At 39.3% G+C, this 144,179-nt stretch overlaps 3 protein-coding genes and 1 long non-coding RNA gene across 4 annotated transcripts; 1 reads left to right on the top strand and 3 right to left on the bottom strand.

Annotated features, from left to right (window-relative positions):
- Positions 1-57,700: 57,700 nt before the first annotated feature.
- Positions 57,701-112,171, bottom strand: LOC142063371 (uncharacterized). The gene is made up of 3 exons (XR_012662743.1): positions 111,645-112,171; positions 110,726-110,829; positions 57,701-59,111 (listed from the first exon to the last, which is right to left on the bottom strand). It is a non-coding gene; the product is annotated as an uncharacterized LOC142063371 (long non-coding RNA).
- Positions 112,172-112,238: 67 nt separating this feature from the next.
- On the top strand, positions 112,239-114,855 carry LOC142063370 (protein EOLA1-like). Its single transcript, XM_075107044.1, has 3 exons — positions 112,239-112,363; positions 112,798-113,081; positions 114,476-114,855. The coding sequence occupies exons 2-3, from the start codon at positions 112,829-112,831 to the stop codon at positions 114,691-114,693; spliced, it is 471 nt and encodes a 156-aa protein (XP_074963145.1). The 5' UTR covers positions 112,239-112,363; positions 112,798-112,828; the 3' UTR covers positions 114,694-114,855.
- A 734-nt stretch (positions 114,856-115,589) lies between these two features.
- LOC142063367 (uncharacterized) lies at positions 115,590-117,461 on the bottom strand. Its single transcript, XM_075107042.1, is given in 3 exon segments — positions 115,590-116,305; positions 116,912-117,236; positions 117,238-117,461. Coding segments are annotated over 3 exon segments (1,209 nt in total). The 3' UTR covers positions 115,590-115,645.
- A 646-nt stretch (positions 117,462-118,107) lies between these two features.
- Positions 118,108-130,290, bottom strand: TMEM185A (transmembrane protein 185A). Its single transcript, XM_075107043.1, has 7 exons — positions 130,148-130,290; positions 127,356-127,532; positions 125,729-125,936; positions 122,947-123,030; positions 121,824-122,000; positions 120,411-120,534; positions 118,108-119,195 (listed from the first exon to the last, which is right to left on the bottom strand). The coding sequence occupies exons 1-7, from the start codon at positions 130,183-130,185 to the stop codon at positions 118,951-118,953; spliced, it is 1,053 nt and encodes a 350-aa protein (XP_074963144.1). The 5' UTR covers positions 130,186-130,290; the 3' UTR covers positions 118,108-118,950.
- Between the last annotated feature and the right edge of the window lie 13,889 nt (positions 130,291-144,179).

Here is a 144,179-nt window from a genome sequence, read left to right as displayed (position 1 = left end):
CCTACGTTTTCAGCTGCTGTGCAAGTGACTGCCTGTCTAATAACAAGATAGGTTATGCAGTACCCTTATTTTATGATCTCCATTTAACCTATGTTTTGCACTGCACACTTGTAGACACATGCTTCAATTAGTGTGAAACAAATGGCATAATTCCAGATCCATTAAACCTCGGAGACCTATATTGTCATGCATACGCAGGATGCATTTACTACTACGTAGGAAGCTGTATCTCTTCACCTCATCCTCTTTTTTAAAAGAAGGCACTTCTGAATAAATGGGATAAATAACCCCCAGGCAGTGTTAGCACAGATACTTAGAAACCACAGCTAAAATAGACCCTCATTTATTTGTGGGCTATCTTAGTGAGGCGAGCAGTTGTAAGTGCAGACAAAACTTGGTCTTACAAGCTGTGACCCAGCTGAACAGTGTGCAAAGCTGCCCACTGCTAGTGTTTGTTAGAAAGAGCTTCCCTCTTCCCACAGGTTTACGTGGCAAGGGAAAGACAGACTTTCCAGACTGATCAATACCAAGCAACACCTAAACCAATCACACACCACAGAAATGCTCTGAAGTTCCTCGGGAAGCTCTTCAGCAGCAGCAGCATAACCTGCACAGCCTCGTCCTGCCAGCCTTCACTCCAGCCTGGCTTTTTGTTGTTGTTTTTGTGTGGGTGGGTTCTTTTTTTTTTTTTAAATATGCTTATTCCACTTCTAATCAGGACTGCAAAATCTCCCCAGAGTACAGTACTCCTCTGCAGCACCCGAGTGCCTACAAACAGGCTCATAATACATATAACACAGACCTCCACAGCAGGACACAGCCTCTTCTGTGCCTGGAAGGAGGCCAACTACCACGTCCTCATCAGGGCTGGGGGGGCAGTTCTGTACCATGCTCTGCTCTAAAAGAGTAATGAATCCACTTCACTAGTTAAAGGCATGCTAGAGACTTCCCCATACAAGCAGCAGCCCCGTATGGTAACTATGCCCACAGAGCATTCTGTTCACTTTGTCCCAGAAAGAGAATAAAGACAGAGAGAAAATTTTCTCCAGTCATGGTGAAATCACTTCTAGGCTGCAGTACATTTGAGAAGAGCAGTTGCAAGGAGCTTAATGGTTGATATTTCGGAGCTGTATCACCCTAACTGCAAGGAGCAAATGTGAGGTCCTCAGGAGCCTCAAGCCACACAAGACTGTACAGCAGAATCCGTCTTTGTCCTACAGCTGGGGTCGGCTGGAGAGCTCTGTCCTGAGGGAAGAGCTGGCTGCTCTCTGTGTTAGGGCTACTTTGCCTAAGCTGATCAGAGAATCCAGCCCTGTATAAAAGAAATGCTGAAGAAGTGTAAAGTTTTCAAACAACTTATTTAAAGTGCACTATAATGCTGACACTTGCCTCCTTAACAAAGTGGCATGTGTTTTAATATTAAAATTTGCTTGGTAAGATGGAGTAAGGAAAAAAAAAACCCAGGAATGCGAAATAAAGTGATATCTATGAGCTGAGCACTGAATTCATCCTGTCTGTTTTCAGTTAAGTGGTAGTTTTACAATTAAAGCCTTTGATTTTCATAAAGCTGTTGCAGCATTTCAGAAGAGCAGAGGAAGAAAAGGTCTGGGGGTGGAAAGTCACAGAAGGAAGCACGATACTTCCCCTTGCAGAAGTCTAACATTCATTTTAGAATTGATTCATTGAACAGAAGCATCTTGCCACAGCAGCCACCCACTTAATGATGACAAAGCATGGACACCTCAGTCATGATGGCACAGTACAGTCAGGCATGACATCTCAGATTAGGTATGGGTGGCTAACGTTACTACCCTGACACCTACACTCGGAGCTTTGCCCACCGTGTTACCATGTGAAAACAAGTCGCTCCAAACCTCAAGGCAAAGAGTATAATAAACTCGTATGTATTCAAACAGGAGATTTACGTTCCCTTATGGATTGTTAGGAAAATGCTTCCTGACACACTGTGAAGTGGCTTATGCAAAAAAAATAAATAAATTGAAATTTCATATCAGATAAGTAAATCAGGACTTTATCATAAATATATAATTTCATTCTTTAAAAACATCCTAAAATTCAATACAATGACTAACATAATTCCAAGGAATTTAAGTAATCTTAAGGAAATTGTTCAGCTTTCCTGTTGCTTTTGAAGGATGCAAGAGGTTAGGTTTATTTAGGACAGAGATGGATGTGTTAAATCATGGCACAGGGTGATCTTAAGGGAGACATTAATGCATTAACTCTAACATGTTTTTATATTACTAAATCTCTCTCCCAAGCCCCCTCCCCCAAGTATGTAAATTGGCAGTAAATGATTGGCATTCACAAATGTGCCTCCAAGCAGGTTAGGGATAATTAGTAAAGCATGTAGACACCCTGTCCTAAGAGCCAATTCTGACAAACCCACAAAATAATGAATCTCTATTAATAGTTAATGATGTATGTCAAGAAGAGCCCAGTCTTTGGTCTCTTCCCCTTTAAGAGTACGTGTTACCCTCTTGTGTTTCAGCTGGTCAAGCTGAATGCCTTCCTCCCCTCGTGCTGGCCTGCTTTGAATCTCAGCCAAGATGAAGTAATTGAAAACTACCAGCCGGAATACTTCAGAAGTCTATCATGGAACAAGATTCAACAAGCCTCCTCTCAGTTTGTAAATATGCTGGAATACAAGTAGTAAAAAGGTTCCAATGTCAAACAAGTTTAAGCATTAGCCGTGTTGTTTTACGAGTGCTACAGTGGTGCTTAATATTTTATATATTAAGCTCTATTAACACTGTTAAGTTACTTCATCCCTGTGTTCCTTGCACTGGTTTGCTCATAGATTTTTAAAGAACAAATTATATATATTTTTTTTTTTAACCATTCAAAGCATTCAGCTTCTGCAGTGATGTGTAGATATATAGTGATAATTTTAAAGTCATATTTAGAGGTCTAGGTTCACAAAACACTGTATTTATAAAACCTACCTTCCTATTCTACACTACAAGTTGACCAAAAAAAAAAAAATCAAAGTAGCTTCAGAAAGAACTTGTGTTTCGTATGTTTTGTTTCTAACACGGTAAATTACCTGTGTTTGGTATGTACATATTTATTAAGGATGACCCACTTTTGAGTTGTTGGAACATATCAAAATACCAAAGTAAAATGTAAACAAAACACCAACCTTCGCCATGTGGAGAGCGACCACGAGTAACAGTGAGAATTCAGATGACATTACATTTTAATGATGAATGTTCTTAAGTCCTCCTGGTTGTTTGCAACATACTGCCTTTTGATGTCCAAACGTTACTGACAGGCCATGTGCTGTTAATTTGACTGAAAAAATTAACCTGCTCCAAAATTCATCACTGTTAATAGCTTAGCCTCTTTATTGTCTACACAATTAATCTTCTTACTAGCAGAAAAGTTGAAACAGTTAACTCTACATACAGTGGGGTGCAATCAGTGGTGTCACCAACTTGAACCAAAACATCTTAACCCAAACTTCTGCAAGGTATTGATCCAGCTCAAAGAGCAGCAGCTTATGTCCCTCCCTAATTTTTTTGAAGCCCAGCCGGCAGAGGATTTGTAATACTTGATTCCTTGTAGCTTACACAGGAATCATGTTTTTTAATTTGATCTCATTGAAAAGGCATAGTTTTAAAAGAGAATTCGGGTGATTTACTGTGGAAGAGCAGTGCAGGGGATGGTGATAAGGAAGAACTTTTAGATTTTAACATGACAGGGTCCCCCTTAGAAGCTTTCACACCCTCTGTTTAAAAAGAATAAGAAGCCTATAAAACCTAAGCAAACGTTTCTGAGTATGGCCCCTACCTTTGTCAGACAAGGTTAGTGAATCCCCATCCTTTATTTGCCTTTCTTTGTTGTCTCTTCAGAGACACATCACTGCAAGTCATCGAACCCTATGGAACCATCAGAGGTAAAGAGCAGCTGAGGGTTTGAAAAGTGCCAGAGCATTAATTAGCTCAGAATTCCTGAATCTCCAATGATCTAATGAAAGTTACTCAATCACAGGATGATGTGAAAAGCCTAATAGTGGCTTTATAGTTAAAGCACAGAAGTGGGAGGCAAGAAGTGCAGGTTCTATTCTTATTGTCAGCACCTGTGTGCAACCTTGAACAAACGATCAGTTTTCATTGCTCATTTTCTCTGTATGTAAAATGGAAATAATTGTGCTCATAGGACTATTCTTAAGCTAACTTCACCACCATCTGAGAAGCACTTTGGGATCTTCAGGTTAGAGAAACCACTGAACTGTAAAATATCATTTAAAATATGTATTTTACTGGATGTGTTTAAAATAAGTATTCCCTGTACCAGTGTAAAGTAGAATTTTGAGTGTGGGATACCAACAGATAATTTCACCGTTACCTTGAAATGTAAAAATATTGTTTGTAAATGATTTTTCAATTCAGCAGATGACTGTAAAGCAGCACTTCAAACAGCTTTGCCTAGAATATCTATTATTAGTAAACAACTACGCTTTACAGGATTATTTTGCAACATTTTGCATTAGGTATACTTGAAGTAGGCTTCTGAAAATAGAGCTTCGAACATGTTAAAAGATAGTGTGTGTGTGTGCATGTATATTTACATTTTATACAAACTTGCATTTCTGTTTTAACAGAAAAGTAATTTCGGCAATGACATTCAATATCTGACTCACTTTTATCCTCAGTAAAGGTGACACACTGCAGAAGAACAAAGCACGGAGACGGTCTGGCTTTGGCTATTTCCTGTTTAGGCGGAAAGAGCTGCTGGAGCTGTGTTTATCCCTAGCATCGCTTCGGCAAACATCAATCCTCTCTAAAGACATCTGTCCAGTTGGTCCTGGGTGTAAACTCTGAAAAGTTTTGGTTTCTGTGACTCCTATCAGTTTTAGAAAGCTTTATGTAAGAAAGAGTAGGTGACTATTTCTTGTATTAGGACTGTTAATAGGACTGGGCGGCCGTCTTAAGATTTTTCCTTTCAAATAGATGCACAGATTTGTCTTCTAAAATCACTTTGCTTAGTCTTCATTCAGTATTGTGCACTACAACTTTTGTGCTCACCACAGTGGTTTTTTCTAGGGCCTTTCTTGCCCACACAAATGGCAAACATTTTGTAAATATTTGTTGAAGGCTTCAAATATAAACTACTTCTCATTACATTATAAAACTGAAATTCAGACTGTTAGCTAGAATAAAAAGGTGTAGTCTGTATGCAGTCATCCGTTCGACTCTGAGCAAACTGGGGCTGAAAGCAGGTCAAAGTCATAAATAAATTCATAGCCTCGGCCTAAGACCAAGCCCCAGTCATTAGCAAGAGCAGAATAACACTTTCTTTCAAACTTGAAGAAAAGAATTATTTGAGTTTAAATTGCTAAAATGAAAGTGTTGCCACAGGAACCCATCTGCACCAATGGGGAGAAAAAACCCACAACAATCGTCAACCACAACAGCATCCTCCTAATCTCACAACTTAATAGAGAGCTGTCTTGAAGTCTGTCCTCTATTGATCTGGTTTCCCCACTCAAAGGGAGACCGAATCGTGCCACAGAGTATCGCAGAAGATACGGCAGCCCCTCCTTAATGAACTAAAAATACCAAAACCACTGCTCAACAGTTTAACTTCACTACTTTTTCAGGAATGTGATTGTCTGTTATTAGTGCTTGGCCCCAAAAGACTCATACTGCTATCAAAAGTGCTAGTAGTAGACAGAGAGATAAATCAACATAAGCAAAAGGTAAATACAAAAGTAAGTAAAGGTCAATTTACTAAGTTAAAAGACAACATTTTTTTCCTCAGTGAAATCAGAGATATAGACAAGTTACATTTTTTCCAAAACTATGCTTTCCAAGTCCTATTACATGACTCTCACATGCACACTTCCACGCAAAATCAAGGAAGTTCAGTATGCTTTAGGATTTCCCTTGTTTCTTTTCTTTTCAAAGAAAGGGAGAGACAAATCACTGCGCAGGGAAGACCTGCAGCACTGCATGCAGGGGCAATAGGTAGCCTATGGTGAACCTTTGTAAGGGTTTTCTCCATTTTTACAGTGGAAAAGCTCCAAAGCCATTTCCCATGCCAGCAAAGATTGAAGAAAGCAGGTGAATTTTTGCCTTCGCAGATGAAGAATGACAAAGCTACCCAAAGATGGGGTAACATCAGGTTAGCATCAATAACAAGAATGCCTTTATCTTGCGCATCAGGAGCAGACAGCATCACACATAAACCTATCATGCTGGGTGACAGCTACCAGCACTCTATTGTAAAAAAACTCTAGAACAAGCTGTTATTTTCAGTCCATGAATAGGACACAACTGCCAACACCACCTATCTTCTGCAAGTTAGGCAGCAATACTCAGCTCTTTACAGCAACCCAGAAATCCCTGGCCATAGAGCCTTTCCATGCCTTCTCTTCTGCAAAAGCTCCCACTGCACATCCCACTCACCTTTCTAGGCAGGAATCCTATTTAATCTGCCAGCTGGGACTAAGACCCTAGCTGATTCCCAGCACCTGTGCCATTCTACAGCCCTGGCCAGCTGTTCTTCCAGGGCTTTAAAGATCAGAAAACTCTGCTATCCTGCTCATCATATAAAAAGAGGATATGCTTTCATCAAAGGAGAATTACCAGCTTTTGTTGTATTTGGTCAAGCAGTATGCTTAGAGAGCACACAACCCAAACCACTGATACGTCACGTACTTTATACCAAGGCAAGCTGAGAGGAGAGAAATGGAAACTGTCAGAAATTACCTGAATCAGGCATACAGTGTTATCTTTATGCAATGTGACTTTGTCTCAGACTGAAATAGGGCACAGCTGAATTTGTAAATAGCCTAGTATTTACCCTTCTGTCCTTGTGTAAATTAAAACATGAACCTTTTGAACGACAATTCTGGTGTCATCTGCAGTCTCTTCTGGAGGCTCCATGTGGAGCCACCTTGGCAGGTGACAGATCTTACCAACTCCCTATTTCAGGTCAATTTCTATCCTGTTATTTTATATCTTCCCTCCCCCTCTTAATTCCCTAGCAAAATGACACCTGCCTTTGGCCAGGTGGACAATAACAAACTGTCTACCCCAACCCACCAATAATACCGTACATATTATACATCAGTTTAGGAATAGCTGAGTTCATCTTTAAAAGCTCGATATCATCATTGATACTAAGACAATACAATAATATAACAAATAAAATCTATAAGGTGAAGGAAAAGTCTAATTAAAAAAAGAATTAGAAGAGGGAATGCTTGGGAAGTATCGAAGTACGACAAGCCCACATGCTCATAAACTCTGCTAATCTGCATGCGTGATGCAAATCCACATGTAAACATGCCTCTACTAACAAGGTGACATTGCTGTTGTAAAAACATTCCATAGTCTGGTATTGGCATTTTTTTACACTTATTTTTTTTCCATGGATACATACCAAAAATATATTTTAAAATTGATGCTTACTTTAAATTGACACTTATTACTAAGGCATATCCAAAGTCAGGCATGGACAGGGCTGCTGAGGAGGAGCAGATAATACTCGATTTAACAGATTTTTGCTATGAAACATGTTGGAGATGAAGTAGCCAGTGATGAGATATGGTGACGTTGAAATAAGGCTGTATCTGCAGAAAAGATTTTCGTAGACACTTATATGAGGTTTCTGCAATACAAGTGAAAGATTTGGTGGTGATTTAAAAATCAAGCTAGATGGCAAATCTTTATATTCTTTGCTACCTTTTAGAAAGCTTTCCTTATAAGTGGAATGCTACATTACTCATTGTGGGTTCAACTGTAACAGAAACTAATCTGGGCATCTGCAGTGTTCACTATTAGCTGCTTTTATGATCTTGTGGATGTTTTTGAGCTGAGCATTAATTACAAAACATCGCAGCATAAATATGTATGTATTTCCTGGAAAACTGTTGCAGTCACGATTACTATTTGTGTTGCTGTCCATGTTCCAGCCATGTTCAAGGTCCCATTTGTACCTGCAGTGGAGAAGGTATGTGTCTCTAGCAGCTCCCCAAAATGTAGTCCAAGCTTCTCTGCTAAACTGTGTTTATTTTATTGTTTTTTGATTTTCCCATGCCACTCATGTCCTTGCTTTGCCACCTGCTGTATCTCATTCAGCATATAATTTATAAAACTCTGGAAGAAGGATGAAGACAACCTTCTTGTTACTGTTCTGTACGACACAAAGACAAAGTGACCCTGAGTAGAGGTAGGAACAAAGCCATAGTATGGTATCAATTATTATATTCCTCATCCTAACTTCAAATTAGATCTAGAAAGAAATCTGACTAATTTGGTAACACTGAGATTCCTGGGTATTTTAAAATGTGCCCATTCGTATTTGCAGCGTAAATAGTCACTGCCAAGAACAAATGGTATCTTGTAGTTAGCAAAACAGGGGGGATCAGAAGGCTGCTGCTCCTATTTAAGTCATTTGGAATTTTGCCACTGCTACAACAGGGCTGAGATTTCATGCTGGGCTCTAAATGTGAATGACCAACTCTGTGCCAGAGAGGAAGCCACGTATCCTTTTTTGTCTTGGTGGGCTCAATTGCAAAAATAGGTGAACCCAAGACCATGCTGCAAAAGTCACACTGCCTCAGAGGTAAGATTTCCTGGAAAAAAATGGGTCTGACTCTCCATTTGCTACACAGCCACTTAACAGTGATGTGTTATGACTGATTTTGGTGCAGATGCAAAAGAGGGCAGAGGAATGGATCTAATGCATTTTTCAAAAAAAAAAAGGACTTCTAAGCTTCCACCCATATACTGCGAGATGCCATGTCTCTGCTGACCATGCTAAACAGACACGTTCTGTTTGCATTTGCCTGTGCCAAACCATGAACACTTTAAGCAATTCTAAACTATATCTTGATAGTTATTTTTCTTTTTCTCATTCATACTCTGACTTATGTATAATTTATAATATTTCTACTGGGAAAGCTTCATAGGCAAGTAAGCTTTCCCTTGTGAGGTTTTGTACATTACCATTTGGAGGCATCTTTTTACTTTTACTATGGTAATATTTCCTACATCGATTTTCAACTTCATCATTACTGGAAATTGTCTAGGTAATAACTTTAAAGATGTTAAAGAGCTGCTGGTATTTCATGGAAAAGCCTGACAAACATTCCATTAAAAATTGTGCTGGTGATAATTCATCAAAAAGCACAGTTCTCTAATTCCTGTCCTTTATTAGAGACTTTGCCACTTGAAGTTATGCACTTAATTTCTAAATATATGATTGGCTCCAGTTCTTCTTGTTTGTATTCTCTCCAGGAGAAGAAACTGAGTTGGACAGAGATAAAGAAACTTCTAACATAACTAGTCATTTATCGTGTTCAACCCAAGATAAAGAGGCCTGAGTTGCAACAATCTTTCAAGCTTTCTTTTTAGCAGGTTCCTGTAAAAAGCTCACATTGAGACTTCCCGCAAATGGAAAAGAAACAGCAGTTTTATTGGTACAAATGCAAGATCATCAGGCCCAGCTCATGTAATGCAATGAGGAAAAATGAGATAGCAAAAATTAGGAGCATAATTTCCACTTCATTGAATAACTTTTTTCAGACATTTTCCACTTGTAGTTACCCTTATTATTTGTTTTCAGTCACCATTCGCATACTAGGTATAAAGTATTCAAGTTTTTATCTCTCTATATTCTTTACCTAGCTATTACGTTCATAGGTACAACAAATTAGCTACACATTCATTCAGTTCTTTTCATTAGCACATGGAGTTTAAACAGAAAGTATTCAGATTACATGGATTAATTAGATGTTTTATTAAAAAAAAGCAGGAAAATGAGTTGCAGAGTATAATATAAAACACAGCAGGCTTTGACTTTCTGCCTGGAAGCTGTTTAAAAAAATAATAATAATTAAGAAGGAAATGAAGAATACACTGTATTCTATGCATAAATCAGAGATATTAAAGGCAAATATTTGCTTTTAGATTATGACGAACTCAGATTTATTAAAAAAAATGGACTTGAGATGTTAATTTAGCTAAATATGAGCTCTAATCAGTCATTCCTCCTGCATCATCTTCCATGGCTATGCATAATAATAGTAGAGGTGTTCATACTGTAACGCAACCTTTCACTGTAAGCTGGAGCCTGAGGATGTTTTCTCCCCTTATCCTTGAATCCCCTTTGCACAGCCCTAAGCCCCATCACACATTTAGAAGGAACAGTTCAAAAACTAGATGGAGTATAATAAATTAATCTGGACTTAGTGGGTGGATAAAAGGTCCAGCAGGAGTTTGTTACAGACCCTGGGGACAAGAAGAGAGAGGAAAATGGAATATTGCACAATGACATTAGTAAGGCAAACAGATAATACTCTGTGCGCACGCCTGTGTGCATGTGTCTGCGTGTGTCTGCAGAGGGGTGGGGGAAGGGCGGCATCAGTATTCTTAGCCTTGAATCATCCTAATGTAATAACGATTGAATACTGCTAGCCTACTTCCAGAGATCCGAGGAAGGAGCGTTTCTACATCTGTCCTAAAATTATCACTCGAAACCAAATCACAGACACAGGAACTCCTGCAGCAAAAAGAAAACAGCATTAGCACGTCCCCACTCCGAACACCCTTAGGAATCTGAAAACATCTTTCTCTGACCAGACCACTCAGACAAGGAAGGTGTGCGCTGTCGGGATGAAGTTATTATGATACAACTTTTTAATAGGAAATGCAAGATTGACTTATTGCCCTACTGAAAAACAGATAAACACATGTGTTAAATACCAGAAACCAAGTTTGTTCTTAAACGTACTCTTAAATATACTACTAGTGCCATTTCAACGCTGAGAGCCAAAGTGGCAGCTGCACTCGGTTCAGCCAGTGTTATCACTTTTCTGAGGCAAGATTAAATGACAGGCAATAAAAACGCTTGTGTTTTGCCCACAAGTGATACGGGTTCTCCCTTTCACACAGGCTTGGCCTTGAGACATGGTATGAACCACCTTCACACAGGACATCGAGGTAAAAGTGTATAATTTTATAAAGGATACATCACAGAATGCAGAGAAGCATACAGCAAAATGGAGTACAAGGAAAAGAGTGAGAAGGTTTGAATGGATTGAGCATTGCATTGTCGAAGCCTACAGACTGACAGGTTTGGGAAAGTAAATTGTGAAGATCCATTTGAACTTTGTACCTAAAATACAGAAGGTATGAATGAAATTTTCCTGTCTTGAATATATGTTCATCAAAACCTGACATGCACTATGCACTTTGAAATTGAAATGAAACAAAACTTTAATGTAACTTTAAATATGCCTAAATACCAGTTGCTCCTCATTCCCTTTTCCACACCTACTGTAAGCAAAAGCTTGCCATAGCTCATGCCGCAGAGTTGGGTCATCACACATTAGATCAAGGAATAGATGTCAGTGCTTCCCATTTTACTTTTTTTCAGCAGGATTCTGGATGACATCTTTAGGTGTACACAAGGAGAGGGAGATGCACATTGGGAGCTTCACCCTCTGCTGCACAGGGGCCTGAGAAAACATAAATTAAAATGCCCTCTGTGACTGCTCGCAATGGGCAGAACCATCCCTCTCTCAGCTCTCCTAGAGCTGTTGAGGAAAATGGGGACTTGAAGGAGAAATCCTGTCAACACAGCTGGAGCTCCTCTTGGACATCACTCATATTTTCCCCACGTCCATTCTCTTCTAGCGCAACTCCACCAACATAGCAGACTTCTGCTTTTTGAAGAGGAGTTTCCAACTATGAGCCTAGCTGTAGTTTGAAAACATCTTTTTTTACATATTCTTTCAAAAAGTACATCTGCAATGAAATCTTTGGCGTGCAAGAATTATGTGTGGTTACTGGCTTAAATTCTTGCTGGATTCCCAATGGTCTATTTTTATCTCATGATCTCAGAGCAATTTGGGATGTTGCACAACATCTAACAGTTCTGATGCAAAGAAATGGTAGCAATACAGTTTTTCAAGTTAAAAATCTAGATCTGATACTTGACTGGCAACATCTGACTGGCTGAAGATTTGTGAAAGAAACAGCTACAGACCAGTAAGGTATGTTACCCAGGAAGGTAAATTAGCAACAGAACAAAACTAACACTTGGATTTAGAAGAGAGCGCTAAAATTAAGGCCAATGTTATCAAGCCTTTAGCCAATATCCTAGATGTCATCCAAAATTTGAAGATATGTAATTAACTGGACAGTGAAGAACATTTCCAGGCCTTGCAAAGAGAGTTCATTTTGAAGTCATAGCATCTTCCCTCATCTGCTGGGGCTGCATCTGAAAATTGCCAGAATGTACTTGGTTCCGAATATCTCTATTCCTGCATAACTCTTATTCACAACACACAAAAAGAACACAAATACCATTTTCTTTTCATTTGTTTGTAAGTATGTTTTAGATAAAGCTATTCTGATAGGTTAAGACTCTCTGTTCAGATTGCACAAGCTATTCGGTGCCAGAGTTATTTAAATCCTGGGAAGAGGTATTACAATAGATAGAAATGATGTATGAATAGTACATAAATGATGACGATGGAAGGGCTGATTTAATAAATGGAAACTTTAAGCTGAAAGCATGAATGAGAGGGCACTGGAGCTACAGTCCCACTGATGCAGAACATGGGGTCATGAAGAACTGAGGAGAAATGCTGTGTGTTACCCTGCCGGGATTTATCCCTGTGCTCTGAAAACTGGACACACTGTTGGGTAAGCTACTAGAGCTGCCAACTTGCAGATGATACCTAAAGCTGACAAGCTAATCATCTGTGGCATTAAAAATCCTGTGGCACTCTTTGTAACAGACAAGGAATTAGCTACGGTGAACTGGCCTAATTTCAGTCCACATTATTACAATCTGCACACCTATGATTCCTTTCCAGTTTCTTCAGGGAAAAAAGAACGTATTTTCCCCCTGTTGTAAACCTTTTCCCTAGAAAATCTTAGATATAGCTGTAGTCATCTTGTGCTTGCGTCTGATATCAAACTGTTAAATTTGCAATGCACTCATTCATTCTAAAACATAAGATTATTACTGCAGCCATCTCAAAGGACTATATAATCCACCCTATATGTTCCAGTAACTAGGCACAAAAGAGTAAACTGGGAATTTGGTTTCTGATTCCTCCCCCTTCTTTTCCCTGCCCATTTCTATGCTTTTGAAACCAAAGTCGTAATGTTGTAGGAACATTTTTTTAGCGGTTTAACAAACATGACATGCTTGCACTTGTTTTGCATTTTAATAGCAATGCAATGGCAATAAGACACCCACAAATACAATGCATGCAATTATATAGGTTTTTAAGTGCTAACTTTTTGTCAGGCATATATATACATATAAAAAAGCCCCTTTCGTTCAAAACCTAAATATTGTCTTTTGTTTTTTCCCTCTTCTCCATTCTGGCCGTCTGACTGTTTGCTTTTCAGGTGGAGTTGACAAGCACACACTACTTTTTCGACTGGAGCCGTCAGGAGCTGTATCTCGGTGGCTGTATCACTGTATCACTGTAGCTTACTCCAGTGGAAACTTTTTAATGGCACCTGAGGAGTGCCTATGGAAGCAGTCACGTTGTTGATCTGACAGTTTTTAATTTTCCTTTTACTTTTTTAGAAACCGTTTCAATATGAGGGATCTGATCCCTAATTTGCATATATATACTACTTCAGAGACAGTTCTGCTTGCTGCATTTGTGTTTTTCCCTTTCTACCTTTTCTTAACTATTTCTGTGCTGTTTTACACTCCAGTACACACACAGAAATGTAACTTGACCATGTACAAGGTGTGTGAATCCACTGGAGTATGCTGTCTTTCCGTATGATGTATCTGGTGCTCATGACCAGCAGACGGGCGTGACAGAACACTGCATCACTCAGTAGTGACCGCTGATAGCATCACTTCTAAGAGCAAGACTGGCCAAGTGTTGCTAATGCATGAAGTTTGGTTCAGGATTTTGAAGTCCCAAAGTACTGCAGTGGTCTGTCTAGGGTTTTTGTTTGACCCATTTTAAATACCTTGTGTCTATTACAGGAGTAGACCTTCATTAACCTGCCCTGAAGTTCTTAAAAATTAAATTAAATCTCACTAGAAAAGATTCAAGTAGTAAAGTGGTAGTTTTAGTTCTAAGGGATATAACTTGCACCATGTTAGTGCTTCTGATTTTGGCCCATCACCCCTCTCTCTCTCGCCAGGCTCAGGGTAATGTTTCATTCTTTTCATTCAGAGGTAAATTGCATGACCGGGAACAAAATTAATTCCAGGGTCTGGCTCAAAGTGCATTATAATACACAATAGGGCTCATATTAACTTTAGTAGAGTACCTACAGTGTTTAGTGGAGTACTAAAGTTAATATAAGCCATAATATTCACATATGTTTTAAGGAAAAGCTTTAATATTGCATACCATACTGACAATATTGAAATGGTCTATGTTTATGCTAAATAGCATAACTTCCTTTTATGTTTCAGATGTTAATATTAATAACTTTACATCATAACATTGTATTTGGCTTCTGCATTAGGTTCAGCTCCACAGCTACCCTGACAAACATTATTAAAGATTTTTTAAAGAGACTATAACTGGAAGTTTTCTGCTACATACCTTTACTGGTGTAGGAAGTATAGGCTTGAGCAACTTACCTTGTATAAGAAACTGCCAAATGACATGAAGTAAAAGAGTAACTCCACAGAAGGATCTAATTCAGTGTACTTACTATGTGCTAGTATTAGTCAGTTATGAGGTTATTAAATCCACTCTAATTATTATCTGAAGCTTTTCATAAACAGCTTTTTACAAAACGGATCTTATCTAAAAATTTAATTTAATGGATGTTTACAGGCTTAAAAAAAGTGATTTTATGATACAAAAGCAGAATTATTTCTTTTTAAAATAAACCCAGTTGGTGCTGTAATTGAGATGAGCATGCTATTTTTTTCACACAATAATCTGATATGGGACTTTCTTTTCTCAAGAGACTTGCTTGATCTGCTCTTTATAGACATTCAGCCTCTGTAAATATGCTTTTGGTTTCTCTATCAGTAATAGTATTAGACCTGAATGCTTTAGTATACAGTATAATGGGATATTAAAGGGCTTTCTGTGTATGTTTTAGACAAGCTAGTCTAATAGAAAGAAATGAACACACATTGAAGGATATTCTTTACAAGTAGACAGTACCATTTATAAGGATTTTCTTCTACCATTTAGTTCTTATATTCTTAGAGAAAATCACATTGTTTTCTTTGCCTTTTTTCCTCTCTGTCATTGTTTGCCTTTTCTTCCTGCTTGTACTTTGCTACCTAACCATCTGACTGTCTGTGTTGCCATGGGAAGGACTGTAATGCCATAAATTCAGAGAAGTTCCTGTATTCCTTTTTTTTCCATTTTATTCTTACACAATCATTAGCATGGATTAGCTCATTTCATAAGGGTGTGCTGGCAGTAGAGCAGGACTGTAAAATATTCTGTTTTGGAAAAGATACAGCAAAACCACTTTACATGTTCACAGAAAGGCACCAACCTACACAGGCCAAAAGCCGATACTTCCCAACCTGTAGATACCTGACTGTTCGAGAACTGAGCCAAATTACAGGCAGTTATCCATCTAGTCTTACAGTAGCTAATGTGAATTCTGGAAATGCTAAAAAATGGAGGAAAAAACCATGTTAAATCACAAAAAAACCTGCTGGATGCCTTAGGAGATTTGTAATACGATACAGAGATTTTAATTTTTAAACCACTGGTTAAATCCACCACAGGCTAGTAGTGAATGAAATTTGCTACCTTCTAAAATCTGTAAACTGTGGTCTATCTAAAAGGAGCCAGTGGTCTCAGCTCAGTTGCTAGTGCCAGCTCTTTCCGTTAGAAAAAAGAGAGCTTCCTTAATCGGTACTAGCATACAGACACTCGCTCAGTGGAAAGGCAATGGACAAAACAGCCGCCAGGACTACCTCCAAGTGCCACAGTGCAAATAACGGACCCGGGTTTGTTCTCTAGACAACTTTTTAAGCCATCAAATAAATGCCTCTGGAAAATGGCCTCCAAAAGTCACATCCACCAAAGTAAAAAGGAATGTACCACTTGAGCATGGCAGAGGCAGAATTACACACTGTAATGTGATCAGACTTCCTCAAGAACACCTAGACAAGTGCCTTTACATATCAGAACAGGGTCCCCTACATGCTGTTAACTGCAAATGCCAGCTGGCATCATCCCTCCATAAGCCCACATTACTGGCATCTACAATTCAGAATCAGGACTGGGGGCTCAGGCTTAGCTCCTCCGGACACAGTTCCAAAGCTCCAACAGAGACAAAAATCAAGTCCCTAGCTGGTAATTTGCAATGAACATAATCTAGCCCTACTTCTGCAGTTGTATTAATCACCCAGCGTTGACATGGGTAAAAACTTATTTTGACCAGTAAACAACAGAAACGTGATTCAGAAGGTGCGGGGAGCAAAGCTTAGAAAGCCAAGCGTAAAGAGTCCCTGTCCTGACTGCAACCACATGTTAATCTCACATTTGGCTGATGGCTGTGTGCTGAGCTGCTCTGTTCAATATTTTGCATGTTGATTGGCTTGTTATTCACTTCTGCCTCTGTTGGAAGCCAGACTAACCTGTGGGGGAAGTGTTGGAAAACAATTACAGTATATTGAAATGGTCACACAAGTACAGCATACTGCAATACTTTACATAATTTATTAGGTGTTACTACATTCACTGGCACTCACATGACAAAGATTTTAACAAGACTGACAAACAGGACAACATCTGCATTCTTGTAAGAACATTTAAGATGAAATCTTACAATTAAACCAACAGCACACTTACTACAGTGCAAACACTGCAATCAAGTGGTCTGCCTTAACTCGCAATATATTATGTTAGCACAGCATGGTTGCCAGAGTAAAACAGAAATGTTCGTTACAGCAGCAATGAATTGCTTACTATTTTTGAAAATTAACATTTAATATACTTTTCCAAACTCTGAATTTTCACGCATCATTTCTTTATTTTTGTCACTGTTGTGCACACAAGGTCAATTAACTGGCAAATATAATTATTTCATAAACATAGCAAGCTGCAGCTATTATAAAGAACAACTTATTTGCATATTTCCTTGTTTCTGAAGAGAACAGCAACATCACGGGTCTGAAAAATTTTTGCAACTGTAATACACTGAGATATTATTTTTAAGTAAATATTCTATTCAAGTATTTTAGTAAATATGCTATTTCTTAGATTAAAATCAGTAAGTAGAGCTGGGCTGCAGATTTCAGAACTTGCTTCATTTGCATCTTGAAAATGGAATGGAACTGAAAGCTTTCAAGCTTTATTGTTCAACTCCGTAATTCTGTTGCTCTTTGTAAATGAAACAGAAAAGAGATGCATGTGAATATATCACACATTGCAGCCTAAATGAGCTTTTCAGATTGTAAATGAATATCATTGTTTGTAGTCACCTTCACAGTATTCCTGAAGTGGAAGCTGTGAGCTGAATTCTGACAGAATTTTGTGTAGGATTTGGGAAAACATGACTCACAAGATTTTAGTACTGGCAGACAAAGACCCCTTTCTGATTCTATTTTTGATTCCCAGGGTCCCTTTAAATAAAGAAGATATTCAAGACTGAGCGACAACAGAGAACAGCTGTAAGGACGATTTCTTTTAAAAGGAGAAATCAAAGGGCAGCACTTCTCCTGTGCACTGTATATGGCAATCTCTTTGTCTGAATATTGAAGAACTGGTTGGTACTAGCATGCTGTGCTGAAACTGCGTGGCTATAGAGGTTTTCCTAGACATATTTCTTGATGACAACTGCATGCTGTTGGATTTGTTTCAGTGACTGTGAATCTGTGAGCCATGCATATTATGTTCCATTTGCCACTTCACAAGAAAAAATATTTAGTGAGTTTACGGCAAGCAGAACACCTCATTTAGGCTGATTGTGGTATATGGGGTGATTTGTAGATTCACGCATGCTGAGCTTCAGGCACACTGGCTTTCAGGCACTTTGAAAAAACTACACTGGGCGCATTTGAGATTTATCCCCCAGCCCCGGTACAATTCATGAGTTGGGGGGCTCCTACTGAGACCTACCAATGGGAGCTGACAGCTGCATACAGTGCACTGGAAGCATTTTAAAGCTGGCTGTAAAGAAAATAGAGCAGTCTACGCCTAGCAGGGAGGAAAATCGATGACTCGGCACTTGGCAGTGGTGACCAGCAGGATGCTTCTCATGAATGCTGAGTCATTGATTTCCCTCCCTGATCAGCAGCAGCTGCTCCATTCACACTGCAGAAAGCCTTCTTGCCACGACCACATGTGTCAGCAGGCTTTACTGTCAGTAAAGCAAGAGGTATTAGCTGACAAGACATCCAATTTATGTATTTTTGGTTTTGATATCTCTACTTACAGTTTCAAAGTTGCTTCTCAGCTAGGGCACCTAAGGGGACATGCATATCAAGGCAGGAGATCCAATAGCACAAGCAGCTTCGCAGGTACCAACAACATTTGTGTGATGGGTGGATGAATGTCGCCCAAGTCTTCAGTTTCTTTTCTCACCAGGATGCATATATTTCATGAACTCAGAGCACAGTCAAGCAAAGAGGTTAAGATACCTACTGAGGAGGTAGGCTTCCAGTCACCACAATGCTTATGGTAGGAAAGCTTACGTGTTTAAAGTTAGACATATGTGTAAATATTCAGACAAAGTGGGCTCTTCTCATGTGCCATGCCTCAATGTATTTTGTGATGTAATATGGTATGGCTGAAGACCAAAGCATAATTGTAGTTTATCATTTTATGAAAATAAAAAGGCAACAGGTTAAACAGGTGAGACTACACTGAATGACTGCAATAAAAGTACAGTCGGAGCAGGTTATTACAAATCTCAGCATTTGATGAGTATGTATATATTTCTCAACATGTTCTATCATTTGTTACATTGTTTATATTACCATAATTATTATTTAATAAGTTAAAATGTTTGTATATCTGTTTGAGCTGTTCTTTGAGGAAGCAGTTCACAGAAGGAGACAAAAGAAGAGAGGGGGCTGTCATGAGATAAAAGCTATTTCCCGGGATTAAAATTGACTGAAATTCACTATTTATAGTCAGGCACTTCACTGCTAGTAGCAGTGCTGAGCTTCTTCGTTTCAGGTTCCATTCATTGCAGAATATGCATGACTGCCTCTAAAACACAGAAAAAGTCATAGGTCAGGCTTCTGTGCTTGAACTGGTATTTCAGCAAAACCTCGCGTGGCCAGCCACAAAAACCATTTTCCCTCAACTCTGCGGGTGCTTGTCCTTCGAAAAAGAGCCTCTTCGCCACAGCGACCGGCCTGGATTCAGGAGAGCCCATAACTGGTGAACTGCATTTTCCTAGTGAGTTCAGCTGCAGATTGGAAATTCTTCTTTTATAGTTGGGTCCCCTCTTTCAGCAGGCACAAGTCCACTTCAATTCATTTGCTTTTTTAAGTGACCTCATCTTCTGGCTTCAAGTGAGTCCTTGTTAGAGCTGCATCAAACTCACTGGTTTTGGTTTACATAAATTTGAAAAGTGTACATCAGCTACAGCATCCACTCAGCTTGTAGCATTTGTGAGTTTATGAACTCTGAAATTTAAGATCGTTGCCAGCATCTTTCCTTTGCCTTATCTCCCTAAATTTCTAAAAGCCCTCCTCTGTTCTGCTATGACTAGGGGCAGCTGAGCGGGCTCCTCCTCATACTAGCAGTTGCATTAGCACAAAAGCTTTCAAGGATAACTGCTGCTCCTTGGGGAGCCCCAGGAATAGGAGCAGGCAAGAGTGCTCTCGTTCTTTTATTCCTTTGCACATCTGGAGTCTGAAGTATCTTAGGCTGTGCTAAAAATCTGCTAACTTAAGAAACAAGTCTTTGAAATCAGATTGTCAGCTATATTGCAGTTAATGAGCCATGTAACTTCTTAAATCATACACATATCACTTTCTTTAAAATTGTTGACCACGGGGATAAAGAATACAAAACAGAAATAGCAAATGAACTCAAAAGTATAACGTGATCCTGTCTCATGTCTGAGTTTCTTTGGTATGATCCACATGGACAGAAATGAATCTCACACATCAACAGTTGCAACTGGTGCAAGTAGCAGGGTTCTTGAAATTCTCTATTTAATCTGCTGATGATTTTAGTAAAATACTAACTTTGCAAACTGAAGGCCAGATCCTGCTACTGACTGATGGCAAGGTGGCATGTAGTAGAATAGACAGCAAATGAAAAATAAAAAATATGACAGATCCTACATTATTTCATTACTGACTGAAAGCTAAGGAACACTGTACTCAGGATAGAATTCAGAGAGAATAGCATACTTAGTGTGTAAAATATTTTAAACTCCTATAAAATTGATCAGAGGGGGATGTGCTACTCATAAATAATGGATTTTCAATACAAGTAATGCACATTTGGACACACAGTCCAAGTTTTGGGTAACAAGAAGTTTCATTAAAGAGACGTTCCAATGAACAAGATCCTGCTGTGTTTAGATCATATCTACCTAATAAAATTAAAGATTTAGTCATAATTAATATAGATCCAGACATTTACCTAATTAAAATGAACTGGGTAGAAAGAATTGATTATACATTTCCTTATGAATGAAAATAAACATACAAATTAGTGTTCTTCAAAAGATAATGTATAACTCTAATGCTTTGATGATAGAAATCTCACATTATTTTTAATGTAAGATCGCTACTGATTAGAAAAAATGTATATGATTACAATTAGTAAGTCAGATTGTCTAAATCAGCACATGGGGTGATGGAGCTATGACAACTTACAATATCTGAGAATCTGCTCCTTATCTTCAACCAACGAGGAGTACAGAATCAGCATTTGTAAGGAGGAACGCTTCCTTAGAGCCACTATCAAACAAAATCTTTTTCAGATGGAAAATGAAAACAAGTGACAACACTGCAAAGACTGTCACCATAACCGATACTCAGTATATATAAAAGAAGAAAATTTATCTGAAAATAATAAATTAAAAAAAAAAGCTTTCAATAATGATATGAAATTCTCAGAAGGGGTTTAAAACTTGTGAGCTTTGAAATCAGATAAAATCCTTGAAAACAGGCTTTATTTCAAGACTGTCAATATTTTTTAAGGCATCTTATACTAGGAATGTTACAAAGCTGTCTCTTTCTTGGTGTCCTGTGTGGTGAGGGAAAGCCTGGCTGTGATGTAACTTTTCCAGCACTCAGGCTTTAATAGACAAGATACTGAAGGATGCTGTGTATTTAGCAAAAGGACCTGAAGTATCATGGATATGGCTGTATGGTAAAAAAAGAAACAAAGCAGGAGTTCAGTGTTTTTCAAACCTTACTAAAGGCTTTTTTGAATCTGGGGGTGAAGACTGAGGTACTTAATTCCCAACAGTACGTGTGATAACTTTCCATCTGGCAATGGTCAATTTCCAAATTTAGAAAAGGACAAATTAGTTTACAAAATTTCTGTCCTCCCAATTGATCTGGAATGGCAAACATGAGAAAACTTGATGCACAAGATCTCTGAAAAGTAAATATTATGTCTATTGCTGTACCTTTGCTAAAGTACCTGTTTTGTAAGGAGAAGCAGCAGAACAGAGAATGGAAAAATACATACGTACATAGTGAGCATACCAGGCTGTCCCTAAACGGAATAACATTTAGAGTTGTCGTATTGTATTGTGTGTAACCTTTCTGTTATACCCCTGAAAATAAAACCAGAGTATTCAAGAACAGCACCATATAGGCTGCTTTTTGGACACAGAAGACATCCTTAAAATATATTCCACTAGCTCTCAAATGTTCAGAGAAACAGCTGTTCAATTTTATGTCATATCACTACACCATTCTTATTGCAAAAGATAGAGACCTTGCATAATCAACATATTTTCCTAGCGTGTCCTCCTATTGCTCCCATTCTCACACTGCTAACGTAACTGCTATATTAGCAGCACTTCTGTTTTACCAAATATGCCAAAGATTATTTTCTAGAACAGACTTTCAGTCTCAGCTTCATGAAAACTGCTGGCCAGAGCTGTCAGGCTCCTCTTTACTGAAGACATGATTTTACTTTTAACTAAAGATATCTGGTCAATATTTATTAAAGCTTGTAGATTGGTTTGATGGTATGGGGCTAGAAATTTAGCTGATGTAGAACTGCTATGGCTATAACATATTCAGCAGATATAAGCTGGATTAACATCAGTACAAAATACGTCCCTAAAAACTACAACATAGCAAGACACTAAGTAGGTATGCATCTTTTTAAAACTGATTTGAACCTGAAATCTTCATTTGCCCTAGATGTAACCTGGGAAAATTCTGGCCTTTAAGCAAGGGTATTTGAAGCTAATATCCTAGTGATGATAAGAACTGAATTCAGCTCAGTATGCATTCACTAGATATGTTTCATCCTCTAGAAACACCTCTCCCCATCCAGCACAACAACTATGTAGGACAGACAGTATTCAGTACTATTTCATTTTCTCTCGCTTTTTAAAGCCTTCTTCTCAAGCATTTCTTTTCTCTATATGCATGTGCATGTGCATGTTTCTACCCCTCCTCTCTCATTTATCTTCTCTGTAGGGCACCGAAAGTGCTTTTCAGGTGGGAGGGCAGCAGTGTAAAATTGACTACCATTCTAGTCAATTTGCTTCAGCAGCCATTCCATGTGTAAAGCACTTTATACAGAAGGAAGCTTTTTAGACCTTAAGACCAAAAAATCTATTCTTTTACAGCCATGAGGTCCCTGTAAAATCAGAGAGGTTTCAAGAACTCATGCGAGGATAGAATTTGGCATGGAACCCACTGAAAAAAAGCCTATTAAGATCTTGCAATCTGTTCCCCTTGTTTTTCTTATTAGCACGAGAGACTCTCTCAGGAGGAAAATAATTTGTTCTAGAGAAGAACGCCTTTACCTAAGAACTTCAAAGAGGTTGTACACAGAAGCACTGGAGCACTTTTCACTGCCTCCTACTGTCTGAAACCAAGTTGTAGTGTTATTTTAAAACCAAAGACAGCCTAGGGAAATAAAATTATCTGGCTGCATCCAGCTAATGTGTCTCATGCTTGACAGACTTGGTATACTGTCCAATAATAAGTCCCATCCCTTTCAGTCTTCCGGAGTTTACTGTTTTTCTCTGACCTTACTTAACTTACGCTTAACCCTTTATTTAACAGGTGCTGTACCTTTAAATCTTTAAGGATGTCTGAGAGCAGGAAGTAATTTTTACTTAATTTGTTGAAGACTGGTGTTGAGGACAAACATACTCATTCTTGTTGCCGTTAATCTAGAATGAAGGTCATTCTCACTGAAAACATGTGGTTGCTGCTTGCACATGCAGCCAAGACAACATTAAACTGGTCGGATATTCAGTGTGATAAATAAGACTTTTTAAGACACACAATCTCACTGGATAGTTGCTCACAAAGGCTTCAAGGCCATCATTTAAAAGAAAAAAATTCAGGACAATGGAAGACTCAATTAATTTACAATTAATTTCTAATATCGTCAGAGAGGGTACCTGGCTTCCAGTTGCCTCCTGTTCATATACCAGTAAGAAATACTTCACAGAACCACAGAACGGCAGGGGCTGAAAGGGAGCTCTGGAGATCACCCCGTCCCACCCCCTGCTTGAGCAGGCACCCCCAGAGCAGGGGCACAGGGCCGCGTCCAGGCGGGGTGCAAATGTCTCCAGGGAAGGGACTCCACAGCCTCTCTGGGCAGCCTGTGCCCCTGCTCTGGCACCCGCACAGGGAAGGGGTTTTTCCTTATATTCAGGTGGAACTTCCCGTGTTCCAACCTGTGCCCATTGACCCTTGGCCTGTCATTGGACACCACTGAAGAGCCTGGCCCCATTCCCTTGACACCCACCTTTTAGATATTTATAAGCATTGATAAGAACCCCCTCAGCCTTCTCTTCTCCAGGCTGAACAAACCAGGGTGTCTCAGCCTTTCCTCATAAGGGAGATGCTCCAGTCCCCTGATCATACTTACAAATTTTCCTTGTTGCTTTCAACAGTCCTTTTCATAAATTTGTTAGACTCTTATAACAGATTTTAGACCTCACAAGCCCCTAGACTTGGAAGAGTTTTTTAGATAGGATTTTTTTTCATTAAGGATAAAAGACCCAACACACATGCTGAATTTGGACACCATAAAACCCACCCACACATACACAAATTTTTGTTTTGTTTTTATTGGAAGGAGGGAACTAAAAAGTCATTTTGGGATTACCCATCTCTTTGACTATGCAGCTTGTTAGGATCCCAGAAAATAGCTGTCTGGGATGCCCAGTGAGGCAACTAGTCAGGAAACCAAAATGCAGCCAATTGCTAAGTCAATCACATAATCACTAAGTAACGCTTAAAGGAGGTGAGCTGTAGAGCTGTGTAGTATGTCATTCAAGTGGGAAGTCACCCTGCGCCTAGATAACCCAGAAAGTCGGCCAAATAAAGAGTAGGCCATCCTACTCAGGAATACGGATCAGGCTTTAGGAGGCTATGAGAGTGTGACTGAAAGCTACCAGTCAGGGCCAGCCCAGGGATGAGAAGAGAAATGAGTGTACTGGAGAGATTCCTAAAGCCTCTAGTAACAGATCAGAAAATATTACAAAACAGGAAGGAAGGAACTTCAAGAAGAAATCTTATGCCTACCCCAAGATGTCCTGAACTATATCCTTCTCATTCCAGACAGGCCTTTTTTCCAACCTCAACTGAACAAAAAAAGGTAAAGGTTCTACAGTAATTTGTGTTTAACTATATTGTCATAAAAAGCTTTTGCCTAATGCCTAGACAAACTTTTTGTGTTGCACTTAAATCACTTACTCTCTGTCCTGTCCACAAGGTTATTCCCTTTGGCTTTGCATCAGCTTTTTACATATTTGAAGACTGCTATCATGTTTCTTCTCAGTCTTTTTTTCTCTAGTCTAAACAGCCCCTAACCTTGTAATCTTTTCTCATAGGTTGCTATATTGCCCTGTTCTGGCCCACGAGACTTAAACCTGAACTTAGCTTAGACCTTTCCATGACTGTAAAACAGAAGAAATACTTTATGCATTTTTGCAGACTATGCTCCTGTTTGTACAACAAAAAATTACTTTTCCCTGCCTTTTCTTTTACACTAGTATGGCATTGCCCATTCATGTTCAAGCTGCAGTCAGCTACATTTAGCTCCTTTCCTGCAAGACTGTAAATTAGTCAGCTGTTTCTCACATAGTTGATTCTGTAAATGGTTCTTCTAGTCCAAGAACAGAAACTGGACTTGTCTTTAATTGCATCCTGGTTTTTTTCATACCATCTTTCTAATTTGTCAAGATCCCTTGGAATTCTAATTATGTTCTCTTCCATATCTGGAGCCTTCAAAGCTTTGGCATCTGCAAGTTCTTTATCCTATCACTGAAGTCACTAATGAAAATATTTCACACTATCTGGCTCAGGACAGATCCCTGTGGAACCACATTTGATATATGCTTCCCTATTTTCAGTAAACCGTTGATAACTATTCTTTGACTTTGGTTTTCCAGCTCATTTTGCTAACATGCCGTAGTAGATCTGCTTCTAGATCCTGTTTTTTCCAGCTTGTTTAAAACAATGTTACATGAAACAATAATGTTTTAAAGCATTTCTAAAGGTAAGATCTATAGCTTCAAGAGATATGGAATAGAAACACTGTTTCTAGACTTCTAGTACCTTCATGCCTTCAAAGAGCATCTTGGGTGTCATCCCTTCACCTGCCCTGACTTTCTCCCAGGGTAAAGAAAGCACATCCAAGGAAAAAACCACTGAGCTGATACTGAAATTCATGGAGTTTGGAGTGGTATGAAGTATGGAGATCAACAAGTTATAGATCTATGCTGTCTCTTGAGTTTATTCCTTCACACCCTGGAAAAAACTCCCTTTAACTAAAGATTGCTGTTCCCACCTTATAATTGTGGAGGGATTCTGCAAGTATGTGGAACAAGAATTATTACCTCCCAACCGGTTCATCCAATCTAGCCAGTTCCATCAGTTTTAACTCCTTCACCTCCACCAGTGTTTCAGAAAGGGAGTATCCAGACCCATACCTTGTGTACTAGCTTGGCCCAGTTTGGTGATCAAAGGGAGGAATGTTGGCCTGAATTTCCCCAGTTATATGCATTACATTAGGCCCTTATCATTACTTTGATGTCAGTTTTTGTGGTTTAATTATATACTAAGAAGTATTCTTAGGAAAGCCAGGAAGATCTGTCCTTATGACTCAACCATCCACTTTTTGGCCAGCTGACTGTACGTTTAATTAACATCCTAGGCATCAGTTCTGCAGTCCTACCCCAGGCAAATCTCCCATCAAAGTGAATGGGAGTTACCATCTGTGCAGGGCTGAACACAGAGTCAATAGTACAGCACTACAAGTTTGGGCAAACAGTCAATCGTTATGAATTTTTTAGCAATGCTGTTAAAGTGTTCTTAGATTAAAATATTCCTTTTAAAGAGATCAGTTCTCTCCTTAACTACTGTATTTGAGTCATTTGTAAGCAGGCTATTGGTGAAAACATTAAGAGAGGTCATCTTCACTCTACCTTTTAATTTGTATTCCTTCCTCTGTGCGGGGAGATTTGAGCATGCTACAGGAATCTGATAGATGCAGTGTATATGTATCACATCAACTGCACAGACAAAGGGTACTCCTTTGACATAGATAATTGTGTGTTAAAAACTCCAGGTTGAAAGATACATTCTGGTCAATGCCTAGAGGCAGCAAATGTGAGGTTTTTTTTAATGTTTGGCAGCAGGCTAACATGTCACCCATTGAAATCAATGATAAGTCTGCCCGTAATTAAAAAAAAATTAGGCTATTCTCAATACTTTTGAAACACTGTCCTAAAGTTTCAAATTCTGCTACCAGATAACCTTACGCAGAAACAGGTACTATAAAATCAATGTAGTGATGGCTCACAACCATTTGGAACCTTTACAACACTGATTTTAAAAGAAAGTAGAGCAATACCAATAAATCCATGACACTATTAAAGATTCTGAACAAGCTCAGTGGGATTTAAGGGAGCTGAATCCCACGCTAACCTCTGCCTTTCCTAAGTCAACCTGATTTTGTTGTTACCAAGGATGCAGCTTCCGCAACGGTGCTGGATCCCTTCTTAAATTCTCCTCACCTCAACACAACGTCATCCCACAAAGACTCGTAGCCTTCCCACACCAGCCACAGTCTGCTTCACTTCTGAGTTGTCTTGGAGACAAGGAGGTGCCTCGCTGGCTGAGAGGAACAGAGTAGCAGCATAGCTTGCTTCAAGTACCCAGTCACCCGATGGCTGGAGCAGAAAGGCTGCAACAGCAGGTAGCACTAATGGTACAGGGGAACATAATGGGTTGAATACCAGAGAACAGGATACAAGACTACTATTGCAGCATCGGGGCAGCACGATAATGCTGTGTATTCAGCATGTCACCCATTACTAATGCACGCGTAGGTATAAGAATTGTTCGATGTGTTTAAGAAGCCAGTGAAATCAGACTGCACACCCTGCCCTACTCAGAAACGTAATTTGGATTGTCAGAATTTGTCATGCTTTGCCTAAGAAGGCAATAAGCTTCCTTTAGTCCTGAACCACAGGGGCCACAAGAAGTAGCAGTAAACTGCTTCTCTGATTCAGGAGAGAATAAAAACTACAGAAAAGGAAAGCAGTGATGGACCAAAAAAAAACTTGCACTGGAAACATACAAAATTTGTATCTAGCATGCCTCGCAGAAAAACTGCTCTTAGGCAGAAATAAAAGACACTGGTTTATTTTCTGGAACAACAGACATAACAGATTTTTTCATACTGAAATGATCAAAGAATAAATGCAATTTTTAGTTTAAAGTTTTCTCTGTATTCTGTTTAATTGGGGGGGGAGGTGGGTGGTGGTGGGGGAGAACTCAAGAATCTGGTTATCTTTAAAGAAGGTTTTCAACCTAATACTTTCAGCAGTGAACTGTGCTGGGTAGAAATCTATCTTGTACTTGTCACATCTATATTAAATTATCTACTTTTTTCATTTTACAAGGGAAGACGTGAGCAGAACATTACTCAGCTGTCAGGATACAGGACTGTGCTGCTGAGCAGAGTACAAGTGAATATATTCTACAAAGCTGCAGATCTAGCACAAAGGTACCAGAGGAGGGATTTGTGTCACCAGTTTTACCTACTGTGCGTCCTGGAAGGTGGTTTTCAGTAGGCTTTGTTTTGACTGCTTTTTGCTGTGATGACACTTAAACCTGATCAATGGCCCTTTCTTCTGCAAAAATAGCATCTCCTGACTACAACATTACAGATAAGGACTGGAAAAACATTTTTAGCTTTCAACAAATACAAACTGACCCATGCAGGGACACTATGCTGACCTGTGCAGATGGTCCTTACCTTACTACCCAAAGGGTAGTAAAGAACAATCCTTGCAACTCAGTTTTTAGTACATTTTGCAGGTATTCTGGCTGCAAACCTTAACACATAGTAGGTTATAAAAGCATTAAGACACATCCTGAGAACGTTATAGATACCATATTCATTCTTCCCTAGAGTATAGGTGATAAAACAGAAAGAAGCCCTCAGAATTTCCTGATAGTTCTCCACTTCTATCTTGCAAGCTGACCTGTGAGTCTTAGACCTTCTTGTCATCAGTTTTCCCACTTATAGGAGTAAAATGTAAAAGAAAATCTTATATTCCTTGTATGGATAATTTTAAACCTTAGAGTGGTATCAAACTTCCAGGGTTCAAAAAATGCCAGAAAGCTAGGCTTGAGTGACTGACCTGCAACCACAGTGCGTAGGCGGGGAGTATGCTTGGGGATGGCTAAAAGTTGGATTATAGAAAAACAAATGCCAAAAACCAAGATAGTTCCTGTGCCTACCACTTCCTTCCAAAATATTTGCATGTCAGCAGTGCTTCTTACTGCGTTTCCCTGACTGTCAGGGTAGTAACCTGTACCTCTATGTACAACAAGAAGTTGAATGAGGGCTTTTCTACATGAGAAAGTTATTGAACAATAAAAATAGGATGTCATATTACAGTGCATCAGCAACTTTGCAATGTGTGCATGTACTCAGTATACTGGGAGATAACCTCCCCTTATGTCCACTACTCACTGAGAATATCAGAATGGCGTGATAATACTATTCAGCTAGTGCTCTCTACATTTGTAGCCTAGTATATCATACAGTTTGTCATACAGAAAAATCCCAGGACACAAACAGAAGAATAAAAGAGGCAAAAAAGTAAATTTTTTTCCACTAAATAAGCAAGCAATCACACAGGAAAAGTATAAAATATCAACCCTAAGAAAATTTACAGAAAAATACAGGCAACCCAACTCTTAAATATTCCTAACTTCCACCCTGGTGAGTCACTGTGCACAAAGAGCTGGACGTTAGTTGTTTGCCAAGAACACGTTTCATCTAGAATCTGCAGACTCTGACACCAAAGGTGCAAGAATTGCACACAATGCACTTCCCCAGTTCATTTTCAACAGGGGAAAGCACCAAATCAGATGCCAAAATGAGCGCAATCCAGTGTCATCAGAAAGCACTGAACTTAGACTATGTCATTGTCTGCCTTGTCCGCTCAGTTTCGTTTCCCCTCTCACAGAATCCTTTCAGCAGTTGCACTTCATGTGGCATTTGGTTACACAGAAGCCTGCTTGTCTCTTGTTTGATCTTGTTGGTTTACCTTAGTCATGTTATACTCACTAAATCTATTTTCCAGCTATGGACAAGCGCTTCCATTAGTTTTTCTTTCCAGCACCCTAAGCATCTTACACGCTGGCCACAGAAATGCTGCTATTTTCTACTTTCCATTTTTTCATTTGACAGAAACATATACACAGGTTTATGAGTAATTTGAGTTTTAAAGTTCACCAAGCTTTTGCAATTCCTTACTGATACGCTGAATACAGGGGAACATAACATTTTTTGCTTATTTGAACTACTTTTGAGGAGTGAAAAGACAATCTGACAATATGAACACAACTACGCAATTCATCTCTGCTAGAGGTAAGTTGCAGCAAAATACCTTGAGAAGGGAAAAACCTTGAGAAGGCTCTTCTTAGCCAGATGTTCTTGGGAGGAAAAAACAAAGGTTCATCTTAGCATCAAGTTAACTGCCAGTCAGAAGGGTCCATCCTGATACCCGCTGCCTTGAGCCTGTTGGTCTGAGGATGCTGCCGAACCCCCCTGTGAATGTGATGACTTCTCCTCGTCTGGAATGACACTAACATTCTGTGAACATGTGCCCCTGGACACCTCTAGCTTTCACCTGTGACAGTGGCATATCTCATGGATGCCTGCCTTGCAACATTTCTCATTTAGCTGTATTCCAAAATGGAAGAGCAGTATTTCCCCTTAAAACAAAGACAGAGTGACTTACAAGAACTTACCAGAAGTCTGTTTGATAAAAAGCACATTCTTTTATACTGCTGAACATCCTGCACTACCAATAAATTCATAATGAGAATAAAAGGTGCTCAGCTCAGAAAAGAAAGGATAGGTCCTAGTACTTCTTATAAATATAGATGCATATTTCACAAAAATCATTTATAAGTTAGACCTAGTATCTCTTTGCACCTTCTGTAGTAGCATACTGGAAACAATGAATAGGATGTAATTGGTCCTTGTGCCATACTAGGGACCTCCATGACGAACAGCTACACTCACTGACTGTGTGACGGCTAAACTTCTAGTAATCAGTACTCCAATGACAGCCTCATCTTTACTTCAGAGTATATTTCCATACATTAGGGTATTTCAAAGTACCTTTGAGAGCCACGTAGCAAGATCTCACTCAGACACTGACTTTGACTTTTGTGGCAGCAGGAGCTGGACTCCAAGGCACTGCACAGCTTGCAGAAGCAGAGCACTTTTTTGACTTTTCTCTGAAACTTATGAATCCAGATCTTTCTAGTCCCTTACATCACAGCTTGGCAGAGCCACTGGAAAGCAAGAATGCTATGGATCATCTTCATTATTAGCCTTTTGCTCAAGATGGTTTTCTTACTATTTGATTTTTTTTCTTCCCATGTTTTTCTTTAGCTTTAGCAGCTCCGTATCAGCCGCTAGAATATGGACTGCCAGAACCCGCTCTGGCTTCATGAAGCATTTCACTAAAGCTCTGTAGGCTCATGTGACACTAATCCCCCCATGCACATACAGTGCATGTATCTGTCTTGACATCTACCCTAAAATTTCCCAGAGCTTGCCTTCAAGACTTCAAGAGAGATTTCTTTACAGTTCATGTGCCTTTTCACTATTATTTTCAAACAGTGTGATACGTGAAAGAAAATGCCCTGCCCTCAGACAGGCAGAGACAAGCAACAAAAAAACAGGGCGCCATTTTATGAATTAAGAGAAAAATGGAAAAAAAAATGGAGATAGCATTGTTAACCAGAGCATTTGACAAAACACAGTAATCTCCCTAGAAAACCCCAGACACTGATTCTTAAAAGTCACCTTTCAGTAAATACAACTCACACATGTAACTATTAAAATTAATAATAAAAATTAGATAACATGATACAGCTGAACTAAAAGTGACATGACTTACTCCTTCTATTCTGTCATACTGACATTTTTTGCTTGTGGTTTTATATCCCAGTGTTATTTTTTTAGGTCACTTAAGTTGTTTTGGAAAAGGACTGTATTTTCACTCATTTAAATGTCATACATGCCTACTTACTTACCTAATATATAATGGGAAGAGTTCTGATAATTCAGGAAATCCAGTAACATACTGTTTATGAACTCTACCTGAAGTTGAGGAGGGACCAAGAAAAACACTGAAAAGGACAAGTTTTGTATGAGAAGAAAAGAATTTTTTAATCTGTAAAACTCCTGACATTGAAAGATGCTGACTGAAAGGTCAGAGAGACATTCCATGTTTGAAGGAGAGGGCCTTAACTAAAGAGGTATTTGAAGAGAAGGAACTCACAAATCCTGGCAGGACACATACCCAGATCCTAAAGAACAACCGTAAGCACTGAGGAGAGGCACAGAAAATGTCAAGGGAGAGCTTACTGTTCTATCTGAATATGTCCATTTTTTTTGTGCTAAAGCAGAGGGTTTGTGCTTAAAATCCCTCTGCAAAATGTGTTGTTTTCATTGTTTATGTTTGTGACTGTACAGCTGAAAGTAGTCCACCAGATGGAAGGTAGGAAAAAGAGATCATTAACCTTATTAAGTGCCCTGGCAGGCTAATACCAGTCCTGGAAATTAAGGGAAGGGGAGCTGAAAGACCCTTCTCTTAAGTAATGGTGTCAGAAAATCTGTGTCTGTCAGAAGTATGCCAAAGATAGCGTCTGTAGCCTGGCCCGTGACTTTGGAGAAGTTCAGAAGCATGCAGTCAGTGTGTCTGTAGATCCAGTTACAACCTAGTAAATGCTGAACTTCAGGAATATTACCAGAGCTGTGAAACAGTCCTCGCCAGTAGCGTTGCTTGTGTACTTACATACAAAACTACTGCCTGGGTATGGAACAGCACTTTGAAACAAGTGCTTGGAGTCTCCAAAAAGACCTGATTAACTTGAGCGGCTCCACCGTCCAGCAATAACAAATCATTCATGAAGTTCAAACCCCACAGAAAAGTATGGATCTGGGTGTTCACAAACACTTTGGATGTCTAGGAAGTTTAAACTGTAATCTAAATTAACTGAGTTCACACCATGAGTCACACAATTATTTCATAATATATAATCATCAGGCATCCATCCCACTTGCTTAACAAAATGTATAAATTTTCTAGTGCAGGAAGAAAACTGAGTAAAAATGTTAATGTTTGGACACTAGTGTAACACCAAGAAGCCATTGCACTTCTCCATATTACTGCACAGCTCCTCTACCTGAACAGCACTGTTTGTATTTCTCTGGGCCAGCCTCCACATACGGAGCTCTTCGCCAAAAACACGGCTGTTCTGGATGCTCACTGTCATATCCTTCAGCTACAAACTCAGCCAAATTCAGCCCCAAAACTTCATAAACAGAGTTACATTATTAGGTAATGCTTGTGCACAGCACTGTTGGTATCGAGATGTTTGATATTGAAATCTCACATATGCCCTTCATTCTAAAATAATTAGCGATTGTAATTTTGTCCCAGGCTGTGCACTGTCTACTCAGACACCACACAGAACCCATGACTGTGCCATCTGCAAATACGTTTGAACAAGGAATTTTTGAGCACCTGCCAGAAAGCTGAATATCAGCAGAAAAATATATTTACTCAAAGAGAATGAAAATTTGCATGGCAGCAAAAATAAACCCAACATCACCATCACCATTACGATAGTGAAGTGGTATTGTAAGTGTGTGTTGATTGTTTGCTAACTCTGACACTAAATAAGAAACGGCTGCTTATGTGTGAGCAGGATACAGTCTCCTGTATCTTTTAGAAGAAAAGGATCTTCTAAAATACCAAGTCAAACTGCTAGGAAATGCATCTGTCCATCTTTATTTTTCAGGTGAGAAAGATAAGTGTTTTTGATAATCTAAAACCAATGCCCAAACATTACCAGGCTTTTTCCTGGAAGTTCCTGAGAAAAAGCTATATTCCCCTTTGAGCTTCATTTATCACCATCTGTAATTGTTTCGCAGGTTTTAACCATTCATATGTATCTGCAACAGTACTGACTGGAGAATGTCTCCTATATAGGCTTTATTTATTTTTTCCAGAGGAGGGAGATGGAGGCCTGAAGCCATGATTTTGTCTTCATTCTGTGTGCAACATATCTCAAGGACAGAGCACTGGACTGTAAACAAAAGGGACAGCTGTAAGGTCATGAACATTCCTGGAAGCCTATTATACACAAATACAATGTGGAAAGAATATGGAAATTGGACAGAGCTTTAGCAATATTCATTTTATGCAGAGTTTTACATGTTCCTAAGAACCCAAGCTATTTCAGATTCTATTAGGTCTTTTGTGTTGTATCATTTAATGTATTACAAAGCAGCTTTAGCTAACAGGAAAGGTGGGAGAGAAGTACAAATCTCATGGCACTGCATAATACAACCTTCTTGAGTCAAAACGGTTTTGTCTTTATTAGGACAAAAAAATAACCCTGTATAAAAATAGGAGTTTCAGTGCTAAGTATAAAGCACCACACAGAGACAACCAAGGAGGTATGAATGGGAAAGTGAGAAGAAATGCTACCTATGTGTTTTGTAGGGTATTTTAGTCCTACAATCTTCCATTCAGTTTCTAGGCTGATCCTTTTCTGCTCATTCTTTAAATAAAAAAATAAATACATAAATCAGTATGCATAACCCTGAATTAGCAAAGTGTCATAACTCCAGGAAAGGACAGAAATCCTTTGCAGTATACTGGCTTTTTTTTTTGTTTTTCCCCACAGGATAATATTTACAAGACATTTTTTTCCCTGCATATTGTGCTTACACAGACTTTTTGGTGCTGCTCCAATAGAAAAATGTCTGCATGTGCAGTTCTAAAAAGCTTTTCAGCGATGTAAATGATTAAAGATGCAGGGACTCAAAACCATATAGATGCAGTGAAAAGCAAAATCCCTGCTGGCCGCTGTACATGACTGGGTTATGCATTGCTTTCTCCTTATCTTCATTAAAGTTTGCACAGGAAAATCATTATCTGTGGTCCCTCTTCTGTATCAAATGCTCAGCCATAGCCTATGTCCACACCACTGCCTCCTCATGCAACAGGCTAGTATGGTGACTAACATAAAATTAAATGGATACTTCAAAATTCTTCAGCTTTTGGATTATCACATGTGGGTTTTGGCACTGCAATTGCATGAACAAAATACATAATCCTTACCCATTATTTTACTGGATACTATGTGCCAAGAATGACACAATGTCAAGTAAAAAAAAAAAAAAAATCTCTCACCTGCTCCTAATAACTCCCCCCTCCCAGCTAATCCTTTTTTGCCTGAGAGAAGGGATAGGCCTCACAGCAAGCTCCGAAGGTCAACAATCTTGAATTCCACTGGAGCAGCAAGGGCAGCAAATTCCACAATTAAGAACTAATAAAGGAATGTCAGAGTCCCAAGTGATTTCAGTGGTTGTGGTGGAGGTTCCACTCAAAGCTGTCAGCCCTGCTCATTAAAAATCAACACCTCAAATTACCCCTACAAACAAACTGGAGACCAATGCTTCTTATAGACAGAAGTATAATATCCCTGAAGATTGAGCTAATATTTCTTTGTTGCTGCAGCATCAAGTCTGTATGACAAGCATATGCCAAAGTGCCAAGAACCTCCAAAGAGAGCACCTCTTCTGTTCTGGTTCCTCCACAACTAACAACTGGCATAAGGAATACAATATTGTTTCTGTAAGAGCTGAACAGTGAGAAGTGACCCGGGGTAGCCTTCGACAGACGGAAAATCAAGAGCGGAAAATGCATTTCTCACTGAAGCACACCACTTTTTTCCTTTGATATCATTATAATAAAATCTTTTCTATTCTAAGGAGATCTCCTGAAGGAATCCAGACATCACAGGCAGAGGCTAAGTATTTTATTGCCACTTTCTCCTTTAGCATCTGCTCAATCCAATGAACCTATTCTACTCTACCTGCTCTGCATCATTCCCAATAAAATGCGATCAGTAGGCAAATGGGAGAGCAAAGGGACGAAGTAGCGTAGATGGTCTGAGTGCCAACAGCTATCACCCCTGCCAGGCAGGTTTGCGTGCCATTAGGAGAAAGAAATACAAAGTGCTCTATTTATATGCTCTTGTTTGTATTAAAGTAAAAGCTCCAGGGAGTAACTTAAAATCAAAGTCTGACAGGGCACAGTGAATCTGGACAGTTATTAGCAGTTATAAGACTGCTGGGGAAGGAGAGGTGCAGAGCAAAAGGAGGAGAGGAAGGAGTAGAAGACACGGATCCAGAAATAAAGTTGAGCAGTGCAGTTTAAATCCACCTCATCCCTTCAGCTTGTTCCAGCAGATATTGGCAAACAGCTACGAAGAATACAGCTGACTTTGGCACCACCACAGGGGTAGCATTTTAGCCAAGTTTAGTTATTTTAGATTTTTTCAGAACTCTATTGAGATGCAAACATGCTTTAAGTCTGTCAGAGACATGCGGTTTATTTTTCCTTTTTTTTTTTTTTTAATTGTGCAAACACATTTAATAAAGCCAAGATAAATAAGCATTCTCCTCCATCCTTTTTGGAAGTCTCTGCTAATATACCAAAGTGCTGAGGCAATCTGAGTGGATCTACTTGCAGAAAGGTTCCTGTTTTATTTGCTGTCCATGTTAAGAGTCCAGTGCCACGGAGGACTTGGCAAGCCTAGAGTGTTCAGTATTTACCATGAGGAATTGGCTTTTTATTCCTTCCCAGGACACAATGTTGATGCAGAGCGTGAGCCCCTCTCCTCTCCGATTCAGTACTAAAACAATGCCTCAGGATGACATTAACAGGCACTGCTGTGGCATATGAGATCTTTCAATATTTATTCTGATCATATTCCTGGCAGTAACAATGTAGTTAATAAATTCACCTGAAGTCTCCACTAGAATTTTTCATTTCCCATTTTAAGCTGTTTCAAAGTGCTCCTGTGCACTTTGTAATAGTTGCTGTCTTTCGTCACAAATGCAATTTCATTTTAACAGTGGAAGAGTCTGGTCCCTGTAGATCCCAGAAATACTGTATGCTACATATTAATCAAAGTCTGAAAATCTACTCAAGATCATAAATGAAAGTAATTTAAAACTTTAAAATATAAATATATGCATATTTGTCTTTAAAAAGAGCTTGAACATGTTGGCAAGCAATTGATCTTAGAATTCACACTGTTTTCTTGTTGGGTCAATAGAAAAGGATTTTCTCTGCTGATATTTGAAACAGACTGCTGCTAAATCCTATGCAAAATCTGGAATGCATTATGCCTACATGTGCTTACATTTTTATGTAACACAATGATAGCTAATTACACAACACTGGTTATTTATTTATGACTGCATGACTTTGACGCTCCCGATGCCTATGAGATTCCAAAATTAAGTTTGTTTTTTCTATACACGGAAGACATTCAACATGAGCACCTGCTTGTTAGTGTAGGCACCTGACAGCAGGGAACTGGACCACCTCAACTCATTTCATATAAGGAATATGGCAGGTCTTACTTTGTGTCATACTCCATGTTATTATAAAAATTAAAAGCAGAGGCTAAAATCCTCTGGTGTTATAACTGTGGTACATCCACTTGCTTCAGTAGTGCAATGCTCATTTACACCAGCTGAAGAACTGGACACATTTTAAAATTTCTAACGAAAATTTACTTAAGTTTTCAGCATTGGGATCATTGAATGCCTCGTCATTGTGTGGGCTGTATGTGGAACAAAAGGGTTTTCTTTAATATATGCTGAAAATGGAAACTATCATTAGTGATGATGTTCTGACTGCGAGGCATCTTCCAGTGACAACTTTTACAGAGAGAAGTGAAGAGATCTGGACTAATGTTGAACACAGGGCTTTTTTTAAGCACAGGTGCCATACAGAAATCCAATGACTGTTACTCAATGTTCTACTTGCACCTCAAAGAAACACATATCAAAGACAGATGCTCATCTGATGTTTTCTTATTGCAGTATTTATTATCAAAAAGTGCTTAGGGACTTAAGCACAGGTATAGGTGGGTATACGTATTTGTATGACATTTACAGATATATGTATCCGGATCACTTCACCCAAGACTAAACTAAAATCATCCTTGAAACTGAACAAAACAAGTTAAACCTTTCAAAGTAAAATTTCACCGAGGTTTTAGTAACTGAGGAATACTACAGCTAATTTAAATTGCAGCTTGGCAAAAGGTAATTATCCTTGAGGAAACACTTCCTCTAAAAGCAGTCACTTTCTTAAAAATAATTTTGTTCTGTAATATTCTCTAAAATACATGTACCTACAAATATAAAAAAGACTGTTTAGTAAGAACTTCATGTGCTCTGTTCTGATTCTTAATTTATATTGCAAATGGATAAAAGCTCAGAACAAAAATAATGTAAACATGAAAGGGTTACTGTCAATTTAAAGAACAGACTACCAAAAAACTTCTAGCAGTTCTTATTAATCTTATATTTTACCTACTTCTTCCATTTGTTTTATGTCTTTGTGAATTTGAGTACACTCGATATTCCATTTGTACAGGTCTTTCACGTCACCAAGCAAAAGACAAAATGTTATTAAAAATGGATTTAAAACCACAGAAAGATCAGTAGATTTAACAGCAGCTGCAAAACAACTTACTGTTAAACTCTTACTAAACTAAACTTCAAATAACTTAGGCCCCACTTAGGTAAGTGCAGATTTATTGGAAAGGTATGTAATAATGTGAAAATATTCAAAAAACCTATTCCACACACACGTCTCAAAAGAAGTTCTGTGGAAAAGACAACATTTGTCTGTTGTGGCAGTTTTTCTCTCTGTTCCTATTTAGACGTTTCTCACAGAGGTGCAGCAAAATGACACCTAATGAATAAGAATCCACATTATTTCCAGCAGTGCCCATGTGATCAGCCCTCCTATAGCTGAAATGGGGTGGTTTCCCAGCCAGGATTTGACTTTCACATAAAAATATCAACTCAGATATATTCTGGTCACATGCTGATCTGGGCCTGTCTATACCTTCTCTTTGTTAACCAGGTACACAAAGCTACTCTCTAACAAATATGATTTTTAACTACAGGCCATTGTACTGGTTACCTTTGAATCTAAATACAGGTTTCTTCAGCAAATCTTCTATATCTATCAGCAGGAATAAAATGCACGCATGCTTCACATGACTTTCCACTCACTTTCAATTTAATAAAAATAGAATCCCTAAGTGTTTGAATGTACAGTTCCCACTTTGTTTCTAAATTTGGGACATTACTTTAAATTATTGTTGGAAGCATCTCTCGCTAAAGGAGATTAGAAGGAAAAAGGACAATGTCTAACTGTAAAGTCGTGATTGTGGAGGAGTTTTCTTTTACTCGGTGTTCTGCAAAAAGCTGTTTTGTGTCACTGCAGAATGCCATGATTTGTTGCGTGTTACTGCAAGGTGAAAGAAAACCTCATCATCTGATCACCACTGTATCTTTACAAGCCCTGAAGATAAAGTATGGAAAATCTATAACTGCAATGTTATGTCTGTTGCTGCTGCACTCTTTATTAATCAATCAATGCCTCTCAACAAAGCTCTTTCAGCCTCCTCCTATAGCAGTTAGACCTATAATCAGCTCTACAAAAACAGTTCAGAGATGCATCCTTTGTGCTTCTATGGAATTTACATGTACTAAAAAAATCACTCAGCCTGCTATTCATAATGTCACGTAGCAGGGAATACACCGTATCAGTGTGCTATAATCGCAGGCATTATTTAAATAGGCTAAAATGTTTTTTTACATTCTAGAGTAAATTTTACTATTAAGACCAAATGGATTAGATCATTGTTTCCCTATTTGCCTCATAAGTAAAACACAATTATTAAATAACTGGCTGACCTTCCTGTGCATGTATGGTAGGACGAGTGTTCTGTAACATACATGACTGTTCTAACAATTTGTAAACAGTTGTACCTGGTATACAGACGCCTTCTGGATGATTTTTAATAATGAAAGAGAACTTTCTGTATTTTCTGAAATTGAACAACAGTCATCAGTGGAGCAAAAAGCATTTCCTGCTGCATCAATACAAGCTTCAGCTGCTGCCATTATCATGCCATTTCAGACACTATGCTCTCTCATGACACATATTGATTTACTCGCCTTTCCTTTACCACAGTTCTCAAGGGGACTGTCTCACCTGCATTTAGCCCAGTCATTTTCACCCCCTACTCTTGTAATAAAATATTCAGATTTGGAAGAGTTAGCATTGTAGCTAGCGGCTGCACATAGGATTTTACTTCACTCTTTTGTAGGTGAATAGTCTAGAGGGCAAGGAGCCTTCATTTCACCAGCCTGACCACCTTTTGCATCTAATGCAGCACCTATATAGGAGGGTCAGCAGATCCGCGGTCATCAGAACTCTGGGTCAGCTGCACAAAGGCTCTCAAAGAAAGTCATCTGTTAAGTACTCAAGCGAAGATTTATTTAGAAAGCCTTCCATGGGAGGCCAGTGAGGTGGATACAAAGGATAAGAGCACTGGTGAGGAGGTCAAGTCTCAGGTGCTCTACTTCCTTTCAGGGCAGGAGCAAGGCTTACAGATAGCTGGGCTGCACAGCACTCTAGAAAAGACATAGGTTTCTACCTGGGTTGCAGATAAGTTGATTGACTCTTGCAGAAATGTTAGGAACTTATGAAGTTTTACTGTTAGTTAATAACACATCTTACACTTTTATAAGCATTTCTGAAGATGTCAGCATGGTAAGAGAGATTATTTCTTTCCCATAAACAACTCAATCAAACTTGTGCCTGCTAGAGAAGATGACAGTACCTCAATTACTAAGAGATGTTAATGCATTACAAGAGATGTGTATTTTACACAAACCAAACTATAATACGGAAGTATGCTAGGGTCACAACATGCATTATGATCTCTGCAGACAGCTGTTGGTTAGGCATTTTGATAACAAAAATAACACACAGAACTCGCCTAAACTGTAGATCCCTCTTTGCATAAATATCTGGTTCCCACCAATTTCTACTTTCAACTCCTTAGAACAAACCTTGATGAAATAAAAAGCAAAAAAGTGATGGTAGTAGAGAGAGTTTTTCCCTCTGTATTTTCGCATCACACCTGTCGTGACAGTATCTGAGAACATGAATTTGTCTGGTCAGGGGATGATACTCAGGGATTGACTTTCCCTTTGAGAATTTCATGGTGGAACATACTGTTATCCAGAATATGGATTCTTAGCAACCCTCATTGGCTACAAATGGAATTATACACTTTCATTTTGATTTTTCCATCATGACAGTAATGCCTTTAACTAGCTTAGTTCAAATCCATGTATTCTATGAACTGATAGTAAAAGCATGATTCACAAAGCAAAATCTATTCCTCTAGACACTTCACTTTCTTGCATCACTTATTAGCAGATACAATGCCAACTAAAAATTTCACCCTCTTAATTCCAGCTTCCAAATGCCATCTATCATCATTTTGATCTTCAGTGATACAGACTATTTGGAGGCATACCCCACAGGACATTCAACCTAAGGAGAATGGTCAGAAATTCAGAAAGTGGGCAAACAGGGACAACATTCTCTCTAAATCATTGCTGAACTTCCCTTCATTTCTGTAAGGTCTTAATCTCAGTTCTGATCTGAACAGACTAGAATTTTGTGGAAATCTGAATCTAACTCTCTATTTCACAGTTCAGGTCCATATTTAGTGATACAAATACAATACCTGAGTTTGGATTCCATTTCATCTATATATCCATGTCATCTTCACAATACATATTGGGCTGTATAAAGGGAAGTGTGGCAACAAGACTCTCCCTGAGGGTGACCTATATTGGATGTAACATGCTCCTTATACTTGCGTTCAGCAGCATGGCATCAAACACACAGCTGTATTAGCAAACCTCATTGGACGAGTCTGGAAACCACAACAGATGCTGGCAATCACAGAGACAGTGTTGAAGTGCAGCCTCACATATTATCCTCACCCTCTGTACTGTTATGTTGAATTCTGATGTGACTGACCTTTAACAAGCTTCTTTGGATAGAAACAGTCAGATCTTTTCTGTTTGTCTGCGATGAAATAGATAGGTCTTGATGCTTGTACAGTATTTTAACAAAGATATCTTTAACTACATTGATCCAATTTTGTTGGGACCTTTGTTAATTTAGAGCTAATAAGTTGGTAGCAGCTTAAACTACTCACTTTTGGAAAAGGTAAGAAACTGTTCAGGTAAATAAAATACATCAATCCATTGAAATATGTCCATGGCCCTTCTGTCTCCTGCCAGGCACAAGCAGAACTTCCTCTGCCTAGGAGAAGGTTCTCAAACACCGGCAAGATCAGTTCTCTATATGTGCAAAACATCTCCCCGCAAAATAAGGTGGCAGAATTAAATGAAGATCAGCTCTCTCGGTAATGTGACTAACAAAACACACACAGCCTTTACTGCAGAAAATAAATAGAATGTGCTGCAGACCTCTGAAGTCTGTGTTGGATATGATCGCTCAGAAGTTAGCCAGGAATTTTAGATGAAAACTTTCTATAATCATCTTCTGCAAAGTAACAGAACATTTTGCACGTCGATACAGCAATCAGGCTGATTTGACAACAAATCTGAATATGGCACCAGAAATGCGCCCCTTCACTGCTTTTATTTACTTACCGATTTGAAACTGAGATACATTTCTGCAGGTATTTATATGACATCTACAGCTGCAGAGAGAGCTGACTGGCTTGTTAGTTTCTACTAACAGTTAACCAAACTGCTTAGCACTTTCTTTTTGACTTGATGTGTTTAAGAATGGCTAACATCCTTCCTTTCTTCTTTTTCCAGCCTCCTCTAACTCCCCATTTCTTCTTCACACCCTCCCCAACCCTCACCTTTTCTTTCTCTCAGGAGCAAACACTAACAGAATTTATATTCAGCAGCTTGTCACATGACAGACATCTATTTTTCATTTGTCAGACTGGCCAAAATTGAAGTGAAAGTGTATTAGTATGGCAATCAACTAATGCAGATTCTCTGGTTCAAATCTTCATCAAAGATGGGTGCCATAAACATACTTGAAAGTTATTTAATTAGAAATAGCCAGGCTTAGATAACAGGGGACAAAATTTCTGCATGTCTGTTAAGGATATCTTTTTAAAAATTATAACAAGGCACAGGATGGGCACAACTACAAGCACATTGAAAAATCAATAGCCATATAACAATGCATCCCTTTTTGAACAAATCTATCTGTAAAAAGAAAACAGAAAGTGGCTAATCCTCTATCCCCCGATAAATAGCTAAAAATTTACACATGCTGCCAGTTCGAATAGGACCTACCATGTTTAATATAGTCTGGGTAATATTTTTTCCTAGATAAATCAATGACAGGCAGCCATTCCCAAGGTGAAAATATACATTAAGAGGGAAATACTCCAGGCCAAACAACCTTTTACTTATTTAAGTAGTAGTAATAGTAGTAGTAGTAGTAGTAGTGGCTTTCCCTTGCTTGCAATGAACGTAGGTGGATTGTATCTCTAATGAAACACCAGTATGCAATGTAATAGTGTTAAAGAAACCAAATTACACTCCTCCCTGTTTGATAACACAATACTTACTTTTCTGTTATTGATTCTTCCACATAAGTGGCTTGTATAGAGCATAACATGCTGTTTAGATTATGTTCCACAATGCTTGAGACAGAGCAAACCCAGTAAGCAGAAGGTTCCCAGCTGCATAAACAATCACACCCTGCTTACTGCCTGATATGATATAAGAATGAAACAGCTGTATTAGCCTTGGCAGAGAATTATTTCAGACACAACTGCACCTGATTTATACAAGGGTATCCGTGAACATAAAGCTAGACATGAATTTCTAGAAGCTGAGATGGTCAGACTCACTTTATCTACTGCTGCTGCTATGTGAAACCAAAGGAACGGATGGTAAACAGCAGCAGCCTGGGACTGGATGAATTTGCCCAGTATCATACAGTACAGGAACTTCATTTAAGAGAAGGTAGCTATTCTTTCCCTTCTACCAAAGTCAAGGAGTGCAGTAAAGCCTCTTCTCAGTGATGAAGAGTTCAGAAGGGATTTTCATATTTTAAGATACACAAAGCACAAACATAATGACTTCAGTTCTAGTTAGACTGAACCAGATTTGGGTGGACAAGTTCTGAGAACCTACAGCCCTTTAAGGATCCTGCCCTCTCCATATTCTACTATACCAGTTCCTTGCAACTCCCCTCCAGCCTTTCCGTTTTCTGTCCCCTCAGCTGTACAATCATCTCTAAGTGACACAGCACTCTAATTTCAGAAACGGCCAATAAAACCATGAAGCCAAACTTTCTACCACATCTATCCATCTCTTCAGGTTTTATGAATGCTGGCTTTCAGAGCTGACAGTTCTCTTTGATATTACTAATATCTCCAGAAGCACAGGGAAACAAGTGATTAGATTCAGAAAACTTTCCCTACATAACAAGGCATTTAAGAACACTCTTCTAAAGAAGACAAGTAGTGGTATTTACTCTTATGAGACTATATACTAAAGCTCAAATGACATAAAGCAGTTTACAGGTTGTAATTTTTGTGACCTCTGTAAAGGCTGTAAAAGCAACAGAGTTAGGGATCTTTTAAAATTTTAAACAATCTATAAAGAGAAGTGTTTCAAAGCTTGAAGATTCTAGCAACACAAAGGGATTCCAATTCCACTGCATGCTGCCTGCATGCACAAAACATGTTCATATGTCTGAAAATAGAACAGTTAATATTGGAGGGGGGGGAGAGAAGAATTTTAAAAAGGGATTTTAATCCCTGTATTTGGAAGGCTAAGATAAATTTCACAAATGAATTAACCATAAAAAATCACCATGGAGTGGGTGAAGCATTTGGAAGTATTAGCTGCTCCCAGAGAGAGTACACCAAACTCAGTGGATCAGTAAACCTGTCCCACAAGGCAACTTCTTTGTTCCCTTACACAAAGCACATTTAAGCGCATTTTTATGCAGGATTCGGTTCTGGTATTTTGAAAGTGGTAAACTGTGTGTAACATCTCAAATGCCATCCTGAGAGCAGGAGTCCTGTTCCCACACTGGGCTCCCAGTTGCCATGTGATCTTGGGTAGGTCACCCAATCCTGCAGTCACTCGGTTTACCAGCCTGCAATATGGGTATAATAATATTTGTCTGTGTGAATCAGATATTTTAAGACTGAGCATTTGCAGCATGGTTTGAGAGTCTCATATTAAAAGTGTTACATAAATCCAAAGGATTTAATGCTTAGGAAGATGAAACGTGAAGAATTCTCTTCAGTTTTTTTACACTATTGACAAGAACAGCATTAAAAACCCATTTCGTCAAAGTTGAACATATATTTAGAAAAAAACTGCTTTTGAGGTAAAGTTTCTAATTCCTTGTTGATTATATGTTTTTATCAAGTTTGATTAATTTGCAAGAACAGGACAGCAATTGAAATGAAATTATAAACCAGAAGTCAGAGTATATTGTAGATGTGTACAAAACCCACCAGTTTACAAGCTGCAAAAGCTTCCATTCAAAAAGGAAGGCAACCTGCCACACACTGCAAAGGCAATCCATTTTTACAAAATGCATGCCTTTGTGAATCATAAGCAGACTTTCTACAAAACTGTCTCTCTTTTCCTCCTGATTCCCTGCAGACGTGTGCAATTTTCGCTGCCTGTCAGTTTATCAAAAAGACCAGAGCATCAAATTTCAGCTCTGGATTGTCAGGTCTGATCCCTATTTCCTTCCAAATTCCAAAATACTGACACATTGATTGGAGTTCATAGCGTCAGACAACAGCACTTAAGAGACATTTTTGCTAAAATATAGCTTCTGATCTATCTTTTATGTTTTCATTTTTTCCTTTTGCAGTCTCAAGAGTATTGATCTGGGACTCATTTATAGATGATTTTCACAAAGTAGAAGGCAATTCGCTCAAACAAAACAGTTCTTTTGTATAACCTTTTAAAAGGGGGCCCATCAAAGGGGATTGATCTAGCTTATTTAGTTTGCTGAGACATCCCCCTAGCACTTCCATGAATCGCCTGTATCCTTAAGTCCCCAAATGCTAGCAAGAAAGATCTAAAACAAGCGCTCATGGCTACACAGAGTGCTCAGTGTATTGCAAAGTTTTGGCATGTTAGCATCCTGTAAAAGTTGTGACTCCATAGCAACAAACATTTTTATATACACACACACTCTCTGATAATACTATTATCTGTAAAACATCTTTAGTAAATACATTATCACAGCAGATATTCTCTATCAGCTATTTCCCGAGAATGTCATCAATACAGTGTTTTGATTCTGACAAAGACTCCTCTCTAAATTATAAATCTCTGAGCTACCCAAATAGCCATCCTGTCTCCTCAACAATCGTCCTTTTTCACTGGAGACTGAGAGACTGTGTTGGAAACTGCAGACGCATGTATTTCAGAAGTAGTGGCAGCACTTGGGGTACTGCACGAGTTCCACTAATTGCATAACAATGGATTTTGAAGCACTTTAATTCATGTGTACATTGTAATTTAATGTAAATGGTTAATTTGATTCTCCCTCAAGTGTGGAAGTCAGAGAATGCCACAACGTTTCTCCAATTACACTCTAAATAAGCTCACTTCGATTCCAAAAGTGTAAGGTGGTGGGTTTTTTTACCTAACTCCCACTGCCTCCCCAGTATATTTAGCAATGAGTGTAGACTGTGTGTGTTTAGCTGTGATGCAGAGTGGAAGATTTGTTGCTACCTTGCCCTTCAGGGAACACACTTTTTAAAAAACCTTTCATATTTAAAGCAAGGACCCCTTAAGGGTAACTTTTCAATATATAAATATACACTTGAGTGTTTTTTAAAAATGTGTGTGTACATGTATATATGCACATACGCAAATGTTTTGATAGAATAATCACCTACTCTTGGATGGCCACTAAGGGAGCAGAAAATGAAATGTCTGTTCCACCATACTCCCAACTAGGCTTCTTCCTTTCAGATACAAAATTCTCAAGGCTACTTTCAAACCATGATCACACATGGGAGATAGATGGACAGGGTAAACACTGCCTGTACTAACTGGATGAAACCTTCTGAAGTTTCTCAATAAAATTTGAAAGGACTGAGGAGTAAGAGTAAATGGGAAATCTAAGTTGTTTGAGTTGGGATCAGAGGTAATGAATAAGAAATTCTTAGAACTTCCAAAGAAATAATAGCTAAAATAATATCAAATAGATCAGCTAAATTCCTGATGTTAAAGCAAAAATTAATTTACCTAAACCTCTGTACAAGCTACCCACCCCTGTTCAAGAAAGCTGTATGAAAGCTACTTGAGTTTGATCATGTTCACTCTTAAACATTCTCATATCTGAGCAGTGATATGACAAGCCTTTGTACTATCCTTACAGTTTATTCTCTATTTGTATTAACTTCAGAGACCTTCAGAACACGTATGTTACCTTTAAAAGGATACTAGAAAGACATTCAGGGTGGGAGGGGGGCGGGGAGAAAACAACAATACGTCTGTTCTAACTGGTAAAACCCTGTATTTCCAAAAGCAGAAATGCCTTCTTCAACCAATGAACTAAGAATGAAGAAAGATATTCTATATGCAACCCCAACACATCACACAGCTACGGGAAAAGATATACAATTAACTGAGGAGAAGCTTAAGAAGTTATTGTGCTGGCAACACCTAGAGTTTGCAGGACCCAGGACTGCGTGCATGGTGCACTGCAGCTAGAAGCACAAATTTCCTTCTGCAGGAATTGACCTGTATTTACAGAAGGAGTTGAAGCTCCCATTTGCCCATCTTACTGAAGGGGGTGCCTGGTTTTAGGCTTTCATATGACACGGATTATATCCAGAACAGTCATGTACATAACAAGGAAACCATGAAAAGTTGATATCTAACTACAAGCATATATGAAACCTTTCTTTTTAATGCACTGTATTTGTATATTGTATATACTAGCTAAAATGAAAGAGCTGTTTTTCATTTTTAGGCATGAGGAAAGTTGTAAAAGCTATCATGGATGGAACAAGTCCCTTTTGCTTTTTCCTATGCTCTTTGTTTTAAAAGATCTAAAATATTTTGCTTCTATTTGAATATGGAATAGAAGGACAAACAGATGAGCAACAATACAGAATGTGTTGTGATGTTGTCCCTTTGTTACAGAACCCTATTTTTATGCAAGTAAATCAGCACTTTCCCAAAAAGGTAAGAATATGTTTGGCTAAATGAAAGATTGGTTATGAAGTTTTCAACGTTATTACTTTTGATCCAATAGCACCTGAATCCCAAGCCAAGATCAGGGTAGAAGCCTGGTTTCTGAGTTGTTTACGGTTTAGTTAATTAATACCAAAAGAAAACCAAGGCATAGAGAAGCTGAGTGACTTGCTAAGGGTCATAAAGTAGCTCAACAGCAGAGGCAATAAAAGAGCCCTGGTTGACTTTCAGCCCATTTCCCTTCCCACTGTGCTTTTTACACTGCAACACACAGGGCCAAATTTCCTTCACTCAGGTGAAAATACAAACTGGTAGAAACTACACTGAATCCTTTTTACTGGAATTAATTGGCCATAGTATTTCATTTGTGAGAGGATTCCATCATTTATCTTTCACAGAACAAACCAGAATTTGTAGCTACCCACACCACAAAAAAATCCAAATTAAAAAAAAAAAGTCTCTGAAGATCTAAAACATTTCCAATGGCTTAAAAAAAACAAACCCAGGAGCAGAAGGCTACCCTTCACAGTTTCTTAATACTTGATGTCAGTTCTTCTAGAATCAGAACCTATTACTGCTAAGTTTTGAGACAGCAGGTATGTAGAAGCTATGAAAATTCTCAGACTATGAATACCCCAAAATGCAGAAGGATCTTCTGTCAGCGTGGATGCACAAACATGGGATGGGATGCGAGATCTTTACAAAGGCATAAACCAGCTGGGTTTGAGCTGGTCAAGAAGTCAGATACTTTTACTTTTGGGAGATGGATCAACACATCATTTAAATATTGTGCAGAAACAAAAAACATTAAGTAAAAGCATGTCCTGAACATCCCGGGAATCACCATGGTAAGACTGAGCTTCATCAGTTATCATGAATTTCTGTCTATGTCCAGGCCTTCTATGCTATCTATAAAGCACTTACACAGCAAAGTGTTGGACTTGGTATCAGCTGGCAGACCCTTTTTTTTCTGTCTTTGCTCCAGTGCAGAGAAGATGCATTTCAGATCTGTTTCCAGCCAGGCATTGGTAAGGCTGCACAGCTTCAATCAGATTACAATTTTGCCTATACAACTCTAAGTAAAGCAGGACCAAACACACCTGTAACACAAGTTTCTATACTATTAGAAAAGAGACTTGCTATCAGAGGAGCAGTCAGTAATGCTATGTCAGCTGTCCATCTAAACCAATCATCATTTGGCAGTAATGCCTTACTGAAAATGGCCAGTGAGCTGGGGAAGTGGGCACAATGCCATTCAAACAGATGGGCAGGGGTCTTAGGCAGCCAAGAGACCCAGTATGTGTGTCAAGTGAGGGTACTTAGGGCAGGATTCCCAGCTGGGAATATCCACATGGCTATCCAGTCTAAGCTTACACTTTGACAAAGAAACGTGCCGTTCCTAATCCAGCTCAGGGTTGGATTAAGTGGGAAGGAAAAAGAACAGCTCCCATCACCACTTTGGGCTCGGGATGGCTGGGTGGCTGGAACAGAGGAAGGCCTGTTTCTGCATTTTCTTGTCTTTTGCTGCAATGCCCGCATGGAAAACTATGTTCTGACCAGGTACAATAGGAAATACAGGGGCCCATGTCTTCGACTGAGGAAGAGCTTTACTTATTCTTTTTAGTATACGGACACATAAGTAATATTACTCTTACCAACCCCCATACTTAACGAAGTAAACATCTGAAGTGTCAGTAACTGTCTCTCTTTTTCTGCCATAACTTTGGTTGTGCAATATTGGGAATAACTGCTATGCAAAATGTACTCCAGACATTCCACAGACAACATTAGGTTATCTGATCCCTGCATGGAATTCACATGAGATGCTGCAAGGGAGAGGTGTGGAACAAAATCTCCATTGATGTAAAAGCTTAAATTACATCAGAAGTGAACATTTTGGGTCCAATTCTACCTTGTTTTAAGCTTTAAGTAAATCATAATACAATCAATAGGACCACAGAGGGGTAAGCAAGGGCTGAATGTGTACCTTTAGTAACTGAAGTGGAGAAGTGATTAATTAGATTTAATTTGGTGTCAGCGCAAAAGAATACCATAAACAACCAGATAGTTATCATTTCACACACAATGCAAAAATCCATAATCAGGACTAGTTATACTTAGATGATAATATTTAGTACTTCTAGGTCATTCAGGACCATGGATTTTAAATTATTTCTATTATACTTCTAAGAGGCAAGAAGTATTACCACCATGCTACATATAAAGAACCAACACCACAAGCAGCTTTAAGGACTTGCTTACTTTGGATTAAACAAGTGGCAATGGTTACGGAATTACAAGGAAGTTTCTGGTTCCTAATTTTGTGGCCAAACCACTAGACCTTAACTAAGCGTTTAGGGCCAGAAGAAATAATTTTATGATTTCTAGGATTGTAGCCAATGTCATTTATGCTATAAAGAAAAGGCAGTCATCATGGAAGTTTAAAAACTACAGGATTTGATTCACAATTGCATTTAGCACAAGGTTGAGAACAAGGGGGTCTGGGTAAGAGAGGTTGGATGCTGCAGAGAGGGGTAGGAAGCAGAACAGAAAAAGTGACGGCGCATCATCTGCAGACCTCTGCAGTCTTTTAGGTTCATGGAACACACAGCTTTGCAACTAAGGTCGTTGTGAAAAGATTTGAGCTTCAATGCAAGTATCTGAAATACCTTTAATATTTATTATATTCATGAGACAATGTTATATTTTGTGTTCTTCTATTCTATAAGGGGTTAGAAAAATATCCTAATCATGTTCTCACCAGTGTGTAAATAATCACATTTGTGTGGATTTCCCCAAGATTTCTCTGAGCTTTAGTTGCATGCTCTTAAAAAAGCAGTATACATTTCAGTAACAAATGATATTCCACTCTTAAATTACTAAAAACCATCCTAAATTTGACATGATGACCTTTCACTTACATCTCCTTCAAACAGAAAAAATAGAAAGAAACTTGGTGTTACTTAATGAAAAAGTTGTGGTGTGGGAATCCTCAGACCTATTAGAAGTGAAACTCCACAATCAGGCTGTATTTTAGCTGCAATCTTTTTTGTGAACAAGACCGTTAGTCCAGTACAGCTAAAGCTAGACTTCTGTACCTTTGCTCTTGTATTTTGATAGCCTACACATTCACATCATGATGATTAGTTACCATTTTCAATGATATGCCAAAGGAATATTCTCTACTTTTAGCGTACCTGAACTTTTTCATCAGTGCCAGTCACTCTGCAGAACCAATCTTCAGACAAAATATTATGCCAGGAGAAGTAACAGAATACCAGCATTTAACACAAGGACAGTCTCTTCCTCTTTAAACATGGATTGATGAGCTGGGGAATACAGAATGCTTTTGGATTTGCCTGTCTGTAAGTGGTTCTGCATAGAGAACATAACAATATAATCTTTGTGAAGCTCCCAAAAATGAGAAAAGCATGTTGTGCTGTATCTCATTTCTATGTAAAATTAATGAAAATAAAGCAACGCACTTCCCATGCATAATGAATAACCGTGCCAAACTGTATCAACTTTTTCAGACTTTTCCTCTAGAGGGCTTTTAAATGAGGTCAACAGCAAACATATCTTTACATTTGATCTGAGAGCGAGCAGCACAGAGTAACAGAGCTTGTCCATGCAAAGTGCAGTAACAAGCTCTTCTTGATTTTGATGATGAAAAACAGAATACTAAATACTATCCTTGTATTTGTACCAGATATGGATTTCACAGATTTGGTTACAGAGGGAAGACAGGGCTGTGAGTAGAGATACACAGTCTCCATTAACAATGCTGAAAAGATCAATGCTAGCTAAGCACAAGAATGACAACCCCATATGTCAGATTCAGTAGGACCAACAGCATGTGCCTCCTGAGGGAGAATATTATTCCATAGAGGGGTTTCAAAGAATCAGGTAAAATGCTCACATTCTACCTTAGAAGCTGATAATTAACATCCCATCTTAACAGAAAGCAGCACCAGCATGGCCACAATAAGAAAAAAGCAGCTAACATTTTAGGGCTCTATTAAGTGACACTACCATGACAGCTCATGTTCTGCCTTCCTGGCTGGAAGCAGACCAGATCAGCACAGCTCAACTGAATATTGTGTACTTTTTCCTGGTCCATGCAAAGACACTGTTTATTGGCTATGACAGACCACACTCTGGAGGTACAATAATATACAGCAAATGCATTGCATAACTCAGAGCTTGTTCTTCCTGTGCTTAAAACAAATTAATTACTGTTTTTGTTACTTTTATAAATGCGCCTTTATTATAGAACAGAAACAAACTCCATTAAAGAAATTATTGGTAGCATTCTGGAGCTCTCTGTTAGCCCTGGCATCTCCTGCTTGACTTCTCACTGACTCTGCTAATTCCTCTTTATGTCCAGCTGCCTTACATTGGTATGTCCCAGGGAAGTAATACACAGAGGACTATCAGCGGCTCTTTCCAGACAGTCCTACAATCTGTTTTCCCTGTATTGCCTTGCACTCGTAACTGACAGACTGGCCTGGCTGTTTCATAACCTCCATTTAAGACATACTGTGGGATCTTTTCTACCAAGAGGCTGCAATGTAGCTGACGTACACCTAGTCCACTAGCTGCAGGTTTGCTCTGCGTGGGTAAGTTTAGAACAGGTTGCAATTCACATCCAGGAAGCAAGATAAAGTGGGAGCAGACAAGCCTTGAGTCACTAGGCTTATCAGCCCCCTCTCCTGGAAGGATGCTCTCTTTGGTCACGAAGTATGATCTTGCACTGCCACTTGGGAGAGGGCAATTTTTGTCTTGGGAGTCTTATATAAGATTTTGTTGCAGATGTTTTATTAACAGAACTAACCTAATTAAGAATCAGTCTTCTATACCAGTGAGGCTAGAATTAAAAGATAACATCCTTACTTACAATTTTCCTGATTATAGGTCTATTTTTTATTTGTTTTAATATTCTACGAATTGTAGCACTACAATTTAAATTATTCTGAAATAAATTTTCAGCAAAACTTACAATATCCAATTTCAATGGAAATCATACTGTGCTGAGCACTGTAAAATATATTCTAAGTCCTTTGTCCTGGAGATCTTGCATCTATATAGATTTTGTTTTTTAAATAAAACGTAGGACATAATGACTGACAGAGTGGTCTTATAGTCAGTCTCATAGAAAATGTCAAGAATCAAATCCACATCTCCAAAGTGTTACTCTAATATTTTAAAAACAAGGTAATTACTTTTACAAATATATTTAAACTTCTTTTTTTTTAATTTAAAATGCTTCCCTTTTCAAAACTTCTCTGCTTCTAGAACTTTCTAACTCTGTAGTTGGGATGATTTTACATTTAACTGGCAATTAACCATGACTTTTCCTCACTCCATTTATAAAGTTAAAAGTAAAAATTCTACACTTATTCTCAAATAAGTTCATTGTTTCTTTTTGACTTCTAAGAAGAGACATTGTTGGAGTGTTTCTCCGCAGACGCTCTTCCATGACCCATAGGACAAATCAAACTAGGAATCAGGATTATAGAGCTGGGCCACCAAAATTTTGAAGATATCTTGATTACAAACAAAGATATTGCTGTTTGCCCCTTAACAAGTACTTATAAATCATAAATCACTTCACAGTAATGTCTTACCAAAGATTAGTCTCCACTTAAAATGGTAATAAAAAGAAAGAGCCACCATTCTTCCCCTGTAATGCTGAATCCTGGAATGGGAACCTCACAGATCTTGTCAAACTTCTTTTTTTTGCATTTGCTCGCATAATTTAAGACTTGCTGGGGAAAAAGTGTTTGCTGTGTTTGAAACTCAGGCACTTATTAAAATTATGAGCAAAACCTAATAAATACAAACATAAAAGAAAGCTTCTTTCTTAATCCGAGCTCTTCTCACACTGCGTCTATTCAGCCAGACTATCCACAGCCACAACAGTGGGAACACAAAATTTTTATGTTGCTATTCAGAGTGAACATTCAAAATGGGTGTTTCTACTTCCACTTTATCATTGAATTGAGAAATTGGAATGTATTTAAGTTGTTGGTTGATACATAACTTGTTAAATACGTTTATTTGTATAGTAAATTTTAATGTATTGAGGCCTGTCATTAAAAGCAAACCAAATCAACAGAACAATTACTGTTTAGGAATGTGAACTCCAATGCCATACCCGCCCCAGTCCTGATATCCTTCTCATCTGTATGTCAGCATTTCTCCCCATAATCAGTTCATATAGTTGATTTTGTCATTTTCTTTATACATGTTGTTTAAGACAAAAGTTAGTAAGTAGTGATACTTCAGCGATCCATCTGCACAAATAGTTGCACTAAACAGGCAGAAAGGGATCTGGAAGGAAAACGACATCCTAAAATTCCTGGAGAAGAAGCTGCAACTATGCAAATTGTTCACAATCTCAGCAGTCTGGGTGGAATATAGGGAATTTGGGTTAAGCCCCCAAAGTGAGCAGGACCTACTGGGAAGGTGGAATGGCTAGGCTAAGTGATCACTAATTCGGGCTCTCTAAGGTAACGTACATTATAGTAATTAAAGTTTAGATTCCCTTGCTGTTCTATTTACGAACTCTATTAACCTATGACCTTTCTCTGAAGTTTACACCCATTTTCAGGGTTTTTTTCCTAAGCAAAAAAAGAAAGCAGTTCCTGTGCAAGTTATTTCTCATAATAATTAATTGTATTTAGAGCCTGAGAGGTACATACATACTTCAAGACAAACTGGCTGTAGTGCTGTGCTATGTAATTATACTAGAGATCTGTCTTTGTGATCCTTCAGCTAAGCCACTGCTAATATCCTTGGTTTTGTTTGTATTGATTTTGCTTTAAGTGCAGCCTGCCATATGTTTTCCATTTAGTTGAATATAAAATGATGGGTAAAATTCTGCTACCAATTATACTGATGCAAACAAAGAACATGCTTTGGCCCTACCTTCATAAATGGCTTTTATTAACTCAATTTTAATAAGCAAGTGCAATAACTTTTATACTATTCATAGGCACATTATAAAGGCAAGCAGAAAAAAAATGTCTGGAGCTCTCTGTTGTAGCTGATACAATGTGATATCTGCTTGTCTGAACATATATTAACACATATCCTTACGTACCCTAGTCAGTGAGTCACAAACAAGAAGTTCATTCTGACCCACAGCTGAATGACTCTGGAATAAACGTCATTGTCTCTTACTGTGTCTCAATATTTGTATCGCACACTGTATAGCATGTTATGATTCAGAGAGTGCTGCTTTTGGAGGACAGATCTTTAAAGCTGAGAGCAATCGTTCATATCCAGGATGCTCATCATGTGTAATACAATGGCTTAAGAACATAAAGTAGCATAAGTAGCACACTCAGTAGTGCGGGGAAAAAAATATTCCCAAAGAAAGAGAAGTGAGTTAATCTGAGAGCTTTCTGCTTTGGAGAGCTGAAAATGGGCAAGACGGATGCTAATTTCTGGAGAAAGGGGCAGGTGCTAGGCTACAGAAAGAGCACACTCCTTTTCACAACAGGGGGAAACATTGCATAGAGAGAATTAATGAGTATGTTGGGCACCAGGGAATAAAATAGCATCATAAACTTCAGTAAACAACAAAGCTCCAGAGTTGGTCTTAATTTGTAATAGACCAGGCCTCAGGAGTCTATTGCTCTTCCGTGGGACTAGCCCTTGAGAGACAGCTGCTTTGCATCAGGCATTGATACAGCTGCATCTAGAGATTAATACCTTTATACATATAATTGACATGAAGAGCAGAGAGATATGTGCACATCCATGGAGACACTGCCTTTCTGCTGTGAGATGTATGACAGAATACCTTATACTTGGCTCCAGAATTATATTAATGAGCTTATCTCATGGATTTTATTCAGAAATAACTTATTACAAGATCTTTCTATAAATTAAAGATTTAAGATAAATGCTAACTATCCTTCAAGTTAATATTCCCCTGAGAACCTGAAGATGCTTTTTTGAATTTGCATCGCTAAAAATAAACATCATGTTAATTTGTATCATTGATACAAAGACATGACCATCTGCCATCCTCAAGACACCTACATGAGATCGGTGCTTTTCTAACTAAGCTTGGATATGATATATTCATATCACTTTTAATGTCACATGGAAAAGACATTAGCAGCTGAGCCACCAGAATTTGAGACAAAAGTAGCATGCACCTATTCCTTTAATAAATTAGAAATGTTCTCGTCCAAATTGCAAGTAAATTCAGAGTTAGTGCATTAGCTATGTTAACCAGATTGATAATTTGTTGTGCTGTTAGTCCCATCCTACCAATAATATTTTAAAGGATGTAACATAAATCATAAGCAGAGATACATTTTCAAAAAAAAACCTGAGTTATTTGAATTCCACCAAAATTACTGTCCTTAGTCAATCTGAATCCAGTTTCTGATCCACAATTGCTCACCAATATATAAATAAATGTAATGATGGCTGAGAGCATCTTATTTAAATGCTGATTAAATAGTAACCACTCCCAATAATTTCCCAGGATGTAGATGCCATTGCTTGGGATCAAGATTATTATCTTGATATGACCAAGATAACAGAGATCTATAAATCATGATCTCTAGACCTACAGATCATGATTTAAGATTATGATCAGTGAAAGAGCAAAAGTTTGTTTAATTAAAGTTATTTCAAATTATGATTAAAGCACTTCTATTTTCACTAATGTGGATACATCATATGCCATAATATATGTGGTCATCTATCTGCTGTTCTATTCTGTTAAAGGGTTTGTTTTCACAGAGGACAAATTTCTTAGGAGCGAGTGATGCTCTGGAAAGACAGAGATAAGATGCACATCCTGAGGTAAGAAGTCGAAGTGATCTTATGTGAAATCCGAAGCAGCAGCCTCTCTGAAGAGGAACACTTACACTGTGTGTTCACAGGTAGGGGGGAGAAAATGTGTTTCTGATAAACTCAGCAACAAGCAGTATCCTAGGCTAACCCTGCCTCTTGACTAAAGCACAAGGCATTGCTGTTAACCAAATAAAAAACATCTCCAAATATGATTTGAAACAACACAGAACTCCCAGTTTTCAAATAACTCTTGCTATTTTTCTCTCACAAAGTCATGACAAAATTCATTGGACTAAGAAAACCACTCCTGCATAAGCTTTAAACTTGCATCTTAGTCTTAGGTACATTCCAGCAAAACCTAGAATGATACAAAACATGATTTCTAGTTTTTCAGGGTTTTGTTTAAACAAACAAACTGATTTCATATTTTGCTGAAGTTTATAAAAAATATGCTAATATTCTCCATATTTCATATGGAGAAACAATTCTGACTTGCAAGAAATTACATTTTATAATGTTGGGTAAGCTATTTGACTTTTGATTAGAAAACAGAAGTTTGCAAAACCATTAGGTTAAAAACCTAACCTTTAAATTATGCAAATAGCTTAGTTAACCTGTTTGCCAAACAACTACATTGGTAATAATTTTGACATTTCACCTAAGAAAAGAAGAAAACTAGATTTGTTTTTTTTCTCTGACCAAAGACATAGTCCACAGAAGAATTTCCTTTCCCGGCCCAGGAGACGTTAACATGCTACTAGTCTCCAGCAGTGACAAATCTCAGTGGCAGCACCTATGTACAGTGATGGCAGAGCTACGTCTCTACCTATTGCCTCTCCTTTTTTTCTCACCTAGGAGCCGTAACTCATATAATACCTATGTATGTATAGTATGTATATATTGTATAAGTGTATAGCATATAGTATGCATGCATTGTCAAGAAATAAAATAGCTAAACTGCCAAAGCTTTTCCTAAAAGCATTTCTGTTAAAGTGTCTCCCCTTCACAGGCTGTTATGTCTTTTTTTTTTTTTTTTTTATTAATACCATGAAAATCCTCCAACACTTGGGGCTGTAGTTTACAAGTAGCCATACTTTCAGCGAGAGCAGCATAAGCCATGTCCCAATGACAGTACTGATTGAGGCTACGGAAACATTTACTCCATAGATTCTGCTGTATTCTAAAATGATTCCAGCATTTGAATCCATTCTTAAAGATGTTTCAGAAATGTGTATAAATCATATCAGTCCCCTTGGGCAGCAGGAAACCTATCTTTTTTCTCTGCTTGATTTCAGACTGTGCATACTGTGTAGTATCATTATTAGATATCAAGAACAAGTGTGATTTTCTTCCTTGGTGTGAAAAGAACATACAATCACTTAGTCTCCAAACCTGTAATAGAGGCTAGTGCAGGAACCTTTCTGTTAGGGTAGCTTAAAATCTATAATTTTCATTCATTCCCTGCTGGTGTTGTTATTTCTTATCTCCTCTCTGCTCCCCCAGTAACATATGAGAGGGTATTAAGGAAAATAAATAAATAAGTCAATGGATGGATGAATGGAGCATTCCTCACTTTAAAAACATATTAACTAAAACCCAGAACTAAACCTCCTAGCCCCCAGTACTCCAGGGACCACTTGCTAACATCCAGTACAACATGATTTTTCAGCATACTCGAAATGAGAAGTATTTACAGTAACTATACTGTACCTCTGACCAATGTTTTACAGATGACCATTCTGTCATAAAGACTACAGACAGCCTAGCAAATTCACCGTGTCCTCTGTTTCTTCATTTGTAGTCTTGTTACATACAAGAAAAATAATTTTATAAAATGCCAGCTTAAATTCATTTTGATGTTTAGCACCACTTTTTTAGCAGAGCTACAGCTCAATTTGGAACACTTTAAGGAGAAATCTTGCCTTGAATACCATGTATGAAAACTTTTCCTCCCCGTTTACCTACTCTCCTGAGAGAACAGTTCAGGTGTTTTTATGTTCAAAAATAAAACTTTTAGCTGTGTGAACAGAAGTGTTTGTTGATATCAAAACAGTTAATGAACCAGTGAGCAGTTACCAATAACATGCCCATTAAAATCTGAACTACTACCTGAATCTGAGGACATTATTAACCGCATTGGTTCTAGGATGTTTCCCAACTGACCAAACCCACATGTGCAGTTTTCACCCAGATCTGCAGAGTACTGTGTGTGGCATCTGACCCTATCCACTTCAGAGTGATCTAGACAGTGAAGGATAATCACACAACATAACTATAAAATGTTTCATTTTGCATTCAAATGAAAGCCTGAGAGATGTGCCAGTACAATCTTTTTCTATAATTTTACTTACCGGTCTGCCCTTGAAAGTGTCTCAAAATCACTTAGTGCAGTAAGATCTTGAAATCTGAAGACAAGTGCCCCATTTCTCTATAGCTAATTAGTCCACACGTCCTGCAATGCAAAAATAGAATTGACTCTGTGTGTAAAACTATCTGGGGGGAGCCAGTGCATTTGCATGCTAATACAAGGAACTGTTTGTAAAGATAGACCCCTCTGTTATAAATGGGATATCAAAAAGGTGCCAATTATGAAGAAGGGGTGTACTGCATTATAGACCAACTGCCTTGTGCAGCTAATTGCTCTACACGCTGTACAATCCAAAAATATAATTGACCCTGTCTGTAAAGCTATTTTTGGGAACAAGAAATCATTAGCATGCCAAAACCAAGTGCCAGTTACAAAGCGGGGAGTATGACCACTGTGACCATCTGCCTCCTAGATGAGTGATACACACTTTCGGGGTGGGGGGAGAAAACAAACAACCCAAACCCCCCCAAATCCCCTCTTTCTTACTGCTGTCCAAGATAAAAATAGGGCTCATGGGATTTTATGTATAGGGCATTTGCAGTACTCAGTAGAAGAGGAATATCTTTCAAAGGAGTCTTCTGTTCAGATTGAAATCCTGCGTCAAGTATCACTGTCAATTGGAGTACTGTGTCTTTGTATACTGTTTGGGTTTATATACTGGTCTGGGTTTCTCTTCTAGGGGTGGTTCCTTATTTCCACCTGGGGAATGGGTTCCACACAAACACATGCAGAAGGTCCTTTAGTCAGGCAAAATGCTAACTTTTTCCATTGCTAAGCAATAAACATTAGTGAATTAAAGCCGTAGGGTAACGGCTGGCTGTGTGTACTCAAGAATACCAACAATGGGACAGATGCCACAGCTTATATGTCCCCAGCCCACCGTGAATAATCAGCTGTACCACAGAAATACCCAAGATTTTTTTATTATGTTTGTGTCTTCAGCATGCGTTTTATAAAGTGGTTCAAAACCACCTGCATTTTTCATGTGTATAGCACCTAGGATATTTCCATAATAGAGAAATATTGATGTTTATACTAATCGTCTTCGTCCAAATTTCTTCTGCATTGAGACATTACTGAGAAAAAGCTCATTCTTCACAACTTTATTACCCTTGGAGAAAACTGCAGAGAAGTTTCCATTAGGTTGTACCATTTTAAGCAGCCCCTGCTTAAAAGCAGCAACAAATGCTTCTGCTTACTTTCCCAGTACCGTATATTCTGGTGGTAAAATAATCCAAACGTGTTTTTATAAACGAGCACTGTCAATAGCCACTAAAAGACAACTGAATTATAAATGGAAATTAATTGGATCATGCACTCTTTCAAAGATTCAGATAAGGCCTGGTAAGAACATGACTCTTCTCCTGTATATCTTGTAATAGAGCAGGTAAGTGGAAGAAAGTTTATGAAGTGTGCACCATTTCTTCTCTGGCTTCAGGGATTTCCCAACACTCATTGCTCATGTGAAATAAATTCTACAGTCTGCATTAGGGAATTGTGACTCTTCGGCTTTGATTCACAGGCTTCAATCTGTGTTGGGTGCATGCCAGTAAGATCTTTGGTGAAAAGCAATTGAATAAACTTATTGTAAAAGGGTTTACATGTGTATACGGAGGTAAGTTCCTATCTGTAAATATTATTTCACTAAACCCAAACATCTGTCCGACTGTGGAGTATAAGTAATTTTGTTCCATCACATTCTGCCTGGTCATATTTATTTTCTCTTTGTAACAAATTTTTTACATACATGCACTCCACTGTTAATACAGTTTAACTATCTTCTTCTAGAATGTCTATAACAGCACAATTTACTCATTCTTTAGTAAGTCTACACTTTAAATATACAATGGATTAATTTAATTTCATAGTATTTCAGAAGGGGTATGTATCTCCGTGCTGTTCTTGGAATGTTTCCTTGAATTTCTTGCCTAGCTAAATGGAAGCTGATGGACTGAGTCAGCAGGAAAAAGGAGAAAAAAAAAAAGAAAAAGAAAACAAAATGCAGTCAGCAAAGATTTTCTTCAAAGAATGTTTACAACCTAAAAAAAATAAAATTAATGATTAACAAACAAAGGGTCAGAGAAGATATCTTCTGGCTACCAATCTGGACAGCGGAGCTTTCTTTGCTGTCACTATCTCCACTCTCTCCAACATCCGTATATATACCTCCTTGATTCCTCATATCAGGAGAAACAGCAGATGAAGCTGAAGTTTGCCCTTAAATTATATTACAATAATTAATTATATTGCAATAATCAAATAATCATCCTTATTTACCAGGATAATTGTCTAGACACCCCACCATTAATAAAATAAAGCAGGATTTTAGAAATGACAAAAATGTGACTGCCGTCAGAACTTCATGGTAATTTTTTTTTTTTCTTCCGAAATTCACTTTCCTTCCAAGTCTGTTGGGAAGCACTGGAATATAACACTCGCCTAAATGCTTTTCTGCCTTGTATATTTTTTTTTACAGCCAATAAAAGTAAGTGCAACTCCCAGTCATTTCTGTTCATAACTTTATCATGTAAGTACACAACTGCAGCAGTAAAGACAACTTTGTTTGCACTACCACACCTGACACAGAAGCTGTAAGCACTGAGAACAATGAATACGATCTTTTCAACCTGAAGACTAAATGGATGTAGTGACGTAATGCAACACTATCTATCTCTTGTGGTTGTTAAGACATGCTGCTTTTATTTCTTTCTTTTCTGGTAATAGTAGAAACATCTTGACAAAATATCTGGGAAAATCCAGCATCTGAAGTAGCCGAATAAATGTGAGGTTCCTGATAATGTAAGCATTATTCATCTGAAAACCAGGCGGATTCCTCGTTAGCAGTTACTACTTTCAGTTTGAGAGATCACTGAAAAGAGGAAGTGGCTGGAGTGGAATATAAAGAACTTTGCTGCTTTTACTTCAATAAGGTATTTTTGTGTTTCCTCTAATTGCAACAGTATCTGTATCTGATACATCTCCACAGTCAGTATTTGCTGTTGTCATCAAGTTTCAGCTTCAAGAGTTCATAAATATTATCAGAGTTCACATCTCATGAAGACATCACATTCACGAAAATTATTTGCTCTGATACAAAACTCACCTTAAAATTCAGTCACCTTCCTAACAAGCATTCTAGCCAGTTTTAAAATTTTGGTTACTGGGTTCTGAAACACAACTACTATTTTATAGTCCCAGTTAAAAAAAAAATCTGCAGGAACTGTAACATTTTTAATAAAGTTTCAAATTCAAAAAAGTAAATGTTTATACTAAGCAATTCTACTTCAGACTGAAAAGCTGATGTGCTCACACTGGTCATAACAATCTATCAACATTGAAGTGCATTCTCAAATCACCTTAAACAGTGCCAAACAAACTAGCATAGATTGCAATATGTAAAACATTTGAGCAATTTAAGAATAATAATAGAAGAATAATAACTGACCAAAAAAAATCCTTTTTTTCTTCCCTTTAACTCACTGCCCCACTAAGATGCCCCATTATTTGACTTTAACATGCAATTAAGACTGTTAAAATTCTCTTCAGTGTTTCTGCAGCATCTACTTCACTGATTGGTGTCAGTTGAGGTAAAATTTTAGTCTTTATTTTGTAGGATTTTGCAGTGACTAGCAGATGCTTAGCTATTTTCTCAAGCAAGCTGAGTCTAAGCAGTGAAGACAACCATATCACAAACAAATGTTTGTTAGAATAATCATGTAATATGAGTATTCGATGCACCTCCTCATTCTGCATTTCTAAGATCTTGCAGGCTAAAAGGAGGACAAGAACTTTGTGATATAATCCTCCTCTTTTGCTCTTACATGGGGAATCATAGAATGATTTGGGTCGGAAGGGACCTTAAAGACCATCTACTTGCAACCCCCCTGTCACAGGCAGGGACACCTTCCACTAGACCAGGTTGCTCAAAGCCCCAACCAACCTGGCCTTGAACACTTCCAGGGCATCCACAACTTCACTGGGCAACCCATTCCAGTGCTCACCACCCTCACGGTGAAGATTTTAATCCTTATAGCTCATCTAAATCTACTCTCTTTCAGTTTAAAGCCATTACATCTTGTCCCATCACCACATGCCCTTGTAAAAAGTCCCTCTCCAGCTTTCTTTTAAACTCCCTTTAAGTACTGAAAGGCTGCAATAAAGTGTCCCCGCAGCCTTCTCTTCTCCAGGCTGAACAACCCCAACTCTCTCAGCCTTTCTTCATAGGAGAGGTGATCCAACCCTCAGATCATCTTTGTGGGCCTCCTCTGAACTCGCTCCAACAGGTCCATGTCCTTCTGTTGGGGGGCCCAGAGCTGAACGCAGTGCCCCAGGTGGGGTCTCACCTGAGCGGAGTAGAGGGGGAGAATCACTTCCCTCAACCTTCTGGTCACGGTTCTTTTGATGTGGCCCAGGATAGGGTTGGCCTTCTGCGCTGCAAGTGAACATTGCCAGATCATGTTGAGCTTTTGATGCAGTTGCATCAAAAGGGCATCACCAGCAGAGATAAAGAAGTCATTATCCCACTCTATTCAGTGCTTGTGAGGACAAGAGAAGGGCCACCAAGATGATCAGAGGACTGGGAAGCTGCCATACGAGGATAGGCTGGGAGAACCGGGTTTGTTCAGCCTTGAGAAAAGGAGGCTCAGAGGGGATCTCATCACCAGGTACTAGTACTTAAGGGCAGCTACAAAGAAGACGGAGACTCCCTGTTTACAAGGAGTCACATGGAGAGGACAAGGGGAAATGGACACAAGTTGCTCCTGGGGAGATTCCGATTGGACACGAGAGGGAAATTTTTCACAGTGAGGACAGTCACCATTGGAATAATCTCCCCAGGGCAGGGGTTGACTCGGCCACGTTGGACACTTTTAAGAGTCGTCTGGACAGGGTGCAGGGCCATCTTGTCTAGACTGTGCTCTTCCTAGAGAGGTTGGACTAGATGATCCCTGAGGTCCCTTCCAACCTGTGATTCTGTGTGATTCTGTGATTCTCATCCACCAACACCCCCAAGTCCTTCTCCTGAGCACTGCTCTCAATACGTTCTCTGCCCAGCCTGTATTTGTGCTTGGGATTGCCCCAACCCATGTGCAGGCCCTTGCACTTGGCCTTGTTGAACTTCACAATGTTCACACAGCCCCACCTCTCAAGCCTGTCAAGGTCCCTCTGGATGGCATCCCTTCCCTCCAGCATGTTGACCACACCACACACCTTGGTGTTGTCAGCAAACTTGCTGAGGGTTCACTCAATCCCAGTGTCCATGTCACCAACAAAGATGTTAAAGAGTGCCGGCCCCAATACCAACCCCTGAGGAACCCCAGTCATCACCAGTCATCACTTGGACATCGAGCCACTGACTGCAACTCTTTGAGTGTGACCATCCAGCCAACTCCTTACTCACTGAGTGATCCATCCATCAAATCCATGTCTCTCCAATTTAGAGACAAAGATGTCGTGCATGACAGTGTCAAATGCTTTGCACAAGTCCAGGTATGTAATTTGTTACAGCTGTAGAGGGATAAAATCATGATCCACTGTAATAATTAAATGCAATTAGACCACTTGAACTGGCCTATGGAAACAGGCCCCTCAAATTCATAAAGACTTCTATTTAAACAAGTATCTTAAGTTTCAAAGGCTAAAAGAACAAATATTTAAGTAGATGATCAAGCATTATGCACCCTAACAATTCACTGTCTATAACACAGGCTGCCTAGCCATAAAGTAAAGTCAAAGTGTGAGTTGTGCTGTTAGAAAGCCTTTTTGTTAGTGCAATTCAGTTTGTCACCAGTATTTTGTGGTTACATAACATAATAAAAGTCAAAATTTTGAAAAAGGCTGTCACAACTCTCAGCAGTTTCCGGCAGCTTTGGCTGAGACAAAGAAATAGCCCAACCTGCCAACCTCAGAGAGGCATCCATAACCCAGTGAAAACTCCCCCCTGGAGTTCTGCTGACGCAGTTTAGTCCTGACCTCCAGTATCCCCACTGTTCAGCTACTGAACCTCTCCTGAGCAGAACCTGTCAGTTATGGAAAACTGGGCCAGACTCTGGCTTGGTTTTGTAATTTGGACAAATGTCTTCTTGGAATCAAATTGAGTGGACCAGGCTCATTTCACCTGTCCTAATCTGTTTCTGAAGCAAGGTCTCCAGAGGTGGAAGATTATTAATTAATATACTAATTCCAAAACTTGACCTATTCCTTCCTTCCTTTTTCTTTTGCTTCGCATTTTTTAAGATCTATTTATGCTCATTTATCTGAGGAATTTTGTTTTTTAAAACATTTGGTAGCCAAACAGGAAAAAAATAATTGAGATTGGTCTAACAAAGTCTCTATTATCTTAGATTTTTAAAGGAAATAAAGCCTAACAATGGTACCTTGAATTTATTCTCTGCATCACTGGATATGAAATATCAAGACAGAAAAGATAGCGGCAACTGTCTCTCATACAGTCTCAATGCAGGTCTAAAGAAGATGCAAACAAAACTCAAATAAGTTTATGATAGCTAATTAAAAAATCTGTGATATGTAGGTTACCATTTTGTTAGAGGAAGCACTAATACCTGTATTCTGGATTAACCTGAAAGCCCATGAAACCTTTCCCTAGTTCCTTTGCATTACTCAGCAGTGTTACTATTCAAGGCTTCTTAGCAGGAGCTCCTGCTGAACGGTGTGGTGACAGGGTTTGCTTTCATAATCAATTATGAATTCCACTGAAAAAGGCAATCCAATTATTCCCCAGCTCCCAACTCTGCCAAGCACAAGCACTTATGAGGCCACACATTCAGCCAGGTAAGGAAACTGATCCAGCTTAACACTGACCTAGTAAAGAAAATACTTAGTCCTCATTTGGGTGACCACATGGCCACATGCCAATGGAAATAGCAGGGAAGAATCTTCCTTCAAGAACAAGGACTTACATTGTCTTAACATCATCACTAAAATTCACCTATGGCTTATTTTCAATTTTCACTTCTCAGAATACAGCCCCCATTTTTATATAGATTGCATTGCTTGTTCCTAACTATCCAGATTTATAACTCTGCATTTGTCTGTACTAACTAAAATGAATAGGTAGATCTGTTTGCATGGGCTGAGGTCACATTGGCTGAGTAACCCAAACTCCTCTTCAAGGGTGCCCTGACCAGGTCACGACCTGCCACCCTGACAATTTTTATGTCACCCTTAGATACTAGCAATGATTTTATATCTATCATTCACATGTGAAAATGCAGGGAGTCAGGCCTCCTACCATTCCCACAGGAACATGGTAAAAACACTCCCATTTAAATGATGATGCCCCATTAACAACTACTTTTTTGATATCTTTCAGTTAACTAGCATTTAATCCTTTTAAGATGGGCTTTGCTGATACCGTAGAGTGTTAGTTTTTTATCAGAATATCACACAGTAGTAAGTCAAATGCCATACAAAAGCTTAAGTATATTACATCTACATACACAATAAAGCCCAATTTTTTATCACCAGTTTTACAGCCTGAGCTTCCAAAGCTGCTAAATTCTTTTCTATTTTTTAACGTGCCATGTCTAAGTTTTCAACCTTGAACAGTAACTGAAAAAATGGAAATTAAATAATTTACCAGTTTCAGATTCTAACCAGTAAATTGCTGTGAATTTGTAACTGCACTATCATTTTCATTGTACTACATTGGCCATTTAGGTGAATGATAACCCAGGAGACAGCACCATGCAGGGCTAGCAAACAAGTAAATCATTTAGATTGCACACTGCTTTCAACTGAAAAAGGGGCAGTAAATCTGTCCTGCCATTGCCTTCTCTTTTGTTGAATTTTCAGGATGGTGCAGTCTTTTCATTGAAACAAATAAAAAAATTCTACAGATTTAATTTATCGTCTGGGTTTTGCGCATAATGACTAAGGCTGACCAATACAAGTCAATGCGCTAGAAGAATAGGTTTAGTCATTTAAGATCGTGCCAGATATACAGCTAGTTTTAAGCATATGAAGAGAATATTCCAGTTACAGCATGGCACCATCTAATGGATTTGGCTTTAACTGCAAGAATTCTAAATGTACGGCTCTAAGTGGTGGCAGTACAAGCTGTCCTTACATAATTATTTTGCTCACCTGCCTCACTATGCATCAGAGAAAAAAAAAAATAGAGGAAATCATGTAAGTTCAAAATATAAATCTAGACTGGCAGCTTACACAGGAGTAGCAACTACAACCTATTTTCAAACCATGGCTGAATATTTTAGTTCCAATGTAAGTACTTTAATACAAACAAAATTTGGGTATACAAGCAGTGCAGTGTTGTCTACACACAAAAGTAACAGAATGCTGTATTTTCAGAGCTTATAACTTACTTTTGGCTTATTTTTGCCAGGAAAAAGTATGCCTTTATTTTCCTTTATTTTGCACAGTGTAACTTTACAATTTTTTGAAACGTACATTCAGAAAGACAGAACTTTGTACAATTCACTGGCAACTTCTTTTTTGATTTTGTTTGTCAGCAAGTTAGAGGTAGATAATAGATAATCAAGACTCTTGGCTTTCATTCCCATCTGCTGGTGACCTACTGTATCATGTTAAGCAGATCACTAGTTTGCCTGCATGAAAATTGTTTTCATTACAAGTATGGAAATACTAATATTAACATTCCTTGTAAGGATGCCAAAGATTTATTAAACTTTCAAGTATATTAAGAACAAAAACCATGCATTTTCATAAGAAAAATTATTGTTATAGAAATTTCCCAGTAAGAGATGCACTGGCCAGCATTAATGCACAGAATAGCCACAACATTGGCAGAAATCTTCATTTGAATATTAAGTGTAGTTTAAGAACACATGATTGTCATTTAGATGTTAACAAAATCCAAGCTGTATGTAAGAGGCTTAAAAGTGAAAGGCTCCATAACTTTACCATTCCATCAATTCCAGTCAACACAGTTAAAACATAGTTTAAACCTAAGAAAAGTGTGATTGAACACAGGAACAGGTTGCCCAGACAGGCTGTGTAGTCTCCACTCTTGGAGGTATTCAAAACCCAACTAGACACAGCCCTGGGCATCCTGCTGTAGCTGCCCTTGCTCTGAGCAGGGTTGGACTGGCTGTTCTCCAGAGATGCCTGCCCACCTCAGCCACCCTGTGGTTCTGTGATTTCCTCAGATGTTTATTGTTGCCGTTGAAACAAAACCCAAAACCTCAACACAGAATTACATTGTGTTCATCTCCAAATCTCGTGCTTATCTTCTAAACCTCCTAAGATTTAGAAAAGTTCCCTCTCTTGTAAATATTTAGCATAATATCTGAGGCTAGCCAGGGAGAGAACTACTGGAAAGACTTAATATCAAATCTAGAACTAACCCAATGGCTCCAGAGACAAACTAAACATAATGAAAGTGTGTCAAATGACTACAGTGGAATTTGGTCACAGCTGGAATAATCCATATTACACAGATTCTTTTCATCTATGAAAATAACTGCATTAAAAAAAACAGCAAAAATTTAAAGGCAGACCTATAAAGTAATTCAACTGTTCTCATAATCTGAAAATACATTTTTACAAAAGTTCTAAGAAATGAGAGAACAATTTTTGAAAAGAGTGAATAAAAGTACAAAATCATGTGATAGAGAAATAGACCTGACTCATACACACACCCCAGACCACCTCTTTTTTATCCTTTAGGGAGATACATTTTTCCTCCATACGGTCTTTCCCATCTTCCACTCATACAAATAATCAGTTATTCTTATGATTACTGCTGGCTTGGAGGCTATCCAGATCACTAATGCAAAAGCATCTGCTGACTCAGCTATAATTTGGTTGTCCCCTTTTATGATTACAGTGTGAATCTCTGGAAGTGCAGCTGGTTCTGAATCGTGTTTAAGAAGCAGGGTGCGTATGAATACATATGCTTTGGCAAAGACTGAAGCACCATGATAACGCACTTCTATTAGATCCCTCTTGTAAAACTGGATCCCGAATACAGTTCTGAGGCCTGCGCTTCAGGGGTGCAATAACACATTTGTCCAACTCACAGAAAACTGAGACATGAACAGGGAGCCGCTGCTGCTCCTGTCCAACACTTCGAACAGTTACGATCACAGCTGCTTCGACAGTAGTGTAGTGAATACCACAACCTGCACAGAAAAGAAGCCCCAAACCTAACAAAGCAAATAGCCTGAAATATACTGTTATTAATTGTAACAGTAGATACATTATTCAAACATAAAACATTTTTTAAAAACAAAAACTCATTTAGTGTACTAGAAGTACCTGTCTGTGGAAAAAACAAACATAAAATAATTAAATAATCACAGAATCATATATTATAACTTTGCATTTATATAATATATTTAGAGGTCTGTTCCAACTACAGGTTCTTCAATTGGAATACAAAAGCCCCCTAGCAAAATTTAAATCTAAATGTAGACATAGTTCTTGTTTACAAGGATAGCTGTAAAAGCAAGAAACAGAAACAACAGCCTGAGGCATTGACAAGTTCTTTCCAGCTGGAAACCGCATGCACATAAAGTAAGCTACTTTACAAGGTAAGCAGAGTGATATATTTACCATCGGTTGTACAAACATGCAACCAAAGACGACTATAGGATATATATTTGGGAAATAAGTGAAAAGACAGTTGAAAAAACATAAATTGACAGTTCAGGCTGAAGAACATCACAAAGAATAAAGAGCAGCAGTTTAAGGATCACAGTCAAACAAAGGAATACAAGACAAAGACTAGGCCGCAGTAAGATATTTGGAGAAAAAAATAATGCTATTTAACTGTGTAAAGAAGCATAGTCTAGTTAAAGCACAGAAGAAACAGTAGGCACAAAGCCTACTGAGAGAAGTTGCCTTTCAGTAGTTTTTATGCTTACAGTTTAATACAGCCCCAAAAATTTATCTTGCCATATATTTTAAAATATTCCAATCAATTTTTCCCATCATTGCCTTTGATAATTTAATTTATGTTCCTACCCTTTCTGTAAAAAATAAACAAATATAGGTAAAATAGCAAAGAATTACATATTTTTCAAGCTGTGATCATGCAGAGATTCCGCTGTGTCTGACAACTGTTCAAAAACCTCAGAGCTTCTATACAGTTAATATAGTATCAGTCCTACATAAGCAGAGATGGAGCACAAGAAAGTGCTGCCTTTCTGGGTTTTAACTTCACTCCCCTATGCCCTATGGCTTTGTTCAATAGAGGTAAATCATTGTGAGAAACTTAATTGTTCCTTTTTAAACTAACCTCCCACAGCTCAGAATATTTTTTTTTCCTCTGTGAAAACAGCTGGATCGTGGCCACTTACTGTACCCTGCTTTTTAACCTTCTGTCTCCACAGAACATCACGGTGCTGCAAGTCATGCACAGCTTCCCGGTGGAGTACCACGGGTGGTTCACCACTGCAGACTTGCTACACGCCACAGCTTAGGCACACCAACAGTGCGTAAAAAAGCATATTGTGCTTGTGATTGAGATGCTGCCTTTTACTCCTTCTGAGATTAGGAACATTAATATCCACAAGAAAAAGATCTACTGTTGGAAGTTTATCTCCCTTTTTAGCTGTCTCTCCACAAAATGTTAAGTACATGTTCCTCGGTTCTTTCCAAGTCTGCAGGAGAAAAACCGTCTCAACTTCCTCTCTACCCATCTACCTGATATCAGTACGCTTAGCCTTTACATACCTTTTCTTCCTGATACACAGATATGTAACGTGATAAAAAATGGTGCTATTTAACAAGTCGATAGGTGGCTGTTAGAGAAAAGGAAACTAAGCAACTGAAGGTGTTATTACTACACAGTTGCATTATAGGGATATCCTGAAGCTACAAAAAGGTGTTATGGTAGAAATATGGACTAAAACCTGTGAGACTAGCAACACCCTCTGTTTGTGTTTCTCCAGATCTGAATTTCATTCTCTGTACTACATAATCCCCAAATAGTCTATAATTGCCAGCTTTTATTTCTGTGATCCTGTATGGCAGAGAAAGAGGGGGACGTAATGCAGATTGCAAAAATAGGGCACAACGGAGGAACAGCATAAAAACAGTAGTGGGAGAAAGGAAGCAGTCGCAAAAGAATTTCAGCTCTCTTTGCTCATCTTAGAGAATCACAGAATCACAGAATCACAGGTTGGAAGGGACCTCAGGGATCAACCTCTCTAGGCAGAGCACAGTCTAGACAAGATGGCCCTGCACCCTGTCCAGACGACTCTTAAAAGTGTCTAACGTGGCCGAGTCAACCCCTGCCCTGGGGAGATTATTCCAATGGTGACTGTCCTCACTGTGAAAAATTTCCCTCTCGTGTCCAATCGGAATCTCCCCAGGAGCAACTTGTGTCCATCCCCCCTTGTCCTCTCCATGTGACTCCTTGTAAACAGGGAGTCTCCGTCTTCTTTGTAGCTGCCCTTAAGTACTGGTACCTGGTGATGAGATCCCCTCTGAGCCTCCTTTTCTCAAGGCTGAACAAAACCAGTTCTCCCTGCCTAAAAAAGGATGATGGTAAATGACCTCCCAGTCCCTAACAAAAATGCTTGAATAGTAATTCTTTGCATTAGAAGGAAGGACACAATTCTACTGAAGTCATGCAAGAAAAACAAGGCTGATGATAAACTTGTTTTCAGAATGCTTAGGATTAGTGTACACGTAATGAGAGTAAGTGCATAAATAGGTAAGTTTATTTTTTGTATGAGAGGAAGTAATAGTGTTTGGCAATGGACATCTGGCTAGCATTAAAATAAAGGGAAAAGATTCACCATCTCTGTCCACATAAGAGAAAACAGAATTCAGATTCAGACCCAGTGGCATTATAGATTGCCTCCTGTTCACTGGAAATATTTGTAGAGATGTATCCCTTATGCTGACTTTGAAATGTGCCTTTAATGAAATTCTTCCTTTTCCTTTAATCCATCCATCAAGCTTGACAGCAAAGAACAGACCTTTCAACAAATAGCACACTTTCCTTTCTGCATAAATTAGGCTCATCTGACTGGACGATCTTCATCCAGGGGTTGAATAACCTGGTTTTGTAAATATTATCCACTCCACTCTTTCAATTATAATCTCTGCTCTTCCCAGTTCTTTAAAAACATGTCACATCCTATTGAAGTGTTAAGTATAGAGACAGAAAAATGCAAATTGCTGTTCACATTGAAAGGAAATCACAGTTTAGAGGGGTATTAGAAGTACACAATTTTGAGTACCTATTTGCTGGTCCCTCCTGACCTGCTAACTGTCTTTATAATAACCGATTCAGTTTGTTCTGTGTCCCAGGTCACCAGTCATGAAAATGACCAAAACAGTATGTTCTTCACAAGCGTAGCGATACCTACGCAAATGAAGAAAGTCCTTGTTTCAACGAGCTTATTCTGAGACTTAATGTGTGGAAAACATTTTTATTGCTTAGTTCAGTAGCTAAGTGAAAAGCTATTTTGTTTTATTTAACAACAACAATAATCTCTGTGGGCAGATACATAAGCAGAAAAATTGTTTCTCTCACGATCTAACTTCACTTTGGTAGTGTGAGAAAAACATCATGCCTTTTAATCAAGCCTGGTTAGCACTCCTTGGTCAGGAAAACAATCAGTGATCAAATTTTTTCATGGAGCTCCTTGGAACTATAGAGTTTTCCAGACTTAGTTTCCCCTGGTGCCACCAAGCCATGCTCTGGAATAAGGCAGAGATGTGAAAACACTTTGTTCTTGCTCTTGTCACAGCTTTAAGCCAGTTGTTCTGGCAAGTCAGACAAGGCCAATTCTCTGTGTGTCACTGAAGTGCTTCAATACTTATCTAATCAATCAATACCATGGCATCCTCCTGAGGTTCCAGGAGCAATGAGGACTGCACATATCTGTACAGACAGAGAATGTCTCATTCAAAGGACACAGGTTTGCTACTACCCAGCACTCTTGCTTCCAACACAGATAACCCTCCTAAATTCATATAATCCTAGCTCGACAGCTTACCCTGAAACCAGTATATCTCCTCGAGATCCATACAGCCTCCTGGATTCATCAGATGCCCATAAGCATGGAAGAGCCAGGAGAGGGGTCCACAGCTAGGCATTAGAAAACAGTGACAAGCTGAGATAATTAAAAACAGCCTACTGCAGGCAGTTCCTGCTTGACCATACTGTCCTCAAGAGTAATGACAGGAGCAGTAGCAGCAACACTTCTGACTAAGCTCTGCAAAACTCTTTTTGTATAGCATATTACTTCAAAGATCCTGGTGTGCTGTTAGCAGTTTGTGCAGCACAATTCAGAAACTCAACACTATTTTACTGCTTGCACATATATCCTCTGCTACTGACTGTCCCAAGTAACTGCAGTGACACACAACCATTCTCAGAAAAAACATCAGTCATAATTTGTTGCTTGACTGTTTTTTTTTTTCTCAGCAGAGTACTTCCACAGATTTCCTCCTAACAAGATCCTCTAATAAAGAGTCTCTCTCCCTTTTAATTTTTGGCCTTCAGTATTTTATACATACAAATACTACATTATATTCTGTGGCTTTAAAATTAATCATTTGACCACTTAAGCAAGGAAAAATACTTTTTTCCCATTCATATATAAAGATGTCATTCTAATGAATGTCTGTGCAGATCTGATAATCCTCCTAGAACAGAAAACACATCATATCTACACAGTGAGAACAAAAACAGTTTCTCAGCAGCTGTTATCTGGTGTTTTCCCTCTTGCTATATTTTGCATTACAGTAACCCCACTACTGATACTGTATGCTTTCTCTAGAGTACTGTTGGTGTTACCTTGACTGACTTGTCTTTTTTTCTATATGCTCTCTCCCCACAACGCTGTCCAGATCCCCTCCTTCTTCCTGGTCGCATGATAATGATGTTGTATAAGTAATTCTGTCCCTCTGCATTCAATATATTCTCCAGCTTACATTTGGCTGTGCTGTTTATCTTTCTATCGTATAGACTGAATATCTTACATTATAAAAGGTAACTCAGTCTAAGTACTTTAGATATGATTCTCTGCATTTTTGCACTGATGATTTACCCCAAGACTGCTAGACTAAAGATCAGTTCAGCCTATGCACGCACTACCAACTGAAAATCTTTTCTCTCTTTCTAGGAAACAAAGGATCAGAACAACATTAAGGTTCTGACACTGTTCTTCAACAAACGTGACTGTATCCGTTAGCATCAAATGTAGATGAATGGTTTGAAATCGATGCTGAACTGGAAGTATATATTATATACCAGCTTTAAGTTCTATGAACCAGTCAAGCATTTTCAGTTATTAGTCTCTTTACAGCAGAACTGACTTGTAGTTCAACTGCTTTGGATAGTCAGAGGCGCATACACATGCCAATCTCCTAGCTTTTTATTCCAGATGTGTGGCCTTGCAGGGGAGTAAGCAGATATTGTCAGATGCCAGCACAGCCAGGCTTTACAGTAAGTGTTCACAGCTCAAGCACTCTTTCTTCAGTCTATCTGTTTGACTTAGACTAGGCTAATTTAAGTGGATTCAACATGATTTATAACTACAATGAATAAAACACAGCTGAAATACTTGCAGAAACTATCAAAGCTCAGCTGCCTATGAACAAAAAACAAAATAAGGCACTAAGTGTATTCACTGCTTATCAACTTCAAGTTCTTAAGACTCATTTCTAGTGTCTAATTTTCAGACAGTTGATATAATTTTCAAGGAAGAGATTAGATGGAATGAAATAGTTTTAGAGTAGTTTTACATTGCATATCTAGGAAGAGTGTACAAAGTTTGGTCTTAAAGTCTCATTAATGAAACAAAAGTCATGGGAGAAGGGCTGACGTAAATACTTGTAACAAATCCCCTGTGACTATTAGCTGAAATAAAGCATTTTATAAGAGGGAAAAAAAATAGAGTACAAATGCTGGGAAGATCATACTGCTAGACCTTTTTTCAGTAGTGTCCCACGGCATGCTAGACACTCTTAACAAAACAGAGTTACTGTATTTTAGTTTAATTTCTACAGTGCCTAGCAGAATTCTGAAGACAGTGTAATAATCAGCACACGGGATGGTAATCCATTTTTGCTGAGCAGCCCAGAGCGCCCCTGAACAGGCAGCTCCTTCACCCTGCATTTTAATTACTCAGGAATGTACGAAGAAGGGGTAATCCTCTATGTAATACATATATATATATATGTAATTTGTATACATTACAATGGTGTCCACTTAAGATGATTCTGCACTTCTTCACCTCTAAATTTCCCACTGACTCTTCTCTGGCATTATCAGCAAAGCTGAAGGGGCAGATAAAGCAGGGAGAGGAGCATAAAGAAGGCCCTACCATTAATTCAGATATAAGAAAAAGTCAGTTATGGCACTTTAAACAGTTCTTAAAATTCATGAAAACTTTGCGAATGCGAAGTTTCACTCCTACACAGTCTTCTCTGAATTACACTTCAGTGGGATTTCTTCCGTGATCAGCAGCCCTAACAACCTGGCACTACAAAAAGGTTCTTCTCTACTTGTGCTGGGGTGATTACGTAGATGCCTGACAGACTGCGTATGGATGGCTGTATGTATGTAATACTGGAAAGGGGCAGGAGATTATTAATCTATTTTCCATAACCTTTTTGTCCTTTTGCTCGCAATGGGACGATTTTGCAGTGGCATAATGCAGGGTTTGTACACCCCGTTATGAGTCTGGAAGGAGATAATGGGCTGTTGGGTGCCTAATCAGCCTCGCCCAGAGGCGAAAAACAGACTTCAAAGGAGGAACAAAAGAGGAAGAGCCCTGATTAATTAGCGCTTAGCTAAACGAGGAGCAGAGTTGGGGGAAGACACAAGGATAGCTGCTCCCTGACAGAGTCCCTCGGTAGAGAGGTAGGCCTGGCAAAAGATGTTCACTTCTTTGGCTGCCAATGTCCAGCTTAAACTTGCCTGAGTCATGGCAGCATGGACATTTTACATATATTAGTCATTCACAGAAAAGCACAAAGAATCTGCTGTCAGTGCAACCCAGAAGCAAAACAAAAATGCAACTGTTCTGTATGTTTAGGTCTAACTTTACATACACCAAAAAAAATAAGGGTTGCACATACCTTAAGCAGAGAGTTACATCCTTTCACTCTCAGGTGTCTGAGGGCTGGGTGGAGCAGTGGAATGACCAGGAGGGAAAGGAGGCAGAGGTGCAGGTTGCTGTGCGCTGGGGGAAGCTACTGAGGGCATAGTCCCAGGTATGGTCAGTGCCTGGCAAGCTTTAGAGAACAGTGACAATTCAGGAGGCATTTATATAAATTAACTGTAAGTTGCAAAGGGCTTTTAAACATTAACTTTCTACATCTTTTGTGCTTTTTATTATAAAAGGCATGAAAACATCTGGTTTTGTCATGATAGGTGTTTTTAGGTTTTTTCCTTTCTTACTTTTTACCTAAGAAATACCAGAAACTAAATCTGGTCTTCAGTGACTTGCTGGTGAGAGCTGGACAGTTATGGAGAAGAGGACGATGTTCTAAGACAAATATGTGTTCATAATAAGCTCATAAATAAATACTTAATAAAAGACAGACAAACAAAACCTGAATTTCTCCTACAGAATTCACACTTCTCAGAATTAAGAACCACACAAATATCTCATCTGACTCTTCACAGGTTATCATCGTATTATTCAAAACAATAAACTTAGGAAAAAAATATGAGTAATTAAAAAGATAACCAAGATAAGTTTTAATGGTTATAGAGAAATATACCCACATCTTAATCTTAACTGTCTTTAGCAGAAAGAGATTATGAGAAAACATTGTTCCAGAACAAACTTGTAATAAACAATTTTGCTATCAAAACAGCTAGGTATTTTCTGCTTAAATGTTTTATGTGTATATGTGTATAAATGCATATATTTAAATAAAAATATTTTGTCCTCTTTTTGTTACAGCCAATTCTAATTGTTCTTTCTCAATTTAATTTTTCTCTCTCCAACTGCATCTCCAATCAAGACTGGGATAACTAGGTGTGCTGATATTAACAGAATACACCATTTGGGTATAGAGACCTCCAGCATGAATATTTTCTCCTAGAAACCTTTTAATTTCTTGTTTGCATCTTGCTGTGCTGGAAACAGAGTAGATTGATTTCTCATAATACCCAGGAGAATACAAGGCATTGACGGCTGAGGAAAGGGACACAGAAGCTTTGGAGACATTAAAATAACAGAAACAAGAGCTTAAGAACAGCATCTATACAGACTGCTTCACATCCTGTATTACGAAATCTACTCACGTCTAGAGGATACCACTTTGTTTTCAAAGACCAAATGAAGTGCACAGTCAGATTTATTATATGCTTCAAAAAAAGAGAGATATGGCTTCTGAATAAGGAATCCATGCTCAAATGCACAGCAAAACAAATGTACAATTCTCCTATTTCACATTCTTCATACTGAGTATCGTAGACGGCACAAGCGTTTGTATGCAGGTTAATTCACAGATGGGAAAATAAAACTTAGGTTAATAACAGAAATCTATAAAGCTCAAGTCCTTAGAACAGAGGCTGTAAAAGCAAGCAGAATTAAGAGTGGCTGTTCACCACAGGGTAACTGAGGAAAAAAATGCTAAGGATGGATAAACTGTGGTGACAGTGTCAGTTCTTTATATTAAGCCTAACCAAGTAGTGCATAAGCAAAATATTATAAAGAAATTAAGAAAGTGGTAGACAAATAAGTGTATAAAATGGAAGCATTAACTGCTATCTCTCCTAATATTTACTATAAGCTTTCGACAATCAAGGACCTTCTGTAGAAATACTCAACTCTTGGGTTTTAAACCACAATGAATTAAATCTAATTTAGAAACATCTGGTCTTTGTGTTAGAAAACCCAGAAAGTAAGTAGAAAAGCATCATGATCTAAAGTTCAGCATGCAGACTGCCATTAAAACATAGCCTAAAAGTGGAAAAGGCAACCTATTATTCTATATTAGCTTCAGCTGTTTCAAAATGATGGGTTATCTTTATGTTAAAATATTAACCAGTATTAACTTTTCACTTTATTCATTGCTTATATTAAATATGTTGCAAAGCAAAAATAGTGACAGTACAAAAAATAAAGGTGTCCATTTAACTTCTGAAAGTCTTGCTAATGTTTTACTTTTCAATGTTTTAGCTTTACATGCAATGTAATGTAAAGCTAAAATCTCTGAATTTAAGAACATCTTTGTTTTGCCACTTAAATGAAATGAATACAACATCCATAAGATTATTACACGTGGTTTCACTAAAAACTAGTACTTTGCTCTCCTAACTATGTATTAAGAGGAAATCTACTTTCTTTCACATATATTATCACTCCTCCACAACTTGATATAGGGCTAATAAACTAAGGACCTATACTTTATTGAAAAAAAATCATTCAGGATCCCTTAAAAGTTCTGTAAAACTAGGAATATTAAATGAAGTACCCAGCACAGTTGGCAACTATGGTCATAATAATTCACATATCTAAAATCTCAACACACTTTCAATTTGATAAAGCACCGGTTCCCAAAATCCTGTTCCAACGAACCGCTGTCAGCACAGAAGATTTAGTGAAGGCCACTATGCACACTACATACTGTCGTTTTAATTGGAAGCAGATCATCTTCAGGCTGCTCCTCATCACCAGAAGCGCAGGCCTATGTGCATCCCAATTCCTGTTCTGCAGTATTTCTACCACTGACATCAGAAAACCTTAAACAATTTGGAAATTTAGCTTTTTTTATTCAACTGGAATTATCATTAACAGTGAAAATTTTGGTTGCTGTCCTGGAGAAGTCCTGCTTGCATTTGTGTTCCTTGAAATGAACATCCACACACATATACACAAAGTCAATAAATATATAGACAGAAAGAAAAGCAAAAATACACACAAAACACCAGTACTGCCAAACCCCATTAAGAAGATATACAACTCCCATCTGGTTAAAAAATTCAGATCAATGTGAAATTTCTTTTACCAACTTTTTAGATGCATGTTACTTCAGACTACAAATACTATACCATATATATACACATATATTGTATAAATGGTACGTAGTATAACATGTACACTGTGTTCAGTATACAAATATTATAAGACTGTTGGAAAATTGCCTTTTGTTACAAACATATTTAAGTGCATTTAGAACATCTATTCAAATACTAGACATGCTAGATCCATAGTCTGCCTAACCATCATGAATAACTATTAAAATGCAACAAGAAATAAAACTCCTTATTGGAAAGGATCCTTATCATGCAGTTCATTTGATGCTGTGGCCCACTGATAAATAACAAAAAGTACAGTAACTCTAATAGAACCCACCAGAAAATCTGCTATTTCACAGCTTTCAAGCCCAGATCCTGCCTTTGAAAATCTGTGATAACAATCATTGCAATGTGCCCTTAAAAAGTAAAAATCCAGTCTCCAGTTCAGAGCTAGGGAATCTTCAGCCATATCACAGCTCAAGTGTCCCCTCTCTCATACATATGACTGCTGCCTAGGGAAACAAAATCTTTCCGGTATCAAGTTCAAAATACTCAGAAGATTTAGTCCGATAGCTCACCAAGTTACATTTCACTAGAAGTTAGAGAGAACAAAAGGAACAAAAGGCATCACTGGCCCCCTTTGCTGTTTGAGTATAATCTTACATTACTAAATGCAACTGAGGAACAAATTGGCAGCCCCACAACTTTTTTCAGAGGAAATTATTATTCAGCTATTTCTTTTGGTTGCTTTCTCCACACAATGAGTAATTCTTTAGGCTTCTCTGGGTTGAAGTTCAGTCAATTAGCTCTCCTCCAAATCTCGTTATAATTCAGAGAACTGTTAATCTGTTAGTCAGGTTGCCTAATATGAAGACATAGATGTGAACAACAGTTTACTGGGGATGTTGTAACACCTAACCCTTGATTTCTCTTGTTACTAACCTATGCATACAGAAAGGGAGGTGTGGTAAAGGTCGTTTTATGATACCCATACTGCAACTTCTGAGAACAGGGAAGTAACTGTTCAGTAGAGCTCCGTATGATTTCTCAGAAAAAAAGAAGACAGCCGCTCCAAAACGATTTTCCCTCCGGTTTCGAAGGAACAGCAGTGCTACAGGCAGGTGACAGCACTAAGGCAGTGCAAGGGGAATAGCACATGCTCAGTCTACAGGAATTGACTACTGTGATCTGGTTAGTGCAGCGTCTACATCACCTACAAACTGACTGGGATGAAAGAAATATGAAGACTCCAGGTATTGGCGTCTACTCACAAAATCATAACATTACTCCCATGCGTGCCACTTCCCGGAGACAATAATCACATAAATCCTCCTTTACCAACCAGCAGGGAAACCCTACGGGATTCTACGGTCACCCATGCAAAGCAGCTCATGCAGGTGTCTGTCACAGCTTCCCTCCACTGATGATCACATATTTCATTTTCGCTTTTACTCCATAGCAAATCTTCATGCAGTATCTTCAACATAGTCCTCAGACTCTAGCAAGCATGCTCCACCTGCTTTACAAACTTCAATAGCCTTTTGTGACCTTACTTCCCTATTACCCTATGCTTACCAGAAAGTCAAGGAAATTAATTGAAATACAACTTTCCAAGTGACAAAAATGAGGAAGGCAATTAATTCTTTGTCACTGTAATTACTGCTGGAGCCGGGGTGAACACAAATAAAATGAAAATGGGCTGTTGAGGGACGTCATACATAATATAACGACTTCAATAGTTGTCCAAAGTGCAAAAGATGACAACAGTTTACTACTGTAAGAAAGTACGTGGTCTGAAGGCATGCACATTGGCTCTACCGCTTGGGCAAAAAGATTTGTGTGTGCGTGTGTCGGTCTCTCAACTTCTACTGCTGCAAAACTAACGGCACTTGTAAGTTTATTTCACAGAGGTTCCTGAGGATTTAGTGGTAAGTGAGATTATTAGACAACACTAGTACAGACACTAGATGCATCATTGTATGAAAGTTAATATTTACTTAAGAAGCACTGTGTGGTACACTCAGATCATTAAGCAAAGATGTGAAATATTGCTATAATACTTCCTCATTATATGCCAGAAGCTATCTCCTCTTTAAAGTAATCCATATTTCCCAAGCATAACTGTAATTCTTAATTATTAAATGACTTAGCACACCTGCCCTTTAAGCATAAAATACCTTCTTTACAAAGCATGTGCCTCTTTTGTGATTTCAAGGAAACCATAAATGTGGAAGAGTGTGAAGTTCAACAGTCAGCAAACAGTCAAAAAGTTTTCTGATGATGAATAACCACCTTTGAAGTGGTCTACCTCAATACTGTTATTTCTGGAATCTCAAGGATGAACTCTGCAAGCAGCCAGACTACATACACATTTCTATTCAGTGGCAATAGAAGTCAGCTAATTTGGTACCAAGTACGACAGGATATTATTGTTTATGTACAGTCTTTATCTCATAGTCAAGGGAAAAACCGCCAAATTCCACAAGTTATTTCCTTATTATATGGAATTTTAGAAATAGAGGGAGGCACAGTGTTAGTGTGCAGGTCTCTAATTTTTTTCCATTGAAATAAAAATGTCATTCTTGGAAAATACACTTTACTACTGAATGTATTCATGAGCCTTTGCATTTGGTCTTAATTTGATGACAAAGGCATTAAATGGATGTCACATTATAGTGAATGCAGTTTTGACAATTGGTTCATTCATACATTGTAGTAAGAAAAAGTCCTTGTATTAAAATGACTTAAAATTTTCAAAGAATCACCTCAAAAGGTGATTAATTTACATGTTAGCATAAAAAAAAAATCCTGTCACATTCATTTTAAGTTTTTTTTCCTTTAAAAGTAACCAAAATACATTTGCACATTGCAACACTTTTGGGTGCCCCCTGCAAAATCACAGTGCATAAATTACAAAGCAAGCTTTTTCACAGTAAACACACAGCTCTGCTCAAATTATAATGATATCCTCTTAATTCCTAAGGCAGAGCAGAGCTGAATGCATCTTTAAAACGTTCAATGGCTTTTGCTTTTTTTTTTTTTTAAACCGTACTGCAGCACTATGAGCTTAAATTTCTACCCTTGCATTGCTCCAGGCAGTGGATGTCTGAACATACATGCTTTTACCCTGTGAATATAGGCAAGAGGATTTTTCCTGCCCACCCCCACATAAACCAAGACCTGTTTTCCAGTCTTCAAAATAATGGCATTTGTAGTTTTGTTCTAACTGTAGTTACACAAGAACCTGTGAGATATCAAACAGGCTAACGAAACCTGACTGCTCTAAGAGGGACTGGCTGAGAGCTCAGCATTCATTTGCTAAATAAACATTTGAAGTTGTTATCTACTGCAAATGCTTTCACTTGGGTTCCCATAGTAGCTTTCTTGTTATAACACTAATATTTCAAGTAATACCATAATGCATTGTATGTTAACTGAGTCATAGTATTTGACTGCCACAGCTATATTAATCATAGAATCATAGAATGTCCTGAGTTGGAAGGGACCCACAAGGATCATCGGGTCCAACTCCTGCACCTGCACAGGACAACCCCAAACAACCTCAGACAACCATGTGTCTGAGGGCGATGTCCAAGTGCTTCCTGAATATCGCCAGGCTTGGTGCGGTGATGCCTCCCTGGGGAGCCCGTTCCACTGCTCCACCGCCCTCGGGGTGAGGAACCTGTTCCTAATATCCAACCTGAACCTCCTCTGGCACGTCTTCCTGCCATTCCCAGCTCTCCAGATCTCTCTGCAGAGCCTCTCTGCCCTTGAGAGTGTCAACAGCTCCTCCCAATCTTGTTAATTAATACTAATTGCTGAAAGTTATAGGCATGGCACATATAAGCCTTTATAGATCTGATAGAAAAATATAGGAAGAATTCAATACCTGAATAAAATTTCCTAATAGTTGTTTTAATTTCCTACCATACAGTCTAACTAGAAACTGATGATTATCAGTAAGAAATATCTTTCAACCCTTATTACAGTATATAACTACCTTTCTCTGAAAATTGAGGTGGATTATAAAATAGTAACATAAATTTATATGAGAAAAATACACATTAAAAATAAAGTGATCTGGAAAAAAAAAGGTGTTGATTATACCCACATTCATTGTTTTTTAAATTAATCAGTCCTGTTACAAGTGTCTGAAGGGTAATGCCATAGAGCAGTAGGCACCAAATTAATTCTTCTTTCAAATGCTTTGAGCTGGAGTTATGTTTTTGCAGCCTATGGTCATCAAAACGGCTTTGAGTATTAAGCTTGATTTGAGTGAAATGATCTGTCATTGCTTTTCAAATCAATGTATTAATAATTTGTGATATTTATAATACATATATTCCTGTATTACTTCTGGAACAGATTCTTAGAAATGCCCACTTGCTTAATAGTATTTAAACTGGCATACAGCACTCCTTTCCTATGCTGTAGCCACCCATGATACAGCATGCATGCAAATTCAAAATGCTTTTAGTTATTGTTATTTATGTCTTTATTTTGTATTTTTAATTTTGCCAGGCAAGACACCTTTTCTCCAACATATGAAGTTGTTTGATCATGAAGACTAAAGAGCAAAATATGACCTAGGAATAAATACCCTAATACGATAAGTAATGTATCACAGGTCTGCCTCACCCTTCATTAAAGAAAAATAGAAACCTATGTAACGAGGAGGTATTATTATTGTGTTCATAACTTGCAATTACAGCCCCTGAAGTAAGGTAAGATTGGATTTTTGCATTCGAGCCAAAGCACAATTCAAAGGTAAGACTGTCCTGCATCTGTAAGATCTATGGCTCACCTCTATCAGAAAACATTAACATTCCTCATACCTGCTCTACGTGCTGTATTTATATGGCAGTCAGCTCCCAAATAGATGGCACCATTAAGATTAAAATAGTTGCTTGTAACAGTATGCAAAGAAAAGGGAATTTTCCTATCTACACATACAACTTTGAGGCCATGCTATGAGAAGTATCTCTCAATTAAATAACACTATTTCCACAACCCCACCCCCCCAAAAAAACCCCAAAAGGTTGCAAACCTTGTATGTGATTTTTATTATGCTTAGGGGAATGGATGAAAAATTACAAACACTGCCAAACGCGTAACTAGAAAAACCACCTTGAAGTGGGTGGGGGAGTTTAGATCTTGGCAGCTGCTGTGTAATCAAAAGCTTTTACAAAAGCTAAAGTAAATTAAGTCTTGTTCCAGAGGCTTGCTGATTCTGGGAGTTATTTCCCTGCCGATGTTATAAGGTGTTCAGCTTTTCAGGCAGCATTCACTGGGGTAGTTGTCCAGAACAAGTGCACTGTATGTCCCCTGAACAGGAATAATTCACAACAGCACAAGTTTTTGAAACAATGCAGAATCCATGCTTTTGAAAGCATGAAATGTAGCTAAGAACTGAAACTCTGGCTATCTGTGGATTCTGTTTGATAATTTCTTTAAACTTAAGACCTGTTAACCAAAGAAATCAGTAGGGTCTAGAAAGCTGACTTCCACAGCTGGCATGTATATTCGGTGCATCTTCACTGATATTTGAAACAGCAAGCCACAGGCATTGAACTGAATCTTAATATAATTTTACATTAAATTAATTTTGTCAACTGCATTTTGATTAAGATATTGTTGATGTCTAAGGAAAAAAATAAGGTAAAAAACTTGCTAGAAAGAAAACCAGGATTAAATTATGTCTTGTGAGGCATGGTTCAGAACACGTGATCGAAGACGTACCAAGTGGCGACTGTAATGCTCTACATACCATTATTGGTTTCTTTCATGTCAATAAGGAGCAAAAGTTGAACTTTCATTTAAACTTCTGTCTCTCAAATATCATTCCTCGCTTTTGAGAAACTACAGCTCCAAGATGGTGTCCTCACTCTCAGGCAATATAATAATGAGGAGCTACTTCTTTAGACATACCGGCACCTGACTGGACTGGAAAAAGCCCCTGACACTCCTAATAGCTTTAGCACATGCTCATGGCAAGAGTAAGGTTTCATGGTAGAATGGGATTTTGAAGTCTTCTGTTTTCAACCCATAGTTGAATAGAACTACAGAATCTGCAAGTCACCTGCACCAGGGCAATGGACAGAACTTGGACAGAACACCTGGATGCACCAGCCTGTGAAGAATTGCTAAGCATCATGCAGTTTCAAGCTTCTTGTTTCTGCTTTGAGATTATAGCCAGACAGTACAAACAAATAATTTGAGCACAATCAAGAACAACTGCTTTTTAAAAAAAACAGAGAATGAATCCTTTCCTGAATAATGGATTATAATTTTGTATTTATAAATCCTATGTTTAATTTTCAGTTGAGGTTCATATTCAGTCACATACCAACATGCCTTCAAACCAAGTTTAAAAAAATTTTATTTTTAAATACGATATGAAATGCATAACAACTCCCAAGGAGAATTTCACAATATAAGTGGAACACCCACATAACTTCTTTCTTTCCATGTAAACAGAGACCTATGATTAAAGTCTGAGCTCCCATGGTTTTGATGCACACAAGTATGCATTACACACACTGTCTCAGCAGGCACTCATTATGCAGTCACAGCAAAGAAAAAGTAAATGCCTCACTGAACAAGGAGGAAGGAGGAGATTTTTCACTAGTTCTGTTGAAAGGCAACAACAACTTAGAGAAAAGAGGGATTATTGCATACTGCTTTTGTTATCTCTGATTTGGGATAAAATTATTTACTGATAATAAATAGCTGAAACAGTACTTCAGCTAAAAATTGTTTCTGGAAGCTATAAGCCTCAAGAATTCCTTACCATTCAAAGAGTAACTACACAAGTATATAAGATTAACTAGGTAATGTAAAACCTGAGTAAATTATTAATTCAAGTTAAGCCAGAAATAACAACCTGCGCTTTAATATTTTGGGAGTAAATGATATATGTTCAATTACTCCAGACACACAGTCGCTGAAAGCTAGAATTAATCCAGGAGACATGGTCTAGTTCTTTATAGTATTTTTGTTCTACGGAGGATGTAAATTAACCCATTGGTTTCAGATACCATGAACAGTACAGATTATGTCAATATGCACACTTAGAAGGTTCCTTTTACATTATGCCCTCCATTTTTTCTCCAAAACTCACTGCATACATTACCTTTAAGACATTGCCCCAGTCATGTAGAATAATACAGGCTATATGCATCATGTATACTGCTGCATCCAACCTCAAAGTAACTGTGTTTGCCTCATTCACCTTATTATAGGAGACGTGGAAAACTCTACTCAGTATGCCAACAGCTATCAAGATACCCAAGCTAAACACAGCTCTTGTGCGGTCATGGGTATCCCATAAGCTTCTGCTTGCATTATCCCATTATCTGAACACCAGTTTGGGAAAGACAGAAATAAATGTGGCTGGATTCCACTACAACTTAATTCATTTGATTCTCCAAACTATAAAATTCTGAACATCAGATATTCCATTGTCTACAGTGTAGTGAGCCCAGTCTGAATGAGAAACAGTTGTTTCCATCTCAGGACAATCAAGATTTCATTTACTTTCCCACTTTAATAATTTCCACCCTCCCTCCAAAAGCACAGATTAAGCTAACCTCCTTGTAGAATACCTAACAGTACATTAGATAGATTAGCAATAGATTAGGACATTCGCCCTACGTGAGAAAAAAATTCAAGCCCCTAATTCAAATACTGTATCAATCACTTATAAACCAAACATAATTTCCAGCAGTGCAAATTTGGAAATTTGCTGCCAGAGCAGACAAAGAGGAGACAGCCACAGCACCCACTTAGGTCACATCACAGGAATGAACCCGGAGTTTCTGCACTACTCCTATGCAACTAACTCTTCTTGGGCACGTTCTCCAGTCCTGTAAATAAACAAATATTGACTAGTTTCTGCTGAAGGTTTTCAGAAAACATTACTCCCTTTTATAATGCCATTCCGTCCAGCACTTCAACTTAGTGGATTTCCTACTCCAAATATATTTTGAAGATGCATGTTCAAAGAGTTGTACCTCTCTGAAAGGTATAACCACAAGTCTCATTCTTGACAAAAATACCTCTAACCAGCCTACAAGGAGTTCTGGCTTCAAGAAATCTGGCCAGTAAAATAATTCCTGATCAACACAACTAGACTTATTTAGCAGTTTGGGGGCTTGCATCATTTGAAAGCAGGACAATTACTAAGACTATAAAAAAGGACTCATTATTTTGCAAAGAATTGAGATAAAAAGAAAACCAACATTTGATATCTTCAGGGAAGTATTTTTAAAAAGACATTTTAGTGACTTACTATGGTAAGGACTGTACATCCCACTTTGGTATCTACATGTGGTCCCTATTGATATAAATGAATGTTGTTTATCTATACCTGAGGGAAGAATTTATTTTTAAGAATGCAAATACAGATTACATATTTAAATTAATGAGCATGTAAAGTATGTCAAGGACAAATTCTACAAAATTTTTTTTACTAATTTTAATGCTATCTGTAGCTATTTTCATGCATTTTTAAATTAGTCTGTAAGGCATTTTGAAGGTTAAAGAACAATGAACTTTGAGAACATGACCATGAAGTTCAATGTGAAGAACAACATAAATCATATGCTGGAAGGCTGGCATTTCAGTTTTGCCAGAGGCAAGGCAAAAAGCATAAAACCAACTGTGTTAAAGGGAAACTTGTTACGTTAAAAGTAAAGGTAAGAAAGAAATAGTATGACTAAAGATGAGACTGAAAATTACACATTTATCGTAGTTGTTTTCTGCAACGTCTCTCCTATTCAAGCTTTAAGGAGTCAAAGACAAAGGGTGCGGTGACTGTGTAAATTAAAGAAGCATTTACCAATAAGGCAAACAACTGTAAACTTTGGAGGGGTGTTCTGAAAGTATGTATCTGGAAGAGCAATTGCTGCCCAGCACACCAGGAATGTCCTCTACACTTATTATTATACACTGATTATTCCATAAATTCTTCCACTTCCATCTTAACACTACTAGAGCCTCATGAGTGGGACTAAGACAAGGATTTCCCCAGAAAAACAGCAGTTGGAATTGTACTACTGGGTCATTGAGCCAGATTCTGTTATGAAACTCCAACTATTACGTTTTAGACTAGAATATGGCCAGGCTTCAGCCCATCCATGTGAAAGAGGCCCTATATTCAGCGTCCAGCCAGTCTGATACCATAGGTGCCAAAACTTACGCAAAGTGTGTACTCTAAACATGGGCAGTGAGTCAAGCATTTAAATAACTTCACTATCCGTTTTAGGATAACATTTTTAATAGATGCAGCTAGTTAGAAAACATCTGGCATCTCTCTTTCCTCTCTAGCCTCTTCTTCCTTGTGGTGGTTGAAATTTTACCACTTTGTTGCTAACAGTATTTGCATAGCCACTGTCGAACATAAGGTCTAAGGCAAAAAATAAAAAACCCCACCCATCAGAACTATAGGCATTTTGCTGACTGTGTTGATGGCTTTAGTTTTCTGTTGAATAGCAAACCCAAGTCTTCCTCTTATTAACAAGATACTCGCAGAATTATTTCCAGCTACCACGGATCCCTCTTGCTAAATGCACTCCTTTCCTCACCTTTACCTTTTCTAGTGCAGTAGTAATTGTGCTACAATTGGGGAACACCTTGAGTTGGAAAGAACCTTTGGAGGCCATTTAATCTGAACACCCTGCTCCAAATGGGGCTACGCTGGGCTGCTCAGGGCCTGTCCAGGCAAGCTTTGAATAACTCAAAGAGCAGAGAATCCACAATCTCTCTGGACAACATGTTCCAGAGCTGGAGTTCCCTGTTGTGAAGTTTTGGGTTCTTTCCATCAAGTTGAATAAGAACCTTCCTTGTTGCAACCTGTGATGTTTGGTTCTTTTCTGTTCTCGTCGTTAACAACCAGAACTATTTTTCACCTTCTTTGATTCTTCCATGTGTTAAAGGTCAATGAAGAGTTCATGATTTACAGCCCCTAGTGGATAAAACTCCATCCACCCTCCTGGAAACATACTTGAGCAGCTGTATCTAGTGCAAGAATACTGTTATAAAACACAGATGAAAAGTACATATGCTTAAATTAGATAAAAACATCAGATCAACTGTTGAAATGTACTGCATGTTAAAACTGTAGTGTGCTTCACGTGCTTGCAGGAAGTTTTGCCACAACCTAGCAAACTACAACATGCACATAGTCTTAAGCACTTGAGTAGTTCCACTGATCTTCAAAGGGATTATTCACATACTTAAGTTAAGCACTTCATTAAATGTTTTGATGGATCACAGTCACAGTCTAGGTCACAGTTTCAGTATAAACTTGGGCCACATCTGTTTAACAGCATAACGTCAGAAGATATTTTTTCAGGCTGCACAGCAACTACAATTGTGTACATGTATAAAAACAAGGAATATTCTTCAAAACAGGGATTTGCTCTACTAGTTCTTTGGCATTATGGACATGTAACATATATGTATTTTTAATCACATTGTAACTGTAGTAATTTGATTTTGATATGTATATAGATATACAAAAGAAATTTAGCTAGCACTGGACTAAATACTGTAGAGCTTTCTCATTTAGACTATTTGCAAGAATAAATCAAGGAAGACTTGGCTTATTGTTTGCAAACATATTCAGTACCTACTGTAGACAGACACCACAAATACTGAATATTCTAAAGCAAATCTATCCTAGCCCTGTAATGAAATTTTAAATTTCTAAGCAGCGAAAGACCGTCAAATGGAAAGAACATAATAAAATTATTAGTTTGTTGCAAGGTGATTAAATTTACATAAAGATGGTGGCTTTGATTAAATGTTATAGGAGAGGGAAGAATCCTGTAAAATACAGAATCCCCTAAGTCTCACATCTGACTTTGTCAGTTTTATACTTCATGCTTACAGATTCAGCTATAGTAGTAGTAAAACCTGGGTTCTTTAATCACTGAAAATATCGAATAGCTGTGAATCAAATATATTCGGCTTCTGAGTGTGTACCTCAAGCTTAATTCTGAAAATTAAATTTAGGAAAAAAATGTAAGTAAAACCAGTAGCTTTAGAAGTGCATTTTTTATCTATTTTGTATGTGGCTTGCTCAGATAACATCATCAACATCAAAACTATCAACAGACAGAATTCCTAGAACAGATTTCTTCCATGGTCTACATATTCTTCATTAAAATGGTGTAGGCTTTCTCATGAAACATGTTTCTCAAAGAATTTCAGCTTAGAAATTGCAGAAGAACTTGGAAGTCCTGAATTTAAGTGAGTAAAAAGAAGGGAGTGGAACACAATATAAGAAACATACACCAATAATCTGTGGGTTATATAATACTATGAAATCAAGGCAATAGCAGTTTCTATCTCACAGTACTAAACATATTTTTGTTCAAGCAAGTGTGCAGTTTACCTGCAATAAACTTGTCCTATTTCATGAAACAGTTCGCAAGTACTCACCTTGGAAATATGAGACAATGCAGTTTCAAATATGCACAGTTATTTTTAAACTTCACAAATTAAAACATTATTAAAATAAGGAATCTGAAAATCTTGTTTTGATTAAAAATAGCAAAAACTTCTGTATTATTTCACTCAAGTAGGAGAAAAACACTTAAAAGAATTTAAGTGCCTTAAAAAGTACTAGTAAAACCCATTCTTACCACTTTGAAGTGAAACTGGAAGAGAAGGGAATGCAGCATCAGCATTTTATCAGCTGAGTCCAGGTTGCTTTATTCACTGTGAAAGTACTAATTTCACTGCCATATTTGAAGAACAGCGCTTTACTATATGTATTTTTACAAATATGTAGCCTAAGTACCATCAAGTGCCTTGCATAGATTCCCACCAAACTAAGAGCCCTGATAATGCTCTGCAGGTTTTGCAGAGTAACATCAGATCCATTCATCTGCCCTAAGACATCCTACTGGTCAGCTTCCGACAGTCAAAATTTACAGCTAGTCATTTACAGAGATCAAAGGTAGCTGCATCATGCCAAAAGCGCTGCATTTTCACAATAAGGAAAACCTCTTACCAGAAGTTGTGTCTGGTATATAAATGATCTACTAAAAGTGCCTTATTAGTCAGTTATAAGCACTTGCCTACTTGTAATTCAGTAGCTACTTCAGGTAATTTATTAAGACAATACCTAATAGGTTCAGTTTCTCTTTTCACTGAAACATCTATACTTAAAATTTTGAATTGAAATGCTAAGACTTACCAACTCATGATCTGCACATCACAATGAAAGAGGTGGTTTGAAATGATTTTATTAAAACACATTTTACAAGATAGCCTGTTTTGACTTGTGAGATAGCTAACCTAAAAAGGGGGGTTTGCGTTTCCAAAGGATGTAAACCAAAATCTTTTTCATTCTTTGATGCCGTCACAAACCATGAGCGTAAAGAAAATGCCAGCAAAATACTATAATTAAACAAACATGAGCAAGTAAATCTCAACAGCGACTTGTAGAAAACCAACAGTATTTCCTTGTTGCTGCAGTTACAGCTTCTGGCAAGGCCACAATTCATCAGCTGAAGGCCCCTCCACAGAAGTCTCAGACAACAAATCTATTAAAACACTGTACCTTGTTTTCATACACTCGGAGGAGAATGAGAGCAGTACCAGTCACTTTTTCCTTTTTTCCCTTACAGACACCAACCGCGTTGGAAGCACCAGTCAGGGTTAGACCACATGTTGGTTCCACAACTGCCACCAATAAATACTTGCTTCTAAATCCCCTGATATTAACTTGCTGGTATGAGCAGCTCCACATCTTCAACTGGGGGCCATATGTGCAGGATGTGTTAATACTAAAAAAAAACCTAGTCTGTTGAACCAGCAAGTTTTGATTACTATTACAGCTGGATTTTTATGTGCTAATTAGTTTCACAAATTCAACATTTGCACATTTCAACAGATTCCTACATAGAGCAAACAACAAAAGTCACAGACAGAACAATCACTTTTGGTTTTCTTGGCTTCTTACTGCTGGACTCCTCACAATCTCTTTTTCTTGTTTTCAGATCAGTCTATTGCCTTTGAACAGATTGTTTTTAATAATTTGGTAAATAATTTTAACAATTTGATACACTTTACAAAGCATTTGCTACACACAATTATATTGGTAGATGCCTACACACATCTCTGCTTAATGAGTTGCATATACTCCAGGCCAAACCCTTGATGGCATCTGAAGGGTGTGCCACTTGAGGCAGCCAGCTCAGACAGACCCACTGTGCCTGACTAGGAGGCAGCTCTCTCCTAGGTATGTTACTCTCACATCTCAGTTTCAAAGGTGGGACTTTTTAAGCGGGCTAGACACAAGGCAGGAGCACAGAACCCTATAGCTTTGCTTGCTCGTAAGCACACCTAACTAGCAAATCCTGCTGAAAGAAAAAAAAAAACCACAAACCTTATGTGACTAAGGCCCTGCACTAGGAATAAGGACCATAAGACCTATTTTCCAAAGTCCCATGCATTCATACCTCCTTTGAGATAAAAGGCAGGTACAGGTCATCATCATTTCTGGGATAAAGCCACTTGCCTTCTAGTGCCCTCTCCCCCCCGCCCCATCTGTATATTAGGATAGGACATCTCAAACAAATAGGAGTATTGAAAATATGTTCATTACTGCTTATACAACAGTTTCATAATTAGGTGTTGGAGGATATTTAGGGACTGTGAAGACATCATTATAATTTTTTAGTTAGATCTAATTTCTATTATCTTCTTGTGGTTAGCCACCAGGTTCTAGCCCCAAAACTGTTCTGCTGAGCACTGCTATCTACTATTTTGCTCTGTGTTTTAAATTAATCCACTTCAGCTCAGGTCTAGACTGCCACCATCAGCATTGCTACATATCCCATTAGGCAGCTACAGCAATGATTTATTATTTAATGACAGCAACATGGCAGAAGTGCTGGCGTTATGTTTCTTAATATCTATTAAGAGTTCAATAAAACAATCTGCTGAAGGTCTTTTTGTTTCTCTGATGTACAAAGATATTTTCTACAGATAATACAGCAGATCACACAGTAGTAAGTATGAATCTCAGTAGGAAACTTGTACGCTTTATTTAAAATCTGTCAACATTTTTTATGTATCTCCAAAGAAACTATTCATTGCACTTTCCTCCCCACAAACCCTCCAAATTAAATATGCTTAATACAGAAAATACATTCTAAAAGACTTAGAATGGAAAAAAATGCAAGTGTTAATAAAGTCAGAAAAACGTGAAGCTTTTCATACATCTCACTACATCTTCTGTCACTGTGCATAAAATAGTGCACTAAGCTTAAGGACGTATTTCCAGTGAAGGTACATAAATATTTGCATATCTGTTTGCATTCTGTATGCAGCTCATATACCTGTAAACGGGCCTGGGACGCCTCTACACTCAGTACATAGATTCATAGTTTGCAGCAGCATAAAACATATTATTCAGGTACTACAGACATCATACTCCAATCTAGAAACCACAGAACTAGCCATGAGGAAACACATTTATATCATCCAGGCAGTAACCATAGAAGATGAAATTATCATTCAGCAGTAGGGAAATTCGTGATCACAGAACTTAGGACTTCACAGGAGTAAGACCTACGCTCTTGAACTCATTGCCAGACGGATTAAAGCTGACTGTCACCTTTACTACTTCTAGAACAAAATGCAAGAAAAACAAGAAAGCCAGTTAAAATAAAAAACTTAAGCTCCAAATTCTACCCTTTTTAGGTCCAGCTATAATTTTCATGCATCCCAGTCAGCCATATGAAAAGAACCCACAACAATCCCAGGAATGAGACTTTTTGTTTGAATATTCATCAGATGTTTGTTATCATAGCGTCTGTGCTTTCTCTTTAAAGGAACATCTTTTTACTTACAGACACATCTTCAAAACGAAGGGAAATTTCCAGATACAAGTGACTTGCAGTATAGTGCTGCTACTGTGTTTTGTGACTTGCAGAGTTGCTAGTTTTGTGTACCTCAATTTTCCCATCTGTAAAATACCAATAAAAGATATTCTGCTCAGATAGCAGAAGTGTTATTTTGTGAATAACCTGTAATTTAGAATCCTCAAATTCAGAATTCTAAACACAGCTTGAGCTCTTGGACAAGGACTGCAATCTAAATAAGAGTGCTAGAATATTCTTATTTTTAGCAATGACCAGTGAATCCACAAACATGACAGTTACCATGCAAGTTTTGTTCAGAAAATAAGAGCAAAGATTCCCCTTCAGGTATGGGAGCTTCATTAAAGGCTACCAGCAGTTTGTTAGGGAATCATGCTCAACACAAACACAGTTATATCAACTGTTTTAATTTACTAAACAAATCCTCAAGATTTGTAGTGAATTAACCATCATATTTCTTTCTTCTTTGGCTATTCTAAGAATTCTTAAAGCATAGTAGTAATGTGTTTCTCATTGATTATCTATTCTGACTTCCCTATGCATTAGCTCATGTATCTTTCAAGAAGGGTATATTTTACAAATTAAAGTGTACTGTGACAGATGAAACTTGTTGGAAACTGGGAGATTCTCCCTCTCATACAGGCAAGATGCTGTTGACCCCCAGAATCTTGCTTATGTGCAAGGCAGGAGCTTCCAGCTCTGACTGAGATCAGCTCCTCAGTGGGAGCTGGTAGCAACTGCTTCGCACAGATGCCTCTTCTCAAGATGCCACAGCTCCTGGCTCTAAACTCTTGGCCCTCTGCCAGCTCCGCTCCATGCCACTCACAAGGCACCTGCTTACACATCATCTTTCATACCTGTGCAGTAGGTTGTTAATCCCTGCTTTAGTGCTTCACAGTGTAAATTGTATTTTAAATTTAATTTCCTTGTGACAAAGCAAATATGATTGAATCTAAAGATAAGCCTAAATCTCTGGTGCACTTGCTCTTTTACTCTAGGATTTAGCCACCCAGATTGATCAGACCATCACAGCTCCCTCTCCTGCAACCTTCTCTTCTTTTTCAATATAATACCTTTAATTTAGTGAAGAACCATCCAGAAGAAAACACTTCTTTCACTTCTTTCTCTTCCTATTCCTAATGTGTCCCAGTAACCACAATGAATTTTTGTAATTTTTTTTCCCTTGAGGTACCTACAGCTCTATCGGCAACACACAAATGATTTCTAGAACTCTGACAACCAGGAATTTTCAGGTAAGAGATCATGGATAAAGCACAAGGTGCCAACAGCTAAGCCAATTTTCTTTACTTGATCATCACTTTCAGCAGTAACATCCAATTTGTCACTAAACAAATAAACTACCCATGCATTGAGTTCTACAGTGACTGAAGTGATGGCCCTAATCCAGAAACAGGGGGGCCCTTGAACTGCAGTATTTTTTCCAGTTGAAAACCTTATTTACATACTTTTTTTAATTATTGCTTTGCACTTTGCTTGACTTCAACCCCATAAGGAATAGCTCAGTGTAGTAGCTGGTCCATGAGTTGTTTAGCTTAATACACTGATTTGGGGTATTTCTATCTCTTTCAAATATATACATATAATAAATGAGAAGACTTGAGAATGATGATTGGGTGGGACAAAAATATTTGAAATGTGCTCAATCTTTCTTTTTTTGCCTTAATTTGCACTTACTTTCAGAGAGAGCATAGTATATCAGGTTCTTTAAAAAAAGCATCCATCGTTGTACAGTATAGTGGATTCATGATGTAAAATGCAACTGAACAGTTCACACTAAAGCTGACTCAGATGGCTTAGACATACTGAGAACAGTATTTTACAAACAGTTTTACAGACTGTGAAACAAACACATGTAGATATACATGAGATGTGCTTTTAAAACCTTCTGTTGGCAGCTTTCTTCTAATGGCCATCAGGTTTCTCACTCTTTCCATTTTCAGTAACAACCCTTTAATTATCCAAGGCCAGTTATGTTGTGCCAAACAGTTATCCAGATGAGTATGAACGCAAAATGACAACTTTGCACGGAGATTATAACATGGAAGTTGCAAACACAAGGAATAATAAGTATTCAAATTGCTGAAAATTATAGCTTCTAACTTAGATTTGTTAAGACAGTCAGTCACAAAATATATAGCAATCTTAAGATTTCTTAAGGGTTTTTTTTATTTCTTTAGAAATGGGTCAAAATATTTCAAGATTTCTTCAGAGCTGTCATAGACAGAAAGATAAACAGCACACAGACTGATCACTAGATAGAACCTTCCATCTTTGGCTTACAGAACAAGTTCAATTCAGGTTGCTAAAATCACATCCTTGACTGAAATAAAATTTGCAAAATGCATTTAAGAAAACCCAAACTTTACATACACTGTATTTTTCATGCTTGCTCTATTTCATGTTGGTAAATATATATAAAGACAAGGTAAAGGCCCTTGATAGGAATGGAAAAGCTGGGATTTCCTAGAAGAGAAGATATTTATCAAGATGGATGTCTCTGTGACAAAAATTTTAAAAGAGCACCTCAACAAGGTTTCTTCACCAAGCTGAAGATCAAATCTTATTCTGAAGTCACGTTGACATCATTGACTCATACTATTGTGCAGAGTAAGTACAGCCTAAAGCCAAATATGCCAATGGCATTAAACAGGTGAAGAAACGGTGCATGTCAAAGGCAACGAGCAAAATTAAGATAGAAAGAAATTGTGTTTAGAAGTGTTGTATTGGGAGCTCAAAACAGAAAAAATGATGACTTAAAAAATTCAATAGTTTCCTTTTAAGAAGTACCAAGTCTTGTGGTAAAGTTAGATGGTTCTTGGAATGCAATCCATAATTTTTACTAACAGCCTGCTGCAAAGAATCACAATAAACCTTTGTTGAACTCTTCTAAGATACGTTTGTAAAATGTACATCAACTCTGAATTTGTCTAGATCATAATTCATTGTACTGACTCGATTTCTAAATATACTATCAAAGTATATTGTCTAAAAAGGTACAGAATTCTTATCTTTACAATATGTCTTGACTGTAGCAGTCTAGTCTCTTAGGAGAGTATCTTTGAAAAAAAAGGCAAAGGACATTACAGTTCCCACATTAAAACAACATAAACATCAACATTTTCATAGAAGCAGCAGTAGGTAATTGTTAGATGTACCGTAATGTTGTTTGAAGAGGATCTTTCAGAGGCCCACTTTGCTCACTTATCTGGTTGTATAAGGCATTATGCACTCCTTGGAAGCAAGTTAGCTATATAAATGAGAGAATCAAGCTCTGTAACCCTACTTTTTTTTTTTCTTAATTTATAACCATACAAAGAATTCTACATAAGTCGTGGTTTTTATTCTGAATGTTCTGAAAAACTATTACAATTTCTGGCTAGGATTAATGGATAGAAACTCTTAAAACAAATTGTGACATTCTGACAGCAAATCAGAAGCTCAGGCAATGCTTTATAGTGCACTAATAACTATCTCACAATAGAAAATAGAGATCAGATCAAACCGTTGTAATAATTGCCTTTCAACAATGTCAAAAAGACAGCTATGAAAAATGAACATTTGCACCCAAAAAGAATGAATGTAAGGTTAAAAAACTGAACCAGAACTCAGTATCTCTAGACCTATTTAATACTTTTGAATAGATTTCCTGTGTGACCTTGGTTAGATGATTTTATCTGTTGCTGTTTCATTTCTCTATGTCAGTTTTGGGCAGAAACTGTTGTCTTGGTGTGTGTCTGAAATTTTAAAAACTGATTAGAAACTTTAAGTCACACATTCAGTTGAAATTAATAGGAGTTTTCTGAGGAAAAAAATAAATCAGCTTGGAATATGCTTAGAAAAACAAAAATACACAAGCCCAAGATTTTCTGCATTATATCAGACAACTGGATAACTGCATTAGCACAGCATGGTGTCCAATCTAGCGTGGCTACTTGGCTTGCATCCAGCCAATTCAGAGAGCAGACCAAGGAGCCTAGGTGTAGTATTGCCAGCCACTCACATAGTTCCGAAAATCTCTGTATGCACTGCTATTACAAAGGGCATCTGCTGAAATTTTTGATTCCTAGGCACCTCTAACAAAAATTACCGACACATACAAATATAAGTAAATAGCTGTTATTTGCTCTATCTCGGCTACATAACATAGTTTTGCAAATATTTTCCAAAGTTATGGGTTTTAATTATTAAATTCTTCCTCACTGAAACCAGGGTCTGTGCACTGTTATGAATCCATATCAAATCAAGTCATCTTGATGGATCACATGCAGTACTCTGACTCTTAAGTGCAAGAACAGAAGTAACACAGAAAGTCTGGGAAGATAACAGTAGGGTTAACAGTAGGTACAATAGAAGTTATTTATTGAATAAGTAAACTTGTTCCTTTTTCATCTAAGCTTTTTTCTTGACGTTTACTTGTCAAATGCCAGCCTTTGGAACACCACACAGGAATGATAGAATGACTTGGAATTTTTTTATAAATCATGGATGGTCCATTCCCACAGCTACTATCACCGACACAAGTTTATGAAACCTGCAATGATTTGATCTTGCAATCATTGCATCCTTAATAGTTATCACTAGCTTTCTTGGCCACTTGACAATTCGATGTGTGCAAAAGCACGCATGTGGCATTGTGTGTGTTTGTGTGTGTGTGCGTGTGCGCACACACCTTCTGAGTAGAGTATCACCACTGAAATGGCTACTTCCGATCCTGTACTTAAACACACTCCAAATATTTCTGACTCGCTATTCCTGAGGAAGGCCTACAGAATTCCTGAAAGATGAGATGCAGTGAAACTATCAGTCTCTACCCTGATCTTCCCTTGGGCAGATGGAGTCTTAAGGTAAAAAAAAAAAAACAGGTTCTCAGAGATCTTGTGGTTAGGAGACATTGAGGACAAAGCTTCAAATGTAAAAGTAATGGCAAAATTTAAAGATGAAACAAAGAAAATCTATATAAAGTAGCTGCTATCAGTTAAAATGGGAAGGCAATACTCTCCAACTATCCCAATATACAGTAATAGAAAAAGAAAACAGGAAGTAGAATAAAAGAAATATTTTTTAATACTCACATGAGCTTAAATATATCATTACTTCTCTTCTTATATAAGAACCATCTTTGCTGAGCCTGCTGTGGAAGCTATTCCCAAAAAATGGATAACCAGAGCAGGAAAGCCAATAAGGAGCAGTATATGTCACATGCTATAGAAGGAGACTGTAATGGTGCTTCAATTATTAATAATTTAGTTTAGCATTCAGTTTTTAACATTTCATGAGGATTCATTGTCACATCATCCAACAAGGATGGAAGATGCAAAGCAAGAAGATTAAATGCAAAACTAAATAGAAGGAGGAGAGAAACAGAAAACAACAATTTTTTTAATTGTTCCAGGCTTATTTAGTCGCTACACTCAATGCATTTTAGTTTCACTCTTTATGGATCACTTAGCTGAACTTGTAACTATAAGAGAGAGCACTTTAAGACGACAGTCCCAGGACATATTTGGAAACCGCTTTTTGAGTTATACAGATTGTGGATTATACAAACCACTACATTTTCATATGTGCAGACACTTTTTAATGAAAGATACCTTTCCAGCTTACATCTGTTTTTATGTGTGTACATATATAAATAGATAAACACACAAGGGGCACATACATCTTTTGTTAAAGGCAACAGGCCATACACGTATACATACTGTGCCAAAGTACAACCCTGAATGTTTTGTTCTGTTGACTGAAAGTGGACTCATTGCATGTACTAACACACACCACCAAGTACAGCAGGGTATCACATGGAAGTTAATGATCCCTTGCCTGCATAAGATCAATTATTTCTTACGTTTCTGCAGGAAATTTCCTTACGCACAGCTTGTTCTTTTAGGAGTGTATGAGAACTTGAGTAGGGACGCTTTTGATACTGCAGAATAGAGTGGTAACTAAAATTCATTAAGCGAGTCTGCACAGCTTGTGAAGGCAAAACACAGTACTCCATTTTACCTCATTTACTGTGACGTAGAAGAGCTAAACAGTATCGACTAGATCAAAATTCATACAAACTAGACTCTCTGCCTGCCAAATAAACATCAATCTGTTTATAAGTACTATATCACTTAGTTTTAACACCACTTTGTGTAGTTAAGTCTAGACAAAGTCTAGTCCTAGTGAATATAAAGCTATATTTCAGTGGTTCCTCTATGTAGATAATTTTGAAAATGCTAATATATAAAATTGTTTTGTAAAGCTAGCTCTCTAGATGCTGCATATTTACCAAGAAGATCATCTTTTGATCTTGAGCTTTGGGTTCTTTTGACATGATGCACCAACAGAAATAAGTGGAACCACTTATTTATGTGAATAAACTACACAGTAGTCAGCCATTAGCTTTCATAACTCTACGTATCATTTTCAGACAAACACAACCATGATAGAGAAGACATATTTTAATAAAGATGTTAAGACTCAGTCAGATGAAGAACTGAAGAATCAGTCTAGCCTAGAGAAAAAGAAATGTGTATTATCCTACAGCAGTGAGGTAAAAAACCAAAATTCCCAATGATTTAAAAAAAAAAAGCAAAAGTAAGGGCTTATTATTTAACAAGCTGAAGATTATTTATTAATAATTTTCCTGGCATACAATAATGTTTTAAAACATATAGCTACATTCATAAGCGGTACAGTTAAAAAGTATAATAATGAATCAATGGTTTGTTGTTGTTATAGATCAGCTAAACATTGTGGTGCTGCAGAATTACAGTTTGGAGTGAGGAAGTATCCACCGAGAAAACACACCAGTACTCAGCAGCTATTTGTTTATTCTCTTGTTCCTGAAGCTGCATAGGAAATTACTACCTGTCTGTGGTAACTGGCAATTACAAGCAAAATAAAATTAACTAAAGTAAATGTTACCTTACTAAAATGGAAGTAGACATTTAACAAAACAAATAGAACACGACTACAGCATGCAAGTTCCTAAGAATGTTCAGTTTCCTTAAGCAGAACATGTAGTATAGGTGGCAATTTTTCTGGAAGCTGTGATATCTGGTACAATCCTTATAAACAGCAATAGAATATGTAATAGATAAAATACAAGTAAATACTGTAGTGGCTTCACAGCCCTGCTCTTTCACATCAACATGATTCCATAGCTCCTGATGTTAAAAACTCTTGTGGCTTTAGCTTTTAAGTACTGGGCATAGAAATAATTTACATGTGGGAATTTAAAGCTGCAAAACATTGTTACACTGCACTTGCCCTGTGCCATTTTCACAGGCTCTAACAACACTGTCTTCAATGCTGCTAAAATTGATATATCAGACTTCAAGTAGGTTTAAATGTTTATATCTAGAACTCCTGTTTTCAGGCCCTGCACAGATTTAACTGCATTTAGTTTTAACTTTCATAATTTCTGTGCACACTTTAAACTCAAGTATGCCAGATGTTTAAATGCCGCAAAGGACTGTTATTACTTATTTAGTTATATAGATCCATTCCTCGTGTATGCAGATGCCTAACAAGCAAGTAGAAAAAAGACACCATCCAGACGGGGTAAAACCTCCTCCTGATGAGACTCGTAGTGAAAGACTGGCCGATTCTGAGTTCTAGATATGACCGACTGACTCATTTCTCAAACTTCTGTCTGCATTCTCAGCAGTGAACTTATAAATTTAAAATGTTCAGATTTTCACCGGCTAAACTTATGTAACCATGTTTTAAAATGTTGGCTTTCCTTCTAACTGTTTGCAAAAGGAATCAAAATATTTAAGGGAACTATACTGTAAAATGTTGGTTGTTATATAAAGGTAAAAACACACAACTATTTGCAAAACCCCCCAAACAAAGTGATAAAAGAAGAAAATTCTAGCAAAACCTACTATTCATACAGCATTGAAAAGGGAGCATGCACAGATTAATCACAAAGTTTAAATTTAAGTATAAACATAAACTTATTCCTATAAAATATCAAACTGAATAAACTTAGGTTGAAAAAAACCACAACCCTAACAGTCATAAGAAACACCAACTTTGAGAAATGACATGATAATGTAACAAAATGAAAACAATAAGAAATGAAAAAAAGGAAGCAGAGATACTGAACTTACTACTACTGCAGCACCTCAGTTTACACTATATAGAAACCCTATTGGACTAACATCACAGGGCACTACAGGCGCTGGGGTTCTGGACACCCTCAAGTTACTACCAAAGCTTGAAATCTCTACTAGAAAAAAACCACCTTGACCAGCCTGTTCCAGATTTATAATTTCTGCCACACAGCCCTGACTTCCTCTTTCTTTACAAATAAATGTACTCCTAATCTTGCATACTGTTACTTCTGTCATTAATATCTGACCAGCAACTAGACAAAAAAGTTGGCAGTCCATGGGAACGACACTATACAAGCATATATTAAACATAGAACATTTGTACCAGACCAGTCAATCTAAAAGATTATCTTCTGATTTTAGGACTTTCTTCAAATCCACGAACTGGAACCACAATAAGTATTTGGAAAGAAATGATGTCTCATAGTAATGCATTTCTGATCAACAGAATACTGATCCATAGCACCAAGTGACACAATTTTGCTCCAGAACAATACTGTCCTTCCAGATATGAATTTCAACTCACAAGATCAATGCTGTATTAAAATAGAAGAAAGTAACTTGGTAAGACTTTGTTTTGCTAAGCAATCATATAAATCAGATATGTTTGAGAAAGCCTCTTAGATGAACAGTAAAGCAATATGCTCTTAGAAACAGAACTAGAATTTGCTACTAAACAAGCATTTTCTCTCCTTCTCTTGACAGCATTCTCTGTCTTTTGACAAAAGGAGCCTGGGTACAACAAAGAGCCAACACTATTTCACTGCTATAAAGTTGGACTGTTACTTTTTCAAACATGTAACTCGACAATGAGGACCTATTAAAAATGCCAAAAGTCTGCACACACGTGTGTGTAAATAGACCTTAAACTACACATTGCTTATGGGACATCATCAGTTTGGTACTCTCAGATACAGGCTGCATTTGTATTGGTGTTTCAGTTCAGATCAGGGACTTCTGAAGCAAATGATTGTAAGATGTGAAACAGGCCCCAGGGATCAGATCAGAGCTAGTCTGATTCACTGAAATACAAATCCTGAGAATACCAGGTTCTCAGCACCAGCTCTGCACCCTGGCAAATTCTAATGCAGACACAAAAAATCAGTCTAACAAACTAAGAAAACCAGGAAGAAAATATGTGGAAAACCAGTGTTCTAGAGTTTTGCTTATAGCACTTCAAATCTTCAGCTGACAGCAGACAGATACTGGGCAGATACTGCAATCAAGAACATTCATTTCACCAACAATGACAGACCTAGGAGCAGTACAATTCATAATTATTTCATTATTTGCTGCTTACTGTAAGTTCTAAGTCATATTTTTATATGGCAAAAATAATCTGCCTACATGATGTTCTCTATGTTCAGTTAGGCTGTGATAAGTCTCCAAGACAAGTGTTCTAGGACACAGTTCTGATCTCACTACGATAACTGCATTAACTCCAACAAAAACTGGGTTTATTCTAAAAAGCATTAAAAAACAGAATCATGCTACAAATAGAGGACTGCAAAACTTCTCATATACCAACTTTTCATTAGACACCATCATACACAGAAACAATAATCCCATCACCCTTTTTATTATGTGAAAATTCTTAAATAAACTGTAGGACTGGGCAGCAGATATCATGTTGCTTTTCAGTTTAAGCTCTGCTGTCAATAAAACACTAACTGCAAAAGATTCACAACTCCTCTTTATCTAAAGCATCTGCTCATAGTTTGCTGTCAGATTATTTCAGAAGACATTAGGCTTCTTCCACCTGTAACAAAACTATGGGCTAGTACCAGCTTTTATCTTTTACCCTCATCATCGAATCTCTGTTGCTCTCTATCCCAAGGAAGAACTGGTATGCTTTCTGTCGCTGAGTAGGAAGACAAAACACATATCCAATGACCATACAGTGTAGTCCTCCCACAAAAGTTAATTGTGCGGCTTTTCAGACCATTAGATTAAATTCTTTTTGCTTAATCTTAGCATGCTTGAGAAGCTGGACTTTCATTTACCCACACGTATTTGTACTTAGGGGCAAAACAAACAATGCATGAGGCACAGCAGAATTGGTAATACAGGCAGTAAAGCAGGACAAGGATTGGAGCTAGGACTAGGAAACAGATCTAAATGAAGCATGTAGTAACATGAAGCGCTATACAGACAGCAGTAGTTCTTTGCCATCCAAAAAAGCACAAGTGTGCCACAGTCCATTGCACTGCACAAAAGTGTCAGTGTCCTCCCTCCCTTTAATGCAAAGGAATTCAATTATCTACATGAGATACCTCCAAGTTGATTTTCAAGTAAATAGTAGTTCATCCTACTAAAATAATTTATTGTCCATGTTCTAATCATTACTATTTCTAACCCAGTATGGAAACAACGTTGTCTCTGAGAAACAGCACAAGTAGTTAAAAGAAGGACGACCAAGAAGTGTTTGAAAACGTGTCTGCATCACTCAGCAGACACGTCTGTAGCCGTTACTTGCTCTGAAGCCTACAGGAGCTGTTCTGTAGGTCATGGTGCCACCTAGGGGAAAGCTGGAAAAGACTAAGAAACATAGGTACTGAGAAGACAGCAACATGAAATAAGAAAAAGTCTTAAAATTTGATCCAGCTCACCTAACTATAAGAAATTAAGTATGCATATTCTCTTATTTAGGAGCTCAGCTGTATGTTGAGCTCTGTTTTTGTGATAGGATATAAGGTATTTTATAGAGTTTATTTACAATGAAGGCAATAAGCACCTTCGAATCAAAACTACGTTGATAATTAAGATACGTTCAGATTTTGGACAAAATTAGCCTATATTTTATTTTAATTTCTGCTTGCTGTTGTATTAGAAATTAGGTTCATTTGACATCTTCCTTAATGATTAAAACAAAATATGAAGTACTGCAGTGTACATTTAGATTAACACTGTAGAAATTTACAGTATACTTCTTTATCTTTGAAAGTATGCCTAAGCAAAGGTAACACTTCATGTAAGTAGACGTGCATGGTGAAAATAGACTGTATTTGTAAATGGGGACAACAGGGAAGTAGAAATCAAGGCACCCGACAATTGAGTGAGCATTTAACTCCAACATATATGAAAAATTCCTGAAAACAAAAGAAAATGCAGACAAAGTATAAGATGGTGTACTTTAAAATATGACCTAAAAATTCAGTACATACATATAAGAAAAAAACATATAAAAACAACAACTGCAAACAGACAAAATGGTTATTACTGCAGTGAAACCCACAAAACTCACTAAAGTAATAGACACACATGTGCTCATTAGAAAGAGCAAGTCAGAAGTTAACTATCTATTTTAAAATCTCATGTAGAATGCTAAAAACAGTTTAAACCATCGCCCAGCAAACCAATCAGTTCTAGATTTGACTTTTATACATTTTTCTAATCTTCATGATCATAAACATGTACATCAAGTCCATATGGGCATCTACACGCACATCTGTTTTATAAGTTTCCATTTTATCACAAATATTTTTACACAGTAAGAACAGAAAAACAACCTGTATCAGCTAGAAGCAACATCTTTCCTAAATTCTTGGTAATCCGAAGTATAGTACTACCTACGTAGTATCTTAGAGTAAGTAACACTTATTAATACAGTAGCATAGTACTACCACATAATCCTAAATTAAGAACATCCTTCCCAGTAATATAACAACACATTTATTGGTGTCTTCTCTAACACAGCCTATATTGACACCAATATTCCAAAACAAAACCAACCAAACAAAACCCACCCAAACAAAAGAAAACAAACCCTCCCACCAAAAAACCCCAACCAAAAAAGCCAAGAAGAAACAGCACTGGATTGACCCCTGAGATGCAGAGGCACTTCTCTCAGGGAAGACAGTGTTTGCTAGTTTGAATTCAGAGAGGAAAACTGCATTTTCCATTTTCATTAGTGCTTATCAATAGCCAAAAAGTAATGTTTTAGTTACAAAAGAACATACAGGGTCAGTTTGAAAATGCATTTGTTCTGCAAGTGAATTCTTTTTCTTTTGAGATTAATTCGAAATGGTTAGGCAATTCATTTTCTCCTCTTTCTTTAAGTGTCTCCTGATGAGACAGAATCAAAAGGTATTTAAAAGAACTCATTAAAGAATTCCTAACCATTGTAAGTGTCATACAAGGTAGATGTTACTAAGGGAACAAAGGATGTCATTCAGATTTTAGCTGCCGCGGGTAGTGCAAACTTTCCATCTATTAGAAATAGCTCTAAATGATCTTGCAAAACTTAGAGTACCAGCCTGCACCTGAAAACAGATTAAAAACTGAAATAATTATAAAGCTGGATGGACCGCATCAATCAGATGAAGTAAGGATACCTACCCCCTTTATAGCGGAGTGCAGATTCTTTAAATAAAAAAAATAAATCAGCATTTTAGAGGGCATGAACCCTGGTCATGGACCCATGGCCGCACAAAGGTGTTCATCAGTCTTACCTTTAAAAATGTTTTATGCAGCCACATACTGCATTCAGAGTTGCCTGTGGATTGGACATAATAATCAGCAGGGAAGGAGAGCTCATTACTACAAGCTCTCCTTCCCCTGCAGATTACCTCAGCATGAAGCCGCATATCTCAACCAAAAAAAGATTGCTACGGAGAGCTACACAAGATGTTTCTAAATAAGCTAGCTTGGTGTTCAGCCTTTAGTTACAACCTTCTTTTAACCTTCAGAAAAGCAGGAGGACCAGGATGGTCTCTGAATATTAGCAACCTTAAAGTTTAGAAATAAATCACTAAGCAGATAAAACTCACCAGCAGACCTGGCCTGTCTCATAGTCACACAACAGATGCCCAGTTCAACTACATGGAAGATTCAGCAGCAAGACCTGATGTAAAAGGGACAAGGCAGGACATTGCATATGCTGTGGGGGAGTGGGAGGTTTAGGGGTGTCTAGCACATTGTATAGTACTGATAAGAACCTTTTATGCAAAGAAAAAAAACATGCACAGAGTGGTACCTTACCCTCATATTTGGCTGCTTTAAATAACGCAGAAAAATAAGCATAGCTGCAGGAGGCAAAGACATTTGTCTGTCAGAAATCTTTGGACCCCACTTACATAAGAACTCCAAAGCATGCCATCAGTGTCTGGAAAACTTTTTAATCAGAATATAATATTCTGGAGAGAAACAATGTTTGCATCCCTGTCCCAGACAAGTAAGAAACTCAGGCAGCTGTGGCAACTTTTGCAGACTAAGGGTACCATGAAGTCAGAGACTGGAATGCAACACAAGTATCGCTGAAATAACATCGCAAGTACACAGAGCCTCATCTAGGTATAACGTATGTCCCATTTTTTTCTGAGATAAATTGTCATCCAGTCAAAAAGCCAAGTAATTTGCAATGAAATGGCTGAAAAGACTCATCTGCAACAGACGCCTAGGAGTTCAACGCCCATGTTAATAAGATCCCTGTTGGTACTTTGCATCACATCTAGTCTGTCTGTCTCAGTATGTGTGAACTGCTGGCTCTTTCTCCCACTGCATACCCTGCAAAGCTATATAAGCAACGTGCACAGCTTCAAGTGCATCCTCAGTAGGAATGTGACTGAGCACGTGTTGGTATGTATATACTCCAAAGTTAATGTCTCCAGTAGCCAGAGGAAGATATGAAAAGAGTTTTTGAAGTTTCCACTTAGGCTGCAACTATGTGACTAGAAGCTGTTTTAAATGTTAATTTGTCTGACCCCAGAAATGGATGCTGCTTAAATCTCCCTCTCACAATTCATCTTCGTTCCCATACCACCCAAAGCATTTTCTAAAAAGATGTGCATGCAGGTATTTTCTGAAGCCACTTATTCTGTCTGTATTCAAGTGTTTGAAGTTAGAAGACGCTCAACTGTATTTGTTCTGTACAAAAGAAATGATGCTTTTTAATTTGATTTATGGAGCTAATTCTAAATCAAGGCTTTCCTACATCACAGCAACACACTTGACACTACTTCCATTAATATTGATAAATAAAGGGCAAAGTTTTCCGTTAATTTTTTTCCTGTACAGAAACTATGCTATGGACAAGAAGTTACATTAATTAGATCAGAAAAACTTCCAGTATATTAGCTACTGCATACCACTATACAGTTACTACAACATACCGTTACAAAAGGCAGTAGGTCTGACTGCAGATACTACAGGCTAATGGTCACACTCTAACCTTATGCTTTCGTGTTGGGAATTTAAAAAGAACAGTGCATATGTTCTTATATAAGATCTGTCATATACACACGATCTGTTATGAAAACACACTGAAACCTGCATAAGAGAAAATTTAGCATATATGCATTTTATTCTTGAATTGCACTCTGAAATACAACCGCATTTTTACATCCAAGGTATCCACACTGAGAAACCTCATTAAACTCTCCTATAAGTAACCAACAAACTATGACTACCAATTATTTATAATACCAAAACTATTGACAAGGATAGGAATGTCAGTGATATGTTACAAACCAGAAATGTACTCTACTCATGGCTGGGGGGCTGGGGGTGTGGTGTGTGAGGTGTGTGTACAAGAAGAAGAAGGAACCATAGATTCACATTTTCAGAGAACTGTTCAGAAGACACAGTGTTGCAACAAGTCCAGAAATAAGAGAATCTAAAGACACTGGAGATATGCTTACTAAAACACTTAAGACAGGCATCAGTTCTCACAATATAAACAAAGAAATATAGAACACATGGTAAAATATAAGTATTTTAGTTCATCCAAAAATTAGAATTTTTTTATTTGGGTATAAGAATAATACGAAGCTGGTTTTTCAGCACGTACTGAGGCTTCATAAACTACAATATTAGAATGAGAGACAGAGTAAAATTAAGGAAAAGGGGGCAAAATGTAGAAGATTGGTTTTTAAGATGGAATTGCTGCCGAAAGAATACCGAGTCACATCCTCACACTTCACACTGTTTGATGTTCTAAAATGCAGGAAAATGCAATGGATGTTCATATGTCAACATATCCCAGCTCCTTGTGAATGTTCATTATCAAATTGTGACCACTCGATACAAACAGTTGTATTGTATTGTACTGTATTGTATTTCACTGGTTATTAACAGCTGAAATTTCAGTTTTGACCTCCGATATCCTGGAACATACTGCACCGTATCTTTACCCACTTCTGAAATGAACTGTATCTGATCAAGTACCTTGACCCGATTTTGACCCAAGATATCCCAGCACCTATTGCTGTGTACTGAATCATGTAAAATCAGCTACTAAGCAAAATTGGTAAGAAACACAGCAATGCTTGCCTATCTAGATGAGATCAGACTGAGTCCTTATAAATTATGTACTATGCATTGTTTTAGCTCCATAGAAAGCAGTTACATATTCTGTAATTGGAATCATGCACTCTTTATTTGATCAAAATTAAAATTAGCGACACCATAAGGAAAGCTAATTTAGAGACACTGAAATGAAGTATACTTTACAGAAATATAGACCAAACTTGTAGAATTTCCTGTTGTTGAGATTATCATCATGTGAGGCACTGTGCCAAGATTAGATAATTTGGGATTGGTGTTAGCATGTGAAAGCCACAGTGCCCAAAAAACAATTATGTGCATCTATGATGTCAAGCATAAACTGATCATCTGCTAAGATAGGAATGAATGTTATTTTTCATATTCACTGTTGTAAACTTCAAAACATTATCTTGTATCCTGAGGAAACCTACTGAAGTCAGTTTACCACTCATCACACAAAAGGCTGAACACACACACACACACACACACAAAATTTGACAATTTCAGGCCCTTATTTATAACAGTGCTGCTATAAATTGTTTTTAAGTCTTCCAGTAAACGTCACAATATATCAGAAAAGGTTTCTACAAACCAAGTAAGCTAGTTTTCTGACAGGAGATTTTCAATATAATATTTATTCACCTTTGGTAGTAGCACACAAGTCTTGTGCTATTTACATTTTATTTAGAACTGTTAGACTTACAATTTTAAGTGCCTTGGAGATTTTTCCTTAAATCAAGAAAAAAAAAATGTATTTCATGTGATGAAACACAATACAAATCCTGCTATAAGTTATATGAGTGTAAAACACAGCTAACACTTACTTACACAATACGAAAAAATTTTGGCCAAATTTTTCCCAAAATAAGTAACCCTCACATAAACTGTAATCATGCAGTAGAAAAATACCAGAAGCAAATACCAAAAAACACATGAAAGCTCATTACATACTTGCAACTCTAAACAGATTCAACAGGTTCTTCAACTAACTGTGCACATCTAGTAAGATGGAAATAACTTAAAGCCAAAGAACATTTAAAATAATAACCCTGTAAAAGCTACCTTAGATTCACCTCATCTATTAATTTATCTTGTTATTATGACATTCCATAAGGACTGGAATGACTCTGGAACATTTTGAACAAGATATTGGAAATATCCAGGGGAAAAAAGGGTAATGAGAACAGTAAGAATTTCAGAAAATGGTAATAAGAAAAAATGGTTCTCAACAGTTAAAGTCTACGAGCTATGAAATACTTTACACAACATTCACTGAAGGCGTATTTGACATGTACACCAAAACCAGCTATCATAACAGCTATCTGAAGCGCTTATCATCAGAAAAGGATCATCTAACCACACTGCCCAGTGCAGTTACAGAACACTAAGGTTACAGGCAAAGTTTTACCAATAAACACCTGTTATTCACAAAGTCATAGACCTGGACACAAAAAATCTCTTTAATCTTACCTTTCGCTGTATGAAGTTCCTCTGCCTTTCTTAAGCAAAGGAAGAGCCCATCTCTCTTTCAGTGGAATTCTGCAGATCACTTTTCTCTTTCCACCTCTGAGTTTCTGTAATTGTTAAAATAATTTTGAGAATTCTCATAGTTTAATATAAGGCGGTTCAATATAGCATAGGAGAAATTCCAAGTCACTGAAAACAGTATTCAAAATCAGGATTTGATGTTGGTGATCGCCCTCTTTTCCCTTTGTAAATATTAATTTTTTCTTTTCCATCTCTCACAGTTTTCTTGTTCTCTTGCATCTCCCTCCTTATTTCTACTGCAAACTCATTCCTTTTTGCGAATGTTCTCTCCTCCCTGTTTTCTTTCTCTATGATGCTGCACACATGGAAAAACTCCCCAAATACTTCTCATATTTATAACCCTCAACTGATAGATGTGGCTGTACAGGAAAGATGACTCTCCTGTGTATTTGGATACAGATGCAGCTACCTTTTTTATCTTCTCTACCTGCAGAAATTCAGGCAGGATCTCAACTGTTCAACTTGCTGCATCAATGGCCATTTTCACAGCCTCCCACTATTCAGCATAAGGGTTTGCCTTAATAAGGTCACTTTATTTGTCTATGTTGGAAATGAACTCTGTTAAAACACGTGTGTGCACCGACATAAAGTAGATATTGGTTATCCCACTAAAATTGAACAAAACCAGTGGGACCATACATCTATCTCAGCCGTCTTCTTTTCCAAATTAGCCCTCACTGAGAGGTCCCTGATTTTTATTGTGTTCACTAGGCCTTCAGGAGCTGCTCCCAGTTGGCAGCGATGCCTGCCAAGGGACCACAGGAGACTAGCACAGATAAAGCCTGTTGTCAAACAGTAACCGTGTTGTTCAAAGCGTCCGCATTAGAAAGGCAAGACGTACATTTCAGATGGCAACAGTATACAAATGAGATTCTCCTCAGGGAGTAGGGTTGACTGGAAACACTTCAGGAAATTCTGTCCGAAACGAGCCACTGGCCAAAGCAGGCAGGCAGGTGAGACGCCACCGAGTTTTCATGTGCCAAATGGCTTTTAGTCACTTCAGAGGCGCGAGGCCCTCGGCACAGCCCCCAGCCGCGGGCACAAGCGGGGAAGGACGTTCCCGAGAGCTTCTGCTGCCACTTTGCTCCCGGGGCCCTTCGGCGGTGAGCGCCGGCGGAAAGCTCCTCGCCAGAGCCCAGGAGCCAGGCGCTCCCTCGGCAGGCGCTCCTGCGGCGCAGCCAGGGGACGCCCCGGCTCCCTTCTCCCCTCAGCAACCACCAAAACACGCTCCAGGCTCCTCGGGTAAGCCTTCGCCAGGCTTTAACCTCCACCCTCACTTCCTCGAGGGAAGCTGCGGGGCAGAGAACCGCACTTTCGGCGGGAACGCGTCCCGCCGCCTGGCGCACGCGACACCGCCCACAAGCAACCAAGCAAGGCCGCCGCCACCGCCCCTTCCTTTTCTGCCTCCCCTTCCTCCGCCTTCTCCTCCCCGCCGCCAGCCTACCGCCCCGCCCCGCCGCTCCCCGCCACCCACCTTCCCCCCCGCGGCCCCGAGTGGGGCAGCGGCGCGGCCCGCGGTCCCGGCGAGCGGCGGGCAGGGCGCGGAGCCGGCGGCGCCAGGTAGGAGGCGGCCGCGGAGGATCGCGTCCCTCGGAGCCGGCTCCGCGCTACGCGCTGAGGAGCGGGCTCTTCAGCCCCGTGCGGCCCGGGAGCGCGGCCGGGGCGGGCGGCGCCGCGGCGGCACCCCGTTACCTCCCGCCCGCGGCGGCAGTGCCTCCGGCCGCGGGATGCCGGCCCGCCGGGGCAGCGGCCCCCGGAGCCCGGGGTGGCCGCTGGCGGCGCTAAGGCGGCTGCTCCGGGCGGCCCCTGCCCGCGGCGCGGCGGGCGCAGACCGGGCCTCGCGGGGCGCAGCCTCCGCGCCCCGGGGGGGCAGGGCGCGCTGGCCTCGGCGCGGCCTCCGCGGCTGCGGGGCAGCTGCGCCGGCGACGCCGCCAGGCTGTCACGGTCACAGCCACGCTGTAACGGCTAACCTCGGGGTGTCTGTTTGCTCCTAGGAAATAAACGGGTTCTGATGCAAGGAAAACGATGAAATTCGCTTGCCTTTCCTTCCGACAGCCCTATGCGGGATTAGTTTTAAACAAAGTCAAAACGGTAGAGACTCGCTGGCGTCCTTTCCTAGCAGGCTACAAGAACTGCACCATTGCTATTCATATAGCTGTTAAGGACTGGCAAGATGAAACGTGGAGAGCAATTCTTTTGGATAGGTTTGGTATGACACCAGAACAAGTGCAAGATTTGTTGGATAAAGGGGAAAAATTTGGCAGAGGAGTTATTGCAGGTAAGCAACCTTGGATTATATTTTCCAAGCAAGCTTTCAATCTGTTAACTTGCTTCAGCCCAATATGCACACTTACGCTCCGCATAGTGTTGCGCTAACACTTATTTTGAAGGAGTGGTGCCCAAGTTGTGGCTGGTGGGCTATTTTGATGCCTTATCACTGTAAGCTGAGGGAAGCTGTAAATAAAATCCGTTCTTTTTCATTGTGTTAGAAATGTGACATACCTTTTACCTTTAGGATAAAGAATTTTAGTCAGGCCTCAGTTTTTAAAATACACTCACTCCACTAAAAGCTTTAGGCTACAACTTTAAAGTCTTTTCAAGAGATAACATTGATTTGTGCTGACTCGTCATGCAGTAAGATAGTATAACATGGGTTACATGTTTTGTTGCATGATAATGCATGTCAGTTCCACGCTTTTTGCATTTTAAGCTTAGGAACTCATGCTGAAACCATTTTTACAGTAACTGTAGTCAATCAAGTCATGACATTGCAGTGCTTTGCATGTCATGTTAGAGTATTACATAAATAAATCCTACTTCCATTCTACAAATGCTCCATTGCTGTCATTATTTGGGCAGGGAAGTTTGTTTCTGTAACACAAAATTAAGATGGAGCGGTGTTAAGATGGTGTGCTGAAATACAGTGTATGTTGCTGCGCTGTATACTTAGAGTTTTAACCAGCACTCGTTTTGCACTGTTTTCTTGGAGGTATCTTTTGTTACACCATCTGTCTTGCATTCTTATTTGAATACTTTTAGCTCTCCCTGCACAAGAAATTACTATTATCACATAGACCAAAAAATTGTTCTGGTTCTACAGTGCTGAAAATTGTTAGGTACTGTCCAATACATAGGTTTGTAACCTTGACATAAATTGCACACTAAATTGTGGAGTAGGTATCAAAGCTTCTTTGATCTTTAACATTTTTAATCACTATGCACTAAGAAATTCCCTTTTGTGATATTAAAAGGGTTCCAGGGACCAGGAATTTCCATATAGTTCAATGATTTTAAAGCGTTAATAAAATAGTGTCCTGATAGGAGCAGAGAGAGTTTTATTCACAATGAAGATGTTTCAAAGCCAAATGCAGTGCTGGAGTTTTGGTAGCAGCTGTATCTCCCTAGATGCAGGCTTCTTTTAACAGAATTCTCTATCACTGAGTTGCGAATGTTAGAACTGCATGCTTCCCCTGTTCTTCACCAGCCTAAGTTCAGTCACACAGGCCATCTTCTGCAGCAATCGACAGTGGTCTGAGGTGTGCGTGCTTCATGCTGTGTCTTCTGGTAATAAATGAGCTGGTTTGTATCTCCTCTGGGCGGTTTAATTATGGAAACCATTTCTCTAGGAGATTAAGTAGACAACTAATTTCATATTTTAATTTTATAAAACAGGCTTAATTGACATTGGAGAGACATCACTCTATCCAGAAAACTTGCCTCCTGAAAACACGCTGGAGCTGGAAAACAAAGCTGTCCTCAGTAATCTAGAACAGAAATATTTGACTGTTGTTTCAAATCCAAGATGGCTCCTGGAACCGATCCCTGCCAGAGGGAGACAAGGTGTGTGGCAGGTGGACATCCCTGAGGAACTGATCCCTTCAGAAGCATAGGTGTTGGCCCTCGCTATTATGCAAACTTAGAATTCGCAAGTCAGCATCTTGAATACCAGTGAGCTGTTCAAGATTCCCTTCCAGAACTAATTGTTTGAAACAGCAACTACATTTGAAGTACTCCTTTGAGGCAAAATAAACAAGATGTAATTTTTATCACCATCACTGGAAATTATAAACAGTTTCCTAGATTTTTTCCTACATAAATGACTTTGGTTTTTTTGAGGTATTATGTGCCAATTTAAAACATGAGCAAATACAACCATAGAGCACAATGCATGCACTTACATGAGGAAGAGTTTGTAGGCCCCTTCAGAAAAATAGCACTTGAAAGCAGGCTGCTACCATCAGTAATACAGTATCTGTCTCCCAGCCCACCCCTGACCTTGCATGTGTGGGGTCATTGAGAAAGAAATCATCTGAGGTAAGGCCAGTGCTAGGGGCTTCTCAAATGGAGGCAGAGGTTTGCTGGGTGAGGTTTCTGCGCACAGTGCCTATTACGTGCTGTAAGCATAAAACTTGGAGCAAGGATCAGCTTTTCCTCATTCGCAGACCAGGTACATTGGATGTGCATGTGACAGGAGCAGTCTGCAGCTCTGTGACCTGACAGCCTCTGGAGAAAGGCCTTTATTGCCCAGAACGTGCTTGTGCAAAACAAAGTAGAGCAAGTACTACACTATTTCTTTCTCTGATTTAAGATTAAAAAATACTAGTAAGCTTTGAAAATCTACTATTGAATTTAAGAGAAGTGTGGAGAGTAACAAATAGAAGTCACTAGTTATGGCACTTGTCAAAATTCACACCCTGCATTACAAAGAAAATGCTTTTGGCTTCCTGGAGCAAGGCCCAAGGCTAAGCACAGGCATGGCTATAAAAACAGGACAGGACAACTGGGAGAGGCTTTGTATTCAGGTAGTTTATTGGAACCCTTAAGAGACCCTATTGCCTTGGACTACACAACCTGTGCAAGGTACCTAGCACGCCCTGGGTTGGGGTCCAAGGCCATTGGCTGCAGCTCTGCCGTTGGGCCCATGCGTGCCAGTCGTGTGGCAGAGCTTGGCCCTGAGGTGGCCTTGGCAGATGGAGCAGCAGCTGGTGCCAGCGCAGCTGGAGAGGTGCGGGGTGGCAGCCCTGGTGGAAAGGGGCTGCTGGGCACAGCCAGCGTGGTGCAACCTGGTGAAGGGGCAGCAGAAGCGGCACCGAGGCCGCCAGCCGCGCTGGGGCTGCTGTGCTGCGGCCGAAGGGAGGGGGCCAGAGGACGCGGCTGCTCCCTGCCTCCTGCTGAATTGGTCAGAGCAGCGGCACGTGCAGGTGCAGAGGCACGTCTGGCTCGGGTAGCTGCCCTGGCACGTCGCTTGGCAGGTGCGGTCCTCCGGCATGCAGAGGTGTGCGTGTTCCCCTTTGCACCTGCTGAGCGCGGACCGCTCTCCTCCTCAGAAGTGGTTTCCCACGCAGGCTCAACCGCTGGTTTTCTCTTTCGGCAGCGCACGTGCAAGCGTGTGCCTGGCGAAAGTCCTGCTGGTGTTTGATGTTTTGGACCACAGTTTTGCTCATACTTCATTAGCAGATGTGGAAAACGTCTTCTAAAATTTGGGTTGTAGTAGAAATGAAACTAAAAAATGCAAAGGAAGAGAGTTAGTTGCCACCACCTTTGATACAAGAACTCAGAATTTTAATTGCCAAAGAGAAAAGGGGGTGTTAAAAAGGACTATCGGGGGGTATCCTAAACCTGATGTTTAGGCTGAATAAAATGGTGCGATACGGTCCTGTTAAGTAGGAACCAGCCTTGTGCTTTTGCCACTTGGTAGCGGAGAAGCATGGGGTTTTCAAAGCATACAAACTGATTCAGAAACCCAAATGCCATTACTTTTCAGCAACTTTAGCATGGAAGGAACAGGTAGGTAACTATAGGATGCTGACACGTACCTCCTCAGCCTTCAGCAAACACCACATGGGAACTGCACATCTGGTACAGCAAGACACATACTGAATAAAAAGAAATCCTGATACCGTATCTTTTCACTTTGTGTTCAAAGTAATTGGAAATAACGAATATATATCTGAAAAACTCCTGAACATGAGCCGAGAAACAAATGGCAACCAGAACATTTACTGCCATCCTTGTCTCCTATGCAGTAAAGGCTTATGTCATTGGAACAGAAAGCTGTCCCACTAGAACATTCTGAGGGTTAGTTTGCACGCAGAGGATCCAGCGTACCTCCCTAGCTGTTTCTTCCATTAGCAGGTCATAGCACGAGCCCAGTTTTGGAAAATCCCACAGCTTTCTGGTGAATCTGTGCAGCTGGAGGCAATGAGTGAAGCTTTCCATGCTCTTGCTTTCAAAAATTCTCCAACATCCTCTCCTTGCTAGTACTTCCTTTTCAAACAATTCTTCACGAATCGCTACACACTCTCCGTTGTCCCCCCACCAAATGGACTCAAAGCGGCCGCTTTCAACAACATGCCAGAGCTTCTTCAGAAAGGGGAAGCTTGTAGAGGCATCGCCTTTGCCAGAGCTCTCCTCAGATGAATTCAGACACTCTTTTTGACTGGGGTTGCTTGGTCAAAGCTTGTAAAGACCTTTCTTGTACTGGACATCCAAAGGCAGCATCACTAGTTGCGCTTTTGTCACACAGTGGACAGCGAGAAGTCGAGTCTGACGAATCAACTCCCTCGTCCAGGTCAGAACCACATGAAGCTTCTGATGAGGAAGGCTCCATTTCAAATTCTTTTTTCTCAGTTTGAGTAAGTTTTTCAGTCGAAGCCATCTACCTCAGCAGCTAGACTGACCTGCCAGCCAGCCAGCTGAAAGGAAGTGACCAACTGACAATGCCAAGGGAAAACATTCCCAAACATTGCTATGACACCCCTGCTGCGCTGCCGTCACACCACAGAGCAACACAAAGCAGCAGCAGCAAGTGCTAGATAGCACTTGTTGCTTTTAATTGAGTTTTTTAAAAATTTGTTTTGTTTTTGGACTCGAGCCAGAAAGTACATAAAACCGCAATGAAATGTTAAGTGCAGAGATAGGAGTGTGCTGTGCTGGGTTCCAGCCAGTAGCTGGTCCACAGGGAGGAAGAGGGAGGTCTTCAGTGTTAGGAATGAAAGCGCCACATCTCTGAAGTTTTTCAGGAGCGTACCTTTCACACATGCAGAACTGTCCATACACTCTTCACTCTCATTGCCACGCTAACGCTAAGGAAACACGATCCGTGGCGTGTAACCTACCTGAACTGTAGGTTCACCTAAACACAAAGAGCACCTGCAAGAATGGGGGAGCGTCTGACATCCGTTGTTACAAGCTACTGGAGTATAGGATTCAAAAACTAAATTCCTTCTAAAGCACCTGGAAGTCCAAAGCAGTCTGTCAAAGGAGGTCTCTCTTCAAACAAGAAAATGCTATACCAACACCAGTGAGTTCCTAACTTGAGAAGTTTAATCATTTACACCAACACAAAGTTGGTAAGGAGGACCAAGCTATGGTATTTACAGCAGCTAACTGACAGCTGTAAAACCCACGAGCGCTGTTTCTGGCATAGACTGCACGCACTACATGAGAGGGACCAGCTTATTAAACAGCTGGTCTAACAGGAGAACGGTATACATGCTGCTCAAGAAGAATTAAAACATGAAACTGGAAAAGCAACAGAAGCAGCACTTAACTCCCCAGCCAGTGCAAAAGTTGAAACGTTTACCTGCAAATTTACATAGCTAACTGTAAAACATCATGTAAATTGCTATACATTCTTTTCCGCTCCCCCCAAAAAGGCTTCCCAGTCTTGTCTGAGACCTGCAACACTGCTGTGCCTCTGTGATTAAGACAATGATTGTGGCTGACCAGAAACAGAAATAGAGAGGTACATCCCCAAAGCATTTAAAACAGACAGCAAAGCAAAGTGTATATTTAGGACCTCAAAGACCCCTGGAATAGGATAGCCGTTTCATACAGGGTTTTTAAAAAAATACTTTCAGATAATCCTCGTACTGTACACAAGACTTTTAAACAATATATTACACTGCTAAAATGTTCATATAAATACTATACAGGCAAGCATGCAACCAGCCTGTCGGAAAGGTTCACAAATTAGACCACCATGTATCTCTGGCAAAGCTCTCCGATTATCTTGAACGTCTCCGGTTTGTGTAATCAAAGCCACTGATTCAGCAATAGCTATTTTGAAGTAATTGGGACAAGGTGTGAGATGAAATACATTTGTCTGTGGATTCCCAGTGCATGTTTAATATGCTACTGTCATCTTAATCTGGCATATCAATGTTTAATTTGGGAGGTGGAATCACGTATTTTCCAGGACTCTGTGTAATGACCACGCCAGCCTTTTTTCGAAACATTGGTGCAATTTTTGGTGGTTCGGGCAGCGGTGTTTCTTCTGTTTCCTCATTATCCTCATGGTGAAGATCATAAGAAATATTTCCGTATTCTCGTAAGAATGGGAAAATTTCAAGCAGGAACTGGCAAAAGTCTTTGCGAATTCCAAACCACCCTAAAAAAAAAAAAAAATTTCACATGACTGCAGGACAGAATGGAAATTTAATTAAGTAAGCAAACTATGCAATCTCGTTTAAGTTCTCTTGATTGTTTGCATAGGAACAATATAAAATTTGTTCGTGCTGCTTCTCAATGTTACTTACACCTATCATACAACATTACAGTTCAGATTATGTACACACAGACACACACAGAGGATATATACATGCATTTGCATGCCTCCGTGTACATGTCTGTGTGCATCTATCCATGTCTGTAAGTTACAGCTATACTACCACCGCAAGAGTCCACTTCACATGTTAAACAGTGTCAGGTCTCATCAGAACACAGAGAAAGAACACAAAAGACTTTGCATCTCAACCAACACAATCAGTGCCGCATGGGAAGACGTTCATGCCAACATTTGTTTGATACATATAGGTTACAATACGAGACGGAATGTGATGGCATAGGCAGACACAGGTTAGTAAGTGCATATATTCAGTATTCTCCAGACACTTTTGTTGTTAGCCAAGTATGATGTGATGCCAGGGGTATCTCATCTTGGTATTACCCATGCTAGATTAGAAAGCGGTACACATTCTGTGTTTGTCCTGCGTTTTGTTATATGCAAAGACTTGGAACAAGAGCATTTAAGTAAGCAGCATGTGTAGTTCAGCAGATGGCACTCCTCTATTAACCGATACCAAAGGTTGGTGTTTAAAGAACAGCCTGCCCGAGTCAAATCTCTCGGACAGAATGGAAGCAAGGTATTAAGCGTTTGCCAGGGAAGATCCCACACAACCCATCTTTTGGCAGAGGTTTGGCCAAAGAAGAGAGAGAATGCTAGCTCAGGCTACTAGGACAAATGACAAATAAAAAAGGTAGGTGCTACGCTTTTTCCAGAACCCAGAGTTGAAAGATCCAGTCACGTTCTGTGAGAATGAAAGCCGTGGAAATAAGGAGGGATAAAAGGCTAAGTCACAATTAAAATGCCATTGGGATTTCACGTTGAGTCCAAGCAGAGGTCATGCTCTCATAGGCATAAGAAAAAAAAAAACACAAGAGACTATGAACAGTAAAAACTGACTGAAAATCACCTGAAAACAACAGACACATCTGCATTCATGACAGAGTATATACCAAAAAGCCCTTTTTGAAAATGCAAATCTTAATGAAGCACATTGAAGCCTTGAGTTTCAACCTGCTTCTGTGATTTTTAAATACTTACAGTGATTTCCTCCTTTTTGTCCAAATGTTGTTGCCATCAAAGTTATCAGTGAAAGCCAGAGAGGAACAAATATGGGTATAAAAGAGAAAGAATTGTGCCCATCCAGTCTGTGTACTAGTAAGATCTAAATGGCAAAATAATGACATAGTGTCAGTTGAATTGCAATACCCACTTTCAGGCTTCTAAAAACATACAATGATCTCAGATCTTAAGCTTCACACATTGGTGAAGGAAACTGGCCTCCACAGAACATAAAATCATAGAATCATTAAGGTTGGAAGAGACCCTTAAGATCATCGAGTCCAACCGCTAACCTATCCCTGCCAAGTCCACCACTAAGTCATATCTTCAAGCACCACATCTGCCCTTCTTTTAAATACCTCCAGGGATGGAGACTCAACCACCTCCCTGGGCAGCCTGTTCCAATGTTTGACAACCCTTTCTGTGAAGAAGTTTTCTCTAATGTCCAACCTAAACTTCCTCTGGTGCAGCTTGAGGCCATTTCCTCTCATCCTATCGCTTGTTACTAGGGAGAAGAGACTGACCCCCGCCTCGCTACAACCTCCTTTCAGGTAGCTGTAAAAAGTGATAAGGTCTCCCCTCAGCCTCCTCTTCGCCAGACTAAACAACCCCAGCTCCCTCAGCTGCTCCTTATAAGACTTGCTCTCCAAACCTTTCACCAGCTTCATTGCCCTTCTCTGGACACGCTCCAGCACCTCAGTGTCCTTCTTGTCCTGAGGGGCCCAAAACTGAACACAGGATTCGAGGTGGGGCCTCACCAGGGCTGAGCACAGGGGCACCATCCCTGCCCTGCTCCTGCTGGCCACACCGTTGCTGACACAAGCCAGGATGCTGTTGGCCTTCTTGGCCACCTGGACACACTGCTGGCTCATGCTCAGCCGGCTGTCAGCCAACACCCCCAGGTCCTTCTCCTCCAGGCAGCTTTCCAGCCATTCCTCCCCAAGCCTGTAGCGTTGCCTGAGGTTGTTGTGACCCAAGTGCAGGACCTGGCACTTGGCCTTGTTAAACTTCACACAATTGGCCTTGGCCCATCGATCCAGCCTGTCCAGGTCCCTCTGCTGAGCCTTCCTACCCTCATGGAGACCAACACTCCCACCACCCATCTTGGTGTCATCTGCAAACTTACTGAGAGTGCACTCAATCCCCTCATCCAGATCATCAACGAAGATACTGAACAGGACCAGACCACAGTTCCAGTGTAGTGTGTATTTTACTCAAAAAACTTTAAAGAAACATAAAATTCTTGGGTTTTTTTCATACCTGCTGTTCATATTTTCTCCCAAGACAAAAAGCAGTATTCTCATTTGAGTAAGTCCAAAAAGAGACACAGCAACATTCGTCACTCAGAAAAAAAAGAACAAGGTACATAGAACTCATTATGCTTTTTCCTACCTCAAATGTGAGCAGTGGAACGACAATTGTCATCCAGCTGACAGCCATGGTTATATGTGTCCGCCTCTGCTCAGCAATCACATCCATAGAGCGCAAGAAGAGAACAGACCATACAATGTAATAGAGCACTACTAGACACAGAAAGGACATCAAGATCCACAGTGGAACACAAACAACCTGAAAGAAAAAGAAAATTACTGCTTTCACTCCCCTGACAAGGATACATTTTACCAGTTCCCTTTGTTACAGGTGTGGGGTGTCTTAACTAAAGCAAGTCTACATATTAAATCTCTTTTTCTTGATTAGACTTAAGTCTGATGCTCTTTGACTAATATAATCTCGAACAGAAAAGCTTCACAAATTGCATGCGCTGTTATGAGCCATCTCAGCTCTTCAGGTTCCTCAATTAGCTTTGTAAACGCTACCAAGCTGAAACAATTTCAAATTAAGTCAATGTAGTTCAGCTTTAATAAGACTTCTGTGATTTTTACGTGGGTGCAACCAGTACCTGATTTTAGCAAGGATTTTCTACACTGGACACCTCCCCTGAAACAGTTTCTAAATTAGTTCCTTTTCCTAGTTTTCTGGAAAATCAAAAGGACAGTCATAATTACACCAGTTTCAGTTTTATGGCAGCTTACAAAAACCCAGACACAGAAACAGCGCTTTTGCATTCTAAAGGCACTTAGGACAGGAGATCGCCACAGTTTTGACAGTGACCACTTGCACAAGAACTGGATTTGCATGCATGGTAACACAGCAAATACAACTAGTTACTTACCACACCACATTTACCCACACGTTCCCTAACTCACCCATCATTTTCATGGCTAGTTTAGGGCTCCCACTGGAAACTCTTGGTTAGGGTTTCTCCTTCCAACAACTAATCAGAGATTAATTGCAGTTGTCGGCACGTCCCCCTCCCCCAAAGGATGAAATGCCCAAAGAACAGGCTCCGTTTCCCATGACCACCAAATGAAACGCCAGACCTTCAGTGAAGGATCCTTAGGCGAGCAAAAATGTGATCATGGACTCCAATCATACATTAACTGCTCCCTATAGCAAACACCTTTATGAAATTCTACATTTACACGAGGATAGAAAGAAAACACTTGTTACATACAAGCCACGGCCATCTGATGATCTCGTCTAGTCTGAGTGCAATAAATATGAACTGTAGAATATTGACTGAACACAAGATTTCCAGCTAGAAAAGAAAATACATTCGTTAACTCTTAGCATGATAAAGCTGTTTCCAAGATAACCACAGAATCTGTCAAAGGGCTTTTCTGACTCTCTACTTATCACTGCGCTATGGAACATCATTTGCATTTACATTAGATATTACTAAGCATCCCTAAATCTGGGAGGCTATGATCCTAGAAGAGTACCTGTGGAGGCAGCTGTCTCGTGAGGAAAGACGTTCCTGGTATTTAAAAAGAATAAAAGCACTACCAGCCCCACTCAGAGTGATTAGAGAAATAAGAAAAGCCAAACTGAAAAAGGTAAACCATTGCAAAACAACTTCAACTGTTTTCTTCAGATAAGAAATAGGGCTAGAATCAAGATAACAAACCGTAAAAAGTCCTGCAATTTAAAATGAGCAAAATCTATCTTTACAGATATCATTTAGTACTTGCAGTAAAGACGAAAGTTACATGGGTTTAACTACCAAGAGTCCAGTCTAAAAGTCCGAGCTCTATCTGGGGGTGAAAATACATAGAACAGTGTAGGATGACATCCAAATTCAATAATTTACTGTATAACAGAGATATTTTAAATGCCACTACAGACACTTGGGTTTTGAGGCGATACAGAAAAGCATTAAAAATATTAGTGAAAGCTTTTCATGTGTCCCGCTTGCCACTATGAGAAATAACCCTAAATAATACTGCAAAAATATTAAGTTTGTGTCTAACCTGAATGAAGTGAAACAATGAACTGCCAGACTTGGCAAGGCTGTGATTCTGAAGTTTATGGGCAACCCTACACAGGCAGGGATTTCAAAAAAATGGAACAGAATTATTAGCTGAAAAGACTAACTGAAGCTCTTGAGTGTAAGTTAGAAACACCTTCCACTTTTAAAAAACATGTAGGGATTTAAGGCATGTTTGAAATGCAGTATTTCTCAGATTGTGAAATGTAGCACGTTATGTCTGCTAACACATGATTGCGTACTATGATCTCTTGGATAAATGCCTTAGAAATTCACAGTACAGGCAGCCAAAAATCCAACAGGCAGCAGGCACTTGCCTACTTCAGAGGCTGCGCTGAAGTCTTCACTGTTGAAATAAAGGTTACTTTAAAAAGACTGGAAAAGTAGATTTAAAATAATTTTGTACCACTTGCTTTGTCAAATGAAGAAAGCACCAAAACACTCCACAGTCAAGCATAAGACCAGGCAACCTGGAAACTCCAAGAGCAATCAGAGAAGTGAAAAAAACCAAACCAGAGGATCTATTGCTATAAGTCATTTTTAGAATCACGTTAACATTTTAGCTATACATGGCAAGTACATTTGGAGTGGCTAGATTCAAAATGTAATGAATTAAATATGCTTTAAATAAATGGTGCTTTATTGAGTGTAAAAATAGTGTGACACAAAAGAAAGCTTTTTCTGAGCCCACCATGATCTGTAGACAAAAACCCACTAAGTACTTACTGATCACCTGATCAGTTTCAGGATAGAAACAAGCAGACAATATATTTTCTGATTAAATAATAATGAAAATAATAATAGATTAAGCACTACTTTGATTACTCATGCCACAAATTAATATCCTGGATTAAAGACAGGCTTCTCTTATGCTTCTGGCTAATGAAAAAGAAATAATGAAATCTCCCCAGAGTAAAAAGAAAGATCACAAAATAGTAAAAGAGTTGACAGTTCAACTGGATAAGTAATTTTCTTTGAGACAGCTGTTGCCTTTTAGGGGTGAGTGGATTCCAATTTGTTCTGCCAGTACTTAGCAGCTGTGCAGTAATCTGTAAATCAAGGGGTAATCAAGCATCAGCCAGTAGAAGGCAAGCACTTCTACACAAATTTTACTTTTAGGAATGATTAACTGTGAATAGAACTCTGCAAAATGAAATTCTATTTGTAATATTTTTGAATCAATAGTTTAAGGTATCAGCCATCTTAACAATAACTTACCAAAACTGTTTCTCTCTAGAGAGACACGCTGGGCTTACGTTAATGTTAGAGAAATAGTCCCTTGAAATTCAAAACTCTGAAAAAGCTGAACCTCATCTGAAAAACTGTTTTGCAATTTTTCTGGGGTAGTTTGAGGACATAGCAGAAAAAACCCAAACCCCTTAAAATAGTATCAATTCAACAGGAATTTTAAATTTATTGAAAAATATCAGAACTGTGGGAAGATCTTGAGAATCCTTGTGAAGGTCTTCCAAAACCAAAAGGAGCAAGTCAGAGAGGAAAGAAGATAGAAGCAGAAAATAAAAACCTACTGGTTTATGCCTGCCATCTGCATTCCCAAATTAAAGGTTAAGCAGGCAGACTGGGACAGCAAGAAATTTTCAACCCATATTATCTAGCACCCATTCTGCCTAGGGAGAGTGCTGTCAGTGGAATTTACTTCACTAATTTCTGTTTAAGCCAATAGTATTAGTCCATATTACAGAGTTTGGGGGGAGTTATTTTGCCAAACAATAATAAAAAGGCAGGTTTAAAACATGCTGCTATTTGGTACTTGAAAAAAAACCCTAGGAAAACTGAGGAGCTTATTCCCAATAACTCCCAGTTCTGGTATTTCACTCCAGCAGTTCAGTGCAAACAATTAAACTGATGCAGTCGTGCATGTTGTGCTTCCCTGAGAGACGAACTGTAACCAAACTGATGAAGAGTCCTGCACTGCCACAAGCTGCACACACAGCAAATGAAGCGTTACCTCCAGAGACCTGTCATGTCGGAAACCCCACACACAAGCTGCAACTGACACTGGAGATACAAAGAACAACGGCATGAAGACCAGAAGCCAGAAGTGGGTTCCTCTTTCGATCCTGTCACACACCAGCACTTCAAACATCAGCAGCAGCAGGTGGATGCCCACTGCAATTAGCATGGCTTTGAATTCCACACAGGTCTCTCCTTCTGCTCTAAAGAGAGGATAAGGAAGCATTCGGTTCACTTTTCAGCAAGAAAGCACACTATCCTGCAAACATCCCAAGACACTTTGTTTACAATTGTTAAGTTTCAGATATTAACAAGTTTCTAATAAACATGCACCTAATGATGACACAACAGGATGGCTTGCCCATAAAGCTGCACATTTAAAGTATTTTACTCAAAATGGGCAGTGGGATTTTTACAACATGGAAATCTCCTAAGGATTCCATAGCTGTGCAGAAAAAACAGGATTTCTTTGCTACTACGTAAACACTCAGGTATCATGCAGGCTGTTGGAGATAAGCTAAGTCTAAAAACCACCTGTTCGGTTCCTGCATCAGCTTTCATTGGATCAACATCTTCCCCCAGAACTTCTTTATTCACCAAAATCAGTGTATTGCAGCAGAATATAATCTATTACTAAAAAGTTAACTACCCATAAAATAACAGCATACACCAAGAAACCACACTTTCTCCTACATGAGTAAAGCCCTTACTAGAAGGGGCAAACAGACTATATTGTGTCGTTCAGGTCTTATCAGAATGAGACTTGTGCACAGAAGTTTTAATATTCACCGTAGATAGAAAATAGGATTGAATTTATTGCACTTCATTTAAGGCAGCTTTTCTTTTCCCGTAGTATGTTCAGGTTCACATCACACTACTCAGATTACCAAAACAGTAAAAGCTGGTGTATTCAAAGGTCTGAAAGTTATTTTACCCTACGCTGACAATTAAAATACCAACGTTAAACAACTTTGACAAAAATGAAACGGCATTTACAGGATTTGTTCCCACAAACATTTTACTTTGCAAAAGTTACACATCTGCTCATATTAGTGTATTGAACTACTTGAATATTTCTTACAAATCTGCAACTACAGTCTGAAAAAAATTCCTTATGTTCACTGCATATTAAAAAATTGCTGAATATTGATCCATATGTTCACTGAGGTTATATGCACACCAAGGCGGGGGCAGGGAAAAATCAACATTCTTCAGGCTGATCTGTACGTTTCAGCAAACTGATTTAGAAAATAATCCAACTAAATATCACATATTCCTAGTACATATGAAGATACATATTTCTACACGGCTTATACTAAAGCAAAGAATTCTCAATGTTCTAACAGAAAAGCACAAAATGTAACTCCATGAGAAGTTTTTGCTTCCCAAAGACAGTATTGTTGAAGCTTGTGACAAACTGTTGCAACCAGGATTAACACATCCATAGCTGCATAGAGCTGTTTGTGTACACTACAGGTTACGATAATTATTTTAAATATGTTAAAAACAAACCTTCTGGATACTATATCTCATGTTGTTAAAAAACCTACTTATGAATTTGATTCAGTATGGAAAACACATTATGTTCCCTCTGTTTTGCAAAATAAAGGTCCTCAACTTACCGATACTGTGGGTTTCGGGCCCATACTCCTGTTCCCACTGAGGCACCAACAATCACCATTAACTTCCACAGCCATATGGGAGCAAATACAGCCCAGTAACTCCATTGAATTTTGTCATCCAGACGTAGAGAGAGCAACACAGAAAAAAGCAGCAGGCAGGCATAAATAAGAAATTTGCTGTTAAACAAACAAACAAACCCACAAAGTCAGAAATGAAGGCACACAACTTAACATGAACTTTATAGAGAACAAGAAAATCAGTCATAGCTTAGCTTTCATCAGGATACTTCCTAACAGAAAACGTGCGTCCAGGTTCTTTGCCAAGAATCAGATCTGTTCTGAAGAGTCAAATATTTCATCATAAATATAGCATACGTCATCTTTCACTTCTAAAACCATTGCTTCAAGGGAACACATCAAAAGCATTCTTGCATGACAAACTTAATGAATGGACACCTATAAATAGTCCCCTCCCACACAGATCCAGACAAGAGCTGCACTATTGGAGGCTCGGAAATACACCAGCTGTACATGTTTTTAGAAAACGTGTTCTTTCACACAAACCAAATGAGATAGTTCTTTGACATTCAAAATTAAGTTACATAATTTATGTAATTTTATCCACACTATTTTTAACTAAAGACTAAAACCCACCACATATTGTAAAAAGGCAGACTCCAGAGGATTTTTTTATTTTTGGACTCAGTTGAAAAAAAGCAACATTGGGGGGGGTGGGGAAACAGGTTAAACTTTTAACAACATTACTGATTACAGGGTAAAGTTCCTAACTGGAATCCTGAGGATGATACTTACAATAATAAGTTTAAAATAGTTACGTTCATATATTTTATAAACTAGTCAACTTAAGAATGAATAAACCTGTCAGGAATACTTGAGAGCAGTGGCACAGCAATTGCTTGTACCACAAAAAACCAGACAAAATAATTACACAGTATATGATTTCCTCACACTACAGGAAGGGAAAAAGTCACCCACCCATTCACCAGGGGATCAGAGACTGCTTTACAGAACACGTAATTAGGCTTCAACACCACTTCAGTGAAGTAATTATATGTATTTTGAAACATGGATGACTTCAGGAACAGAGTAAATACTTGCTACAGAGTAAAGCAGCACCACTCGGGAATACTACCACCCTTACTCCAACAGCACAATTCAAACCACCCACTTTCACTCGCATCAAATAATAAAATGTTCGTTAGATCAGCACCGCCTCATTTAGATTCTTTGTCTCTATTCAGAACAAGGATCTTAGCTGCCCCTTAGTAAGAAAAGGCTGTTTTCCTGTGTCAGCACCTCCTCACGTGCTTGATATAACTGCCTCAGGGTAGGATGATATAAAACAAGTCACTCTTCACAGCAGTGAAGAGAACCCTCAGCTTCTAGGCTCTTCATACTTTTCCCACATTCAGTATTTGTATAATTTGTACTTTCCCTGGCTCCTCAATAAATTCAGAAGTAAAATGCCATGTGGTAGAACACCAGTGCTCCCTGAGTATTCCAGAAAACATCAGAACAGTCAAGATTAAGTTATATGCACAAGTGCAACGTTCAGCTTGCTCGTTCATCATCGAGACGACATCCAAGTAAGCTGCAAGCATTGCTTCGCAATAACTTTATAAGCTTCTGGAACTTCTCTTCCTACTTCTCCATTGCTTCCAACCACACGTATTTACATTGTTTATTTCAACCTCTCCGCAACAATGCGTTTCCCGAAGCATTGGTTGGTTCCCCTTCTGTTTGTCTCAATGACCGACTGCAGCTTTTTCTTATTGCAGTCAGGTAAGGCCTCTTTCACAAGCAAGATTCTTCCAGGAGCCTCAGTGTTTCACACCACCCCGCACAGTTACTTGCGGGCCTTTATCCCGTGGTACTAAAATACCAGGTAACAGCAAATCCAGTAAAATTCAACTCATTCTCTCAGCTGCTTTAAAGGTTACATGTAGCTGTACTTGCTTGGCAAGACCGCAGAAGCCCAAGTTGTAGCAACTATCATCTTGGTAACTGGAAGAGAACCACCACCAGCAGTTCTCTCCGTCTAGACCGGGATTGTTACGTGCCTGCAAAAAACGAGCCTTTACCACAGACCAAACGCCCGCCGTGGTCCGCCGCGTGGCTTTCCAGGGTGCAGCCTTACACCCCGAACCATCAGCTTGAAAAATTCAAACAGCAGAATGAGATTCGGAGTAATTTGAGAAAGCTGCTTGCTAAAAAAAAAAGATGACTGGAACGGGGCCTGCGAACCCGATGCCGGCGCTCGCCGACACCCCGAGGGCCGACCAGCCCCGGGGAGCGCGGCCCGGGACCCCCGAGCGCTGGGGCGGCCACCCCTCGGGGACCCCGCCCCGAGCCGGGGAAGAGCCCCCCGGAGGTGAGCTCGGCCGAAGAGCTCCCGGGCCAGCGCCGCTCCCCGCGATAACGCCGCCGCACCGGGACCCCCGCTCGGGGCGGAGGGCGGGCAGCGGGGCCGGGCCCGGCGGCGGGGGTGGCGGCACGGGGAGATGCGCCGCCGGCCCCGCCTCGCCCCGCCGCTTCCGGACGCGTCCCGCTATCGGCGCGGGGGAGCAGAGCCTCCCCGCCCGGCAACAGCGCCACGCCGGGACCGGGAGCCGCCGGGACCGGGAGCCGCCGGGACCGGGAGCCGCCGGGACCGGGAGCCGCCGGGACCGGGTGCCGCTCCCCCACCGAGCGGACCGGAGGCAGCCCGCCGAATAGGCCCTGGCACGGCGGCGCGGCCCGAGGCCGCCCGTTAGGCGCCAGGCCGCCCTCACCTGGGGTTGAAATCCTGGAACAAGCCGCGCAGGTTCATCGCGGCTCAACCCTCCGCCCGCGCCGCGCTCTACCAGGCACACATGGCGCGGCCGCCACCGGAGCCGGCCCTGGCCTCGCCTCGCCGCTCCGCCCCCCCCAGCCCGGAACCGGGCAGCCCCGCGCATGCGCGCCAGGCTCCGACGGCGGCGGGCCTCTGCAGGGCTTCACAGGCCAGCACTGCGCATGCGCCCTGCGCTGGCTCGCGGCTCTGCCAGCAGATGGGCCGGGCCTTGCCCCAGGCGGGGGGCGGTACCAGGATCCCGCCCCGCCCCTCGCCCCGCCCCGCCGGGCTCGGGAGTCCTTAGGGCACGGCGTTACCCTGAGGCACACCTAAACCCTGCCTAAATGGGTAGTTAGGGGAACGGCTCTACTAAAAGTTGCTAAAATCGAGTGTTGACCGAGAAACGTTTCAAATACATATTAAAAAGAAACCCCAGTTAACTTTGTTTTGAGGAACCAGCATGGCCTTTTTTGGCTTATGTTACAAAGGGTTTTGAGGGACTGGCACAATTCTGCAGCCTTGACTGGAAAAAAAACCCCAACATACGTTATGTCAAACTGCGCGTTTCCATCCAGCTCCTTTGTAGACTTAAACCTGTGTTTACTCTGTGCTTCGGAAAGCCTGGGTGGCCGGCTGGCTGCTCACATCCAGGCTCCGGCAAGAGGCTTTGCTGCGGAGAGACGTGAAGGAACGGCCACTCCTTGGAACCCCGGGGCCACGTCAGCAATGTTTATCTCGGGTTGTGTTATTTCCTTTTAAATTTGGGACTGTGTTTCAGAAGTTAAGCACTGTGCCTGGATCCTTTAAAAATATGGGCTTAGATAATCTGTTCTGAATCCATTCAAAATGTCATATTTGTTACCTGTTTGTTTGTGTTTTACTTCACGCTTGAGTAAGCTTACACTGTCTTGTATGTGTTACTAGAAATCCTCCTCAGGCATTCTTCAAACTAGTACTGAAGCCAAGGCCAGAGGGTCTGGAGGCAGATTTTGTTTGTGACTCTGCTACTTAGTTTCTGCTGCAATTTGTGACATGGCAGTTGACATATTATTTTTATAGCATGAAATCACACGTCATTTGGACACATCGTGAGTGTCTTCTTGTCTTCAGGGACCTTCCCATTAACTGATAGTGATATCTGGCCATCAACGGATTGAACAGGCTATTCTTACATCAAAACAAAATAGTAACAAAAGCTGCTGGAAGGGAAGATACCAGGGAAAGTGAGAATTAAGGAGACAGAAGAAGTGGTTTTGGACTTAGGTATGCTACCCACTGTGGGCTTCACTCTTTCTAGGTGGTAGAAGCACAGGTAGCAATACAAGTCTTGGAGAAATTTTCTTCTTTGCTTTGGAATAACGCCTAGGGATGTGCCCCTCTGAAACCACCCTTTATATGGCTGGTTCTCCTCTGTATACTCATGTTGGAAACATTCACCTCACTATATTTGTTAAAATGTCCAGCTGACTTTTAGGGCACTGATATGTAATGCTTATTTAAATTTATCTCCAGAAAAATTACTAGGAAACCTCAAAGTGTTATTTTAAAGGTGGAAAAAAAATAGGTTAACTTGTTTATTATTATTGTTACCCAGCAAGTTGCCTGAAGAACTTAGAGCAGTCTTCATGTGTTAGATTTGTCCTTGGACTGTACACATGCCCGATTTACAAAAGTAACATGAAGAAGGAGGCAGTTTTTCTGCCAGCATTCTTTTATACCACATTATTATCGCTAATTCCTCTTCTGTGGACATGATTTCAAGAGTTTAGTTCTGGTTTATTATTGTAGAAACTCCCCATACAATACGTTTCCTCATTACATATGAATCAATGTGTACAGTAAGAAAAAAGAAAAAAAAAAAAAGGAAAAACATCCATTCTAAAAAGGCTGAGAACTACTTTCATTGCCTATTCTGGAACTGATCACATCAGCCTTTTAAATGTCTTTGCATCAAGATGAATGTTGAAGTTGTGCAGACAGTGATTAAAAGCTGTGAAAGTGATTACAGGCTCAGAAAAAATTGTCATAAGGAGGTGAATGTGTTTCAAAGACACTGAGATCACTTTATTATGTTATGTATGTACCTCCTCAAAGCCAAATATTAGGTACCAAAAGACACTTTGGCCAAGCTAGGAAAGGCATAACAAGAATCAAGGCTGAGAACTTCAGCTAAACAAATATAGGTTAGAGGAGAGAGCTGGTGTTAGTTTTGTCTTTTTTTTTTTTTTTTTAAGTGAAAGTAATTAGCTGTTGGAACAAATGGGCCTGAGAAATAGGAGATTTTTTCCATTTTTTAAATGAAGTCCACATGCCTCTCTGCCAGATATATACTAATCAAACTCAAGTCAATAAGGTTGACTAACAATGGTTGCGATATTATATAGCAGATCAGGACAGATTCTGTGATGACTTTTTAATGGGATACATCATCTTATGACTCTTTCTGAACTGAAAATCGCCATAGCTCCTCACTCATCAAGATAACATTGCAAGTGAAATGCTAATAAAAGAGTCATATCTTAAGCTCCAGCTTCTGCAGAAAGATGAAAAAAGGACTGAAAAGTAAATGGTCTAAGTCTTCATCCAGTGCTAACAGGACTGGTAATTCATACCAGCTAAGAAGATAGGCTTATGTGCAATGTGATTTATTAAATGCCACAGCTACTTGTAGCCCTTGGCAGTATTCATTAGCTACTATGATCAACACAAAGATGTGATTCATATGGAAACACTCACTGGCAAGTTGTAGATACAGTTTTAACTCCGTTGGCAACAGCACAAATAGCTGACAGACTTCCACACCAGGAGCTTTCTGCACAATATATTCAACTCTGATAAGGCAAGGGTATGACAAAGGCTATAAGAAAGGAAGGACGTGCCAGCACAAGTAACGGCAGTGGGGTGGGTGTCTGAGGAGATTGGTAAGAAATCAGGATGAGAGAAAAGCATGAGAACATAAGAGAAAAAAGAGAAAGAAAGGGAAAGATGAGGGCTAGGCAGTGTCCAGAGACTGATAAGATGAAAAGTGCCTGTATGATAGGAACTGTAGCAGGGCAGTAGACAAGCTTCTAAGGAACTAGAAATTGGAAACTAAAACCTCGGTTTTCATTCTGCTTTTTCAAAAGTTGAGCCCTACTAGTTTGGAAAAAACAACAATTATGCATAATGTATTTAGCCAAGATAAAATACATCTACTGCAACACATAAAGAAGCTACCAGACAAGACAGCACCTGTAAGCATTATCCTCAGCCAGATGCAAGCATAAACCAAAGTCAAAATAATATTAACAAGGAATTATCTTTACTTGAGAACTGTTAATAATTCAGAAGGCTAATAAAGCAGCATGCCATTTCTAAGAACATTCAAGAAGGTCTGTAGGAGTAAATCAAGAAAGATTTCTTCTGCAGTTACAATGTTTGGCTGACTGCCCAGGCAGCAAAATAGTTCCAACAAGGTACAAAGAACAAGGAAAGAAATCCCAAGTTGCAGAAAACATGATAGAGATGAAGCTAAAAAAAAAAAAAGAGGTAACTAGACAGAAAGAAAACAGCCAACTTGTAGGTGTCCCAGCTAAGAAAACCTCCACTCACTTTATCTGCTTTTTCCCCCAAGGAAATACATAGTAAATTTAGCCCCCTATAAGACAGTAGACTTTTCCCTCTTCTCTCCTCCAGAGCAAAAGTTAAGATCTGCCTTCTTAGCAGCTGCTGTTGGGTCTGACAAACACACTGGGTGGCAAGCAACAAAGCCACACTGTGCAGGGGAGATGCAGCAGGCACAGAAAAGATAGTGGAAAGAAATTTGCAGGCAGGGCTGGGATTGAATGGGGGCCCCAGAGGTCTCCCTGGCATGCAACTGGCATGTGTGGCACAGATGCACATGTCCACATGTACTGCAGTGCCTCCTGCTGCACCCCAGTTTCCCACCCTCACCTGGGAACATACAGCCCTGGTGTCCCTGGTGGCAATGGCTGTCTTCCTTGTACTCCTCCCTTTCACCATCCTGTTCATCCTCCATGCAATCCTTTGTTATGTTTGTAGGGTGTTGTGGTTTAACCCCAGCTGGCAACTAAGCCCCACGCAGCCGCTCCCTCACTCCCCACTGGTGGGATGGGGGAGAGAATCGGAAGAGTAAAAGTGAGAAAACTCTGGGGTTGAGATGAAGACAGTGTAATAGGGAAAGCAAAAGCCATGCACACAAGCAAAGCAAAACAAGGAATTCATTCACTGCTTCCCATGGGCAGGCAACTGTTCAGCCACCCCCAGGAAAGTAGAGCTTCATCACGTGTTATGGTTACCTAGGAAGAAAAAATGCCATAACTCCAAATACGTCCCCCACTTCTTTCTTCTTCCCCCAGCTCTATATGCTGAGCATGACATCATATGGTACAGAATATCCCTGGGTCAATTGGGGTCAGCTGTCCCCGCCGTGTCCCCTCCCAGCTCCTTGTGCACCCCCAGCTACTTGCTGCTGGGGTGGGGTGAGAGGCAGAAAAGGCCTTGGCTCTGTGCAAGCCCTGCTAAGCAGGAATGAAAACATCCTGGTGACAGCAACACTGTTTCCAGCACAAATCCAAAACACAGCCCCATACTAGCTACTGTGAAGAAAATTAACCCTACCTCAGTGAAAACTAGCACATTCTCCACCCCTTATTCCATACCATTTACATCATGCTCAGGTCCCACACTATCCGATACATCCTTATTACCCACCACACCCCTTCCCATCCTTTGATCTAATACAGAGATAGCATTCCCTTAGTCTATGGATCACCCCTGTGAAATGTCTGTGAAGTGTCCACAAATGTCCACAAAATGTCCACTGAGTTCATTCAGTCCATGACTTTGGGCTCCGTCTCTTATGGTGGTCACTCAGGACAGGAGAGGTGGTGTGTTGTGTGGAGTTACTGGGCACCAAAGCCAGCTCAGGTTGGGTCACTGATGTGCTTGCAGTACTTCTTCTAAGGCTTGTCGTCCGCTGGTTCGCGTCGTTCTTCCCACAGTAATTCCCATAACATGCAACTCAAATCATGGGTTACAACAATTTAAATGTAGAACCATTACAATCTCTACCTCTGGTCCCTTTGGGCCAGGTTACAGGTTTTAACATTGCAATGAACTCCTCCCCTTGCTCCCAGCCTGGCTAGCAACAAGGGGTTTCTGCTATAGTAATTCCCATAACATGCATCTCAAAACATGGGTTTACAAAAATGTAATGCTTTTCCAATCTCCACCCCAGTCCCTTTGTGCCAGACCATTGGGTTTAATATTGTAATGAACTCCTCCCCTTGTCCCTGCTCTGGCTGGGAGTTATCCACAGACTGCAGTCCCTTAGGGGTGTACCTGATCCAAGTGGAGCCTTATCTATGCACCACAGTCTCTCCAGGAGTGTACCTGCTGTGGCATGGAGTTATCCACAGCCACAGCCACTTTGAGGTGCACCCGTTCCAGCGTGGCCTTCTCCATGGGCCACAATGCCTTCAGAGATAGACCTGCTCCAGCATGGCCTTACCCATGGCTGCAATGGCTCCAGGTGCTCTGTCGTGGGCTTATCCATGGCCACATGCTTTGAGCATGACCTCATGCACAGCCACAGATGCTCCAAGGTGTACCTGCTGCAGCATGGGCTTATCCACAGCCACAGATGCTTCCAAGTGTACCTTCTCCAGTGTGGACTTATCCTTGGCCACAAGCCCTTCAGAGGCATACCTGCTGGGGCACACACATAACCATGGCCACAGATGATTTGAGATACACCTGCTCTGGCATGGCCTTTTCCACGGCCACAGATGCTTCGGGGTGTCCTGCTCCCTCGTGGCCTCATGCACAGGTCACAGTCCCTTCGACTCGCGTTCACGCTGGAGTTCCAGCCTGTCCAGTGCAGCAGCACAGAAACGGCAGCGATGCCCTTGGCCATCTGCCAGCGCAGGCACATCGCCACTGCTGTTATCAGAGTGTTCCCAGGCACAGCAGAGTAGGATGATAAGCAGTACAGCAGGACAGACAGCGAGCAGCGAAAGCAAAAAGCAGCCGCTAACGAACACTGAACTGTAATACACGGTAAGGCAAGCAAGGCCCACGGCAAGCAAACCTGTCAATTAATAGCTAAACAGCCATAACAGCTACAAATTCAATCTAGCACATTCCAATCAAATCTGTCATTAAATCGAACCCTTCGAGCCCCACATCGGGTGCCAAAAAGGACTGTCGTGGTTTAACCCCAGCTGGCAACTAAGCCCCACGCAGCCGCTCCCTCACTCTCCCCCGGTGGGATGGGGGTGAGAATCAGAAGAGTAAAAGTGAGAAAACTCTTGGGCTGGGATAAAGACAGTTTAATGGGGAAAGCAAAAGCCACGCACACGAGCAAAGCAAAGCAAGGAATTCATTCACTGCTTCCCATGGGCAGGTGGGTGCTCAGCCATCCCCAGGAAAGCAGGGCTCCATCACGTGTAACAGTGACTTGGGAAGACAAACGCCATCACTTTGAATGTCCCCCCCTTCCCTCTTCTTCCCCAGCTCTATATGCTGAGCATGACATCATACGGTGCAGAATATCCCTGGGTCAACTGGGGTCAGCTGTCCCAGCCGTGTCCCCTCCCAGCTCCTTGTGCACCCCCAGCTACTTGCTGTTGGGGTGGGGTGAGAGGCAGAAAAGGCCTTGGCTCTGTGCAAGCCCTGCTCAGCAGGAATGAAACTATCCCTGTGTTATCACCACTGTTTCCAGCACAAATCCAAAACACAGCCCCATACTAGCTACTGTGAAGAAAATTAACTCTGTCCCAGGCAAAACCAGCCTATAGGGTTAGGGACAATGACTATGTCTGAATGCGGGTGAGCTGTGCTGGGAGGCTGGAGGCAGCGCCCAGCCCAGGGCAGACAGGTACTGGGTGCCAGGGGGCCTGTGCTTGTGTGCATGTGTGTGTACATACCCAGGGAAATCGCTGTCTCACACTGCCTGGTCTTGCAGCTGGCAACCCCTAGTGAGTGCTGTTTCTAATCAGAGCCGTATTAAACGGTTTTGCTTCCTTCTGCCTGACTGGTAAGTTTCTTTACGTGGCTTTTAACTTTCTCAGGTGGTCTTTCTTTTTTTTTTTTTTAAGACATTTTATTTGCATCTGGGAAGTTTTACACAATATGGTAACTTCCATTCGCAAGACTGCTGTGGCTTTTCACACCCAAGAGAGACAGTGCAAAGTAGTTTGAGGTGTTGCTAGTGCAGGATGCTGTTCATTTTGGTTGTGCCTTGTAAAATGAAAATGAAAATGACATGGTATGCAGACAGAAGACTCTGATGTCACCTCCACCCATCAGTTCACCTTCAGGTAAATCTAAGAGCATAGAAATGAAAATTATTTACTTTCCCTATATTAGCAATTAATCCACATGTTCCTTCACAATGTGATGCAAAATTTTATAGTGCTGCAAGAAAACAGCTGATACTTTTTATGAAAAGCTCTGTATAAGAGTAGATAATGAGAAAACAACAGCAACACCTTTGACCTCTAGGTAAGTGAAACAATCTGCCTTGCAATTCTAACTTGATTCCTTTGAGATTTACGATGATCTGTTTGCCCTTTTTCTGGTTCACAGGTGATATGATATTAACAGAGAGACATTTTTGTATTAATTGTTATATTGACAGGATTTTTTTACAGAGCATCATAAAAAATTAATAACTTTGAAGCTGTGGCAAGACAGGAAAAAGACAGATTCCATAAGAAAGGGAGCATGGAACATGACTTGTTTAAATAAGCTTCCTCTCAACAGGAAGACAAGTAATGAGTTTAATTATATATACTCTACTTTTCTGCCTTAAACTGTTCAGCTAGTTTCACTCACTATGATGCTCTATGCCTGATCTTTCTGCCACTCCTTTTCCTTCCACTGTGTTTAGGAGCTGTTAACATAAAGCTGGAAAAGAAGGCATTGGATCATTGCTCTGTAAAAAAGTCCTGTCAATCTCCTAATAATGGTGATTTATCAGAGTTGATGCTTTCCTTCAAGGCCTTCTTAATCTCATTAGGCTTTGATGGTGGATCAGATCACACATATTATCCTGACAAAATTAATATGATGTTCTGTTCTTAAAACCCATGCATAGTATCCTGCACAAAATGTGACTTTTATTTGCAGTTGTTTAACTTTCTACCTTATTGTGCTATCAGGCTACTTGGGCCAGCTGAACACAAAACCATTTATGGAACTTCCATAAATTTCTCAGTGGAGATATGATTCTGAGAAAAGAAGGAAGCAATCTCTTCAGGAAGACATCAACTGAGAGATATTTAGCTCCAAGACACAAAGACTGCTTAAGAGAGCTCTATCCAAACAGAAAACTGAATAAAGCAGATTTTTGCTATCATATGCACAGGGAGGTATTAGAGATGCTATCAGTCTTAAAAGAGTAAGAATAACCTCCAAGTCTCCTAGGCCCTCCTCTCATACCAAATCAGTGCTGTGGGTGCCATAGCTAATATATCTGCCAGTGTCATGAGTATTTAGAATTATGGATAATTTCAGTGACCTCTTAATTGTCATTGAAGCAGCATGGTTTTCCCTTCTTGTGTTTCTAACTCTTGGCATAATTCCTGTGCCAGATAATTTGTCATCTCTCTACAGCACTGGAGTTTTCACTACATCGTTGCCAACAAACCACCCCCCCAGTAGCTTTGTGCTTTATGGTGATTGAAGCGGGAGCCCAGCGTGGCTGTTATAAAAATCAGTGGTGGTGGCATCCTTATTGACTCAAATGAAGTCAAAGGGAAGTCTGTTTTTTATCAACTGGAGGACACAGGTCAACCTGACCCAGGTTTAGATTTCTTTAGTTTGACCAGTGGGCTATATTAATCAAGTATTTTAGGTAACGTTTTCTTCATTAATTAAAAGTAAACAGATCCAGGAACTAGTGAGATTTGATTTTTGCTTCCTTTAATGGCTTTTTCAAACACTGTCACTACGTGACGTCTTCATTGATATTCCTGTCGCATCCCTTGGAGAGTTCTGGTTTTTTAATCGCTATTGAACTTTGTCTGTTCAAGTTAGCCCAGTGCTGATTTTCATATTTTCTTTCAGCTCACACTTTTTTTCTTGTTTAATTGCCAAAAGTAATAGTCATCCAAATTCTAAACACACCTAACCAAAGTGCAGATTTTCTGCCCTGCAGTACTTCATTCTATGACTAGAATTTACCAAACAGTTTTTTTAAATATCAAAGCATCATATTTCTTTGCTATTTTAAAATCTTTTCATGTTTATTATTACCAAAAAAAATGTATCTGCAGCAGAAATGTCCTTATATAAATAGAAAAGAGAACATTTAATTTGCAGTATTTTTGAATAAGAACTTGTATAAATTAACAATTGGGAAAAAATCCGTGAAGTAGTTTATATAATAGAAATACAGCAATCTCTTTTGTTTACCTTTAACTGTTGCATTTACTTTTAATACCATAAACTAGGAGTGGACTGATTGTACAGGTAGAATATTTGATATAAAATTCCCACGGTTTTGCTATAAAGTTCATTGTGTGGTTGACTAATACCGTCACTTTAGTCTAACACAAAGTAATTTAATTCTATAATTTGTGTTCTTATAATTGAAAAATATAGAGGTGTTTAACATGAGGTTTCTAAGTAATTTAAAATTGAGGTACAATTCTGCTTGTGTTTTCTCTAAATTTGCTATGATTTTTGTTAACTTCTACTCCACCTCTACTTGATCAGTCCTGCGTGTTATGACGGGAAGGCAATTTAAGCTTTACCGTGACCTGATAATTCATGTGAAAAGACTGACTTGTCAACTGTTATGAAAATGAGGAGCTCTTGTCTTCCCTAAACATTTGTATTTTAACTAAGGAAATTGCACTAGGAATGGAACCTTTCACCAAGAAGGAACTGATTTTGCCTATCATATTATGACTAGGGAAACTGATGGGAGTTCTGCATGCAACACTAAGCTTCTAACTATTTATGCTCCTCCTTTTCTAAGTAAAGGCACCTAGTAATTTTACCTAAAGCATTATTCAGATTAAGAACTTTAGTACTGACACAGGTCAGGTGTTCCAAGAATCTCAAGGATCTGCATGTCCGGATAACACTGACTTCAGATGAGATTTCTGTCCATGGCTCCTCTGGGCTTCTTTCGGAAGTCAAGCCAGATGACACAAGATATATGCTTAAATGCCACCAAATCAAATAACAGATTTTGTATACAAGAGGTGAGTTCAGTTCAGCATGCCTCACAGCAGTGCAATAATTTGCAGCAGCAGAGCATGTGGGTTAAAATACTGGCACCCTGATGTAGTAAACTGTGCAACATATACGTTAGCCAGTGATGCAAGACAGTGATAAATCAGGCTTCATCTTATCAGTAATGGGATATAACATAGCTCCTTCTGCAAGGTATTCAAGGAAAAGGATCAGGTTAAATGTCAATGTGATGTGGCAAATTTACATGGCTTTTACAGAGATAAAACAGTAACCAGCTACTTGCTGCATTTTATTCTTTGACAAGGACCTACTTATATCTCACCACATTGAAAAGACACACAAAAATATCTAAAAATAATACAACTCACTTAAGTCTCTGATGTTTCACCCATGAAGCCAATTGTTAACAAAATTGGATGGGAAACAGGGAATGAAAGTGAACAAGACCAAAGAGATGAGTTTGGGGTTTGGTTTTTATTTTACCTTGGTTTCGGGTCTGAGATCTAGTAAGACGACATTTCAGAATCATCTAGGAGCTGTCCAAATTAAATATAAGAGAAAAATCAGAAAGTTCCAGCTCAGTGGTCCAAAGAGGAGTGTTGGATTACCAAGTCCAAACTCACAAAGGATGACTAAGTAAGAGAACAGCATGAGGTGATTTATCTTTCCTGGGCTTTCAGCTTCACATATGTCTATCAGGAATTTGTTTTTTAACTTGTACTGTAGTGAATGTGTATAACTGTCATGAAAAAAACCTAAGTATTTTAAAGTATTGGTATTCTCACACAGCCGAGCTGTTGCAAAGCAGTCTTCAATGACATGATCACTTGCTGATCTTCCCCACAGGATTCCTGCAGTAAGTTGGGGTTGTCTAGTGAAGCATCATTATGTGTATGTTTTTGTTGCTGAGGGTGAAAGGTATCCTGTGAAGGAGTCAAGGAATTTCAGGAAGAGAAAGAATGTTTTCCTTTAAGGCAATTGAATCTTACCCTGTGCATGTGTGAGTACAAGGCAGGCTTCACAGGTCCTTTTTTCCCCATTTCGCATTCCTTTCGCACTGGGTATCTGTGTGGGAGGTCCTGGGACCTAGTCCGCTTACACCTGCAGTAGCAGTGATGAGGAGCTACGCTCATTCGAACCTGTATTACAGGGTTATGTAACAACAAAAAGTTTGGAAAATCAGATTCTGGATGGACAAAATAAATAACCCGAATTTTGGGTTCTAAATGGGCAAAATAGGTGACCACAGTTTGGGCCAATAATCTGTTTGTCTCCCATTTTTCCCTGTTATTTAATTCCATCCTGTCATCAAAGGGAAGAAATAATCTTAGTGAAGAAACAAATGCCTCTGTGCTCAAAGCACTGAAATAGCATGAAAGCTTAGCCTCCAGTTGCCTCCACACTCCCTGGCCTGCTGGCTTCCAAAGGCAGACAGGAGCATAGCCCATGAGGCAGCACTGCAGAGGGGTAAGCAGATCACAACTGCTCCTTCCTTGGGTCTGCGCCTCCGTTGTGATTGCCTGGAGCAGCAGAAAATTTTGCTCACCTGAGGCTGGAGTTTCTGCTGAGCATGTGCAAAGTGGTTTCTATTTATTTATTTTTATAAGAAGGCTTACAACATTATCATGTTCATGAAAGCTGACAGCTAGATCAATACTTATTTTTGGTTGCAGATGCTTATAAAGTTACAATTTATGTTCAGTTTCACCTTTTAAGACCTGCAGGGGCTTTCTCGTTAGTTTGCTCCCCTGGTTTTCCAGTTAATTTCTGATGGATTTTGTATTTTCATATCCTGCTGCTCCCACTATCACTATGGCTACCTCTTCCCAGCAAATCTGTTTTCCAAAGCTTATTGCTGCTAGAGCATTTCAAAGCAAAGGTGGCCCATGAGTTTCATTTTGTGACTTAACATGGTACATGTGAAAGTCCTTTATGTAAAAAGTGATCAGAGATATTATTTATCTTGAACAAACACATACTAGAACACAGTTGTCCTTTTGTGGTTTTTACCTGAAGCTTTGGGACCACAGAATGCTATTGACAAATTATGGGAAAAAGAGTGTTTGGAAAGGGCATACTAGTTTGAGCTGTTCATCAAACACCTCCTGCAAAACATCTTTAAGTCTCATTGACTCAAGGGAAAATGATGGTGTTAGTTACCTTGTTGAAGTGTCATGCTTAAAAGTGCTGAGTAAACTCAGCATAGGGCCTTTGGGATCCGGGACACTGACAGCTATTATGGTAGGAGATCAAGGATGCAGATTAGACAGAAATAATCTTTGAGTTTTGTCTCCTTTTATACTAACAAAAGAATGAAATATAGAATCATTATTTTAGTAACCAGGCACAAGCTATTCCATCCTGCAGTCATACTCAGGGTAATGCCACTTTCTGAGTACATTGTGGGTTGTACCTTGATCTGTTATGTATTGAATTGGAAAGTGACTGTTGTGGAAATGTGGTTCTCAAGAATTTTTCTTCTGGTGGACCAGAAAGCCTGCTGTGGAGCTTGCTGACTACTGGGGTCATATCTGGCATGCTCATGGGATGCTTCTGGAGGTGCAGGCCATTTTCAGCACATGAAAGAGTGTTACTCATGGGTAGCTGTAGATCAGTTTGTATTGCAAATCAGAATTTGGAAACTACTGGTGTAGTAACAGAACCAGTCTCCTACCGTGTACGCAGTAAAGGTCCTGCACCTGGGTCGGGGCAACCCCCAGTATCAGTACAGGCAGGGGGTTGAAGGGATTGAGAGCAGCCCTGCAGAGACAGGCTTGGTGAACTGTGAGGAAAGGAGATAGTAGAGAAAGGAAGAATTTGATCTTGTCAGAAGTCACTGTTACTCACTTTTACAATTGCTAGTTCTATGTCTCTTGGCATTACTACTGTTCTGTTTTAGTCAAGCATGATGAAAAGTGTCATTAAAAGAACCCTAAAGAGTAGCAAGTCCTTGCTAGTTTCTAAAAGGCTTTATCCTAACCTTGAGCAATTTTTAATTCTGCCTTGCTCTGCCTAATTACAGATCCCTGCTTATCCTCCCCTGTGCTTCCCCCTTTACGACACTTGCTTTGCATCCCACAGTTTGCATGTACATGAGAGGCAGGATCTGCCCCTTCGCGGGTATCACTCCTCTCATGCTTTGTAAGTAGAAAACATCACTTTAGTCAGAGCAAGTAGTCTTGTACTTTGGTGTCCTTGTCAAATTACTAATTGCAAGGTTTTAATGTTTGAAATGGAGAGTTGCTTAACAGAAGAAGGTGACCTCCCTGTTAGCAATACCTGAATACTGATGAGCTTATTCACTTCCCCTCCAAGGCAGTTGTAACAGGGGAATAGAGGGTTGGTTAGTTTTCACTATTAACAACAATTCGGGGTCAGATTATTTATTTTTTTTTAACAACTGTATTTTGTAACTACACTGAGGATGCCATCCAAAATACCCTCTAAAATATGCAGCAAACAAAACTGAGTTTGTAAATGTTTAAATAATAGACCAGTCCTTGCCAGATATCCACATTAAAGAATTCAGTAGTATTACATGACATCTTTTCACACAGGCTTCCCTGTTTGCAGGCCTTATCTCTTTATTGTAGTCACCACGTAACTAGAGAAGTTGCCTGTGTCAATGCTTACGTGCACGAAAGTTATTTCTTAGGGGGCTACGCTGCAGTGTGCTTGCCTGCCCTCACTAAGCACTCAGGACAGGGTGATTTCTTTGAGCATTACCTGAATCGTAGGCACGTTTCCTGAAATAGGTGCAGGGAGGGTCAGGAAGAACTGTA

The sequence above is a fragment of the Phalacrocorax aristotelis genome, chromosome 11 (assembly GCF_949628215.1).
Source record: "Phalacrocorax aristotelis chromosome 11, bGulAri2.1, whole genome shotgun sequence".
Classification (NCBI taxonomy): Eukaryota; Metazoa; Chordata; class Aves; order Suliformes; family Phalacrocoracidae; genus Phalacrocorax; species Phalacrocorax aristotelis.
The sequence above is the reverse complement of the archived record's forward strand: the minus strand, read 5'-3'. Positions and strand labels throughout refer to the sequence as shown.

Excerpts from the sequence above, each read along its gene's own strand:
- LOC142063370 (XM_075107044.1), top strand. The coding sequence starts at position 112,829 with ATGAAATTCGCTTGCCTTTCCTTCCGACAGCCCTATGCGGGATTAGTT. Across the intron at positions 113,082-114,475 it reads TGGCAGAGGAGTTATTGCAG|GCTTAATTGACATTGGAGAG; the intron begins GTAAGCAACCTT and ends TTTATAAAACAG.
- TMEM185A (XM_075107043.1), bottom strand. The coding sequence starts at position 130,185 with ATGAACCTGCGCGGCTTGTTCCAGGATTTCAACCCCAG. Across the intron at positions 127,533-130,147 it reads TTCCAGGATTTCAACCCCAG|CAAATTTCTTATTTATGCCT; the intron begins GTGAGGGCGGCC and ends TTTGTTTAACAG. Across the intron at positions 123,031-125,728 it reads GACATGACAGGTCTCTGGAG|CTGGAAATCTTGTGTTCAGT; the intron begins GTAACGCTTCAT and ends TTTCTTTTCTAG.